General features: G+C 37.7%; 2 protein-coding genes across 3 annotated transcripts; one reads left to right on the top strand and one right to left on the bottom strand.

Moving 5' to 3' along the window:
- The first annotated feature begins 10,935 nt into the window (after positions 1 to 10,935).
- CHMP4C (charged multivesicular body protein 4C) lies at positions 10,936 to 37,707 on the top strand. Its single transcript, XM_032869113.1, has 5 exons — positions 10,936 to 11,300; positions 30,830 to 31,007; positions 34,094 to 34,208; positions 37,110 to 37,275; positions 37,485 to 37,707. The coding sequence occupies exons 1-5, from the start codon at positions 11,111 to 11,113 to the stop codon at positions 37,547 to 37,549; spliced, it is 714 nt and encodes a 237-aa protein (XP_032725004.1). The 5' UTR covers positions 10,936 to 11,110; the 3' UTR covers positions 37,550 to 37,707.
- Positions 37,708 to 54,770: 17,063 nt separating this feature from the next.
- Positions 54,771 to 94,605, bottom strand: SNX16 (sorting nexin 16). 2 transcript variants are annotated; one of them, XM_032869112.1, is made up of 9 exons: positions 94,406 to 94,605; positions 92,402 to 92,648; positions 92,175 to 92,314; positions 84,096 to 84,182; positions 80,534 to 80,682; positions 67,798 to 67,867; positions 57,510 to 57,646; positions 56,659 to 56,778; positions 54,771 to 55,725 (listed from the first exon to the last, which is right to left on the bottom strand). In XM_032869112.1, exons 2-9 carry the CDS (start codon positions 92,547 to 92,549, stop codon positions 55,629 to 55,631), a joined length of 948 nt encoding a protein of 315 aa, XP_032725003.1. In that variant the 5' UTR covers positions 92,550 to 92,648; positions 94,406 to 94,605; the 3' UTR covers positions 54,771 to 55,628. The 2 variants fall into 2 exon arrangements, with proteins under 2 accessions (XP_032725003.1, XP_032725002.1); XM_032869111.1 differs by having other exon boundaries at positions 92,175 to 92,648.
- Positions 94,606 to 127,492: the final 32,887 nt, after the last annotated feature.

The raw sequence follows: 127,492 nt of genomic DNA, 5'->3' as shown, positions 1-127,492 counted from the left end.
GACTTGCTTGGGTCCCTGGAAAAACTCTAGATTTTAGAGCTAGAAGCAACCTAAGATATCATTTAGTTATGCCAGCATCAGTTTTGTTTTTGTTTTAAGATGAGAGAACAGGGTCACAAAATTTAAATGATTTGCCCAAATTAATGGAAGAGCCAGAACTAAAATTCAAGTATCAAAGACTTCTGGTATTCTTGAATTTAAGAATCATTTTTAAGAATCATTTTTGTATGTTTTAGATTTTGTATGTTTCTTTTAGCTGGTTGAGTCAATCAATAACAGGTTTTCTTGAGTTTTACTAAATGTTTAGAATGTCCTAAATTGGTGACAGGTATTTTATCGTCCAATCATAAAATTAAAATACTCTTATTTTTTCAGTTCACTTACCCTGGGAGTATAGGGAACATCAGATAATTAAAGTAGCCAAGATTGCAGTTGCTAGCTCTTTCATCTCTAGTCTCCTTTGCCAGCTTCTCCTCTAGGTGCTACTTCAACATGTGTTTCCCTTTAATTTTGTGTTTGGCCCATTTATCAATGAACATCCTCCTAGAAGTGAAATTCCCCTGGTTCCAAATGACTCCCATAACCATATTATCTTGAGAACTTTCTCCCAGACTGAAGGTCTCTATTTCTGTTTGTAGGCATATTCACTTGGCGTCATTGGTCATATAAAACTTACGTCAAAATGGGATGCTTTCTTACTCCTCCCTAACAAAGACAGTCTACCAAATCAGAAACTCTAAATTTACTCTTCACCACTCCATTCTTATTTCTCTCATGGAAGTAGTCATTAAACTCTATCAATTATTCCTCAGAAAGTTCTCAAACCTACACTCTTCAACTTCTCAGGTTAGTTCCTCCCCCGAAAATTCACTTCCTTACCTAAGATCTTCTGATGGTTCTCCATTATTCACAACATTAGTTTAGTAAGGAAAAGCTTTATTGGTAAAGTTTTTCATGATCTCAGCCTCAGCAATAACTACTTCCCCTCAAACACCCTACTCTCCAATAATTTCCTAAATGTATCTTCTGCTTCTTTCGTATGTACATGTCTTACCTTTTCCCTTGAATGTGCTCTATACCAGGGTCTTCCAGGCTTTGAGAATAAGAATTAAGTGGGGTGCTTGTTAGTAAATACAGCTGCCCCTACCCCTCCGTGGGTCTAATTTAGAGGGTTGGGATGGGTCCTGGGAAGCTAGGTCTTTAACAAGTGCCCTTACATTCTTCATATCATATCAATTTGAAAAACAGGTTTCTCTTTTACTCCACCTTCAGAATATAATTCTGTTATTCTTTCAACTGGGAAAGCTTTGAGTCCTCAGCCAAAATTCAGTCCTCCAAGACATCAGGCCCCTGCTATGGTAGTAATCGCTTCATACTGTCCTTACTAGCATTAACCAATCAATACGGTGATTTACCGGACTAAAAACTTCAGTGGATTCTATTAGCTAGGAAATAAAATCTGCACTCAAGTTAATTCAGCAAACCTATTCTAGATTTGATACAAAATTGAACAAGACATGGTCTCTGAACTCAAGGAGCTCACAAAGTCTAGGGAAGAATATCTCTGCTTGGCATTTAAAGTCTTTCAACTCTTTGCCCAACCTACCTTTCTCACTGTCACTCAAAGGACTCTCCACAGTCTGTGCTCAGCATAGCCTCAGACCCTTAAAAGTGCTATTCCTCCTACTTGGAATGCTCTTTCGCTCTCCCATTTGAGCTGGTTTGTTTCTGTTTTTCCTTTAGTAGTCACCTCAAGTATCTTTTTCTTGGGAAATTCTTTGTTCTCCTGACTAGGGCGAATCCTGCTGTTATTACGTTTATTTGCATCTCCTTCAAAGCATTAGTCCCAGATTTGAACTTGTATTTGTATGGTTTGATTAATGTTTGTCTCCCCATCTCAGCTGTAAGCTCCATGAGGACAAGGGTGTGGTTTAGTGATTATATAGTTACTGTAGAACTCTTTGTTAATATGTCTCCCTATGTTTATGCAGTCTTCTGTAGATTTGTTATATCTCCAAATAACAGTTTATCTTGCGAACCATATTCTACATTAAATCTTCGAACAACCTAAGTTCAAACCTGAACAGTTATAACAGCCAAAATTCTTTGAGTACCTTATTATGTACTAGGCACTTACATGGATCATTTAATCTTAACACTTTTAGATACTCTTGTTCCCATTTCATAGAATGCCTTATAAAAATGGTTCAACTCCTGCCTCCTTGCCTCCATCAAGAAACTGCTCTCCCTCTTCGTCTCCTCACTGACTTAATTGATTATACTGACCAGCTATCTTCCTGGTGAATCTCATAAACTAATCTCTTAGTGTGGAATTCTTTCTCCATTCCCCAAATTTACTTGGCTATTTACTCACCTTTCAGCTCTCAAAAGAGGCTTTTAAGATCTGGCCCCCTCAGTTTCCCATTGTTGCTGCAACAAATAACTTTAAACACCGTAAGTTTTTTTTTTTTTAAGGACTTTTTTTTTTTTTTTAAGATTTATTTATTTGACAGAGATCACAAGTAGGCAGAGAGGCAGGCAGAGAGAGAGGAAGGGAGGCAGGCTCCCTGCTGAGCAGAGAGCCCTATGCTGATGCAGGGCTCCATGCGGGGCTCAATCCCAGAATGTGGGGCTCCATCCTAGGACACTGAGATCATGACCTGAGCCGAAGGCAGAGGCTTTAACCCACTGAGCCACCCAGGCGCCCCACCGTAAGTTTTTTAATAGTACCTTACTGGAGGTCAGAAGTCTTAAAACCCATGTGATGGCATGGCTGTATTCCTTCTGAAAGTTCAAAGGAGAATCCAATTTCTTGTCTTTTTCCGCTTTAAAAACTACCTGTGTTCCTTGGCTCAATGACAACCACTTCCTCCATCTTCAAGGAGGACAAAATGAAATCCTTGAATATCTGTGCTCCTGGCCTTCTCCATGCTTCCCCGCTTTCATCAACCTCCTTCTCTTACTCTGACCCTTCTGCCTTCCCCTCTTAAGAAGCCTTGTGGTTACATTGGACCCACCTGGATATTTCAGGCTACTTTCCCCATCTCAAGAGCCTTAACTCAATCACATCTGCAAAGTCCCTTTTGACATATAAAGAAACAGTTACAGGTTTCAGGCAATGAGTTAGCTAACTGAATTTAAATACAAATAAATAAATAAATAAATAAATTAAAAATGCTTTTGGAGGGGTTGTAGGTCAATGTTGATTTGTTCATTCACTAATTCAATAGACGTATTTTTTGAGGCCTTACCATGTTTCAATTCTGGGAAGTATGAGAATGTATATCGGAGTAGGTAAAATAATGGTCCCATAAAGTTGTCCGCATTCTAATCCCTGAAACCTTTTTCCCCCATTCACCTGTTCTCTCTCTCTCTCTCAAATAAATAGATAAATCTTAAAAAAAAAAAAAAGTAGGGAAGGCAACAGGATAGTGAAGAATGAGAAAAAGCATTCTGTAAAAGGGCATTTTAATGCTTAGGGCTTAATCAGCAGAATTGAGGAAAGATGTGAAGCAACAAAAACCCCATCATCAAGACTACCATGACCACTATTATTACAGCAGCCAGTGTGCATGGGTGTGTTTAGAAAGCATCATGTTTTTTTTTTTTTTAAAGATTTTATTTATCCATTCGACAGAGAGAGAGATCACAAGTAGGCAGAGAGACAGGCAGAGAGAGAGGGGGAAGCAGGCTCCGCGCTGAGCAGAGACGCCCCCAATGTGGGGCTCGATCCCAGGACCCTGGGACCATGACCTGAGCCGAAAGCAGAGGCTTTAACCCACTGAGCAACCCAGGCGCCCCTAGAAAGCACATGTTTTTTTTTGTTTTGTTTTGTTTTGTTTTTTAAAGATTTTTTTTATTTATTTGACAGAGAGATCACAAGCAGGCAGAGAAGCAGGCAGAGAGAGAGAGGAGGAAGCAGGCTCCCTGCTGAGCAGAGAGCCCGATGCGGGGCTCGATCCCAGGACTCTGAGATCATGACCTGAGCCGAAGGCAGCGGCTTAACCCACTGAGCCACCCAGGCGCCCGAAAGCACATGTTTTTTAACAGCAGTTTGTTTCAGAAGGAAACTTTGTAACATTTTTATAAGTAATTACTTTTTAGAGAGATAATTTAGTTGTCCTGATAAACATACATAAAACTATTTTGAAATGATGGCGTAGATTGTCTGGGCACAAACTGGATATTCACATGTAATTAATTAGCTGTAAAGTTTTCTTTCTTTTTTTTCTTTTCTTTTTTTTTTTTTTTACATTCATGGAGCTTTATTTTTCTTGCAAAACAAATCTGGACTTCCAAGCTTGGCACATCAGCATTTTTGCCCCTCAGACCCAGATGTGGAGTCATTTTTTTTCTTTTGCCCTTTATTTTTTATTTTAGTTTTTTCTCTGTGGGCTCCACACCTAGCATGGAGCCCAACTTGGGGGTTGAACTCACAATCCTGAGATCAAGACGTGAACTGAGACCAAGAGTCAGACCATTAACCAACTGAGCCACCCAGGCACCCCGGAAATCATTTCTTAATAAACACCTCTACCCCTCAGGCAGAGATAGTGGGGAAGAGAAAACCCCTCTACATTAGTCTGCAGGATGCTAACTATAAGATTTTTTTGATGTGTAGGGGCGCATGGGGGATTCAGTTGGTTAAGTGTCCGACTTCGGCTAGGGTCATGATCTCAGGGTCCTGGGATTGAGGCCCTGAATCCAGCTCCATATTCTCTGGGGAGTCTGCCTTTCCCTCTTCCTCTGCCCCTTCCCCTCACTCATGTTCTCCCTCTTTCTCTCTCAAATAGTCTTTTAAAACGATTTTTTTTTGATGTGTAATAACGGCTATTATTAAGTTTACTCCTTGAAATTCTCACCAATAAAAAGGAATCAAATATTTTAATATGTGAATTAGTTTCTAGAGAATACATTTTGAAAATATGAGAAAGTGATTACCTCCTTCTCAAGTGCGAGGTGCAACATCTGTCCAAAGTTTTTTTCCATTGCCCCAAGTAACATCGCCAGAAATTTTGTGAGAACATCTGCCTACTGGCCTCAGAGATTTAAAGCTTCAAAGTATAGGTTTCTCTTCTGCATCAGAATGATAACACAGAGTACTGGATCTAGAAAATGTGCTTCCCAATATTTTAATATTTTATACCATCATTTGAATATTTTATCACTTATGTTGTATTTCTTCATTCACTTATTCAACAAATATTGATATAAAGCCTTTGATGTGCCAGGATCTGTTCTAGAAACTGGTAAACAAAGCCAATAAAGATCCCTGCTCTCGGGGCTCCTGAGTGGCTCAGTGGGTTAAGCCTCTGCCTTCCGCTGGGGTCATGATCTCAGGGTCCTGAAATCGAGCCCTGCATTGGGCTCTCTGCTCAGCGGGGAGCCTGCTCCCCCCCCCCCCGCCTACCTATGATCTCTGTCTGCCAAATAAATAAATAAAATCTTAAAAAAAAAAATCCCTGTTCTCATGTGGAACATTCTTGTGGGGAGGGGCACGGAAACTAAGCAGAATAATAAAACCAAAACAGCATATGATAGATGGCGGTAAGTGCTATGAGAAAAATAAAGCTGGGAAAGTGAGTAGGAGTCCTATAGGAGTAGGAGGGTGGAAGGAGAGGCATGCAACCTTAAATATGGTGGAGCAAGAGGGCGAGACATAAGTCAAGGCCTACAGAATGTGAAGAACTGAACAACATGGGTATCTGGGATAGGTTTTGAGGCAGAAGAGCCGGGCAAAGGCTCTTGTTGGCAGCGAGAATGTACCTGGTGAATTCCAGTCAGTATGGGGAGGCCAGTGTAACTGGAGCAGAGTGGACGGGGTGGGGGTGTGAGGTGTGGGGTGGTTGGTAGAATGGCTGAATAAGTGGGCAGGGAGGTTGAGGAGATGTGACAGTAGGGGTCAGTAGCACTCCCTATATGGACTTGAAGACCTTATGAAAGTCTTGGCTTTTTACTGAAGTGAGGTGGGAAAGTCAGCTGGGGGTGGGGAGGTCTGACCCAGGCTCACTCTGGCTGCTTTATAGGGAAATAGTTGCAAGGTGAAGATGGCCACAGGGAGGTCAGTTGGAAGTCTGTGATATCTAGCTGAGAGATGAGAGTGGCTGAGAGCAGGATGGTAGCAGTGTTGGTGGTGGCAAACGGTCAGGTTTCTGTAGGAGTTTAGCACACGGGGCTTGCTGATGGATTAGATGGGGGTGAGAGAAAGAGAAGTGTGAAGGATGACTCCACGGCTTTTGGCCTGAGCAAAAGGAAGGCATCATTATTTGAGAAGGAAAGGAGCTGAATTAGAAACTTGTGTGTTCCTCAGTGAGGTACAATATCTCATGTCATTGCACTCAGGTAAAAGGAAATTCTGGAGGTAAAGGAAGGTGTAAGAATCAACTTTGGGTAGATTATGCAATAAAGGTGATTGTGAGGTAGAGAGTTACATCTCATGTTATATTCATTAAGTGGCTGGTATAGAAAACATTCTACAGCCAAATCTGATAACTCTTAGATTCTGTAACTTCTTTCTGATCAGGGATAGGCAGAGATATGCAAAAACATGCATAAAGACCTATGCAGGCAAAACTGAGTCACAGGCACCATATGTCTTCATTATGAATGAGGGCAATAAAAGTTATTTTTGCAAAATTATTATTTTTTCATCAGGGCTACTTTTGTACTCATTACTGTGATTATTATGTACAATGAATATTTGGTTCTAAGAAACAAATGGAACTGCTGATGAAAAGAATGTGTAAATGCTTGTTGAGCTGCTTAATAAATAACTATTTGATGATGATTCTGCAGTATGTTTAAAGGGTAATTCTTTTTCTGTTGCTTTAGAAAATTCATTTGGCATTCTAAAAATGGATATAATTTCAAGCAGTGGCCAAAATGTATCAATTAGCCTGACATCTAGGTCTTTTTAGCAGATCTATAAATTTCCAATTTCCTTTGCCATCTTAACCATGGTAAATCATCCTGAACAAGATCAGTCTTTTGAACAACAGCCTCCTTATTAACTGAGATCAATTGAGATTAGAAAATGAAAAATACACTAGATGCTGAGAACTCTTTATGAAACCACATTGGTAGGATGAGTATTGTATGAAGATAAATGTGTTATTTTCAGCTTCTACATCATTGATTTAAAAATTTATTCTCTATATCCCATTGCTGGATTAAACACTAATATATATTTGGATGGTTTACTTGCTTGTAAGTGTTATCTTTTCCCTATTGAGGTTATGTATTAATGGAAGGGAATTATTTTTAATTCAAATGTATCATGCTTTACACATCACATGCATTTCTACACATTAAATTGGTTAAAATTGATTTTTTATTGAATTATAAATTAATGACTAAATCCTTTGTTTTAATTTGATTGATTTTATTTGCTCTTTGGATAAAATACATGATGCTTTGCCCCCCATGTGGACTCTATGTGATCAGGACTCCACCTACCCTTAAAGGCAGTCTGACAGCACTGTCCTCTTCTGTCTCCAAACCCCATCTACCCTGGCCTTCTTTTAAATCTTAATATTTCACACTCAATATTTTTGCACATATTGTCTAAAAATTTAGTTCTTTAGCACTGCCTGCCTTATTACTTTCTTAATTAATGAATTGCCTTTTTTCCCTTAACAAGAAAGTAGCCTCCAAAAAATACATGGATTTTAGTCTTTTTTCTTCACTGCTGCATCTCTAGCATCTAGAATTGTGTTGGGTATATAGTATGCACTGAGAAAAGATGATGAATGAATGAATGATTCCTCACCCTGGAATACCAATTTCCCTTCTCTACATCTAGGTAACTTCTATTCGTCATCCGAGTTCCAGCTTAAATGTCACTTTTTCAGGCCACCTTTTTTTAAAAAAAATTATTTTATCATGTTTAGTTAGCCAAAATATAGTACATCATCACTTTTGATGTAGTGTTCAATGATTCATTAGTTGTGTATAACACCCATTGCTCAGCACAATTGTGCCCTCTTTATACCCATCACCTGGTTGCCATCCTCCTACCCGCCCCCCCCCTTCTGTAATCCTCAATTTATTTCCCAGAATCCAGAATCTCTCATGGTTTGTCTTTCTCTCTGATTTCTTCCCATTCAGTTTTCCCTCCCTTCCCCTGTGGTCCTCCATGCTATTCCTTATGTTCCACTCCATATGAGTGAAACCGTATGATAATTGTCTTTCTCTGCTTGACTTATTTCACTTAGCCTGATCTCTTCCAGTTCCATCCATGTTGCTGCAAATGGTAGGTATTCATCCTTTTGATGGCTGAGTAATATTCCATTGTATATGTGAACCACATCTTCTTTATTCATTCATCTGTTAAAGGACATCTTAACTTCTTCCACAGTTTGGCTCTTGTGGACCCCCAAGACATAATCAGCTTTCTTTTATTATTTGTTCTTACAGCTCTCAGTATTTCTAAGTTCTTCATAGAACTTATTAGAATTTTAGCTTATAAAGTCTACTTCTTGTGAGGTAGTTCGCTTAACTCCTATCTTCTCCCCCAAACTATAAAATAGCTATATCTTTTTCTTTAAAAGAAAGATTTTGTTTATTTATTTGAGAGAGAGAGAGAGAAAGCACAAGAGCAGGGCGAGGTATAGAGGGAGAAGCTAAGCAGGGAGTTGGACGCATAGTTTAATCCCAGGACTCTGGGATCATCACCTGAGCTGAAGGCAGATGCTTAACCAACCCAGCCAGCCAGGCGCCCCTCTATCTTGTCCTTAATAGTCTATCCAACATCTAGCATAACGCCTGGAACAAAGGAATGCCCAATGCTCAATAAATATCTGTTAAAAGAAAACGTGGATGGAAGGATAGGTAAGCAATCCTCATTATAACTTTCAGTCCTCTGTTCTGCTTGTTCAATATTCTCCCAACAAAAAAAAATAGTCGTTAGTGAACCACAAAAGAAGTTCTTATTTAAATATACCCCTCCATGAATTCAATAATGCTTGGAGGATCCCGTAATGTTAATGCCTCATACCGGGCTCTTCATCCCCCACTTTATTTAATTAAATAAATACTTGATGGACCAAGCCATATGGAGGGAAAGAAAGTCATGTAAATAACGAGAAGACCATATGTTTAAAATAGAAAGATCTCTTACCCTCTAAATGCCTGTGTGAGCTTGGCAAAGTACCAGTTGAACCTTTGGCTCCTTATCTCCTAAACAGAAATACCAATATCTATTTTGTGTGTTTTTTGGGGGGGTTATTAATGATGTAGGCAATGTGCCTGCCACATAGTAAGTGCTCAAAAGATGGCAGTTGTTACTGCTGTCACTAGAAGGTAAGCTCCTAGAAGGCAGATTATACTTGCATTTCTAGTATCTTATATATAGAATACTCTTCAAAAAGGTTGGTTAAACTAACCAGCAGTGGGAACCGTAGCAGAATATGTGCTCCTTCTGAACTCCCGTGGGACTTAAAAGATAAGCAAGAAAGTAAGTTCCAAGACAGATTCACGAAATATTTAGATAACAGTGAAATACAGTACTTGCTATAGTTTATGATACATATGAGATTATAGTAACATATGTGTTCTAGACCATAAGCGCTTTATAAGGCCAGGCAGGAAATGATCAGAGGTGGCTGGCTGGAGTTATTGGGAAATGGTAAGTTCACATGTTTGTGTGTGTAAGATCTATACCAGTGAGCCTCCTGTGAAAATGCTCTATTTCTTTGTCAAAATTGATGCTGGCTACAACCAGTGTTGGATAAAATGGATCAACCGGCTGCTTCTGTGTTATTATAATGGCAGACAAAATTGGGTTATTGATCTTGGGTAGCACGGTGTCTTTGTTATAGTAATGGCTGCTTTTTCCCCCTTTAACAATCAGAGGTTGGCTATCATCGCAAACAGGTTTTGATGATGTTGGGTAATGTTCCTCAATATTTGGTGTATTATGTGAGAGTATACACTAGCCCTTCAAAACTGGAACATAGGCTCAAATCCATTTTCCATGTTTTTGTAGCAGGTTCAGCACCGGTTTTCAGTCGTATCCATCATCCATAATCATTATCTGGGGCTGTCCTTTCATCTTACCAAACTCTGCTTTCAGCTCTAAGAAACAGGGCTGAGATAGTGGGCATGAACAGAATGTTTCTTTTTTCTAGGATGCGCTCTCCTTTTTCTTCTTAGGTGTCTTTCTAAAGATATTTACAAACACAGGGGGCACTCCATTAAAGGTTTTTGATACACCAACATCCACACTGAAAGCTTCAGATACCTACTTACAGAATTGAGCGCAGCAATCACGCTCAGTCCTGACATTAGGAAGAGAGAAGAATACCATCTTTCACCCACTTCAAACCATGGGAGGATGATCCAGAATCGATCCGTGCCAACTGGCAACCAGGCACACTTCAACCTGCCCAGAGTCTGCATCTGCAGAGACAAGCCCAGTCAAACCAGTTGCTCCCAGAGTAAACCGCTTGCCCCCAGACCTACTTCAGAGTGAAGGGCCTGGAAGCCCTTGCCTCCCATACCATATACACCCACAGGAACATACCTGAATATTCTTATTAACAAGGACAGAGACCTGAATACAGAAACAGTGTGCTCGCACACACTCAAAAGTAAAAACACGTGTGTGGAATGAAGTTTTATTTGTTTGTTTGTTTAACTTAATCGGGGTCGGTAAATCTCACTTTCAGGACTCACAGGAGACCCCGGAAAATTGGTTGGCTTTTCTCGGAGCCATTCGCAAACCAGTCAGTCCTTCAATCCTGGGTGTGTCATCCGTGAGGATCAAGCAGCAACTCTGTGGCAGTCTTGTTGATCTTTTCAACTCTTTCCCCTGCTCTCCTTTAACTCCCAGAGGGCCGGGTGGTGCCGGCCTGGACGAGCACATCCGACCCGACTCCAGTGCCCTCCCAGCCCCAGCCGCGCCGAGGGGCGGGGCCCAGCCGGCCGCCAGGAAATGCCCAGGAGTCTGTGTCACCTGCCCCCGACGACTTGTTTGGTTCCCTGGAGCGCTGCCTTCTAGCGCAGGGCGCCACCCGAGACCTGAGGACCGTCTCGCTTATCTGCTCCCCCGGCGCGGCCCGGGGTGCTGCTGAGACACTCCCGGGAACGCTCGCCCCTCTAATCCACAGCCATGAGTAAGCTGGGCAAGTTCTTTAAGGGGGGAGGCTCTTCTAAAAGCCGAGCCGCTCCCAGCCCCCAGGAGGCCCTGGCCCGACTTCGGGAGACCGAGGAGATGCTGAGCAAGAAACAAGAGTACCTGGAAAATCGAATCCAGAGGGAACTCACCCTGGCCAAGAAGCACGGCACGCAGAATAAGCGAGGTAGGCTTGGGGTCTGGCTGCAGGAGTGAGCTCTCACCCTTAGGCCTCCAGCTCTCTCCTTGGGGGCAATCAGGCCCACAGCACCTGTTCCCCAGGAGGCCAGGTTTACTCCCAAAGCCTTTCTAGGAACTGGTATTGACCCCCAGGGCCAAAATTCTCGAGTCAGCTGAGCGAGGCACAATCCTGGATGGCAAAATGTTAGGGAGTTCCAAAGAAGACCAACAACAAAAAAGCTCAGAATTAACGTAAAAAAACCCAAACCAAACAAAACCAAACCAAAACAAACAAAAAAGATGATGAACAAAATATCAAAATTTTAAATAAAGACAAAATTGGTATTATTGTTTTTTTTTCTTTTTACTTCTGGCTCTTACGACGTTCTACAAGGCACTTTTTAACTTTCTTTTTTAAAAAAAAGTGATATTTTGTCCATCGTGAATTTTGTTGCGTTAATTTTGAATTATAAAAGCATTGCATTAAAATATTATTTATCTTGATTACTGACTTTTTTTTGCCCCCCCCTTACATTTTACTCCTGTCTTACCTTACCCTAGTCCAGCCCTGCTGACCTCAAATATCAAGTTTTCTGTTACGTGTTTATGTATATTGAATCACACATTTTAACTTGACTGGAAATCTTCTGTGAAATGTATTCTAGTATGTTCTGGTTTGCCTTAATCCTAAGCCATTGAAGAGTTTAGTTGGCTGTTCTGCAGTTGAGATATTATTTAAAAACAAAACAAAACAAAACAAAAAACTAAACTAAACTTTATATTTCCTATCACTGGTTTTTACCACACAAAGGACTTTGAACCAGTAATGATTCTTGGTGCTCCTGTCACACCTTGAACCCTTTGTTATTTTCCAGAGTTAATTGGTTTCTTTTGTACTGCTCTCTTTATAGAGAATAGACGTAAACAATACAGTGACACATAAAAACCCAGGGAGAGGTTAAAGTGATTTGGTCTTGTAACACCAGAAATAAAAGTGGTTTTGTAATGGCAGACTCAGAAATAGAAGCGGCAGTCCAGGACTCTGCCCACCACCTAACCCTGAACTTGCATCCACAAGTCAGACTTCTTTAGTCAAAACAAAGCCCTGGGAAGATTTACTTAGCCCTAAATGATGCTGCCATTGTTTAATGCAGGAAAGGAATAATGCCTTCTTGAGTTGGCCTTGAAAACCCTGCCGCTTCCAATAAAAATGTGCCTGATACATTTGTGTCCACTTACTACCAACGATAAAAAGGCCAAGTTTCATTTTTCTCTGCTGCTGCTGTGCTACGATAGTCTAGCCTGTTTTAGAGTTAAATGCTGGTTTCTATTTTTACTTTTTGTCCGAAAATATTTTGGGAACCTAGTTAGTGGCAATTTCTAAAGAGATACCATGCTATTATGGCCTGCTAAAAGTCATGGCCAGTTCTGTTTCTCTGTTCTTTCTCTTCTGTTTGATATGCACTCTAAAATTTGCATAATGTCTGTCAAGGGTTGTCTGTCATTCTTTTGTGTCTGCATATCCCTTTATCTACAGTGGTGGCTCGGTAAATACTCGTTTAAAAAAAATCTTAAAAATTGAACATCTGCTTCTAGGAAGTGGTAAAAAATGTAGATTTGCTTTTAGAAGACAAAAATGTAAGGTAATAAGCCTTTTATTTGTTTTTTTCAGAAATGTTCTCCAATTGTTAATGCACTAAAGTATACTACAAATTGGCTTTATTAAGACCCTCTCCCAACATTAAAGACAACGTTAATTAAGAGCATCAATCTAACTTCCTTAAATCAGATAAGTAATAGATGCATGTATCATGTGCAAATAACCAATTGGGGTTAGAGAAGCCACTTATTCTTTATCGTTTATCCTTGGGTATTAGCCCAGGCCGGGTTCTACAGTGATTCTGGGAGAAGGAGGAGGCTAGTTAGCATGAATTCATCTGTACTCTAAACTATGGAAAGAATTCAATCACAGGCCCATGTATTAGAAACCTTGTCAATATCAGCATTTTCCAAATAAATCAGATAACTTCATGTACAGATAGTTTCCGTTTCCCATTAGCTACCAAGAAATATTTTCACAAACACAGTGTAATCAGGCCCAATATAGTTACTACACAATGGGCCTTGTGTTACACAAGACTGTATGTTATACAAGACTGTATATTGTGCTATAAGGGCTATAATTTTTAATCTGAATGACACAATGTATGTGCAGTTAAAATTTTGCTTCTAGACATGGTTGGTCAGCTAGCATATACTGCCAAGAATAATAGGTTGAATGGCCAGCTAGCCCTGTATCAGAAAGAGCCACACTCCTGGTCATTACAAAGTCTTCAGTGGTCTATTTCTTCACAACAACAAAAGCTTTGACAGCATTCTGAATGTAAAAAATGGGACATTGGCTAAAATAGTTTAGAGACACCTCCTTGCTTCCCATGCCCAACAGGCTTACGAATCCACGAGGTGTATGATGAACTTAACATTAGAAGGGTAGTGAGGCTTGATCTCAGGTGCGCACCAAGTCCAGTTCTTGGTTCAGGTGTATTTCTGACAGAGGGCACCTCCCACAGGACTCAGCACCCTACAGGGGACATTGTTGCCTTGAGTGAGCTTTTCATATGGGGTGTATCAGAGCCCCTGAAAGGACGAGTCAGGACTTCATTGAGCTAATGGAACAAGCTAACAAACTGTTTTTGCTTGCCAGTGTATGTTTGGTTATACAGAATTTAGTCTGAAACTTGCTCTCATTGTATCTCATACCAAGTTGTGCAGGCATAGCTAATTCTTCTCACCTCAAACTTCTTTGGTAGTTACCGTAATCTACCAAAAAGAAACTGACTGTGCACCACCAAATTGGTTTTGCAACACCTATGATATTCAAGGCCCTGTTGATCTAAAAGATTAACACTTGGAGCAAGATTTATAGTTTGGTTAAAAATTTTGGAGGTCAGTGAGGGTGGAGATGGGGTAACTGGGTGATGGGCATTAAAGGGGGTGCTTGATGGAATGAGCGCTGGGTATTATATGCAATTGATGAATCACTACATTCTACCTCTGAAACTAATAAAAAAATTTTTTTCTAGTAGTCATATTAGAAAAAGAAAAAAGAAAAAAAGTTGGAGGTTGGAGATTCTTTAATGCAGTTTATGTAGATTACCCTGCTTTATAACTGGTCATCTGCTTTGTGGAAAAGCAAACTTTCTACAGACCACTTAGTTTTTTTTTCTTGAGTGCTGTCATCAAGAGCAGTTTTCTTTTCTTTTCTTTCTTTCTTTTTTTTTAAGATTTTATTTATTTATTTGACAGAGAGAGATCACAAGTAGGCAGAGAGGCAGGCAGAGAGAGAGGAAGGGAAACAGTCTCCCTGCTGAGCAGAGAGCCCAATGCAGGGCTAGATCCCAGGACCCTGGGGCAAGACCTGAGCCGAAGGCAGAGGCTTCAACTCACTGAGCCACCCAGGTACCCCCAAGAGCAGTTTTCAATCCTGGCTGTATATTAAGTCACCCTGCTGCCGGGTCCCAGTCCCATAGATTCTGATATAAATGATGGGAGTGAGGCTCAGGCGCCAGTATATTTTAAAAGGTGCCCCCAGCGGGTACCTGGGTGGCTCAGTCTGCCTTCGGCCCAGGTCATGATCTCAGGGTCCTGGGATCTAGTCCTGCATTGCACTGGGCTCCCTGCTCAGCGGGGAGCCTCCTTCTCCCTCTACCCTCCCCAACCCCTCCCCTGCTCATGATCTCGATCTCTCACTCTCTCTCTCTCAAATAAATAAAACGTTGAAAAACTAAATAAAAATAATATCACTAGGAGATGGCCGTAGGTTATCTTTTGTTTAAATATAATGTTCGATCCAGGTTTTACACATTTGATAGGAAGTAATTTAGTGTTGTAGTCAGGAGCCTCGGCTTCAAAGCAGACAGACCTGGGATTGATTCCTAGCCTTGCCCTGTGGCTTAAACATTGTGTGGCTTCAGACTGCTTACTAGGCCCATCTAATTCTCAATTCCCTCATCTGCACAATTGTGAGGATAAGACTGATCCTCAGAGTTGTCTGGATTAATGACGTTATTGTATAAAACTCTTAATTCAGAGCTCCAAAAATATCGGCCATTGTAATAACAGTATTTTCTTTTTCAGCTAAAATTGGCTTCCTACTAAATTCCATTTATGGGTTCAAATTTTGTCTTCTGGAATAACAGGATAAATTTACTCCACCTGTCATGTGAATACCTTTCACATATTTGAGGACAACAGTCATTTCTTTGTGTCTCCTGATCTATGACCTCGACTCCATCAGTCACCTCTCAATTACCCCTTACTGTGCTGAGGTTGGCTTCCCAGAACCGGGTCTAGGGGGAGGTGAGAGACCCCTTGTGTGACCCTGAGAGTGATTGTCCCCTTAAATTTACATCCTAGGTGTCTCTGTTACTTACCTCGTCCTAGGCTGAGCAGAAACATCAAATATGTAATTACATGGAGAGGGATGGATCCAGAATGGGTTACCCACAGGCCTTGGGCTATGGGAAGTGGGCTGAGAGAGAGGAAAGGGTGAGACCAGGAAGGAGTGAATTTGGCCACAGCCCCTCCTCAGGATCATTACATGTGATTCTGGTGAATCCTGGCAGCTGAAGCCCTCCCACCTCTTCATCAGGTATCTGATGAATGAGACCCTAAGGCAGAATCTTTTATTGGAGTAAGCCAGCTCACTCTGAAGCCTGGGATTTTTTTTTTTTTTTTTTTTTTTTTTTTTTTTTTTTCCGGGGAGTTGGTAGGGGAAGGCTGACTTTGCTTTCAGAGTCAGACTTGGTCTTCCTTGGAGTTGAGGGTGTGACCATGATCCCATTGATTTAGCCTGGACTCTTAAGTTTGCTTTTTACTATAGTCGTCACAGAACTGAATTCTGCAGTCTCAGACCCTGGGGACCAGAAGGATTTCAGTATAAAAAGAATCACATCTGTGTCAGTTGTGTGTCAGCTTTGCACCAAAGTAGTGAGGGCACAGCATGCGTGGCTCAGGTAATATGAGACTGATGCAGAAGGCCCTGGTGGAGGGGAGCTCCCTTGGGAGATATCACTACCGGGTGACCTCGTTTCTTAAGAGAGTTTCTCAGGGCCCTCAGGTGTTTGTTGTACCTTGAGGGTGTTTGTTATAATGTACACTCACAGGGACCCCCTCAAAATTCTAACATAGTGGGTTGAATGTAGGGCCCAGAAATCTGAACTTGGAACAGATAACACAGTGATTCTGACGCCCACTACAGCTTGGGACACTGAAGAGGCCATTTAGTATTCCAAGAGCTGCTAAGCTGGCGACCTCTACCCCCTGCTGTTTTCTTCCCTCCCTGTGCCTGTTGTTGCTTCCTTCTTCCTCCATCTCTCAGGGACCCAGATGAGCACTATCTATCCACCTTCCCTTCCGTTTCCTGCTGAAGACACATTTCTGAAGCTCCTGACAGATCCTCTGTAGCTGGCCTGAATCAGTTTTCCTGATGGAAGTTCACAGGGTACTGCGACTCCATAGTTCTCCAGTATTCAGATTACAAGCAAGCGTCATCATAGAGGGTTTGCTTGCCTCTGATTATCTGATTTTTTTTTTAAGATTTTATTTTATTTATTTGACAGAGAGAGATCACAGTAGACAGAGGCAGGCAGAGAGAGAGAGAGAGAGAGAGAGAGAGAGGGAAGCAGGCTCCCCGCTGAGCAGAGAGCCGGATGCGGGACTCGATCCCAGGATCCTGAGATCATGACCTGAGCCGAAGGCAGCGGCTTAACCCACTGAGCCACCCAGGCGTCCCTGATTATCTGATTTTTAAAAAAGATTTTATTTATTTGAGACAGAAAGAGAGTGCATGTGTGTGTGAGAGAGAGAGCGTACAAGCAAGGGGAGGGGGACTGCCTATGAGCAGGGAGCCTGTGCGCGTCAGGATCCAGGGACTCTGGGATCACGACCGGAGCCAAAGGCAAACACTGAACCAGCTGAGCCACAGGTGCCTCTGATTATCTGTGTATTCTGGAGCCAGAGAAAAGAAAGAGTTGTGGTGTTTTTTTGTTTTTGATTGTTGTTGTTCTTAAAGGTTTTATTTATTTGTCAGAGAGAGAGAAAGAGCACAAGCAGAGGGAGGGACATGCAGAGAGAGAAGCAGGATCCCTACGAGGAGACCGATGTAGAACTCCATCCCAGGACCCTGGGATCATGACCTTAACTGGCAGACACTTAACTGACTGAGCCAACCAGGCATCCTGAAAACAAAGAGTTTTATTCCTGGGGCATTAAAAACCCACATGTGAGTCAGGTCTTATTCTCCAGTCAACTGTTCTTCTCTCTTCAGGAAAACATAGATCTATGGAAATGTGACACTTCCTCAGTTTTTACCCCCAGTTTCTCTCCTCCAACCTCAGGAGCTCCGCCGGGGCTTTCACCCCATCACTGGGGAAACCTAAAACATCTGAGTGGCCCCTGGGAGTCTATTCACTTAAGTTGTTGTATTAAAACTTCTCACATTCCTACTACCTCCCTTCGCCCTCTGAGCCCTGGCAGGGACCCTAGTAGACTTACACCCCCATTCACCCACTTAGGTATCAACCAGCAGAATGCCCTGGGCTTGTTATCTCTTTTGTTCTGTTAATATTGCCTCAGTTTGCTTGTGCTTTTTCTGATGAGGATCAGTTGCTTTTCCCCAATGGAGTTGGAAAGAGTGAAAAATCCCAGCCAGATTTACCCTCTCCCCATTTAAATTAGTATGTGAAGCTTGTGTTCAGTATTTTACATTTCTGTTAAATAGCATCTTCTTTTCAATTAAATCTTAAAATTCTAATTTTATTGCCTTATGTGTGCGCTATTTCTTTTTGTTGAACCAGTCACAAATTTGATCAACAGCTTTTTTTTTTCTTTCTGTCCAAGTCTTTTGTTAAAATAATATTGAATAAGACAGAACCCAAGGACAGAGCCTAATGCTATGCTTCAAGACTTTATTCCAGGATAACCTCTACATTATAGTAACAATATTTCATCTCCGATTCAAGTAAGGCATGATTACCAATTTGACAGATCAGCACTCCGTGAGTTCTGTTATCCGTCTCACTATCCATCTCAGGAAGACACCTGATCTGCATTTCTAGCCCATACCATCTTATTTCTCATTCCCTTTCCCCTAACAATGCTTCAGTATACCTTGTGGATTATATTCCTGAAACCAAACTATATTCACACACTTCTGCTTCACAAATGCGGATTTATGAACTGAGAGTGTATGAGCTTCACGTGGAGAGCTTTTTAAAATGACATACCCGGAGATTCTACTTCAAGAAATCTGGGAAAAGTCCAGGAATGTGATACTCAGGCCTTTCTGGTTGATTTTGATGTGCATAGAAGGCTAGTGGGTGGTCTATGGTTTTTTTTTCTTCCTTGAGTCGGCATCTCGTAACCCAAAGAAAACAGGCCAATGAGATTAGTTTGATATTTTTCATCTTTGTGAGCTCATATTGGCTTCTAGTTATCTTTGTCTTCTTTCCTAATTTCTCAGAAACCAGAGTGTAGGGAGTTTGTGCTCTAGAAGCATACTTCCAAGTATCTGTGGCACAGATTCTTACAGTTTGCTGATGTGTTGTAGCTACTTCTAGAAGGGTAGTTGGTACCATTTCTTGTGTTATATAACTACATTGAGTTTTTCTTTTCCTCCATGAATTTGGGGCAGCACTGTACATTCTGGAACTGTCATTATTATTGGTCTTCATTTAAGTTTCACAAAGCTAGAGAGTGGAGCTTTTCACAAAATACTTACATTGTACAAAGCATATCATTTCTTTGGTATATACTATTTTGCAGTGAATTGAATTAGACACAATAAGGTAGAAAATTTATTATTAACACCATGATTATGCCAAAGTCATATGATTTATATAGTTCAGAGAAACTATAGCAGGAGATTATTGTAAGCTTGCCCTCAGCTGTAGTTAGAATTACTTTTGTGTTTCTCAGTATTTAGAACTTCTAATTTCAGGTTAGATTTCATTTTCAAGAAAATGGAACTAATGCAGGATAGTGTAATCAATGAGAGGTAAGGCAAGTTCTAATACCGAGTTTTTTAAGTTTATAGTGCTTTGCTTTAGCAATCAGGTTTGGAAAGGGCAAGTGTGATTTATTTTGGGATTCATTTTTTTTGTAATATGCTTAAGTACATGTGACTATTTGTACTTTTTTAAAAAAGATTTATTTATTATTTTGAGAGAGAGAGAGAGCGCGCGCGAGCGAGTGCACACACAGCAAGGGGAGGGACAGAGGGAGAGACTCTCAAGCTGACTCCCCACTGAGCACAGAGCCTGACATAGGCTCTATCCTGTGACTCTGAGACCATGACCTGCGCTGAAATTAAGAGGCCGATGCTCAACCAACTGAGCAACCCAGGCACCTCTCCCCTCTCTTTGTACTTTTAAGGGACCAAATATTACAGGTACTTAAAATATATTTTTAAAAATTCAATTCTCAATCTTTTGCCTTAGTAAACTGTAACCAGAACTTTTAATACACACTGGTAATTTTAGTTTCTCCTACTTTTTTTTTGGGGGGGGGACCATCATTTGCTAGAATTCAACAAACACACAATTGGCTTAATAAAGTTTGCAGAAGGAGAAAGGGCAAAAAAACAAGAGTCTGGAACAAATGAAAAGCAACTAGTAATCTACTTCCTGACTAACTGACTTCCCTATAATAGAGATCTTGCTTTCTTACCTCAGACAGGTGGTTCTAATAGGGAATTGCTTATTGGAAATATTTGGGATTTATTCCAAAGTTTTTGCTTTAAAGCAGTGAGAGCTCCTAAATCCAGGCCCATCAGTCTTTAAGCCCACTGCTAAGCCCTTCTCCCAGATATCTCTGACTTGTGGGTATTTCCAGTGAGAGGAAGGGGGCTAGCCAAAGCCTACTGTGATCTGCTCTGGGCAACATCTATCAACTCTTCCTCAATCTAGTGACCTAGTGACTTAAATACCAATGCTGTGATTGCTACCCTCAAAACAAAATCACCCCCCGAAAGCAAGCAAACAAGGATGGTGATTTTAAAATAACAGGAAAGGAGAAGCTGATTATTTTCTGTTAAGAGTTGGGAATATTTGCAGTAGAATTTAAAGTATTTAAAAATAACATTTAATGGCAACCATCCAGCTAAAAAATAAAGTGCATACTTTTAAAATTGGCTCACATGTAAATTTAGAGGAATAAAATCCTGCAACCAAATATTCGACAGACTCATTTGACATTTTATTCTCTATTTAAATATCAATTTCTGGTGAATCTTTTTGGTTCTTTCACATAGTATTATATGCTGCATATCCATAATGGGTGTGTCTTATTTGCTTTAGCAATAATAACATGGTTCAATGGGCCTTTCTCAGCAAACAGTGCAAATTCCATGACCGATTCTTGCCATATATTTAGTACCTGTAACTGAAAGCCAAATAACCTTGGAGTTTGAACAAAGATACTATCCTAACTCAAAACTTAAACTTCATTAACTGCAGCAAGAAAAAAAATATTATAGTTATGTTAAACCAATTTATACATATTTTAAAGATCACGCATATACGAGCCTTTGGTTTATCTTTCTGTGAGCAATATGAAAAATTTTATTTATATAAACTACCTTCATTTGTGGAGTGTTGTTCAGCCACTTAAATTGCAAAGTTAAAGAATAGTGTATTTCATCACCAATAGCAACATAAACCTATTCTTAAAGAATTTCAAATAGATACAGTGATCTCAAGGGTAGGAGCTATATTTTCTAGATTTGTTGATCATAGAATCTCAAGGCAATTATCATAGATTCATAGACTGTGAGGCCTGAAGGGCACTATAGAGATAATAGTTTGTTGGTCCTCAGGAGCACCTGTAAGCCACAGACACAGTAGTAGGAAATACTGATGCATCGAATGAACAAGGAATACTTCATACAAATAGAAAATAGAAAATATGTTATATATGCAGATACACACATATATACACATTTATACATACACACATATTCATACATACATATTTGCACATGCATAAATACAGATACATATACATGTGTATATATGTACACATGCAATATAGAATTACATTTATAGGTACATATGTCTGCCCTCTAGAATTAAGCATAATTGCTATTTCTGACTTTCTATTTAATATTTGCTGGTCTGGTATTCATACTATTTTTCCTACATTTTAGGCAGTAGCAGGACCATAGAGGTTACCAATGTGTGTGAGGTTACTAATAATACCAGTAGCAAGTAAAAACCTCATCCAGGGCGCCTGGGTGGCTCAGTGGGTTAAGCCGCTGCCTTCGGCTCAGGTCATGATCTCAGGGTCCTGGGATCGAGTCCCGCATTGAGCTCTCTGCTCAGCAGGGAGCCTGCTTCTCTCTCTCTCTCTCTCTCTCTGCCTGCCTCTCCATCTACTTGTGATCTCTCTCTGTCAAATAAATAAATAAAAAATCTTAAAAAAAAACAACCTCATCCAATCCGTTCTATGTTCTGCCTGGTCAAACATTTAGTTGGGTTTTTACAAAGAATATCAAGTACATTTTAATGACTGCATTGGTATGTTGTTCCAATAGCAGGTTAATTCGACTTGCCTGGCAGTCGACCTCAGAAGCAATTTTTTTTTAATTTTATTATTTTTATTTTTATTTTATTTTTTTAAAATATTTTATTTATTTATTTGACAGAGAGAAAGGGTATTTGACATCTAGAAGGGTAGTTGGTCCATTTCCTTTCTTTGTCCATTTCCTTTCTTTCTGGAGATGGGAGAAAGTGCTAATTATCTTCTTTCTAATCTTTTCTACTTAATAATATTAATCAGTCACTCGTTCTCTTTCTTTTCCACAGATTTCGGTCCAACATTCTGCTTCCAAATGTCCCTTTCCTCAGAATATCTCTTATTTACTTTCTCCAATCTCCTTCCTTTCCATTGTTTTCTCAGGCATCTGCTGTGCCATTGTATAATCCACGTCATTGTCATGTTCTAATCTTTTAGCTTGCTCTTTACTCTTTTTATGACATTTAATATTGGTGAGACCTCTGAAAATATGCATTTAATATTGGTGAGACCTCTGAAAATATGGAGGTTACTTATAAGATCCAGCCGGTGTGGCAGGCTGGTGTGATTTGCTCTGTTTTGGGGTGGATGGTTTCTGGCTTCTCCTATATCTCAGTGAGAAAATTCGCATTGTCGTCCAGCAGGAGATTTGCGTCAGGGAGAGCATTGGGGGCTGGGAGGACTCCATCCTGTGACACCTGTTATCATTCATGCTCTCTCCTGAGCCATGTGTTTGCTGTTTGTGTCTACGTGTAGACTGTCACCCTGGCTTCATCCCCATCCCCTCCTCTGTGGCGCCCTTCCTTACCCTCCAGAGAGAGCTTGTCCGTTCCCTCTCTGCACACACCTACCTCCTACGTGGCACGTTATTCTCCCTCTATGTCTCCTCTGCTACTGAAATGTAACTTACACATGTTAGTATCTGCAGTCACAGTTTCTGGAAGATAGCATGTGCTTACTAAATGCTTGTTTCATGATGAATAAGTGGTTGAACATTCTCTTCGTATTTGACACTCTGAGATTATAGCCTTATTTCTTTGTCCCTGCGGTACCCAACATAGTGGTGGTCGCGTGGTAGGTCTTCAGCATATACTCCTGGAGTGGCTGAAATGAATGGATGAGAATATTTTTTTAAACTGAAGAAGGCCAGGGGAATTCATGATGCGGGGGTCCTGGTCAAATGAACCTTCAGTTTTCTAGTATTCTGCCAGCTGTTTTCAATCTAACCTGTGACTTTGAACAGAAGCATTTTGTTTTCATTCTGTTTGCAGAAAGCTTACCATGAATGATGCCTATTCAGATGGTGTTTTTCAAGAACTAAAACAAGGTGCCATAAATAGAAGGTATTCTTTAATTGATGAAGTAATTTCTATGTGAGTAAGAACAGGGCTCACCTTTAAGATTCTCAAATAAAACAACATGATTATGGCACTTCCCAGTTAAAAGCAAGAGATGACAGAGCCGATTATGTGTGACATATGTCTCTTAAGCACTCTCTGGTAGTTCTCTTCTAGGCCTCATCTTTCAGGTCTTCTCTAAAGAACATCCATTCCTGGTAGAAAGAAGAGCTATCATAATGCAGTTTCATATTTCACACACAGGTTTGTCTATTGTCACTGGATATGATGGTTTCTGAAAGGTTCTTCTTTTTTTGGCAACTAATGGATTAACAATACATACATGTATACACTCTTTTTTTTTTTTTTTAAGATTTTATTTATTTATTTGACCCCACAGAAAGAGAACACAAGTAGGCAGAGAGGCAGGCATGGGGGGGGGGGGCAGGAAGCAGGCCCCCTGCTGAGCAGAGAGCCCAACTCAGGACTCGATCCCAGGACCCCAAGATCATGACCTGAGCCGAAGGCAGAGGTTTAACCCCCTGAGCCACCCAGGCACCCACACATGTATATACTCTTAAATGAGTGAAGAACAGACTGACCTTTAAAACCAAGATGGCCTATATGTTATACGAGCAATGAAATTGTAACTTTTTTTCTGCCATTTTTAGTTATTTTTCATAGATGACTGAAAGCCTTCCTCCTCTGGCCATGTAGTAGTGGAGTAAAGTTGTGTAAGGCTGGTGGAATTTTGGTTCAAGTGAGTAATTCTTAAGTTTCAGCGTCTTTCCTCATGAGGTGGTATTAAGGGCTCTTCATGTATCCCTTCCCAGCAGTCCGTACAGGCCATCGTTCCGCGACTCCATTGCTGAAGGAACGTCACTGTGAAGCCAAGAGACAAAACCCCTGGCTGTTTCTCCACCACAAAAGAATACAGTAGATTCCTTTGTTTCAGAAAGAATGCTGTCCAGGTCGCACCTGCTGCTTAAAAGCACATACAGGAGTTTGAAGATTGAATTGCACCTCCTACACTGGTTAAATTACATGGCTCTGAAAACATCCTTCTTTGCCAAATCAGGAACACTGCTAAATTTGCAGTATTTGTTCCTTGTCTTTGAAAATAGGCAGCTATTTCTTTCCCAAATTGTTTATTAGAAAAAAATCAAAGCCTGTCTGACTCCTGGTGGGCCTGAGGCATCATCATTTCATGTGAGAACCAGGTCATGAGTCTCTTCACGTATATTTCTTGGCTCTTTGGAACATAAGGCTCTTGTCTCAGTGTTTGGAAGAAATATACCAGACCAGGCAGAAGGCACAGGAAGTATCTGGTGTCCTAGAGCCAGGCCCAGCTACACAGGAATCACTGGGTTTGTTCACACAAGGTGATCTGAAACATGGAAGTCAGATTTTAAATTTGGAGGACTTTGCATGCGAATCCAGATGCTTCTAGTAGATCAGGCTGAATGCTTGGCTGGTTGCCAGAGTTCCTGCTTCTTCCTGTTGACCCCCTTATCCTGGGGCCAGGGTCCACTGCCATTTATTATCACTCTTATGCTATTTTGTATTACAGTAGACTAATATTCCTCTCTCAGTAGACTAATATTCTCTCTCACAGGTGAGAAAACAAAGAAGGCCTTTCTCCCTAACCTCTCTCTGCTTCACTTACCTTTCATTACCTGCCTGGCTCCTTCTGAGATTAGGACTCTGGTGTAGGCCAATCCGTAATTTGTGGTATGGGAATTAACATGTAAGTTGAGATCCCAACTCTTGATGAATTTTCAAGTTTCTCCCACATAATTTGAGGGGCAGAAACCATGTTAACATAGGCATTTAAAACTGTGTTCAAACCAGAACTCATTATTATCAACAACAAACATTTGCAAGGTTGGGCGTTATACCATGTGGCTCCCACCATACCGTTTGGACAACCCTGCAAAGGAAATAATGATGGTGATTGTGACGTTCCCTAGTAGTTAGTAATCACTCATTATGTGTCAGGCATGGCACTAAATACTTTGCATATTTTATTTCAATTAATCCTTAACCACAGAGTGAGTTATATCCTCATTTTCCAATAAGCAACCTATGTAAGGTCACTCAGCTATGAATAGATGGAGCGTACGTTTGAAAGTAGGCAACTTGACTCCAGAGTACAGTGGTCTGTTGTTGTCTGTATTATTGTTGTTGCTATTATTATTATTATCCAAGTAGGGAAGGTCACTTAAAAGTTAAGGTTACACTCCAAGGTTATTATGGACAGTTATTAATTGGTAAGGGTAGGATTAAAATGTAACTCTGAAGTCTCATCCTTTATATCACATTGCATTTTTTTTTATTTTTAGAAAGTAAGCTAAAATGATTTCTTACCAGGAAACATGGTACATTTTTAAATAGAGAAATCTAAAGTTTTTCTGAAAGAAAGAAAAAAGAAAATGCTTTTGGGTCAATGGATACCAGTTAGGTTCCAAATAAGTATAGACACTGAACCAGCCTAACAGGATAGGGAGGAGACACACTTGGAACACTCCACTTCTGGGTATGTTGGGTGGAGATGTGTATTTGAAGTTTAGCTTCCTAATATTTTCTAATGGTTTCTAATATTATGTTCCTGTTATGGTGAGTTACAGCAAAAAAGCCAGTAACTTGTTGCTCATTGGCCTCAGAAATAAGATACACAATTACATTAATTAATAAATGTTAGGTAATTGCTATTTTTAATAATAATATCTAATTGCTAAGTGTCTACCTTGCATGGGGACTGTATAAGGTATTTGCCATAAGTTATCCCTAATTCTTAAAACAATCACGCAGCCTTGTGGGCATTATATCCCTGTTTCCAGAACATCACACTGAGGCTCAAAGAAGGGAAGTGACTTACCCAAGAGTACACATCTATTAAGTCATGGGAGAAGAATCACACTCTGGCCTTGAAGGCCATGCTTTTCCTATTATACCACACTGTCATTATACTATGTTAACAAAATTATCAGATTTATTTATTTAATTTTCCTTCATTTCATCTTCTGTAAAGTAGATCAGTAATAGTATCTACTCTTGGAGTTTTTGTGAGTGTTAATGACCATTCACATAAAGCATTTAGCACCAGTTTAGCATATAACAGATGCTCAATGTTAATTTTTGTTATGTATTTTATTGGCCCTGTGCCAGGACCTGAGCCAAGTACTGGGGAAATAGGAGACTAGAATACTACATCTTTCTTCCAAGGGCTTATAAGTAGTATAGGGAAGATGGGGTAGAATAGGTTTTACCAATAATTATAACCCAGTATGAGAAATGCAGCAGGATATATGGATCCATAGTCAGGGTGTTAGCATGGAGGGTCAATTCTATTCTTCCCATGCTGGGGAGAAAACCCCTGCACAACTCTGGTCATTAATGTGATGAGAGCTTCTCTACAGGGCGATATTGTATGATATCATTGAAGGGCCTTTATGAAGAAAAATTTTTTAAAAAATGGTTTTAGTTCTTTCCTAAAGGACAGGTTAAGCAAATAAAAACTCTTTTCTAAATAAAGTGTCTGTGCTATTCAGCAGGGACTTAAACTGTGATTTTGCACCTGGAGCGGGAGCCAAGCGGAACCTGAGAACCCTGGACTTCCACAGTGTGCAGGATGGGGAAGACAGTTACCACTCACAAGGGAGAAGGAGAACAATGAATGCTCCACACCTAAAATAAAGGCATTCTTTGTCAAGCCTTTCTACTTGCTCCCTCCCATGGAGTACCACACCCACTTCTTCAGAGCTTTGGGCAGCCTTGCCTTTCAAGAGACCTCCTGGGAAAACACTCTTAAGTAACTACAAGAAGCCCAGCTACTTATACTAACTATTCTAGTCTTTCATTGATAGATATGAACTTCTAACACAGACTCAAAAGATTTTAGATGAAAGGTAATTGCAAGAAAGGGTTAAGATAAACAATGCAAACAGCCAAACCCAAAAGAAGAGAGATAATGTAGGAAATAAAAAACATTAAAAACAAAACTTGTGTTAGTATCTTCAGGGAGATTCAAGAGGCTATTGAATCATAAGGCGAGAATGGACTGCCATAAAAATGAGCAGCTAGAGGAAAAAATTCTTAGAAATTAAAAAATATAATTAAAAATAAATAAATAAGTGGGCAAAAAGTAAAATAAATGTGGTTGAAGACTACTTAGTAATTCAGAATATAAAGTTAAGGAATTATCCTAGAAGATAGAATAAAAAGAGAAAGAAATTAATAGATTGGAGGGTAGCACCAAGGAACCCAACATCTATCATATAAGGGTTTCAAAGCAGAGAATGGTTTGGACAAAGGTACAATTCAGATTATAATACAAAAATAAATAGGGACTTCAGAAGAAAGTAGGCAGGGGCACCTGGTTGGCTCAGTCCTTAAGTGTTGCCTTTGGCTTAGGTCATGATCCCAGGGTGCTGAGATTGAGCCTCTTGTTGGTTTCCCTGTTCAGCAGAAGTCTGCTTCTCCCTCTCCCTGCTCATGTTCTCTCTCTCTCTCTCAAATAAATAAGATCTTAAAAAAGAAGAAGAAGAAGAAAGTGGGCAGAAATAATGGAGGGGAAAGAAGTAATAAAAAACATAAAAGATACAGTTTCTCCAAACTGAAGGAAGACTTAATTCTTCAGGAAAAATAAAACAAACAAAAAACCCCTCACCAATTATTTAGTTGGGAAAAGCAAAAAATAAAAGACACACACTTAGTCCTGTGCTGGTGAGACTTCATAACTCTAACATAAAAAAGAAAACTGTAAACATTCCCAAAGAGGAAATAAGCTAACAAATTTTCTACAAAGAGATAAAAATAATATTATTATCAAACTTTTAGAATATTAATTACCCAATGACAATGAAATAGTCACATCTTTGAAATATTTCAAACCTAGAATTCTGTAAAAAAAAGTTCAAACTATTATTCAAGTTTGAAACAAAATGATGTTTTTAGACCTCTAGGTATTTAGAAAATCTATATCTATGCACCTTTTATGAAAAAAAAATTAAGATTTACTCCAGTAAAGGAAAAATAATCCATGAAGTAATGATGTAGGATACAAGAATCAATAGTAAGAAAATAAGCCAGCCACTATAGTTTAGTGTAAATTGTTGAAATTGTGTCTGCCAAACTTAATGCAATGGTTAAAAATTGAAAGGATAGTAAAAACAACTAGTAATCATCTAGAACTAATAAAATTTTAGATTATTTTAATCAAATGTATAAAGTCTGAGAAAGGAATCTTTTTTGGGAACAATAAATTATAATTAATTTTTAATTAATTTTAATTTTAATTAACTTAATTTTCAACATGGATAGAAAACTCAATTGTATATGTCTTTTTTAAATATATGAGTATTCTTTGGAGAATAAATTTAGTATATATAACTGTCCAACAAATTATAGAGGGGAAAATAAAGAAAATTTGATCAATATACATAAAGATAAGACAGCAGAAGTAAACAAAAAATATAATAGAAAACACAAAAAGATGATAATAAAAAGACAATTTTAGATAACGTATCAGTCATTACAATAAATAAACATGAGTTAAAATCTTATATTAAAAATGGGACGCCTGGGTGGCTCAGTTGGTTAAGCGGCTGCCTTCGGCTCAGGTCATGATCCCAGTGTCCTGGGATCGAGTCCCGCATCGGGCTCCTTGCTCGGCGGGGAGCCTGCTTCTCCCTCTGCCTCTGCCTGCCTCTCTGTCTGCCTGTGCTTGCTCACTCTCTCTCCCTCTGTCTCTGACAAATAAATAAATAAAATCTTAAAAAAATCTTATATTAAAAGATAAAGACTATTTGAATCTGTTGAAAACAGTCACACAAACTACTTATTCAAGTATATGCTATTTGTAAAAGGTGCAATAGAGCAAATGGAAAATAATTTTGAAATAGAGGTCCCCATAAAATTATAACAGGCAAATTGTAACAAAAAGAAAACTGAAACATTAATATAGAACAAAATGCAATGTAAGGCAAAGAGGATTAAATGGGACAGAGAGTGATATTTCATATTGATAACCAGTGAAATCTGACAAGAAACTATAATGACTAGGAGTCTTTGTGCACCAAACAAAAAACATTAGAATAAGTAATCCAAAGCTCTTGGAATTATAAGAATAAATTGATCAAAACAGAGTTTGAAGAGAGCCTTCTTTCAGAAATCTCTGTTGCAGTAACTTTTACGTGCTTTACTCTGAAACCGTAAAGCTATTTGAGTTTTTTTGTCAGTTCCATTTAATTATCTTTATATTAACATTCTTCTGCTGCTCTTTTCCTGCACTGTCCTTAAATACGCTATCAAAACCCATATTTTAAGGTCTTTTTTTTTTGCAGGGGTGCCAGAGTCAAAAGGACTCCATTAATTTTGTGATTTTCAAATGAAGCAGGTAAAGTTTTTTTGCTGAAGAGCTAATGGGAGTGTATTTGGATATTTCGCTGAAAGCAACACTTTTCTCTTACCAGCATGCCATCCAATCCTTGAGTATGACTTTAACGGTATTGATTTTATGGATGCTCATGGTTAGATGTAACCTTGCTAACCATCTCATAATCATTTTAGACCAAGACATGAAACTCATCATCCTAGGTTTTGGTTCCAGCTGCCACTCACTGTCTATCTTCAAGAAAGTCACATAACTTCTCTGGATCTCAATTAACTTGTCTCTGAATTAAAGAAATTGGGATAGAATAGTTATTAAGATTTCTTTCTTCCTCTAAAGTTTTATTTTTCTACTGCATGATTTTTATTCATATTTTTATCTATTCTTTTTCTAAAATCCTATATTGTCTCGGCCGGTGCGACAAATCGACCAAGAACGTGAGGGTAAGAGGATGAAGAAAAGAATTCAAGAAGCAAAGAAATGGGGGCAGGAGGAGCACTGAGGAGGATGTCCAACAGTGCTAAGTTTATTCAAAGCACTAAGGCCATATATATAGTGATAATAGGAGAAGCAATACACCTGTGTCTAGTTGAACAACCATGAGTTCCCATAATAAGTTTCACATTTAACTATAAGCAGACCTCGTGACGCCAAACGGCTGATGCCAGTACAAGTGTTCTGTATTGCTACAGCAAACCTGAAAGTAATTTATGGGCTGTACTAGGGCAGCAAGGACCAGCAATGAACTTTTGACCCCAACCGAGTTGTTCTCATTTGTTTAGCAAGCGTGTGGGAAGTCACGTAGGCGAGCGCACAACACATAGCACAGACCCTTTCCCAGTGCTACTCAACTTTTCCCGTCCTAAACCTTTTGTTAGGTTATTCAGACTTTAAAGGAGGCACAAGTCAGGGCCTGGTTTGGTCCTCATCTCAAGCCTTATTGCAGCCTCCCACACTATATTGACAAAAATACTTCTGAGAAATATTTTATGAATATGAAAAATGACTTTTCAACCTCTTACCAGATCTTTGGAAGAAAAGAACAGCAAAACATTTGAGGGAGTGGTAGTTGGTGCCGGTGATTGAAGGGACAAATGTTAGTTTCTCAGCTTTGTTTGGCGCCCTCGTTGTCCATAGGGATCAACAATGCTGAGTCTATGGTTGGTGTGGAGCAAATGTCTCTTGAGTAAGAGGCTTGGGCTTTCTCCTTATAAATGTGGCTTCTCCCTTATTTAGCTGCATTGCAGGCACTAAAGAGAAAGAAGAGGTTTGAGAAGCAGCTCACTCAGATTGATGGCACACTTTCTACCATTGAGTTCCAGAGAGAAGCCCTGGAAAACTCACACACCAACACTGAGGTGTTAAGAAACATGGGCTTTGCGGCAAAAGCGATGAAAGCAGTTCATGAAAACATGTGAGTGACTTTGGTCTCCCTCCAAGTCATAAATTCCCTCAGTGTTGAGACGAGCCTTTGGAACTCCATGATGATTTTGGTAGGAAGGGAGTTAGTTATTCATTTGAGGATTTTTTTTTTTTTTAGTTTCTTTTTTTTTTTTTTTTTTTTAATTATTTGACAGATCATAAGTAGGCAGAGAGAGAGGAGGAGGAGGCAGGCTCTCCGCTGAGCAGAGAGCCCGATGCGGGACTCGATCCCAGGACCCTGAGATCATGACCTGGGCCGAAGGCAGAGGCTTTAACCACTGAGCCACCCAGGCACCCCTCATTTGAGGATTTTTGACATGTTGGAATGGAATACCCCCTCAAAGAAGGATTAGAAGTTAGAATAGGGAAGAAAGAAAGAAAAAAAGACCATGAGAAAATGAAGACATTCATTTTGCCCTTAGGTTTCCCAGTTGTCTCAATATTGTCAGATACTCCAACTATAAATGCTTTTACACTATAGGTTATTTTTTTTTTTTTTAGAGGATTTTCTTTCTTTTCTTTTTTTTTTTTTTTTTAAAGATTCTATCCATTTATTTGACAGAGATCACAAGTAGGCAGGGGCACACAGAGAGAGAGAGAGAGAGGAAGGGAAGCAGGCTCCCCGCCAAGCAGAGAGCCCGATTTGGGGCTCGATCCCAGGACCCTGGGATTATGACCTGAGCCAAGACAGAGGCTTTAACCCACTGAACCACCCAGGCGCCCCTATTTCTTTATTTCAAAGAGAGAGGGACAGAGAGCACGAGCAGGGGGAGAGGCAGAGGGAGAGGGACAAACAGACTCCCCACTGAGCAGGGAGCCTGACAAAACAGGGCTCAATCCCAAGACCCTGAGATCACTACCGAAGCTGAAGTCAGACTTTTAACCAACTGAGCCACCCAGGTGCTCCTCACACTGTAGTTTTAAAAAGGCCTAAATGTCGACACCTGTGAGTGTTAGAATGATCAAATAATGGTTGCCAAACTTTGGTTATCAAACCTTTTGGAAAACCACAAAAGAACACAGATGCCCAGGCTCCTTGAAGCAGGGTAGGGATTAGGCCTTTTGTTTTTGATCACCAAGTTCCCCAGGTGATTCTAATACTAGCAGGTGTTTGTGAAACATTGACCTGGAAGAATAACTATGAGCATGGATTTAAGGTCAGATTTTTCTAAATTACAATCCCAGTTTCATTACCAGCTATCCTTGAAGCAAATTACTTTGCCTTTCCCTGATTCAATTTCCTTAGCTATAAATTGGAGATAATAATAATTCTTACCTCATGTAGTCATTGTGAAAGTCAATGAGATACCAGATACATTATGCGCTTAGTTTCTGGCACAAAGTAAGCACTCAGTATCAATATTCATCATGGTAGTGGGGCTGGGGATAATTTGCTGTACATCTACACTAGGCAATCCATGCCTGGGACCTGATCCTTTCTTGAGATTGGATATGATGGTGAAGTCTGGGTCAAAAATGCATAAGAAGGACGCCTGGGTGGCTCAGTTGGTTAAGCCGCTGCCTTCAGCTCAGGTCATGATCCCAGGGTCCTGGGATCGAGTCCCGCATTGGGCTCCTTGCTCAGTGGGGAGCCTGCTTCTCTCTCTGCCTCTGCTTCAGCCTGCAGCTCTGCCTGCTTGTGTTCTCCCGCTCGAGCTCTCTCTCTCTCTCTCTCTGACAAATAAATAAATAAGTAAAATCTTTAAAAAAAAAAATGCATAAGAACAATGAGTGGCTGAGGGATCTAGAGAAGTGTCCATGGATGGGAAGAGTGGTGGTGGCCGGGGAGGCTGGGGCCAGGGAAGACTTCTTTGCTGACATTTTCTTGCCTTGATGATTCCTTGACAATCAGCTATCATTTTGACAGCTTCAGAAAGATCATTAGAATCGTTATCACAAAGTCCTCTCTCACTGCTGTCAGCAGTGTGCTAACTGTGTCACAGAATCACAGCCTTTCTCTCCAAGTAGTTGAGCAGCTGCATTCCCCTGAATTCCTTTTGAGAAAAATTCAACCTCAGGCCCACTTTACTCCTTTTCATAAATAAGTTCCTTGTATATTTGTTACAAATATAATTATAATAATTAGAGATAAGGGGTGATAGGAGGGTGCTAAAAGAAAACTTTTTATGTAAAAAAAACCCCTTGGCTTTTCCCATAAACAGAGTCTGGGAAACTTGCGAAATATTTATTCCACTGGAAGTCACAATTTCAGTGTTTATGTTGCTTAATAATAAGGAAAATTATCACTTCTCTGGTATCTTATCAGTTTACCCTAGTTTCAGAGTTGGAGGAATGATTCAGAGATGGGGTTGGTAGAGAAGCAGTCCAGATCCTGGCCTTAGGCAGGTGGTTAGGTCTGGAGGGGGTGGGGGTGGTGATCAGGTACTAGGAACTGTCATCAGAACAGCTGCCTGTCATGGGCCTGTGGCGACCTGGGTTTCTGTGCCCAAGTTGCTGACTCTTCTGAGGGCTTCCCAGGCCTCACCCTTTTCTCATTAGTGTTCTCCCCCCTGGCATCAGCAGCTATGGGAAAGCCCTCAGGAAGTCAGGATCTCAGAACCATGAGGCATTCTAGAAAAATCTCTCGTCAAAGAGTTCAGCTTCTCTAAAAGGCTGCTGTCAGGTAGTGGCTGCTGAGAGTCGCCATAGCTTATCGTAGTCATGGTGGTCCATGGCACCATTTCCGCTGACTTAATACAGAGCAGCATATATTATTAAATTCTACATATGGCCTACCTACCAGACAAAATTTCTAAACGCATCTACAAATATTGTTAGTTTTAGTCTCTAGTGACTCCCGAATGTAATGGCTATCTGTCAGATATTTAAAATATATGTGCATATGCAGGATTATTAATTTTCTAGCAATGCAAGTTATTTTGAAAGTTGATAAATCTTATCATCAGAAATTTTTGTTATTCTACTGAAATAACTAAGAGTTTACATTAAATTAACCCCTTTTCCATATGGGATTGTATCTAAATTCATAATTTTAAAGTAAATTTTAAAGTAAACTTCTGAAATATTTCTCCTTTTTTTATAACTTCTGAAATATTTCAACAACATATTATCTCCCAGGGATCTGAACAAAATAGATGATCTGATGCAAGAGATTACAGAGCAACAAGATATTGCCCAAGAAATCTCAGAAGCCTTTTCTCAGCGGGTCGGATTTGGCGATGACTTTGATGAGGTAGGTAACACAGTGTAAAGAACGGAGGATTGTGGTTGCTGGAAAGGATAGCTTCCTCCCATATATAGCAGGTGGGGGTTCTTAAATATTTTCTTAAATATCATTAAAGAATAAGTGGTATTTGTTAGCGATGTATTTCTCTTAAGGAGGAAATGAAGTGCTGGCAACCCTGATTTAAAAAAAAGATTAATATGGTTTAGCAAACTACCCCCTAATTAAGTTTTCAGCTATTAAGGAAAGGCAGCATGTGATTATGTAGAGTTAGTGACTTTTAATGGCTGAAGCCTAAACAGCCCCATTACAAGGAATCAAGTGCTGACACATCTGGGCAAAACAAAGCAGATTCTGTCACTCTGCAAGGAGCAGACATATCACGCTCTGCAGTTGTTAAATTAGAGGTTAGTCTGCCTCTGTTTATTACTCAGTCTATGAAACAAAATAAATGTAGAGTGGCATTATTAACACACACATTCCGTTTAGATTAATCAGTCCAGTGATAGAGACTCTAATTATAATGGTGGTGTCTGCACTGTGAATTTCAGTTGTTCTACTCAAAGCACATATAAGTAGGACTAGTGTATGTTTCGAAATGTTTCCAGTTCTCTGATTAGTATGGGAAAGAATCTGACTTTCTACATCTGCCTGGTATTAAAAATGATACATCTATGAAGTAAGATGCGGTTGCATAGAAACCTGGAAAGTGAGAATTGAGTGTCAACAACTTTTAAAAAAGGTGTAGATGGTCACATGTGGGACTTAAAAAACAAAACAAACAAACCAACAGGAAAAAAAAAAAAAAAGACAAAAACCCCAGGCTCTTAAATATAGAGAAGTAATGGGTGGTCGCCCGGGGGCATGTGGATGAGGGGAGGGTGAACAGGTAAAGGGGATTAAGAGTGCGTTTATCCTGAGGAATTCTGAGGGGCACATACAGTTGTTGAGTCACTGTTAATGTTAATTATACTGGAATTAAAATAAAAAACTCTATCTCCTCCTCCCCCCCAAATGGTGTAGACCAGGGGTTAGAAAATTTGGCGTTGAGGCCAAATCCTTCCCATGGTCTTTCTGTATGATGCCTGAGCTAAGGATGTTACATGTTTAAAGGACTGCAGAAAATAAGAGTAGTGATAATAGAAACAAAGAACGCTGTGCAACAGAGACTGTATGTGGCCCACAAGCCTAAAACATCGCTATCTGACCCTTTACAGAAAATGTGGCCTAGCCCTGGTTAGGCTAATAAGCATCTAATGAGTGCATTATGTATGATATGGTGAAAGGGGCTCTGGACTTGAGGACATCTGGGTTCTTCCATTTGTTACTTTGTGTCTCTTCACTTTTCTGACCCTTTTCTCATCTGTAAAAGAAAAATTACTGGTTTGTTTGATTATCTCTGAAGTTTCTTAAATTCTAAAATTATTTTTTCAGTGAACAAGTGTTCGATACTCAAAGTCTATAATCGATGGGGGAGATGATTATTCTGTCATATTTGCTAAAGCAAATATCAGTATCTTCTTGGTGCTGTTGAAACTAGCAGGTGCTATTGGCAGTTCTGGGCACACATTCAGTGTAGGCTGACGTGGGCAGCCATTACTGTATCGGCTATATTTGTTCCCATTTATTTTGTGAGCAGAAGTAGGCATCGCAATATTCATCCTGCAGGCATGTTATTCATATTGTCTGTGGAAACCTGAAAGCACACAAGTACACCGGCCATACTATTTCAATTGCCCTGATGACATACACATTCATGATTTATTTCCTTTTCATGAGGTAGACTTAACAGTGGTCAGACAGTCATTAAGCTTGCTGCACATCTGATATAAATTGACTTGATCCGATGTTGTGGTTGGCCTAAGTATCTCCTGTCATGGCCCAGAGTATTGTTACTCTTACTTTAATATAAGATAATGATTTGTTTATTACCTTTCTCCCACAATCGATAATGAGTTCCTGAAGTGTAGAGACTGTTGATTTAACTTTGCATCCCCAACACCGAGTTCAATACCTAACCATGAGTGAGATCTCAATAAATTTGTTCAATGATGAATGAATGAATAAACAAAGAATCTCCTTGGTCAAATATAAGAGTGCCTTAGGTCATTTCCAATAGCGACAGTCTTAGAATTCTAATAACAACAAATTTAGTGTTGACTCCCAACCTCTCTCAGAGTGGAGGGGGAAAGGGCTTGGACTCTGAGTAGTCATGGAGCCAGTTAGATCTGAACCACCATAGTTATATCTGACATAAGGCGACTTAGGCCTTTAAAGTCTCAAACTGATCTTGCCTCTCTAAGGTTCTCAGGGCAGAGAATAGTTTAGGATGAAACCAGACTCTCTGAGACTACAGCTGAAAGAAGGAAGTACAAGTGTACCTACCTTGAGTCGAAGTTTTCTAAACCCAGACACACAGAATGATTTATACTGGCTTTGGTAAGTTAACAGAGAAACCATAGTATTTTTGATTCTTTTTACTTTCTGTACATTATGGTTTTGCTATACCGGTTGTTTTATCTTCAAAAGCATTAGCTGAGATGAAAATATTTATTTGCTCCAATTAAAGTTTTACAGATTCTTAATTTGTTACAGTAGAAAAGAAAAGATACATTGGAAAATGACAGGTGTACATTTCCTAGAAACTGTGGAGGTTATATATTCAGCTAGCACAAATTACTTGAATAACTGTTTACTAAAGTATTATAAGATTACGACAAATTTGCACAACCCAAAATATTCATTTTTTAATCATCGCTCAGTGTTGCAAAAAAAGACTTAGTCTTAAAATAAATAATCTATTTCACTGGGTTCTCACATCAATTGGGTAGCAGATGTTCTTATTATTGTGTTTGAGGAAACCCACTTCCTGAAATGTTAACTCCATAATTTTCTTTCTCCTATGTTCAGGATGAGTTGATGGCGGAACTTGAAGAATTGGAGCAGGAAGAATTAAATAAGAAGATGATAAATATCCGACTTCCAAATGTGCCTTCTTCCTCCCTTCCAGCACAGCCAGAGAGGATACCAGGGAGAATGTCAGCCACATCCTCCACTGCACATAGATCCCGAGCAGGTCTGCTGCCCACCTCAGCTGCCTGTGGTCAGATAGTTCCCTGAAATAGTTAGCCAGGTTGATCCCTTTTAGCACTTATTTTTTGTTTCATAGATACATACCTTTTTTTTTTTGGATACATACCTTTTAATACCCATATGCAAACCCGTTTTTTGTGCTGCAGTTGTGAATATCATCAGTTGCTAATTTTTATCCATTTTATGTTCCAGCATCATCCAGGAGGGCAGAAGACGAGGATGATGATATCAAACAATTGGCAGCTTGGGCAACTTAAACTAAAATGGAATTCGTGGACACCTGAGTTAATGAGCTGTACATAAGACATAAAAAATGTTTTTGCCTTGTTCAGAAGTTAACAAAGGCCCTGTTTTATATTCACACTGGATCAGTAATTGTCTTTTAAGCCTTATAAATAAAAGTTACAAAGAATCATGTGTAGACATCCAATCAGGGATGGAAAACAACTTCCTGCTAGCATCTTGGAGGGTCTCCCCATGCTGATGGGAGGGGGCATTCTGTCTTGTTACACGCTACTGTATTTCCAGTCCCGACACATACTAGGTGCTCTGTGTACATTTGTTGAAAGAAAATGGATTCCTGTTAACGTATAAAACATGTAACCGTTTATATGCCATGTAAAAGTGATGTTGTAAAAGTGATAGCTAGAGAAAATTACTTTCTTTTCTAAGGGAATGCAAGTTTGCTGTGTGCATCTGTTAGGACATATCTATCCCATGGTAAATGTACATACACCATGTGTCTTGTAGGGGAGACTTCATGTAGGGAAGTCTTGTGTGAGTCTCTACATAAGTAGTTTCATTTGAGTTTTGCAGTTTAAAATCTTAAAGGAGCTTTAATTGACATTTATTATGGCAATTAAGCCTGGAATAGGGCAATGGATGCACTTCCCAAAATGTCTGAAAGTGCTAACAGCTTACACTGCTGAGCAAGGATCTCCTGGGTATAATTTAGCCACTTAGGAAGCCATGTTAACACTCCCAGGCCATTATGATGCTGTTATGGCTTCCGCATGCTCAGTGTGTGAAGGTTCATTCTTTTCTGTTCTGTGCTCTCTTGTACATTTATTTACCCTTTACATCATATTCTTTGTAAATACATAAAAATGGAGGCAATTAAAAGTATATGATGAATAAAATTTGGGTCATAATTATTTTCAAATGAAAATAAATGACAAAGTTGTGTATTGCTCATATGTCATGGACCACTAAATGACAAATGTCGTTATATAAGATGTTCTAGTATTCCCTACTTTTGCTGGGCTACATAGTGGAATGGAAAGAACACAAGAGCTGGAGGTAAGAGTCCTGGATTCCAGCCTCTGCTCTGCTGCTAATGCAGTATGATCAGCCATGTCATAAACTCTGAACCTCTGTTTCTTTGCTGGGAAATTCAAGTGTTGGACTTGATCTCTAATTGGTCCATCCTGCCACAGGCCTTTTGCATCTGCTGTTCTTAGCAGTCTTCCTGCTATCCACACACAGATACCAAATCTTACTTATTCCATAAATCTTAGTTAAAATGTTCTTTATTTTGGGAAACTCTTCTTGATTGCACAGATTAAATCAAGTCTCCCTGTTATATGCTTTCACAGCACTAATCACCTATCAGGGTTTATATTGCTTGATTGTTTACTTAATTATTTTTGTTCTTCCCTGCTGGGCTGGGTAACCAGGAGGGCATGAACTCTACCTGTTCCAGTTCAATAGTGCATCCCAGGACTCAGCACAGTCCCTCATATACAGTAGGTACTCAATAGATATTTACTAAATGAATAACTATGAACTTTTTACATCTTTTGGGCTATGAGAAATAACACAAACTGGATTTACTTCCCACTCTCAAACAACTAGACAACTGGACAAAATACATGAAGTAATAGTTTACAGATAGTACAACAGGCAGCACTAGACTGTGATTCCTGAGAGGGAGACAAATGACAAATGAAGTGAACACTTCTGGTGCCTCCTCCCCTGAGACCCCCATCCCCCGCTTACTGCCTTAGCAGGGAAAGCTTTGTAGTCTTACTGAGTAGAGGAAATCTGTGGGGAAGATTCCTGCATGCACACACACACAGAGTTTAATAAAGCATGGTCCTGTCATGATGTCTATCTCTTGCCATATGCTCTAGCCCAAGCTCCAGTCAAGTACAAGTTAGAGATTTCCTCTGGTTTTCCTGCCATCTCTTCAGTATTGACATCTTTGTGTTACAGCTCACTTTGTTTGATATTAATATAGCTACTCCAGATCTCTTTTGGTTATAGTTTGCATGAAATATCTTTTTTCATCTTTTAATTCTCAGTCTATATCTGTGCTTGAATCTAAAGTGAGTCTTTTGTAGACAGCATGTCTTTCAAAAATCTATTCAGCAATCTATCCCTTTGAACCGGTGAGTTTAATCATTTCCTTTAGTTCTTTAGAAATTGTTTGTTTTAGCTCTTTGAGCATATTTAAAATAGCAAATTTAAAGTCTTTGTCTAATAAGTTTAATATCTGGGCTTTTTAAAGCATAGTTTCTATTCTATACTCTTGTGGGTTTTTCTTTTCCTGTGTGTGGACCATACTTTTTTGTTTCTTTGTGTGTGTCATAATTTTTTGTTGAAAACAGGACATTTTGAATATTATATATTTGAATAGTATAATCCATTCAGTGTTTGTTGTGGGTTGATTCTTGTACTTTTTTAGTTACTTTTCTGAACTAATTTTATGAAGTCTGTATTCTTAGATGTGTGTGTCTATTGAAGCCTCTATCCCATGTAGTGGTCAGCTAATAATTAGCCACAGATTTCCTGAAACATTTGGAACTGAAATGCATTGTGCAAACTAACATATTTAGCATAAAGTGGTGTGTAACACTCTGTACATTTTATGAATCCATACTAACAATCTATATGATTTCTTAGTATTTCACTAAGACCTGTTTCTTTGAATGTGACATGTGTAAAGTCTGCACTACCTGGGAAAAAAAAGGCTTATATTTCATTTATATGTTGCCCAATTCATTCATCCATTTGTTCTTGTGTTCATTCACCAAAGACTACTCAACGACAGATGATGGGAATTTAAACAAGATACAGATCCTGCTCTTAGGTAGGTCATAGTCTAGCAGTGTGACCTTTGGAAAGTTTCTTAATCTTTCTGAGGCTGAAATTCTTTCATGAAATAATAGGAATACTACCTTAATCTCATCAGATTGTCATGAGAATAAAATGGGAATATGAGTGTAAAGCCAGTGCAGTACCTGGCACAAAGTTAATGCTTAACAAATGCTTTCTTCATGCTCTTGTCAATTCTCAGAGCAACAGAGGTATCTTAAGTAACAAATCTCACCATCTGTCATATGCTCTCCACATGCCAAATAAGTGCAAAGGGTCTTATTTAATATTTTATTTAGTTTGTAAAACATGGTTATGAAATAGGTTTTAATATAGTAGGTAATAAAATGAGTAGCCATTAATAGATTGAAAGGGGCTCAAAGACATTAAGCAACTTCCTGAAGCCACACAATTGCTAAATTAAAATTAAGAATTTGAATTTAGGTCTCCTTTAGTTTAATACCTATCTCCTCAACCTCTTCCCTACATCTCTGCTGATACTAGTCCTTCACTCACAAGATGACACACACAGGCATAAAATCCTTGAGGAAATAGTTCTGAGCCAGTAGTAGAACCTAAGGGACCATTCCTTGCCTTTCCTTGGCTGTAGAGGGCAGCAGAGAGCCAGAGTGTGACAGGGGTGAGCACTTAAGAGTAGAACATTAGACTCCTTACTGGTATTTCTCCTAGAAGTTTATTTTAATTTAGATAATGAAAAATCGCAGATGTCTACAACTTTGCAAGGAGCTCCTAGGAAACTGAGCCAGATAGCATTCTTGAAACTTGTTTATCTATTTATTCTTTTTATCTGATAGTTTCTTAAGAAGAACACTCCTTTTTTCAGAGAAAGAAAGCAAACTTCAGCCAAAAAGATGAAGCCAATAACAGTCCAAATATTTGTAAGAATGTTCCCCTAAGTTCCTATTTGAAAAGTTAGCCCTTCTGTAGCTTAGTTCTTAGTCAAGATGGAAGAGTTCAGGATCATATCTTAAAATTAAAGTTAAGAAGGATTTTGAGCTGTTTTACCTAATAATGTTTGTTGATCTAGAGCTCTGCTGTAGCCACAGGCTTCAGATGGCTGTGGTGCTTGAAGTTACCCAGGGCAGATTTTAAAGTGCAGGGAAGCTAAATATGTGATGTGGACACTGCCTGTAGACCCAGGATCATTTTCTTTAAGTTTGTTTATTTTTTTTCGTAATCTTTACACCCGACATGGGGCTCAAACTCATGACCCTGAGATCAAGAGTTACATGCTCAGGGCACGTGGGTGGCTCAGTTGTCTAAGTCTAAAGTCTAAGCGACTGTCTTCGGCTCAGGTCATGATCCGGGAGTCCCAGAATTGAGTCCTGCATTGGGCTCCCTACTCAACGGGAGTCTTGCTTCTCCCTCTGACCCAACTCCCTCTCATGCTCTCTCTCATCCTCTCTCAAATAAATAAGTAAAATCTTAAAAAAAAAAAAAAAGTCACTCTTTGGGACATTAGGTTTACTGAGAGGCCAGCATGAGCTGAGAGCATGGCAATGGGGTTTGGATATAGAGGAAGGTCAAAGGGGACCAAGGAGTCATAGATATTCCTTGATGTCTTGTTTGAATAATTTGGCATGTAGTTGTTCCATTTTCTATGGGATAAGGAATATCAGGAAAGGAGAAAACCTGGGGTGGGAATTGGGGAAGAAAAGGATCATTTTGGCTTTGGACATCAAAATTGAGGTGTTTGGAGCCACTTGATCATTAGAGGGCTGTAAAGCAAAGGATAATCTGTAGAAGAGTCAGAGTTTGGAGTAAAAAAAATTGCAGATGTAGAGAGAAGAGGAATGCTAACCTCCAGTGAGTGGAAATTCAACTGAGGAAGGAGTGGGATAAATATAGAAAATCCAGGAGGTTTTCTAGCTTCTGTGATATGTTTTCACAGTATGGGAAAATGTTCCATTTTTATCTAGTTAAATAGCAGCTTTCCATCTTTTAATTACTTGAACAAAACTACTGTTCTCAGATTATAAAACTCCTCAAAAGGAAGATATGGAGTAAGAGAAAAAAAATCTTTTTAAATAAGGTGACAACAAATCAGAATACCATTTTTAGAAAACTGAGGTTAAAAAAAAATGAGAAAATGTTTTGTGAAGGAATAAAGAGCACATGAGAAAATGAAAATGTAGGGATGAGTTCTGGTACAGAATTATTAAAAACCTAAAGAAACAGGCACCTATCAGTGTTGTGTAGTTGGCATCCCATGTTAAATAGGTAAAATAACAGAACTGAATAAATAAAAATGTCACTAAAATTTGATAATGGCTTTTTATTTTTACTAATTTTTAAGATTTTATTTATTTGTCAGAGAAAGTGCAAGCGGGTTTCTACTACTACTACTACTACTACTACTTTTCTACTTCTACTACTACTTCTACTACTAGAGAGTAGAAGCAGAGGGAGAAGCAGGTTCCCCACCGAGCAAAGAGCCTGATACCGAATTCCATTCCAGGACCTTGGGATCATGACCTGAACTGAAGGCGGACACTTAACTGAGTCCAGGTGTCCCGATAATGACTTTTTAGCTGATGATTACTTTTTAGCATTTCAGATTTTTAAAAAATGGGTAAGGCATGGATCAATTTTATGTTCCTTCCTTATGGAGTTAAATAGAAAAAAATACTAAAATATTCTATGGTAAATGAAATACAATCCTATTTATGTTAGTCGAGACCTGGTCAGATGAATAACCTCATACAGGTAACTCACTTTCTTAAATGAGGTAGTCAGTCGAGATAAATCTTGAAATATATCTCCGTTAGGCCTGACAAATCCGTAAAACAGCAGTCAAGTACTGAGACTGTTGGGATTTTCAATTTGTTGCGTTCCTGCCATCTCCTCTACGGAGTGTGTGATCAAGTGCTACTACACATCCTTCCCACTAGGCGGCACTCTAAGCTCATCGGAAAAGCGAAGACTAGGCACCTGCTGAAATTGGCCGCAGGCTGCTCTGTTTGTGGGAAATTGATAGCAGTTTGGATTTTATTAATTGAAACTTTAGAAATGGAAATGGTTCTTTATACACTTTATACACTAGGCAACAAGACAGGCCATATGGTTTCACTGAAAGTAAGTGGTCTTTGGAATCCTTGCTTTTGTTTCATCTCACCCTCCAAAGCATCTTGCAGACCGGTCAGGAGATGTTGCCCGGGGCGACAGATGGATCAGGGTGGCGGTGAGGCCTGAGCTGACCCTCAGGAGATGCCTTGGTTTACTCACGGAATTGATAGGACCCAGCAACCTTGCTCAACCATACACATACAAGAGAGATCACTTCTCTAACAAGCAGCCTCAGAGGGAAGTGTTTCACTGCTCATTGGCAGAGAAAAAGACTGCAGGATTGTAGCCATGACTGAGGGGGCTCACCTCTCCATTACTTCAGAGGAACAGTTCTCCTCATGAGGTTCCAGGCATCAGAAGGGGCAGCGGTCTTCAAAGACTTCGGAGAAGTGGGTATGATGCATGTAGCTAGGTTCATGTCAAAAGTCCTTCATCCTGGCTGTTGGTATTAAAGGGTGACTCGTGACCCTTCTTCATTAACAACCTTTGTCAACCTCAGCCCAGGAGGGAGAACTGGAACCTGGGCTCAGGGACAAAACTGAGAACTCTCACTTCACTGGCTGTGGAGAAGAAGAATTCACAGATAAGGCTATGAAACATCGTTCACGAAGTCTTTATGGATATAACCAAACCTAGGAGGGAGAAACACCATAGTGAGTGCCACAGAGACTTCTTTCCATGAAGCTCCACCACTTGCTTACTGTATTCCTGTAATTTTTCTGGGTTGAGCCTTCATCTGCCTGACGAGAGGTTTGGAGCAGAAGACTTGATGGGTTTTCAGGCATACAAGTTCTAGGATTTGGGTCCAAGGAAGCTGAGTCTCTCTGCAAACTGTCACACTACCACCACGCAGAGAGCCTTCCTGATCACTGTTGCTTCTGTGGGCATAGCAGACTTTCTACGAAGGGGCTTCGTGCTTGAGGCTGTTTGGACCAGCTGATTTCTAAAGTACTCCTACTTAGAATAATCACCCTGGGTCCATATGACATGTGAGTAGTCTACAAAGTATTAATTGACAGGGAGCTAAGAGTTCCAAATACCTCAAAATGTTATTTCCAAGGTTGGTCATAATCCATTCATGTGCAACAAATATACTGAGCCCCTAGCATGTATATCCTAGCACTATGGCATAAGCAGTCAAGGGCTGCTTCGAGTCCGTGTGGTGGAGGGACTGAAAACAAAGGAGGACAATACGAAGTAGTAAGTACTCTGTGGGAGGAAAGTACCAGCCACTATGGATCTAACCTCCCAGGCATCCCAGGAGGAAGGCCACACAAAGAGCTGGGTCACCAAGGGACTTGTTCATTGCAGCGCATGTCAAGCACGTGCCCTTCCACGCAGTAGGCAGCCGATGATGCCTGCTGATTAAATGCCTGCGTGTATACAGACAACAAAGCATTGCGTAACTGAGGGCAAGGCCTCAAATGTTTGAGCACTTGGCACTTGTTTTCACAGGTGCTTCTTCCAGCATACCAAACCGGTGAGCCCTGTTATTATCTTTGTTTTATATGAGCACCAAGGCTCAGAGAAGCGAAACAATCCACCCCACTTGGTAAGAAGCAGAACCAAAACTCAAACACAGGTCTGTTCAATTTTAAGTTATATTCTTAACTGGAACTGGAAGTAAGAAGCAAGTGAACTTGGAAAGTTCTGGGGCTCTAAGAACTGGAGAAAATTAGGAAAAGTTTCATAGATACAAAATGCTCAGAAAAGTAAAACCCAACATTTTTTTTTTAAGGAGTGTATTTATTTATTCACTTATTTAATTTTTTTTTCTTTTTCCAGTGTTCCAAGATTCATTGTTTATAGATTCTTAAAAAAATATTTTGAAGAAGGCATTGTAAATATATATATCTATGTAAGCTATGTCAGCTTTTATTGAGGAATTCATGTATTATTTGGCTTAAAAAATGAAAGATGTTCTCAAATGTATTTCTCTTTTGGTACATACAGTTGAAGTCTTATTTTGAACATAAAGTTGTTCACATATTGGGGCGCCTGGGTGGCTCAGTGGGTTAAAGCCTCTGCCTTCAGCTCAGGTCATGATCTCAGGGTCCTGGAATCGAGCCCCGCATCGGGCTCTCTGCTCAGCAGGAAGCCTGCTTCCTCCTCTCTCTCTCTGTCTGCCTCTCTGTCTACTTGTGATTTCTGTCTGTCAAATAAATAAATAAAATCTTTAAAAAAAAAAAAGTTGTTCACATATTATAAAACCAACTTCTCCAAGACCCAATTAAATTAATCATTGGCTGAGTATCTGAAGGGCAGAGGTCTGACACGTACTACATTATGAACATTACGGACGTCCCAAATGAAGTGCCTGGCTGCTTCTGTCTGCCCCGTGCATCCAGCACACTCCTCTGCTCAGCTTTCTGCCCACGGGGGTTTGAGCCCATGAGCTCTTGTTGCTTTGTCTTCTTTTACATGCATACTTTAATTAATCCAACTGTGGGCATCTTCTGTGTGCTGGGTTGTACACTAGATACAGTAAAGAGTTAGAAGGAAAAACAAGTATGGTCCTTGTCTCAGGGAACTTCTGTGTTTAGTAGTAGTAGATGTGTAGATGTGTAGAAATCATTTGTTTACACGTGTAAACCAATGCTCACTCCTTCCTATGTTTTCTAATTCCTATCTAGTTACCACAGTAAAAACATTATTCTGTTTTAGGCAAAAACAGATCTTATTTTGATTAACAAGATTAGAACTGGTGATTGATAGACTTAGGCTAAACAAAGAAATTCCGTGCCAGCCTCCTTCTTATGAGCCAGGGCCAAGCAGGCCACGACTTGGCCTGCTGCATGTAAGAAGACACTTAAAAAACAGAATTGTCAGGTGTTTCAGAATTGCAAGGAATTTCCTTATATGGCCTGAGTTAGACCTTCATGGCGTGACAGGGTCCCACTGCAGCCTGGTGGCATGGAAGGTACAGAAGGCCAGTGATTTCTAGGAACCGCCATGTAGGAGGCTGGCCTTCATGAGCTGCTGGGGAGAATGCGGGGAGCCATCTCCTTCCTCACTTATATCCTTACAGTGTCAAACTTTTGCACTGTTTGTTGGTCTGTTTTGTCGAGGTGGTCAGAGTTGTCATTTTTTAGCAGACTTCAAAACTGTGTTGTCTCTTTGTGTTGGCCTGGCTCACTTTGCAATCTCCCATTAGATACCTTACAGAAATCTCCACTTACCTTTCGCCACCAATTAAACTGCTTCCCTCAACTGTGTGTCTAGAGAAATGTTATTACATTATTGTTTAATTCCCAGTTCAAAACGATTTTGTCCTTCTGCAGACATTATATAAATTTCTTATGGATTGATCTAAAAGGCATTTTAAGTTTAGATTGATAAGCTGCCATTAAATCTTTAAATCTTCCGGGGCACCTGGGTGGCTCAGTGGGTTAAAGCCTCTGCCTTCGGCTCAGGTCATGGTCCCAGAGTCCTGGGATCAAGCCCCACATCGGGCTCTCTCCTCTGCGGGAAGCCTGCTTCCCCCTCCCTCTCTGTCTGCCTCTCTGCCTACTTGTGATCTCTGTCAAATAAATAAATTAAAAAAAAAATCTTTAAATCTTCCAGATTTAAAATCTAGGGTATGCGGTCCCCGGGTGGCTCAGTTGGTGGAGCATCTGACTCTTGGTTTTGGTTCGGGTCATGATCTCATGGGCTGTGGGATCGAGCTCTGCGTTGGGCTCTGCACTCAGGGTGGGGTGTGCTGGAGATTTTCTCTCTTCCTCTTCCTCTGTCCCTCCTCCCCTCACTCTCTCTCTCTAAAATAAATCTTTAAAAAATAAATAAAATATAGGGTAGATGATAGAATAACATGGTTAATGAATTCTGCCCACTAAAGTCATTTTTAATAAAAGATTTCCTCAGTATTTTAGGTTCCAGATGGATTCCTGAATGGCCAGTGGGTGATGGTATTTTGGGCAGGAGGCTGGATATCAGCTTCTGCTCATTTATGAGTGCCTACAATGCGACAGACTGTAGTTAGCACTTAACTACTCCATTTAGACCACAACAATGCTGTACTTGGGATCACATTATCTTTTTCTTTCAGGAGACAGGTTGAGGAATTTGCCACAAGTCAAACAGAGAGTAGATGGTAGGGCAAGATATGTTAGTTAATTTAAAAATAATTTAAAAAATTACAAAGTAATACATGCTTGTAGAAAATTCAGAGATTCAGGAAAACAAAGTTCCTTCATAATTCCATCAAGTAGTTAACCATGGCTGTCAATTTGCTGTATTTTTTCTGTATACAGATGCATAAATGCGTTACTTTTTACTTATAAAAAGTGAGATCATTCTGTTTTGTAACTGGCTTCTTTCAATTAATGTTATATCATGACCATCTTTAAATCTTCTTGGCAACATCACCATCTTGAATACAAGAGAGTCTCCTTTTTTTTTAATGTCATATATATTTAACAAATCCCCTTAGCACTAGAAACTTTGGCTAAAGTGTTTGTGATAAATGTGATGCACATCTTTTGAGCAGATCTTTACACATTGCATATATTTCTTTAGTTGAAGTTTCTAGAAGCATAAATGCTAGGTTGAAGGCTATAAACATATTTAATGGTTTTGTTGTATGTAGCCAAATTAGCTCCAGAAATACTCTTAAACCAATTTATACTTCCACCAACAATACAGATTTCATTTCTCCATACTCTAGTGAAACTACTATATGGCAACTATATTTCTTTGATTACTAGTGTAATAAAAGTTTTCCATTCTATTGTCTATCTGACTTTCTTCTTTTTCTTAAACTTTGCTTTAAATACTAAATATTAAATAAGAAAAGACAAACTTTGTGATATTATGCTATTTTTATATCTCCTCTATGGGAAGAAGAAAAACATAATCTTCTCTGATGACAAATTACTTATGGAATGAAAAACAAATTAACAGAATGAGACACCTGGGCCCATCAGACATATTTCCATGACACTTGTCACCATGGTACACTTGAAGTCCTGCATTATTGGTCTTCTTCATTTCGGTACTGCTAACGTGAGTCCTTAACAGGTTTTAGACCACTGCATTATGGACAAGGGATATGGAGAACAAGCAATTTTATTAATAAAATTAATAAAAATAAAAATAAAATAAAATTTTAAATATAGTTAGCATACACAAATTTGGAAGCAAACTGATGTTTAGAAATCACACAGTTTTCTTAGGAGGAAAGAAGGGTGTGCAGGTGTTCTAAGAGGAAACCAACTAGCCACAGGCATTCAGGTTGCCCTGGGTATCACTGAGCACATTTTATGCAGAAGATGCAGAACTTCAGCAGGTCAATTATATTTAATACCTGCCCTGATTTCTGGATAATTGTATCCAACTGCCTTGGATTGCCTATAGTATTTTCAAATCCAGCATGTCCCAAACTGAATCTACTGCCCGCCTCCTTAAATTTCACTGTTTTCTCTCTCTTTCTCAGGTACTAGCATATCAATCTAACCAGAGAGTATCAATCCCAAAGACTCAATTTTATTTCAAATACCTCTGTTTTCTCTAGTATTTCCCTAATTCAGGCTTCTATCTTAATCATTAAGTATTTTTGAACCCTTCTTATGTGCCAGATCTTCTCCTAGGCTTGGTGGTGATGGGGGAGAGAGCAAGGCTTACAGGGAAAAAAAGAAAGAAGACTTGCTTTTTGGGGGATGTGCTGGGGAAGTACACAGGTGAAGCAGACAGTAAAAAAGTAACTAAGAAATCTAAGGGGTGCCTGGGTTGTTCAGTTGGTTAAGTAACCAACTCCTGGTTTCCACTCAGGTCATGATCTCAGGGTTGTGAGATCGAGTCCCACCTGGGGCTCAGTGCTCAATACAGAGTTCTTTTGGGATTCTCTCCCTCCTCCTGTTTTGCTTTCTTTCTAAAATAAATAAATAAAATCTTAAAAAAAAAAACCACCACAACAAAACTCTAAGATGGAGGTGACTGTTTTGAATACTGTTTTAGGTTGCCTACAGAGGTAATATTTAACCTATGATTTAAGAGAAGAGCCTCCCAGGATTCTGGGAGGAGCATTCTAAACAGGCCAGGTCAGGAAGAAGTCCTTACTAGACTCAAGGAACAGAAAAGGGGCCATTAAGGACAGTAATTGGCAGAATGAAACCATATTGGAACGTCATGTAACGAAGTCTGAATGTTGTAATATTAAACATGATGGGAAACTTTTGAAAGTTTCTAAGGAGAGGAAAAACATGTTGTGATTTATGTTTTTCAAAAAGAAAACCATGGCTGCTGTGGGAGACTGGATTATAGAGGGGGGAAGTTAGATGCGGGGAAGGTAGATCCTGGTGATCAATTCATAATTGACCTGCTGAAGTTCTGCATCTTCTGCATAAAATGTGCTCAATGGTACCCAGGGCACCCTGAATGCTTGTGGCTAGTTGGTTTCTTCTTAGATCACCAGCACACCCCTCTTTCCTCCCAAGAGAACTGTGTGATTTCTAAGCATCAGTTAGCTTCCAAATTTGTGTATACTAGCTATATTTAAAATTTTATTTTTAAGATTTTATTTAGTTGAGACAGAGAGAAAGTGCACATACAGGAGGAGGGGCAGAGTGAGAGGGAGAGGGAGAAGCAAGCTCCCCACTGAGCAGGGAGCCTGACAAGGGGCTCAGTCCTAGGATCCTAAGATCATGACCTGAGTCAAAGGCAGACACTTAACTGAGCCACCCAGGTGCCCCTGAAATTAAATTTTAAATAAGATCATTAATATTATAAAAAACAATGCAATATGAGAACAAATTATCATTTCTAGGGAAAACTAGGTCAGTTTGGAAAGAGAGTACATGATTGAAAAAAAAAAAAACAACAACAGTAAAAACTATGCTTTCTGCCATAGATTCCTTCATATACATCTTATGCCTTCACTCTACAGAAACTAAAGCTAGAAATCAGAAAATGCATTTAGGAGTATGACTTAGCAGGAGAGAAAAGCAGAGCACTCATTAGTAAAAACGTGCCAAAGATAGACTTTGCACCACTGTTTGAACTTTGGCAAATGAATATATGTGCACTAAGTTAAAATAAAATGTTTAAGGTATGCAGTGTGGTTTGTGTGTCCTTCTTTGGCCTGTCACATCAGGTGAGTGGGCTTCTACTTTGGAGCTAGAAGTGATATACTGGGTAAGGGAAAAAGAATCAGGGATAATAATGATCCTTGCCACTTGCATGGGCTGAAGCCGATCTGCTTGGCATATACCCTTCTGCTTTTGAGAAGCTGCTAATGCTCTACACTTCTACTGCTGACCAACATTTGTCCTCTTTTCCAGCCTTCTCATTTCCATAATTCACCACGAATAACACACTTAACCACCACACTTGCCACAATGCTGTACAGAGCAGCCTGTATAAAAAGCTGTATTGGTCTAAACTTCTTGAAGGGATCATGTGCTTAACAATTTGTATCACCCAGTGCTGACATGTGGTAGATGGTCAATGTTTGTTCAATGGACAAATGAAAGAATAGGCTATCTACTTTAATTTTTTGAACTGCGAAATTTTTGTAAGCATTAAATGATAATTCATACTATACTGTTATGTACTGAATGTCTGTCCCTCCCTCAAATTCGTATGTTGAAGCACTAACCTCCTAGAGTGACTAAATTTGGATATGGGTCCTCTAAGAAAGTGATTAAGGTTAAATGAGATCAAAGCAGGGTGGGGGGTGTCCTGATCCAACAGGACTAATGCCCTTATGAGAAACACCAGAGAGCTTGTTCTCTGTAACCCAGAGTATCCTCACCAGACACCAACCCTGCTGGCACCTTTATCTTGGCACTGTCTCCAGAGCGGTGAGAAAATAAGTTTCTGTTGTTTAAGCCATCCAGTCTGTGGTTTTGTTACAGCAGCCTGAGTGGACATTACGTATGTGTAGAATAGATTGTTTTCTCCTTCATATATGGTTTGCCAGAAGGAGTCTCAGGAGTAAGCGAACTTTGATATGTCTAAGAGATGGTTCTCTTTTAGCTTTCAAGAAAAAAATGTTTCTCCTCTGATTATTTTTCTTTACTAACAAAATACATAGTACCATCGCAAGAAGAAGCCTTTTTGTTTGGAAAGCCTTTTACCCCCTAAAGTTAAACCTATAATTCAAATTAAAAATAGCTTTTATCTTGGTACAATGAACAAAAAAACAATTTTTAGTAGTTTCACAAGTGGCTAGTCTCTGTGATTCCCTTAACTCTTCCCTCAGACTTGTCACACCTCGTATCTGCAAGATGGTTTCCAGAGTTCCTCGCATATTACCTGAGATTAAAACAAGAGGAAGCGGGAGAGGCCATACGAGCAGCATACTTACCCTCTTACAGGAAAAACGAGCGATTTTCCAGCAGTTATCAGCATACTTCTATCCATCTCACTGGCCGTAATCCTGTCACAGGCTCAAACCTAGGTGCAAGGGGAGCTGAGAAAACACTATTTAGTTTATCCCATTCCCATTTTGAAGGGGGTAAAGAAACTTTTGAGCTAGTCAATGAATGGTGGTATTTGCCAAACAGGGTTACTGGAAAACGACTGGCAGGTGAGCTAATTTTAAGAAATAATCCTCCAGGTATGGGCTTAATCACCCCAAGGTGGGCTTTTCATTTCACACTTTACCAAAGAACTTTAACCAGCCTCTAACCAATACTTTTTTGGTTACAACTAGCTAGGCTGCAAACATTTCATTAGGCAATTCTATGCCAAGTCTTATCTGTACCTATTACAATATAATACTGACTTCAGCTATTGAATATGCATTAGCTGTATTGTTTATTGTTTCGTGTGGGGCTAATGACACTATTCTACTTTTCTGTCAATGATACACAAGGAACTGGCAAGTGGGGTCTTCTAATTTGAGGCTATGGTTAAACACATAATCTGAGTTTAACAATATTGTATTTTGACCAAGAACCTACCCATAGCTTACCACTAGTTAACATTTCTAAGTTTGCATCCCACATTCACTGGTCCTACTTAAGAACATCTCTGCAAGGGAAGATAACTTATCTTTGTGTAATTACTGCTATCCTTAATGGTGCAGTAATGGTGTTAGTACAGGCTATGGCAAGTTTTTACCTAATGTAGTCTAAAATACCATTCGAATGGAGACTTCATCAGAACAAAAACATACGTGTTCTAATTGAGACCTTAAATAGGGAGGAAAAGTGGGGTTGAGAAAATAAGAAAAATAAAGTCATGTTTGCTACACAAAAGTAGAACTCCTGAGGTTCTATATGGTAGCCATGGTGAACACAATTTGGCTGAAGTTTGCCTAAAAAAACAATTCAAAAAAGAGAAAGACAGTAATAGTCTTTAAGAAACAAACAAACAAACAAACAAACAAAACAGATAAATTCTTTAAGAAAAGCACTGGTTTTACTGCTGCTGAGACCTAAGAGAATTTTCTCTCATGAGTCCTCATAAAGGTACACTGTGGTGTAGCAGGCATCAGCCTTAAGATAAACACATGTGTTGAAAACGCAGTTTCTGATGATTGTTTTGCTAGTAGAAGCCAACAGCATAGAAGCAAATTGCAATGCAGTGAAGATAATTCTATTATCTTTTGGAAGAACTAAAATGTGGATCAAATATGTAGCTTTTTGAAAATCTCCCAGAGGATACAATTTAGATTCCTCTCTTTACTAGTTGAGAATACAGGCTTGTTTTTAACATAATCCCCAAACTCCTCTCTTCCCGTAAGTAATAAAACCTGTTTTAAAACTAGACAAATTATTTTTAGATGTAAGACCACTGTTCCCTTTTAATATCACAAACAGATGAAGTAGACTACGTAGATGATTTATCTGAGGAACATGGTTTTCTAAATAATGTGCTTTAAATGTCTACTCTCAGAATAGACAAAGCACATTTTAAAATGCTGGTTTATGGTTTTACTACCTACACATGAAGTTAATTTTTAAAAGATTAAAAGAGTATTCACAGAAGTGTTTCCTGTTTGAATTATGTTCAGCTTTTTTTATTAATATTGGTTACATTTGTAACGCAGTGCACCTATTCACAAAGACTTAAAATGATCATAATATAAAGTGTAAACCTAAAAAATGATCATAAATTCATTCCATATCTGTGAAATGGAGCAGTTAAGTATAATTAAATTTACAATAATTGTAAGGGATAGAGAGAACACTGAAATGGAAAGGGAAAAACACTATTCAAGATCTAAACAACACAGCTACTGCTGTACTGAGAAAATAATTTATTAAATGAATATAATAATAGGAATAAAATGCATCATAAAAGTAAAAAAAGTAAATTCTAAATATAAATAGTGGTTTATCTAATTAATAAGTTTTTCTTCACCCATCCCAAACTTTACATACAATCTTCTGAAAAGCCAGATTCAGAAGTGTATGGTTCACTTTAAAACAGACATGTATGTAGCATTATAACATCTGGGATTTAGCAAAGATCATCTTATCATTAGACTAAAAATGAAATTAATTTAAATGATTGTTCTTTTTAAACCTTTTAAGCCTAGAATATTTTGAAATGAACAGAGAATAGTTTATTATATCCTTCCTGTCTCTCTCCCAGGATAGTAAACAAACTTCTGGTGTACTTTGTGGAAAATATTGAGACAGAACGTAGTTGTGCATTTTGACAAAGGCTTTTAAAATTTTTGGTACTTGGTAAGAACCAGTGTTCTTTTTAGATCAAAAGTTAACAACAGCCACTTGATCTCATAATCTATGTAAGTAGGATTTTAAACAACTACATTTTAGTATGTACATCAAGATACTGATAAACTTTTAGATAGTGAAGAAAACAAAACTGGAGATGGTTATTCTATTTCCCCAGTAAGTTTCCCTCAGCTTTTAGAAAGCACATGCAATTCAATATACCGAGCAGTATTTCAGAATGCTAGCATAATCACAACACTTATTAACAGCAATACGCAAAGCACTGGAAATAGAAAATAAATGAGTAACTTCATATTGTAAGAATGAAACAAGGCACTTTCGACAACTATAAGCCAATCTGAAAGAAACACTTTTTCATAAAGCTGACTCACAGACCCTAGCAGACTGGTGTAAAAACTCAAATAGTGAAGGCACTACATAATTCTTTTTCCTAACTCCACTTACTAAAGAAATTCACCAGTTAAACTTGGCACAAAGGAGTTTAATTATCATAAAGTGCATCACTTGGCTAAATATATTAAAAGGAAAACCAGCCTTAATATATTATAGCAACATATTCACATATACAGAAATAAAAATGCAATCCCAGGAGTCAATGTAGTTAAGGAACTTTATAGTATATATGGCTTTTTATTTTGTATTATTTTTATAACTCCCTACTTGCTTAGAATCTTTATTTTCAAAAGAGTATACATTGATTAGCAAAAAGAGGTAGTATTCTGAAAGAGGAAAACTCACTGATTCTATAAGTAGTGATTTAAGATAAAGATTATGTGGAAAATAAACAAGTACAACATATTATAATAAACTAGGATACTTATTATAGTATTCTGATAATGTATCAGCTTTTAAAATCAAGGCTATTTTATCACTTTAGCTATGTTATTTTATGTAATTATAGCTCTTTCAAATAGTTTTCCTTTGGTATTAGAAAGTTTTCTTCTTTTTAAATAGCAGTAACATTGCAAACAGGCAATTTTTATTTACAGATGGTAAATGTATCGATATTTAAAACTTAATTCATCTTTACCACTGATTTAAACGACTAATGAAAATATATCATGTCATAGATACAAAGAAGTATATATCAACCAGAGAGTAACATGCATTTAATGTCCATTTAACTGATAAAATTGGCATTTTAAACACAAACTCAAACACACACACATACAAGAGTATGCACACACACATTACTTTGGAGCAATATACTGGCAAAATACCAAAATAATTTATGCACATTATTTAAGAATTGAGTCTTGATAACAGAACTCAAACTTAATTTTTTTTTTAGTGTATTAAATACAAAGGTTGGATAAAAGACAATTTAAAGCAGCAGTGAATACATTTCTTATCCCAATAACTTAAAAAACTTTTCTTTATGTAAACTTTATACATGTGCAATCTTTCTGTTTTCTGTAAATGCTTCACTCTTTTTTCTTTTTAAATATTTGCCACTCTATTCTAAATTTGCTGAAACATATACATGGAAGGAACTGCTTGTCATGTATTAGTCTTCTTCGGCATTGTATGCCACTTCTGCAACTTCTATGTCTGATACAGAATTTTCAGGTTCATTAAAAGTTAAGCATGGCTTATCATCAGTTCTGCAAGAAAAGAGAAACATGTCAATAAAGAGATTAGAAACATGCGATTTCACTTCACTATTACCTTTAAAATTTTTTTTATCTAATGGAAATATTTAAATACTAATGTGAAAATATTTAATGGAAAAGAATATTTAAATAATTGATCAGAAATTACCCCCCCCAACACACACATATATATTTAACGATTTTATTTATTTATTTGACAGAGAGAGAGAGAGACCACAAGCAGGGGTAGTTGGAGGGGGAGAAGCAGGCTCCCCACTAAGCAGGGAGCCCAACGTGGGGTGGGGCTTGATTCCAGGACTCTGGGATCATGACCTGAGCCAAGAGCAGCTGCTTAACGGACTGAGCCACCCAGTTGCCCCAAGAAATTTTATATTTTTAAGTTGTTATTACCAGACAACATCTATGGAGATATATTTTTGAGTCTTTCAGCTCTCCCAACTACCATTTATCACTAAAAATCCAATTTATAATGACCTTTACCAACATAAATTTGTTCTCATAATTACGCTTAGCTGCTACCACTAAAGTATTTATAATGACTTCGGATTTATAAGTAATAAATATTCTATGTGCTTTCAAATATACTATCTTCATCATTCCTGTTAGGTAGGCAGGCTTGTTGCTATTATAGTATCGCACTTTTTGAATGGGAAAAGACTGAGGGAGATTAATTTGTTAAACTTAATAAAATTAATGAATTAACTGAATAGGTAATTTAGACATATCTTCAAAGTAAGTAATAATTTACAGCCTAGATGCCAAAGATTCATTTTTAGGGACAGCCTAGAATATCGAATAGTCTTTCTTTATTTGCTCAGCAGATTCACGATACAATAACACTGAGTTCATAAAAAAACAAACAAACTTGATACAGTATTACTATTTCCCTCTAATTAATCAGATAATAAGCCAAATATTATTTACCTAGATTCCTCATGCAAAACATCTTGATCAACCTCAAGTGAGGAGGACTCCACCTTTGGGATGTGCCCACCTTCTGTTTCTGATGTGTGCAATGACTCTTCAGGTTCTAAAGACAATGTTCTGAAAGTAAATTAGGGCAACAAGTTATTTTCTACAAATAAAGTATGTATTAGTTTATTTTTGTAAATACACATAACTTAAGTAGTCTTTAGCTATTCTTTTTTTTTTTTTAAAGATTTTTTAAAATTTTATTTATTTGACAGACAGAGATCACAAGTAGGCAGAGAGGTAGGCAGAGAGAGGAGGAAGCAGGCTCCCCGCTGAGCAGAAAGCCCGACGTGGGGCTCGATCCCAGGACCCTGGGATCATGACCTGAGCTGAAGGCAGAGGCTTTAACCCACTGAGCTACTCAGGCGCCCTAGCTATTCTTAATATAGCTAATAAATTGCTGACTCTGGCAGTCAACAGAGAAACTAGTATTTATAATTAATGTAAAATGATTTTAATGTCAATTCAATATATGCTGACAAGAACACAAACTACAACTTTCATATGTAAAAAGTTGGTAGAAATGCCTAGAAACAAAGATACCATTTAAACAGGTTAAAATGAATAATGTTTATCTTGAACAGCTAGAGACTTGTATTTCTGATGTTTCTCATCCTTCAAATGTTCAACCTCCTAAATAATTTACCGAAAGGCAATTTTCCCAATCTATAAGAAATTACACCAAGAGTCTAAGACTTCTGGAATCAGAAATTTCCTAAATCATACTAAAATACAAAGGGCATTTAGCCCAGAGTATTAAGAGTTTAATGAGTAAGGCTAAAAATGTAAATATCACAATACACCTGATTCTGCTCTCTAGAGTTTCTATATGAAGTTGCTTTTCATGCAGCAGTTTCTTCAGTGATTCCACCTCTTTTTGTTTTTCGAGTAGTTCTTTTTGAAAACGGTAGTTTGTCTCTTCTAAAGTTTCACAGAAAGCCTTAAAAACAAACAAAAAAATTCAGAAAAAAAATTACTTATGCAGTATCTTCCTCAAGAGCATCTATTTGAGGAGCTAAAGAACATAATCAAAATAATATGTATGCAGCCCCAACAGTTTGTTCCCTTTATTCATCTTTTTCGGTCTCTACTGTCTTGCTATCTGCCACCTACCAGTGGGACTTCTAACTACAGGTCCCCTTTCTTGAGAATTGTTAATCAGTAAGCCACAGTGCTTGAAATGACTATGTGATAACCCTCTAGAGTAGAACAGGGGGAGAAAAATGACCAAGTTTTAAGTTTCTGTTCTCTTTCATCTATTTTTGCCTAGTCCTAGATGAATATACTTTTTTGAAAAACTGACTATTCATTCGTATTAGCTTAGCAGCAATACTATTGTAACAACCTCCTCCACAACACCAAAACAATGTTGGGTTCTTTTTTCAACACTGTTTTTCTCTTGCTTCTTCTTTTCCCAGATTCATTCAAAATTGATATGTTATCCTTCATACCCGGGATCCCTACTAAACACTGCTGAAATAAAGATAAAACAAACAAAATTGTTCTACCATAAAAAATGATGTCATGAAAAAATGTGGGTCACTTATTTTGATGAGGCTTTCAGCGTTACTGATCAATTCTTTTAACTATTCCTAGTTATCTATCACTCCCTGTCCTGTCTTCTCTATGACTGTTTCAGAACTTCACCCCTGGTAGGTCCCCTACAATGTGTTACTATTGCTGATTCCAAACCCAGCAGATGATCTTGATTACTGTATCAGGGGGGGAAAAAAAATCACTGACTCCCTGAATCCCAGCTATCTTCACATCCTGTTCTTTTCCTTAAGAACATGAGACTCTTTATCTTATCTACTTATCTTCCTCCTCTGGAAGCGTGTTCAACCACATACACTTTGTCTTAAATTTTCAACCTTTCCCCCTCCACTAGACCCTAAATTTCCTTAATAAACTTGACTGAAGTTGATTAAGCAAGTCCTAAAAAATTCTCTATAAAGAAAAATCATCACCTCCCTCTTAATCATGAGTCTATCTAGATATTAACTCACCTCCTTCCTTTCAAAATGAAAAAATTTATCACAAAAGGTTTTTATCACCCAAATTTAGCCCCCCATTTACTTCTAAAATCATTAAATTAGAGGATTTTCATTCTCTTTTTCTCTACCAACTATGCCCAGGGAAAGGCAAACAATGACCTTCTAATTGTCAAATCCAAAGTGTTGTTTAAATGACTTCACTGCATGCCACTATTGACTTAATTTTTTTTTTTAAAATTTAATGGAATCTCTTTCATTGGCCTCCATGAAACTTTATGGTTTGCTTCTTAACTTGGACAGCTACTTCTTAGCTTTTTATCTGTTCTTTGCATGTGGGCATTCATCAGAGTTTTGCCCTTGGTTATGTATTCTCTTGCTCTATATGTCATTCCTGGGCAATTGCACTTACTGTTAAGACTTCAGCTCTCATCTCCACTATATGCTATCAACTTCTAATGGGTTTGTTGTTGTTATTAATCTCCAGCCCTCAACATTTCCTGAGTGCATAAACATCATTCATATATCTGCTGGTCCTCTTCAACTAGATGTACCAATGGCAAGCCAAATAGCGTTCGCAAGGGAGTATCTATTCTACCATCTCATCATTAAACTCATCAAGCAGGTATCTTAGATCACTCCAGTCCCCTAATTTCTATGGCCCAAAGATAACCCAGTCTTTCCACCTTTCCCTTACCCTCATTCTCTACTGTCTCATCAACACTTCTTATGTTTTTGTCGCTTTTTTCTCATTTCTACAGTCTTCAGTTCTTAACCAAACTACACCACCAGTAAACTAATTGGCTCACCTATGTTTACTTTGGCAATATAAGTTGGCTTTCTTCCTTTTTTTTTTTTTAAATTGTTATGTTAGTCGCCATACAGTTGACTTTCTTAAAAATACATTTGATCATGTTACCTATGATTTAATACTGCCTAAATAATAAGGCCAAATATATGTAGGCAAATGAAGTACCTTATGATGTGACATATCCCTTTCACCCCAACTTCATAGCTTGCTGTATTTACCTTTCCTTTCCTCTGATCCTCTACATAACCCATGTTCCACCCAACTGAATTATTTTCAGTTTCTCAAATATTTATCTTTATATAGATGGAAGTATATAATATATATCAGTCTGTGGCTTATTTTTTTTTTTTTACCTAATGACATAAGATGAACGTTATAAACATACCCATATTTAAAAATCTGGGTATAGTCACATATGAGAAAAACTGAACAGTGTTCAACAATCATGCAAATAGAACATAGGAACACAGAGAAAAACAAAATAAATGAACCACACATAACTTCCATAGATAATAGTACGCGTGACCAGACAAACTAAGGCTTCTGGCTATAAAATACCTAGCTAAAAATTCATCTTTTTTAAACAGCTATGTGGGCAAGAAACAGAGGCAAGTCTCCGGGAACAAAAATGAAGAGAAATGAAAACAAGTACCACCAGCATCTGCACTAACATAGCTTTGGGTAATGGGTGAAAAAGGAGTGAGGAGAGGTTGCTTTTGGTAACTTTGAACTTCAAACACCAAGATGGGATAAGAGATGAATCAGGCACATTTTAAGGGCTAATGACAAAAAATCAGATACTCAGGAATAAAGTAAGGACTCTAAAGAGCAAAGCCATTAATAAAAGTCACTCATCAACATTGGAATACATCAAGGAAGACTGTGTGTCTCATCTTGGCCTCTATGTGGGAGAGGTAAAGTCTTCCCTGAAAAATCCGTAACTATGGGCCAATGCCTCATGTGGATTTTGGTTTGAATTTATACTATTCACAATCAGTCAGAAATACCCAAGCTTTGAAATTAGCAAAACAAATGGTCCAGGATCAATGATACTCAAGGTATGCCTGCAGAATAAAACAAACTTCTATGGAAGGATATACCCTCAAGTTTGGCTGTTCAGTGTTCCTGGAGACAAGGTTCTAATTAAGGCAAATTTATAACCTAAATTACAAAACACACTTGGATATCATCCACTGAAAAGAGGATTAGAATTTCATAAACTTCAGATAGCATATTATGAGATAAAGACCATAAGAGATGAACATGTAAAATGACTGGAAAATATTTTTTTAAAAGCCACTATTAAAAAAAATCAGGTATACCTGAGACAAAACAATAGAATGTCAAGACATGACAAGTATAGTCAATATTATTAAGATTTTTTTTTTAAGATTTTATTTGTTTATTTGACAGAGAGAGATCACAAGTAGGCAGAGAAACAGGCAGAGAGAGAGGAGGAAGCAGGCACCCTGCTGAGTAGAGACCCTGATGTGGGACTCAATCCCAGGACTCTGAGATCATGACCTGAGCCAAAGGCAGAGGCCCAACCCACTGTGCCACCCAGGCATCCCAATATTATTAAGATCTTAATGGAAGTATCAAACAGTAGAATAATCCTGTCTGAAGACAATAAACTGGAAGCTAGAACTAAGAAAATTACAGAATTTATTCATTGAAGAATGAAGCACAGGGAGATGGAGACATAACATGAAAAGTTAAGACAGATGGAAAAGGAAAATAACTAACACATATATTTATAAATTGGCCTAAAATAGAGAACAGAGAGAATGAGGAGAAGCAATACTCAGTGAGAAAACAGCAGAAAAATTTCAGAACTGATTAAATAGTAGCATTTTCAGACTTGGGAAGAATAATACATCCCAAGGAAGACAAAAATAACCACCACCCACACATAAGATGGTAAAACTGCAAATGTGAAAATCAAAGAGAAGGTCTCTAAAACACTAGGGAGAAAAAAGAGTTTACTAGAAAGGGACAACAATGAACTGAAAATAGATATTTCACAGCAGTGGTCTACAGCAAAGTCAGGGGAAAAGACCTCAAAGAACTGAGAAGGACTATCAAGATGGAATTCTAGACCCAGTTAAATCATACTTCAAGAATGAAAGCAAGATTTAAAAAATTTCAGACATTAAAGACCTAAATATTACCAACACACATTCACTGAAAGAGCTATTAAATGGTGTATTTTAAGAGCAATTAACTGAGCCCCAGTGGAAAAAGTGAGACAAAAGAACTTAGAATGGTGAGGAAAGGAAGTGCCAGTATGCAGGTAATTAAAGGAAGCACTGGCTCACTTTGGGGAGGCTGTAAACAACTTGGTTCTAAATTATTTGATGAAAACAATATATGGCCATTAAATAAAAGTGAATATAGAGCTTAGAAGCCAGGAGTAGAGGGAAAAAGGGAGGAAAGAAAACTCATTAACTATATAAAAGAAAGGAAAGGAGAAAAAGGTAAATAAAAGGCACAAAATAAAATGGCAGAAATAAATACATATATATTGTTAATTACTGGATACATCACAATAAACTTGCCATTTAAAAAACAGATTCTTGGGGCGCCTGGGTGGCTCAGTGGATTAAAGCCTCTGCCTTCAGCTCAGGTCATGATCTCAGGGTCCTGGGATCGAGCCCCGCATCGGGATCTCTGCTCAGCAGGGAGCCTGCTTCCTCCTCTCTCTCTCTGCCTGCCTCTCTGCCTCCTTGTGATCTCTCTCTCTGTGTCAAATAAATAAATAAAATCTTAAAAAAAAAAAGTTTAAATTAAAAAAAAACAGATTCTTTTGTTTGTATCAAACACCAAAAATACCTCTATGATGCTGACAAGAAACACACTTTCTTTTTTTTTTTTTTAAGATTATTTATTTATTTATTTGAGAAAGAGAGAGAGAGAGAGAGGGAGAGTACAGAGGGAGAAGCAGATTCCCCGCTGAGTAGAGAGTCTAACATGGGACTCAATCCCAGGACCCAGATATCATGACCTGAGCTGAAGGCAGACTCTTAACCAACTGAACTACCCAGGTGCCCCAAGAAACACATTTTAGATATAAAGATAGAAAAATACTTATCAGGCAACAGGCAAATCTGCTCTTTCTTCCCTACAAAAAGTGTAGCTTTATTAATCTCAGAGCAATACGTTTCAAGTGGCAAACATTAGGCACAGAAAGAGTCACCACCTAATAATAAAAGGAATGATTCATTAGGAATATTTCAACTATAGAATTCCAAAAAAATTTTTTTAACAACCAACCATTATGAGTGAATTCAATATACTACTTTTGGTAATTAAAGATAAGTTAAGAGATTTTTAAAAATCAGAGAAAATGCCTTACATCAATGTATTTTAAAATCTGTACGAATTGCCCAATTTTCTTAAAATACACCAAAATTGAGCCCTAAAAAAACCACACAATCTGAATAAACGGTATTCATTAAAGAAAAGTAATCAGTTGTTAAAAATGTACCCATACAACTACTAAACAAACTAAAGAAAATATCAGACTCAGGTTGTCCTACAGGTGAAACACAGAATCATTTCCTTTAAAGTTAGAAACAGAGGAAAAGGATGTTTGCCATAACTGCTTCTATTTACTCTAAAGCTCCCAGGTAGCACAAAAAATTATGAAAATAGAATGAAAAGTATTAAGGATTAAAACAGAAAAATTGTAACTGTAGTATTTCAGGGGATATGATTATCTATACAGAAAATTTAAAAGGATCTACAAACTAATGACAGATTTCACCAAAGTACAACATATAAAATATATAGAAAACAATAATACAACAGTAATAAATTAGAATATAGTAGGGCTCAGCTGTTGATGGTCTGCCTTTGGCTCAAGTCACGATCCTGCAGTCCTGGGATGGAGCCCCCCCTGGGCTCCCTGCTCAGTAGGGATGCTGTTTCTCTCTCTGCCTGCTGCTCCCCTTCTTGGGTGCTCTCTCTCTCTCTGTCAAATAAATAAAATCTTCAACAAATAATAAAAATACCAATTACGATAAAAAACCCCCCAAATAATAAATTCTACAGCTTTCCCTAAAAGTTTTAGGAAAAAATTTAACCTTTTTTAAAAAAAAAAGATTTTATTTATTTATTTGACAGACAGATCACAAGTAGGCAGAGAGGCAGGCAGAGAGAGAGAGGGGAGGAAGCAGGCTCACTGCTGAGCAGAAAGCCAGATGCGGCGCTTGATCCCAGGACCCTGAGATCACGACCCGAGCCGAAGGCAGAGGCTTTAACCCACTGAGCCACCCAGGTGCCCCAAGGAAAAAATTTAACCTTTATTGAAGACTTTTAAACAAGACTTAAAGCAATGATCTTATTGATAGGAAGACTGAATTCTATAATGACTCTGCTCTTCAAAATTAATCAACAAATGTACAATAATTCCAAACAAAATGCCCCAAGGATCTTTTATGAAACTCACAAGTTGGTTCTAAAATTCATACAGAAAAACAGTCAATTTTGAAGAAGAACAAGGAAGGGAAATCTTGTCTTGCCAGTTACAAAAATTATAAAGCCACAGTAATTAATTATCACAGTAAGGACTCAATAAAGAAACAAAATAATTATTATAATGTAAAAGCAAATAGAAATGCTGGAGTTGAAAAGCACAATAGCTGAAGTGAAAAATTAACAAGAGGAGCTCAATGGCAGATTTCAAATGACAGAAAAATGAGTCAGTGAGCTTGAACACAGATCAACAGAAATTATTCAGCCTGAAGAACAGAGGAAAAATGATTGGAAATAAAATGAACAACACTTCAGAAACATGTAGTACAATGAGAAGTATACAAACATATGGCTAACGGGAATCCCAGAAGGAGAATGGTAAGAGAAAAGGACTGAAAAATTATTTGAAGAAATAATGGCCAACCACTTCCTAAGTCTGATGTAGAGCACTAATCTACTAAATCCAAGAAGCTCAATGAAGCCAAATTTTGATAAACACCTTGATATATCATAATCAAACTGCTGAAAGTCAAAGAAAAAAATCTTGAAAGTAGCAAGGGCAGAATATAATTAAAGGCTGATTTTTCATCAGAAACAATGGAAGCCAGAAAACAAAGGAATGACACAAAGTAGTAAAAGAAAAAAAACCATCAATAAAATTATCCTTCATAATGAACTTTCCCAAATAAACGAAGGCTGAGAATTTGTTGCCATCAGACCTGCCTTACAAAAAGTACTAAGGGAAGGAAGGCCTTGAAGCTGAAAGAATGTGATACTAGATGATAATACCAATCCACAGCAAGGAATGAATTCTATTATGACTTTGCTCTTCAAAATTAATCAATAAATGTACAATAATTCCAAACAAAATACCAGAGGGCTGGAAATAGTAAACACATGGACAAATATAAAAGTTTGTAACATACTTTTCTCATTTCTTCTCTTAATTTCTTTGTAAGAGAAAAGACTATATAAAGAAATAATTATTATACTGGGTTTATGACACACAGATTTAAAATATGTAATAAAAAATAGGGGTGTCTGACTGGTTCAGTCAGTGGTGCATGTGACTCTTGATCTCAGGGTTGTGAGTTTAAGCCCCATGTTGGGCCTAGAGCTTACTTAAAAAAAAATATGTAATTATAGCAATATCAAGGAGAGCGGACAAAAAGATGTACCGGACAAAAATCATAAGTTTATGATTCCCTGGAATTAACTATTTCTCTGAAGTAGACTGTTAAGATGTATACTGTAATACCAAGAACAACCGTTAAAAAGTAAAAAAGTAAAAATTTCTATAGAGGAATCAAACTGGCATATAAAAGATGTGTATTTCACATAATAGTAGGCGGTAAAGGATGAAGAAGACCAAAACAGATGAGACAGATAAAAAAATAAATTGCAAATGGCAGATGTAAAAGGTAAAGATGTCAGATTAAATAAGAGACCAAAACCCAACTATATGTTATATTGTTATATACAAGAGACAGACCTTAGATTGAAAGACACAAACTGAAAGAAAAAAAAAAAAAATATATATATATATACACACACTATGTAAACAGTAACCATAAAAAGCTGTAATAAACAAGACTGTATGGTACTGGCATAGGACAGGTAACTGGGTTAATGGAATAGAATTAAGAGTCCAGAAACAAACCCATTCCTTTATGTTTATTTGATTTTTGATAAAGGTACCAACACAAAAAAGTGTACTGGCATAATTAGGTATCTGTAGGAACTTAAAACCCTTATCTCATACGTTATAAATATCTATCAAGTCAGAATGGATTAAAGACTAAATGTAAGAAACTATAAAACTTCTAGAAAAAAAATGGAGAAAACTTTTGTTAACCTGTATTAGGTGGAATTCTTTTTTTTTTTTTTTTTTAAAGTGGGTTCCACACCAACATGGAACTTGAACTCATGACCTGAGATCAAGACTTGGATGCTCTACTGATTCAGACAGCCAGGCAACTCTGGGTAAAGAGTTCTTAATGACACAACATCATAAGCCATAAAAAAAAAGTGATAAAATAAACTTCATTAAAATTAAAGACATTAGTACTTCAAAAGACACCATTAAGGAAGATGAAAAGACACATAGAGATCAGGAGAAAATATCTGCAAATCAGATATCTGATAAAGGGACTTATATCCAAAATAAAGAAGTCCTACAACTCAATATAACACCTAACACACAAAAAAGGGCAAAAGACATAAACAGCCAATTCATGAAACATATAAATGGCTAAAAAACACATGAAAAAGTAATCAACATATTAAAAAAAAAGTGACCAACATAAAAAATTAGGGAAATGCAAATTAAAACTATAGCACAATACCATTATATACCCACAAGAATGGCTATATTCCAAAAGACAGATAAATCACATTTATGAGGACATGGATAAAGTGAAATTCTCATACACTTGTGGTGGGAATGGAAAATGGTATAGCTACTTCAGAAAACAGCTTGTAAGCTTAAAAAGTTAAACATAATTTGTCATATAAGCAAATGTTCCATTTCTAGGGATCAATCCAAGAGAAATAAAGACAAATGTCCACACAAATCCTCTATGAGATTGTTCACAGCAGCATTATTCAAATAGCACATAACTGGAAACTATTCAAATGTCCAACTTGTGACTGAATAAAAGAAGTGTGGTATATGCGAACAATGAAAAACCATTCAGCAACAAAAAGTATTGCTTCTATATTTATAGAATATGAATGGTTGACCCTCAAAAACATGATGCTAAGTGAAAGAAAGTAGATGTAAAGATTATATAATGTATACTATGTTATGCATACTGTATTTATAAAACATTATGTATACTGAACACTGATCACACACACACACACACGCACAACATGTGACTCTATTTATAGAAAATAACCAGAAAAGGCAAATTTGTAGAAACTGAAAGCAGATCAGTAGTTGTCTGGTGTTGGGAATGTTGGACTGATTGCAAAATGGCTGGCAGGAATTTTTTTTCAAGGTGATGGGAACTTCTAAAACTGAATTATGGTGATGGTAGCACAGTTCTATAAATTTACTAAAAATTATTAAATTGTACTTTTACAATGGAACAGTAAATTGCTAATTTTATGGATGAAATTTTTACTTCAATAAGGCTGTTTACAAAAAGCTATGGCATTTACTCTAATACAAAGAACAGATTCAGTTTAACTGAAAACATTACACATCTACCAATTAAATCTGTTCCATTTAAATGCAATTGAACATTTGGGGGTGGGGGAAAACTTGCATAAAATCCTACCTATTATTACCAAATCTGTTTTGTGAATCTAGCCAACTGCTTCAAGAAATAGGCCACTCTAACACGTCAATTAGCGTAATTTGAGGAGCATCAAGCTTGAGTTGAATTGATAACAAGAAAATAACATCTACTTCTGAAGGTAAGTTTTAATTGATTTTAATTGTAGGCTCTTTACTTTGATACTTACATGGGAGAAAACTCAGCACAGAAATAGCGTTTTTAAATGTAGTAAAATAAATTTCCAGATGATTTTTTTTTTCCAAACAGTAAAAGGAGAAAAAAACCAAGATTTAACTTTAGAGCTTCACTGATGGCATGGCATCTATGAACTTTTATTTTTTCACTAAACTAGGTTCATGTATTTCAATGAAAGACATCTTTGACTCAAACATTAAAAGTTTTCTGTGTAAAATGATGATGGTCTGAAATCATAGTATTTTGCTGTTTGCTATTCCATTCAGGAAACAACGTAGTTATTGTACTGAATCATTTGTTCCCCTTTCCATGTGATACGTAATATGGCACTTACCCTGCTTTCTTCTAGGCTATCAAATGGACCTGGTGGATCATCCAGACAAAGAAATTCTCTCACTGCAAGGCTTTTCAGAGGAAAAAAAATAAGCTGGGGTACAAATAAGTTTACAAAAAACAGAAAGCAAAAGTTACTTTGAAGCTATACAGTGTTTTAAGCGAGTTGGTTTTGTGGATATACCAAAAGCAGCAAGTTGGTTATGTGTTTTCACACAAACAACCAAATACAAATATAAAATCTATAGAAGACGCAAAGATTTTAAGCCATTTTCTAAGATCTTATGAACACAGAGATTGTAAATCCATGCTACATAAAAACTGCAGGACAGGGGCGCCTGGGTGGCTCAGTGGGTCCTCTGCCTTCGACTCAGGTCATGATCCCAGGGTCCTGGGATAGAGTCCCCCGCAATGCCCCCCGTAATTGGGTGCTCTGCTCAGCGGGGAGCCTGCTTCCTCCTCTCTCTCTGCCTGCCTCTCTACCTACTTGTGATCTCCGTCTGTCAAATAAATAAAATCTTTAAAAAATAAACCAAAAAAACCCCCCAAAAACCTGCAGGATATAAAATATAAGTCAGAATAATGGTATAGGAGACCAACCTAAAGGATGAGTAGAAATAGGATTACTTCCCAAATTATTAATTTAAACTATTCTAAAAATGTCATTATCCTGTTATGCAGAAATACAATTTCTAATTTATACTTCATTTGTTTTATTGTCAGGAGATGCTTTTAAAGTAACAGAAAAGTATTTTCTCTGAAACAAGTTAAAGATTTTTTGCAATCATGTTTATTACATAATTTACTTATTTTCCCTAAAAAGTTTAAGAGAAAAAATACTGAACAACTCATTTCTGAACTACTATAAATTTTGAAATAATGAAATACAGTTGACCCTTCAACCACACAGGGGTTAGGGGTGCTGACACCCTGTGCAGCTGAAAATCTGCATATAACTTTTAACTCTCCAAAAAGTTAGCTTCTAATAGCCCACTGTTGACTGGAAGCCTTCTCCATAACAAAAATGGTCAATTAATACATATATTGTATGTTCTATTATATACTTTATTTTTACAATAAAGTAAGCTAATGTTTTTAGCAAATCATAAGGAAAATACATTCATAATACTATGCTGTATAAAGTATGCGTATAAGAGGATCTTAGGCAGTTCAAACCTGTGCTGTTCAAGTGGCAACTATAATAAGGCATTGTCATCTTTCTCAATTATCAGAAATAGGTTAAAATAGGAGAAAATTTAACTTCCTTATTACAAAAATACTTTTCTAAAAGCAATTTTGGACTGAGAGGCAACTCTGTTTGCATGTTAAAATGTATATGGAGACTTAAAACTTTTAGGTATAAAAGGATAAAAATATGATTATCTTGAGGTTCTGTATAGATGTCAACCTATGCTGAAAAGGGAATGGTACATTGGGGTTTTTATATTGGGTCAGATGGGTTGATGATGACAGTGGATGGTCATGAAGAGACAAATGGAATATACAGGGAAACCTTTCCAAAAGTAACAATAATGTGAATTAATATAGAGAAATGGTGTTAAGAAATTAATCCAGAAGATTGCAAAGACAGAACAAAGAGAATTGAATCTGTGGACAATAAAATCTTGCCAATACAGGTAATAAAGAACACAGATTCAAGGAAACAGAAAAAACCTGAGTATTCATAGTCATGTAATAATAGAGATGGAAAGGATCTTAAATGTGATCTAGTTGATTTTTAAAAAATATGATCCATAGTGTGCTTTTTATCCTTTTCATGCGTTCAGCAAGAGTATACCTAAACACCTCCAGGAATAGGGAGTGTTCCACCTCTTAGAATAAACCATCATATGTTTGAAAAGTACTGAAAATTATACAGAATTATTTCTTCTACTGAGCTGAAATTTTTCGTCATGCAGCTTCTACTCAAGAATCTTAGTTCTGCTTTTGAGCCATTCAGGGCAAATCTAAGTCCTCTTCCACATGATAACCCTAAAAGCACATTTTAAGTGTTATATTTCCTTTAAACTTATATTCCACCCAAAGCAATACTAATACACTAATATTCTCTTTTCTTCCATCCTGTAACAAAATTTATTGCATACTTAAAGCCTACATGGGTCTGCACTCATGGAGTCAACATTTTCCCCCCAGTTTTACTGAGGTAAAACTTACAGTTAAAAATTGTACACGTATATTTAAGGTGTACAACTTGATTCAAGTATACATTGTGAAATGTGAACTACAATCGAGCTAATTAACGTATCTATCACCCCACATAGTTATAATTTCTAATATTTTCAAAGTACATTTCAAAACAGGGCTTTCATATATCCTATTTCATTTAATTTTCACAATAATCATGTGAGGTGAAGACAGGCATTACATTTCCCATTTTACAAATGATACCAAAGTTCAGAGAGTTAAAATGACCCATACAACGTTACAAGTGCAAGTGGTACAACAAGACCTTGAATATGTCTTCTGAGTCAGAATATGTACCTTTTTCTACCTTTAAATTCTTTTCTGTTATATTTTGGTTCATTTGGATCCTTTCCTCTTGTTGGTCACTTCCCTCAGAAAACATTCAACTTGTCTATCTCCTTTAACCAAGGCCTCTAGAATATTGCAGTTGGTCTAAGAGCACAGAGAAGAACAGGACGACCACAGATTTTTTTGGTTTAGCTATTATATTTCTATCCACCCATTATTAGAGAACCAACTATTAGGCAAAAAATGAGCCAGAGGAAATAAACGGATTTTGGGACTGAGAGGTCAGAAGTATGGATGAAACCCTGAGAACAGCCTTTAAGATTGATATGGAAAGTGCACAGAAGTTTATAGAAGGGTCTTTTTTTCTTCTTAATACTTCAAGTGTATTATAACCCAATGTGAGACACTGTTTTCTTATAGGTTTATACCCAAACTTCCTCATTCTTTAGTAACATTTTTATGTTTGCAAATTACTCTAATTATTGAAATGCTGTTGCTAGGAAAGAAAAAGTAGTTAAGGGAATATATGTATCTCTTTTTATATCTTTGACTTATAGTAGAAATTTAACCCAAGATCAACAGTGATATTGACAATGTACCCAGCTGTAGGAATCTTTTTTGGAGGGGCTTTTCTATTTCATTCGCCTTCCCTAAACATCTTTATGATCTATATTACTGCCTCATGACCTATTTATTTTATATCATACTTCGGTAAAAAAAGAAAAATCTTTATGATCTATATAAATCACTAGTGTGCTACTCAAATGAAATCCAATGGATTTTTTTCCAATATAGTTCACGGTCATATTCCATGCCCTGCCTTCTTTAATCTGTAACATAAGAATGAAATGTGAAACTGGCTATACAACTCTGATTTATAAAATACTTTCTCAGGGGTTCACTACATTTCCTGTTTCAACAGGACTCAGGTGGCAGAGGAAGAGAGTCCGTATGCTCATCCTATTCCCATAGGAGAGGGACACAAAAGAATCTCTGGGAGATGGTAGCATTTGAGAAAGCAATTTCTTTCACAGACATTCTGATACCTTTTTTTCCCCTTCTAGAAAAGGAAAGCTTTACCCATGCTTGAGAACCACTGACTAGAGAACTTTATTTAGATTTGATAAATATTTGACTGCCTGTGTGTGCCATGGTTCTGCTCAGTGATTTCCTACATATTACCAATGTATAATTTATAAACAAATCAAGTGAATTCAAATAAAATATAAATACCAAAGACTCTATTATTATTAAACTGGTCTATAAATTAAATAGAAATCATTTTTTTCCCCAGAGAATTGAAATTTTTACTTTAAAAATTTTTTTTTATTAATTATTTTCAGTTAGCCACTGTATAGTACATCATTCGTTTTGATGCGGTGTTCAATGATTCATTAGTTACATATAACACCCAGTGCACATCACAACAGGGGCCCTCCTTAATACCCACCACCCTGCTACCCCCAGAAGTCATTTTTTTTTAAAGATTTTATTTATTTATTTGACAGAGAGAGAGAGAGAGACAGACAGACAGACAGTGAGGGAGGGAACACAAGCAAGGGGAGTGTGAGAGGGAGAAGCAGGCTTCCCGGAGTAGGGAGCCCAATGCGGGGCTTGATCCCAGGACCCCGGGATCATGCCCTCAGCTAAAGGCAGCTGCTTAACTGGCTGAGACATCCAGGCGCCTCCTTAGAAGTCAGTTTTTAAGAAAAAGTCTTACTCTTTTTTCCTCCTTATTCACCAATAGGTTCAATATAGCCCCCAATCTCTCCTCCATATTCAATCTTTAATACTTTTGGTTCCATTTGGCTATGATAATAAAGGTAAGAGAAACAGGATAAAAAGAGTAACCTATCTAAGAGAAAAATCCAACAATCTGGAATTAAAAGGTAAAGAAAGACTTTGTATCTTTCTATGCCCTTTATAACCTAGAATAGTTTTTAAGTGTGTTTGGGAAAATTCTATTTTAAAATTGAGATCAGTTGTTGACTTAGCTTGCCGGAAGATAAGGAGACCACAGATGGTATCCCTCAGCATTTTTTATTATCAGAGCAAATTTGCCCTGTAACTTTCTCTTCCTGATTCTCTAAAAAAGTTTTCTGTCAGAGTTCTACTGTATTTTCAAACTTAGAAAATGATTTCATCTGGTGAACTTTCATCTTCTATTTACTATTATAGTTTACTTTTTTTCTTTCATAAATATGTATCTGTTTACAATGATTTTTTAAACCAGTAATTTAATAGCTAAAAGTGCTCTTAATGTTGAAATGTATATTTTAAAAGAAAAAAACAAAACCCTTAAAACTAATGCCTACAATTCATTAAAAGGTCAGTGAAGAACTAAAAATACGAAAGAACTAAAAATACTAGATACCAGTTCTGTCAAAATCAAATTAAGCACAAAAAGGCTACTGTATGAAAATATTCCTCAAGGATTTCAGATAGAAATGTTTTATCAGTTAGTATTTCTCTTAAAGGACACTCTACCAGCTAAAAGAAAATAATAGAAAATTGACATTAAACACAACCTGGAAGATAAGGACTCAGGGATCAAGGCTGGTGACAGTGAGGGTCACAATGGAGGTAGGCTGACTGGGTATGAGGCTGAAGGGCTCACATTTAGAATCCTGTGGTGGAATACTGGGGTAGTGGGGAACCAGTTTAGATCCTGATTATCTCTTGCCTAATTACTAGTCCACTTTTGCCCCTATGCTCAGTTTTATTCCTTCTAATCCAGAGTACTTAAAAAACAAACATTTTATGTCAAACCCAGGTTAAAACTCATCTATGCTTCCTCTAGCAAGAGGGAACAAAGCCAAGATCTTTGTGTTGGCATAAAACACCTGCCTACATTACAGTTTTAACTGTTTTTCCTAACTGACACTTAAAAAAGTACATCTTCATAACTATTTCATGCCTCCATACCTTTACTCATGGTTGCTGCTATTAACCTGGCCCATCCTTCCCACCTCTATCTGGCTAATTTGTACTTATTATTTGTGGCTCAGCTCATCTATTATCTCCTCATGCAGTCTCTTCTGATTAGATCCCCTTTCCTACCCACGTTAGGTTCAGTTTTCTTTTTCCCCCAGAGAGAGAGAAAGCACATGAGCGGGTGCGCGAGGGAACAGGTGCGTCAGTGGGCAGGTGCATGAACCAGTGTGTGAACTGGTGGTGAGGAGCAGAAGGAAAGGGGGAGAGAGAGAGAGAGAATCTCAAGCAGGGTCCATACCCAGCTCAATCCCTCATGTGGGGCTCGATCTAACGACTCTGAGATCATGACCTGAGCCAAAACCAGTCTCATAACCAACTGAGCCACTCAGGTGTCCCTAAGTTCAATATTCTTCTATGTATTACTATGGCACCTTGAAGAGATTCCTTTCACAGCACTTATTACACTGTATTATTAGTATTGTCTGTTTATCAATATCAAGTATTGTTTGCTTCACCAAAAGGTAGATGATGTTTCTAGACTGTATAGACCTTATTCAAACCAATTAGTATACCATAGAATAAGTATTCCACAAATAAGGACTTATTTATACAAATAAGTAAGAGTTATACAATTAGAAAAAAATTTAATGCAACTGTTAAGAGCATCAGAACAAATTTATAACCACTTGTTGCAGATAAACACTCTACTACAATTCTCAAATTTGAGATGAATTTTAGGTTTTAACAGATACTCCTACTTTCACAAGAAGGTAAACTTTGGATAGCAATAAGACCAAAAGTCTTAAGAGTTAAAAAGTCAAAATCTGGTTGTTTCTGATGGTGTGATCTTAAGATTCATGAGGAAGCACAATGAAAAGAATACAATATGAGAAATTTAGAGTTGAAAGGGAACTTTTAGAAGCTACTTATATCAAATACCTCATTTTCCAATTGAAGACATTGATTAAAATCAGGTAAGTAACTGACTAAAATTATTTTACTATTGAGCTCCAAAAACTAAATTTTGCATAAGGTCTCTGACACTCAATTTAATTAGATGAGAGTTTAGATGTATCTGAATACAAAATATTTGGCTTTATTGCATTTAAAAAAACTGTCCATAATTGAATGTTTACCAAACATTAGTGGTGAAAATCACTTGACCAACCTTAGCAAAGTGTTGGTTCTCATGAGTTGGGACTATATGAGCTTTGCATATATAATTATAAAAAATAGTAAGAGTAACTTCTCTTAATAATATCTTTATATATAAAAACAACTTAAATACATTAAAAAAGCTTCCTGTGAGAACATAGTTCAGGTTGAAAATGAATAAAAAAATAGTTTAAGCATTCTTGTTCCAGAATAACAGAATTACTGAATTTTACAACTAGAAGGGATCTAAGAAGTCATCTAATCCAATATATCCCATTTAATAATCCCCTCTTCAGTACCACCGATGCTTATCTAGCCTTTTTAAATACTTAAGGTAAAGAGAAACTCACTTTCTCAAAAAAAAGCAGAGTATTTTTATATTTGATAGCCTGAAATGATATGTAATTCTTTCTTATCTGAACTGATAGAGTCTTCCTCTAATTTCTCACTACTATTTCTAGTTTTACATGTTAGTCTTGCTATTAAAAATGAGGTCCTTGGTTCAGCATTATCAGCATCGTCTAGAAACCTGTTAGAAATGCAGAATTTTCACTCCAGACCTGCTGATTCAGGGCTTCACTTTAACAAGATATACTATGGTTGGAGAAACACTATTTTAAATCTAAGTATCATCTGATTAATCTTTCTTCCCATCACAATTTTTCAAATATGTGAAGATGGCTATTTTATCACCCAAGTGCTTTTGCTTTTTAAAGAGTAAATATTATCATTTTTTTCAATTGCTCCTTCCTGTAAATTCTTCTATATATTTTTTTTTAACTATGAACTGCTGTTGTTGCAAATCCATCCTGATTTTTTTTAACACATATAGAATTTAAAACATGAATTTTTGTCACTGAAGTTCTTATAGATGGATGGTAATTTGAAAAAAAAATTATGTAATTTATCCTATTTTAAAAGAATTAAAAAGAAAAAAACTTGGTAAATCAGGATATTTGTGTAGTGTTTCTGAAAATAGAGAATAGTAAAATTTGCTGTGCTGATTAAATGATGCAACAATTTTGAAGTAGCAGAAGATAGTATACACCAGTAAATAACTATATTTATAATTTATAAATAATTTATAAATAACTATATATGGTAAATAGCTACAACCAAATTGTGCAGAGTAAGACTTTTCCCCTCCATCTATCTTTAGATATCCTTCACCTTAACATGCTGCTGGCATAGGACCTGTGCCTTCTTGCTTCTGCGTTTTGATACAATACTCCCTTCTCATTTATAAGAGAGGGAGTATAGAGAGGGAGTATTTACCTTCTCTTTGTTGGTCCAAATATCATTAATTCTTTAAAATCCAGCTCAAATCACCCTCTACGAAGCCTTCTCCAATTCTCCCAGTCAAAAGTTCTCTCTCTCTTCTTCCTCTGAAAGAGACCTAACTCTACTCACAATAGTTTTTTGGGGTGAATATTCCTCCTATTCAATTTTCTTGAATAAAGGATCAGTATCTAACACACCTTTGTGTACTATGGTACCTTATATATAGTTAAGACCTAAATAAATATTAATGGAACAGATAAAATTAATAATAAATCCTTTGACTTATTGAAATCTTGAAAATATTAAGTTTTTATTCTGTTTTCTTTGTATTTTCTAAATGCATCTGAAAATAATATTATTTTAAAACTTTCAGAACAACAATCCTTAGTATCCTTTCAGTTCTTACTTTTACTTCTGCTTTGTTACAATCAAAGAGGTTATAATATTAAGAGCTGTTGGTTGTGTAATGGCAAGCTCTTAGCCAACATGAATGTTAAGAACTGTGTTGTGAAGTGTTAAGGATATAAAAAAGGAAAGTGAAAGGACTGCAATTATAAATCTATAAAGAATTAATATCAAATAATTACTTGACCATGTAAAGAAAGTAATTTTTCCATGCTGCCATTACAATTCTAAAAGAATGTTAATAGGTATATCAGCAGGTAACTTTAATTGATGTTTTAAGTAGTGATTCTTTTTCTTAAGATTTATTTATTTGAGAGAGAGAGTGAGTGTGCACATGGAGGTGAGAGTGAGAGGGTGAGAGAGAGAGTCTCAAGTAGACTCTGTGCTGAGCATGGAGCCCAGAGGGGTGTGAGGCTTGATCTCACGACCCTGAGATCATGACCTGAGCTAAAAACAACTGAACCACCCAGGAGCTCCTAAGTACTGATTCTTAAATGTTTTATATTTTCATACAGATGTGTTGAGATTTTCTCTTTTCTCCTTTTCTCCCTTAGAAGAAATTCATAAATGGCTGCTTGGCAATCCTAGACCTCCTAGATATCTCCTAATTATTTGTTATTGGCTCATATTCATCTTCCTAGATCTTCCATAATTTTAATTTAGCCTTCAATGTTCTCAAATTCTACTTCCTACAGTATTGCTTCATCATTGAAAAAGGACCAATCTTCCCCTTCTCTGAGTTCCTTCTACTTTAATAACCTGTGTCATACCAAGTGGCCATTCATACACTCCCTTATTTTGTTCATATGGAAGCCTAATTTCTTCAAATGAATTTTAAGACCAATGAGTACACCCTCAGGTTCTTTTATATCCTTCTTGGGTTGACAAAGAGCAAGTGCTTAAGATATAGATTAATAACTCGTCTTCCCCTCCCTGCACTCAAGCTTTAAACAAAAGCTTATTAAGAAGCTTTCTAAACTGTGAAATAAATAATGGTACACAAAACCCAAAAAAAGATAGTGGTTATCTCAGAATAAACAAGGCATAAATACTTCATTTTGAGTTCAATTTATCTAACAGTAATCCCTAAATGTTTGATAACGCAACATGACAAAAACAAGTAGGCAAATAGCGTGAGGAGCACTACATTCTTTAATGCAATACTTCTTAGAACTTTCAATGCTCTAGGAATGTCAAATGAAATCTTTTCCAATTTGTTTGGCCAAGAAATCTTTGTTTCTCTGAAACACCTATTTACAAGTTGAACAAGGCCATTACCACACTGTTCTAAAGTATGCAGTCTTGGGCGTGCCTGGGTGACTCAGCCAGTTGAGCATCCTGTTCCTGGTTTTGGCTCAGGTCAGGTGATCTCATGGGTGGTAAGGTCAAGCCTCATGTCCTGCTCCACACTTAGCAGGGAGTCTGCTTGGAGATTCTCTCCCTCAGCCCCTCCCAGCCTCAAATAAATATGTCAATCTTAAAAAAAAAAAAAGTGTACAGTCTTAGTAACAACAGATCTCAAATGTCACTTGTATGTCTACCTTAGAGACAGAGATCTACTACCCATAATTTTTAAAAAAATAAGACAAAACTAAGATACACTTTCACTATTTAAAAAATCAAGATATCACAAAATCAGTTTATTAATGTGGTTTATATCATTTGATATTTCACTACATAAAAATAGAGTATAGTCATTTATAGAATAAAAATAATAATATTTTTAATACTAAGACATAAAGGTTTATAGAATAAAAGAGAAGAGAAGGGGATAAGATATGTATGTTGACTTTTTAGCTGTAAAAGTCTTCTTTTTGTATAGTTTAATATATATTTTCTTCAAACGGTTCTATGATTTTAGAATTTGCTGGCTTTTATTCCTGCTTTATATGTCTGAATTAACACTAACCTTTTATTTCTTTTGAGATGTAACAATTTTGGAAAGTAGGGAGTACCCATGTCCCTGACACCTAGAACACACAATCACTAAATTATGTCTATTTGCTTCAAACTTGTTTCTTATAGATAATACAATAGCAAATATCCAGCCATTTGTTTAAGAGGTACTCTTATTGGGCACACACTTTGTGTTAGCACTGTGTTAAGTGCTACACACTGAATGGAGAGCAAAACTGCCACATGACCTACAACTACATATGTACCTTACAACCTGGTAGGAGAAACACAATCAAATAATCAGAGAAATAGTTACAAACTGAAATGCTGAGATTAAAGTACCAACCAGCCTTTCTCAGCTGGGATTCCATGAGAGAATTAGATGCTAAAGACAATGATTTGAGGGACTATTTTCTGAATTCCCTTAAGACTGGCACATAGCTAGTACCACTCTAGAGTACAGGTGAGAAATTAATTCATACATACAATAGGTATCTCACTTAAGCCACTAAGATTTGTCTCTCAGAACCAGGTGAGAAGGACTGGTACAGATTCTAGAAAGAACTGATCTTTGGTGATGGTGGTGGTGGTGGTGGTGGTGGTGATGGTAAGTGAGGGAGTGGTCAGAAAAGCCTAAGGAAGTGAAGTCTTTAACTGAAATCTGAAGGATATATAGGCATTAACTAGGCCAGGGCTGGGTAGGGTAGTAGTATGAAACACTGTCTTCCCAGGGAACAACATATTTGAAGGTCCTAAGGGGCAAAGGAGCAAGGTGATTCTGGAGAATTAAAAGACCAATACAGGAGAAGTACAGAGAACAGGGAGGTCAGGGAGGAATAATAAAATATGAAGTTGGAGAGACAGGCAGGTAGGCAGGGACCAGAAAAAATGATTTCAACTGCATTAAAAAAGATCACTGTGGCTCCAATGGACTACAGAAATAAGAGTATATGAGGAGGACTAGAGGGAAACCTTCTACAGTAATTCAGGTAAGAGATAACTGCTTAGACTAGGGTGGTAAGGGCAGGAATGGAGAAAAGTAGACAGATTTGAGTGATATTTAAAATGTAAAGGAAGGGATAAGGATAGACAGGGTTGTGTCTAGGATGACTCCCAGGTTATGGGTAAATGATGCTGCTGAACACTGGGGAAAGTCTGGAGAGTAAGTTTTTACCTGGGTTTGATGTCACTTTAAGATATCTGAAGGAGATGTCAAGGAGGCAAATGCATGTATGAATCTGGAATTAAGAGAAGGGGTTTAGCTTGTAGTTCCTTTCATAGAGGAAAATGAGGGGGACTGGCAGAGATCTCAAGCAGCAGCCACCAAGCTTGGGAAGCACACATTAGAAAACAAGATGTATATGCATGGCACATGTGTTATGTATAACACAAGGTGATATACATAAAAGAAAGACAGAAAAAAAGGGAGTAAAAGTGAGAAAGGATGGTTGCCTTGTTTTTCATCCTTGTGTGAAAAACTGTTTATGTGAAAAAGATAGTTATAGATATAGGCAGTTAAACAATATGCTATTGCTGCTTTGTAAATGTTCTCTACTTATATCAAAATACTTCTAATTTATCTGATAATGTAAATTCCAAAATCAGACACCCAATTGATAATAAATCATAAAGCAATTTTCTTATAAATATTTTCAGAAGCAAAAAACCATACAGATCCTTTATCTCCATCTTAAATCGTTTTTATTTTCACAATTTACCCTCTATATACATTAACCCAACTTCACAATCTTCATCTTTTTGCATTATTTTGGAGAAATGTGAGAACACTACCTTCAAAATTATATAATGTTATATTAATGAAAAATCTAATATGTGGGCCACTTTGTTTAAATAATTGTTAAAATACTAAATACTGGGGGGCCTGGGGGGCTCAGTGGGTTAAGCCTCTGCCTTCGGCTCAGGTCATGATCCCAGGATCCTGGGATCGAGCCCCACCTCGGGCTCTCTGCCCAGCAGGAAGCCTGCTTCCTCCTCTCTCTCTGCCTGCCTCTCTGCCTACTTGTGATCTGTCTATTAAATAAATAAAATCTTAAAAAAATACTAAATACTAAAATCAAGTTTATAGTTGCATGGCTGAGCATATGGTACACTGAATTTTTAACTTAAAAAATTTTTCAAAGAGTATATACATTTATTTATTTGAGAGAGCGAGCGAGAGAGCATAAGCATGCATGGGGAGAGGGGTACAGGGAAGAGCAGAGGGAGAGGGACAAGCAGACTCCTCACCACGCAGGGAGCCAACATGGGTCTTGATCCCAGGACTGGGAGATCATGACCTGAGCCGAAGGCAGACATTTAACCAACTGAGCCACCCAGAAGCCCCTAATTTTTTTTTACATTGAAAAATTTTTAACTTTGCTGATTTTTTTAAAAGGTTAATACAAGTCAAATGCCAACTAAAATTCTTATGGGTAAAAAGCAAGAAAATTCCAAGTAGTACCTTATTAGAGAGGACAAATAATTATATTCCTACCCCATATTTTTATGCTTGAATAACTATGGTTCTATATTTATTCTTTAATTTAAACAAGTTGTTTCAGTTTGTTACATACCAGTTAGCAATGTCTTTGTGAGCCACTAAATTCTGAAGAAATGCTTGTAATCCTAGTTGTCTATCTTCTAAAAAGTCAGCATTATAATTATCTTTGAACCAGCGTTTCGGTGGAAGTGCTAATCGAAAGCCGGGAAACATCTCTTTTAACTGAAAAAGAAGAAAAAAGAAAATACAATGTTCAACTCAATCATATCAATTCTATAAAATCTATCCTGTTAACCACATGAACTTGTTCATGAAATAAGCTTAAAATAAATAATTAAATTCAGCTAAGCTTTTTATAACCTCAATTGTTTTACTTGTTGATTTCTATCAGTTGTATATACATAGGCATTATAGTTGCTCCATACCCTTGCCAACACCTGACATTGTCCATCCTTTCAATGTTAGCCAATCTAATGGGTGTGTAGTAGTATTTCACTGTGGCTTTAATATGCATTTCTCTGTTGACGCGTGATGTTAACTATTTTCTTATGGGCTTTTTTTGGATCTGCATATCTTTGGTGAATTATCCATTCAACTCTTCTAACCCCTCCACTTAAAAAAAATTGGTTTATCTATTTATTATTAAGCTGCAAGAGTTCTTTATATATTCTGGATACAAGTCCTCTGTCAGATATGAATACAACAAAGATTTTCTCCCAGACTGTGGTCTGACTTTTATACACATTTTTTGATTCTTGTAACTAAAACCAGGTGATAGGTAGAGCTCTTTCTGGTACCTAGAACACTGACATAGATATTTATTAATTTTAAAGTGCCCAACTTGGAATATGTAGGAGATATTTGCTAACTTAAATTACTACTAACTTTCTTTAAAAGCTTAAGAGTTATTTAAATCCCAACTTGCTGAAGATAAGAAATATTATAGTAATATTAAGACAAGTCTACAGAGGTAAAGAGAAGTAAACATTAATTAATAACTAAGCCCTGAAAAGAAAAATAGCAAGTCATAAAGGATTAAAATAGTTCTACGGGCGCCTGTGTGGCTCAGTGTGTTAAAGCCTCTGCCTTTGGCTCAGGTCGTGACCCCAGGGTCCTGGGATCCAGTCCTGCACCGGGCTCTCTGCTCAGCAGGGAGCCTGCTTCCCTTCCTCTCTCTGCCTGCCTCTCTGCCTACTTGTGATCTCTGTCAGATAAATAAATAAAATCTTAAAAAAAAAAAAGCTCTAAATTGAAACTGTTAGAAATTAGTCTTCATGAATAAAAACTATAATAATTTCATAAGCAAGAATTCCACTTAAGTATCTGGTAACTTCATAAATTACTTTGATCTTATTTAATTATTAAAAAAAGTCAATGGAAGTACAGAATTACAGGTTTTTAATTCATCAGTGTAATAACTCAGGAACAGTAAATAAATTCATATTTAATGATGGAAATACATTACAAATAATACTTTAAGTATTTTGGCATGCTACAAAAAGTCATCTTGGTAATACCTAAATAAATGATAAAATAATTTAGCATTTTATATTTTACCTTTCATTCAAACTGAGGTTTTTCAAAATGGCATAAATTTTTTGGCAGCCAGGCAACTGCAAAATCGCATAGATGGGGTTTCTTACCACCAAAAATGTTAAGAATATACTAACTTTAGAAGTTTTGAGGGTGAAGGTGGCAGACGGGAGAAAACAGGATCAGTCAAATTCCCTCTACTAAACACCTCTCAAAATTAGGGAGTGATTTCTGATTCAAGGACAGAATCCAAGGTTACTTAGCCTCTGAGAAACATCATAAACTACTTGTTTCTTTTGGAGAAATGCTCCTGGTTTCTAAAATACTGCCCCATTCACCTGCCTCAGTTGACTTCCCTCTAGCTCTGTGACCACCTCAGCTCTTCATTATATTCTTACTGCAATTTACTCAATCAATTCCCCATCAATTCCCCAGTTTAGGTTGGTTCTAATTTTTAACTATTAAAAACAAATTAAAATAGAAAATAACAATGAATAAAACACAGTGAAAAGTGTCCTTAGAGCTAAATATTGTCTATATCCATGATTTCTTATTTTGGATAAATCCCAGAAATGTGATTATTATGTCACAATTATACACAACTTTAGGAAGCTGTGTACCCTAGGAAGATTCTAACAGTGGAAAATACCACTTCAATGTCTGTTAACTTGATGGGTGAAAAATAGTTTCTTAATTTTCCTTTGAGTCCTTGTGATACCAAATGTTTTGCAAATTTACTGGTCATTTATATTTCTTCTGTGGTTTGCCTTGTTCACATCATTTGTAGTATTTTCTACTTTTGGGTTTACTCTGTAATTTATTTTAAGAGCTTTTAATATATTGACTTTTTTAAAAAGTTTTTTTTTTTTTAAGATTTTTATTTATTCATTTGACAGAGAGAGATCACAAGTAGGCAGAGAGGTTGGCAGAGAGAGAGAAGGCAGGAAGCAGGCTCCCTGTTGAGCAGAGAGCCTGATGCGGGACTCGATCCCAGGACCCTGAGATCATGACCTGAGCCAAAGGCAGAGGCTTAACCCACTGAGCCACCCAGGCATCCCAATATATTGATTTTTTAAAAATTGAAATAAAATTTCTGTAAAATAAATTTTATTTATTTTAATATATTGAGGATTTTTATTATTATTCTTTGTTTCATATGTGCTGTAAGCAGAATTCTAGATGGCCCCATGATCTTTGTCCCTGGTATTCTTCTGTGATTTTGTTTGATCGCATAAAAGAGATTATTTAGATTTAATTAGGATTACTTTTCATTTGGCTTTAAGATAGGGGGATTATCTTGGTGAGTCTAATCTTATCATGAGCCCTTTAAAAGTCTAGCTTTCTCCCTAGCAGATGAGAAAGTCAGAGATTCAAAGCACAAAAAAGGACTTGACCTGCAATTGCTGACTTTGAAGATGGAGGGGCCATGTGCAAAGACTGGACAGTACTCTATGAACTAAGAACAACCTCTGGCTGATAACCAGCAAGGAAATGGGACCTTGGTCTTACAAGAAACTGAACTCTGCCAACAACTTAAATGAGCCCAAACCTGATACCTTCTCAGAGCTTTCGGAGAAGAGCCCGATCTAGCCAACAGTTTGACTTTGACCTTACCTAACCCTCAGTGGTAAACCCAGCTGAGACCACCTAAATCACTAAATAAACAGGTATGTTTTAGGTCACAAAGTTTGTGGTAATTTGTTAAACAGAAATAGAAACAATAATATAATACGTTAGAAATATTTTTTGTTATTCATTTTCTTATAGTCATATGATTTAGGGGCTCTTATATACATCTTCTTAAAACTCACAAGACTATATAATCATTTATATTTCTGTTAGCAGTTTTAAGATTTTCACATTTTTATACTAAAATTTTTTTTTCTAAAAAAGGGAAGTTATGTATAGAGATGGATATATAGGCTATTAAAATGAAATAAAATAGTTAATTTTCTTAGGAGTGGCAAAATTTGACTTCACTCAAACAACAGGGAGGAAAATCCACAAATATTTAAAAGTGGAACTGTCAGGAACAGATAATAAATTGAACAGATAATAATTTGAAACTGGAAAGTCCATTTTAGATTTATTAAAGTACTTACTTTATCATTAAGTCTAGAAAAGTCAGTATACCTTCTGAAAACTACCCAACTTTCTTCTGGGGTCTTCTTAACTAGTATTTTATATACCTATGCAGAAAGATGGGGAGAGAGAGAGGTGAAAAAAAAAATGTCTATAAAGATATTTAAAAATTTTCAAAATTTTTTCAAATTTCAAATTTTTTCAAATATATTCAAAAACTTTTACTTGACAACACAGGTCATAACAATTAATATGTAAAAAATATCAGAAACCATTTGGAACATCAAATGTACAAATAATCAATGTAGATACCAAAAGCAAGATTTGTTTCTTAAGAAACATTACTATGACAAATTTGCGACAAAATATTTTGGCACATACTAATAATAAATGAACTCATCGGTTCCAAATATATTTTATGTTAAATATTTAAAATTGATGAAAGAATCACACTTGAAAAAGCTGTGAAAAGTAGCCACTCTTGTCCTATACAATCAATTTAATTTCGAAACTCAATACTATCACACAAAGTTTTTGAATAAATTTAATGTTGTTTTATTCTTCAAGGCTACAATGCAGCTAAAAACTATTCATATTCGATAAAAGTTTACACTTCTATACTTATGCACAATTATCTAGGCTTTAAATAAAAAAACTTGGTTGAAGCAAGTCAATATTTTAAAAAGCATACAATAAGAAAACTATATTCTATTTTTCTTAAATATAATTTTAGAGTTTATTATGAGGAACTATTTCTGACAGACTCTCAGTGAACCATCTCCTGGTAGTTTAATACAGCGTTTTGGGCTAAACTAAATACAAGACACATAGGAAGTACTCAATAACCATTTGCTGAACAAGTGAAACTTAAAAATAAGTTTTTTTTTTTTTTAAAGTCAGCTGTGCAATAACTTTCAATTGCAGCTCTGGCGCTGCCCTCTAGCCACAAGTGGCTACTGTACACTTGAAATGTGAAAAGTCCTAACTGACTGGTGCTGTGAGTGTTAAGTACACACTGGATTTCAAAGACTGAGAACAAAAAAAAAGATGTAAAAATACTTCACTAAAATGATTTTGGATTAAGTAAAATATATTATTAAGTATAATTTCATCTGCTTCTTTTCACTTTTTAAAACATGGCTACTAGGAAATTTTAAATTACAAATCTGACTCACATTTGTGGCTCACCTAGTCTTACTGGATGCTCTAGAGAAAACTCATTGTTTAGGGACTAGATATCCTTATTTTATTCTCCCTTACAGACCTCTCTTTCAGTTTTTAAAGGGGCGAATCAGCAAGAGTTAAGGATGACTCCTTTAGTTTCGAAGTAAAAATAAATAATTCATCTTTTTAACATATAAAGAATGAGGAAGATTATTTGGATACCCACTAAAGTCTTGATCACAAGTAGGCAGAGAGGCAGACAGAGAGAGGGGGAAGCAGGCTCTAAGCAGAGAGCCTGATGTGGGGCTTGATCCCAGGACCCTGAGACCATGACCTGAAATGAAGGCAGAGGCTTTAACCCACTGAGCTACCCAGGCACTCCTGACCACTCCCTCTTTTATGTTCTAGCAGCAGTTACTCTTTACCAGAAACTTAGTATATACTACTTTGTGCTTTTCATATAGTCCTTATTTTAGGATTTTAAATAAATTATGCAGGAGCATACACCTAATTACAGAATACATACAGAGAAGCACAAAAATCCTAAGTGTACAACTTGATGAACTGTCACAAAACAAACACACTCATGTAACTAGTACCAAGCACAAGAAACAAAGCATTACCAATTGAAGCAGCCTACCTCATGGCTCCTTCCCAATCTGACTTATCACCCTGCCTAGTCACTTTTGTTCTTAAACACTTTTCAAAGGCTTGACACACTACTGACAAGAACTTACCAGTCATTCCTAACATTTTCTTCAGTTAAGAGCTCAATTCAAAGAAATATACCTAGGAAAAGTTCTCTTACAAACCTAAGACTGCCAAGCTCGTATATCCAGCTCAGACCTCTCCCCTAAACTCAACTTTATTTACATACGTATACATAATACATATGCCTGTGGACATACATCCACATATACACACACACCTAACAGCTCCATTTTCATGTCTACTAGATATCTCAAGTTTAGAATGCCCAAAAACAAATCTTGATCTTGCCCTCAAAACCTGCCATCTAATTAAACAGCAACCCTAGTGTTTACCCAAAAACTTCAGGATAATCTTTGATTTCTCTTTATTCCACATCTCAAGTTTTTACCTTCAAAACATACCCAGAATCTGATCACTGCTTAGGACTTCTTCCACCTCCCTGTCCATACCACCATCATGTCTTCCGTGGATTACTATAAGAACTTGATACATCCTGTTTCCATTCTTTCCTCCACAAAATCTAGTCTTAACTCAGCAACCAGTCAGTAATTACCAATCAGTAATGAGCCTTTAAACATTAAGTCAGATCATGTTATACTTCCTTTAAAACCTTTTCAAAGATTCCCATCTTGGGCAGAGTAAAATCTAATGGCCTTACACTGGCCGACATGCTCTACTTGATCTGTGTCTCCTTTGTCTTTACCTGTTATTTCAGTTCCTGCATCTCTCCCCATGGCTTCTTTTGCTGTCAGCCACAAGGGCCTCTGCAGCTGTCTCATCTGTCAGGAAAATTCTTTCCCCAGATATTCTCATGGCTCACTGCCTCTTAGTGAGGCCATAAGTGACAATGTGATTTAAATTTCAACTCCGGTTGTGGGGAAACTATCTCCCTTCACTCTTTTATTTTTCTTTATATCACTTAGCACCATATGACATACCACATTTTAAAATGCTTACTTATCCATCATTCATTCATTTGAATTGCTGTACTACTATCACTGAAAGAGTGCATTACACACAGTAGGTACCCCAACATGAATTAAATGAATGAAAATAACTTTGTACCCATTATTTACTTCTTCCTCCAAAGTGTTTTTAAAGACTTTATGTATTGCTGCCTTAAATTTGCCCATGAACTTCTATTTTCACACACATCATTTCAATGAATACTCGTAGCATAAGGTAGGTCAATGTAAGAAAATGGGCCACTGGCTTATCATAATTTCCAAAAATGTCAGGTCCATGCAAATTTCCTATCACATCATCAGTCTTATGATAATTTAACTCTAAAGATTGTCTCTCTTCATAAATTATCTCAATACTGATGTACACAGACACAAAAATCATCAACAAACTATTAACAAATTGCATTCAACAACACATTATAAGGGTCACTCACCATAACCAAGTGAGATTTATTTTGGGGATTCAAGAATGGTTCAGTAATTGCAAATCAATGATAAAACCACATAGACAACATGAAGGATAAAAATCATATGATCACTTCAATAGAGGCAAAAAAGCATCCCACAAAATTCAACATCTATTCATGATAAAAATTCTCAACAAAACAGATTTAGAATAAACATATCTCAACATAATAAAGGTCATATCTGAAAAACCCACAGATAATATCATACTCAATAGTGAAAAACTTTATCAGGAACAAGACAAGAATGCCTACTCCTGTCACCTTCATTCACAAAGTACTGGAAGTACTAGCCACAGCAATCATACAAGAAAAAGAAACAATGGGGGGTGCCTGGGTGGCTCAGTGGGTTAAGCCTCTGCCTTTGGCTCGGGTCATGATCTCAGGGTCCTGGGATTGATAGCCAAATAGGGCTCTCTGCTCAGCAGGGAGCCTGTTTCCCCCTCTCTCTCTGCCTGCCTCTCTTCCTACTTGTGACGTCTGTCAAATAAATAAATAAAATCTTTAAAAAACAACAAAAAAAGAAACAATGGTAAGGAAGAAGTTAAATTGTCACTATTTGCAGATGTCATGATATGGTATGCAGAAAACCTTGAAGATTCTACCATAGTAATAAACTTCCACCAGAAATAATAAACAAATCCTATAAAGTTGCAGGATACAAAACTGATACATAAGAAATTGAATTTTTTTGGTTGTGTTTCTATAAACTAACAAAGTAGCAGAAAGAGAAGTTAAGAAAATATTTCTATTTATAATTGTGCCAAACAGAATAAAATACCTTGGAATAAACTTAAGAAGGAAGTGAGAGACTTGTACTCTGAAAACTATAAAACATTGACGAAAGAAACTGAAAAAAATGCAAATAAATGGACAGATAGTCCATGTTCATGGATTGGAAGAATTAATGGTGTTAAAATGTCCATACAACCTAAAGCAATCTACAGATTCAGTGCAATCCCTATCAAAATACCAACAGCATTTTCCACAGAAGTAGACCAAATAATTGTAAAATTTGTTTGGAATCATAAAATATCCTGCATGGCCACAGCATCTTGAGAAAGAAAAAAGCTGGAGGTATCACAATCCCAGATTTCAAGGTATACCACAAAGCTGTACCAATCAAAACAAACGGTACTGGCACAAAAATAGACACATGAATCAATGGAACAGAATAGAAAGCTCAGAAATAAACCCACCCTTATACAGTCAATTAGTCTGTAACAAAGGAGGCAAGAATATACAATGGGAAAAAGTCTCTTCAACAAACGGCGCAGGGAAAACTGGACTGCAACATGTAAAAGAATGGAACTGTATCACTTTCTAACACCTTACACAAAAATAAACTCAAAAGGGATTAAAGACCTAAATGTGAGACCTGAAACCATAAAAAAAGAGAGCACATGCAGTAATTTTTTTTCACATCAGCCTTAGCGACATTTTTCTAGATAAGTCTCCCGAGGCAAGGGAAATAAAAACTAAAATAAGCTATTGGGACTACATAAAAATAAGAAGCTTTCGCAAAGCAAAGGAAAACCATTAAAACACACACACACACACACACACACACACACACACTAAAAGCAACCTACTGAATGGGAGAAGATATTTGCAAATGATATATTTGATAAGGAGTTAATATCCAAAATATATAAAAAGCTTATAAAACTCCACACAAAGAAAACCCACAAATAAATGCAATTAAAAATGAGCAGAGGACCTGAATAAAGATTTTTCCGAAGAAGACATACAGATGGCCAACAGACACAAGAAAAGATGTTCAACATCACTATCAGGGAGATACAGAGCATAACCAAAATGAGATATCACATTATATCTATCAGGGTTGCTAAAATAAAAAAGAAGAAATAATAAGTATTATCAAAGATGTGGAGAAAAAGGAACCCCTATACACTGTTGGTGGGAATGTAAATTGATGCATCCACTGAGGAAAACAGTATGACGTTTCCTCAAAAAATTAAAAATAGAATTACCATTATGATCCAGTCATTTCACTACTGGGTATTTACCCAAGGGAAATGAAAACACTAATTCAAAAAGATATTTGCATCCCTAGGTTTCCTGCAGCATTATTTATAATAGCTAAGATAGGCTGGAAGCAACCTAAGTGTCCACTGATAGATGAATGGATAAAGATGTGGTATGTACACACCTACACAATATGGAGTATCATGCAATGACAAAAAAGGATGAGATCATGCCATTTGCAACGACAATGAACACTGAGGGTACTTGCCAAGAGAAATAACTCAGACTGAAAAAGACAAATAGCATCTGATTTTACTCATATGTGGAATCTAAAAAACAAAATGAATAAACAAACAAAAAGCAGAATCAGATCTGTAAATACAGGGAACAAACTGGTGGCTGTCAGAGGAAGGAGGGTGGTAAAGTACAAAATGGGTGAAGGGAAGTGGGGAGATACAGGTCTTCAGTTATGGATGAGTAAGTCAAAGGGAAAAAGGTACAGCATAGGGAAAATAGTCAATGATACTGCAATAGCGTTATGTGGTGACAAAGGGTAGCTACACTTATGGTGAGCATAGCATAATGTATAGAGAAGTAGAATCACTATGTTGAATGCCTAAAACAAATGTAACATTGTTGTCAAATATACTCAGATAAAAAACTTTGTATAAAATTAAACATTTCCCCTAACAACAAAAATTATCTCAACAATTTTTTTCTCAGAGGTCGTTCTATACTGTTGTAGGTTTACAGCATGAAATGTTGAAGTCAACATAAAATCTTTACATCAAGAAAATCCAAGAGTAAGAACTATTCCAATTATAAGTGTATTGAGCAGGTCTCCAGATACATAAACTCACACTGATACACAAGACCAAAATATATGAACTAGCAATGAATAAACAGAAATCAGAACAAGATATCAAGAACATCAAACCACATACATGGAAATAAATCTAACTAGGGGGTGCCTGACTGGCTCAGTTAGTAGCGCATGCTTCTCTTGATCTCGGGGTCATGAGTTCAAGCCCCACACTGGGTATAGAGATTACTTAAAACGAACAAACTAACAAAAACCTCTAACTAAAACTCCTAAGATTTCTGCTCTGAAAACTATAAAAGGAAGTTAAAGATTTCAGTAAGTGGATTAGGTTTAGATTCAGAGACTCAGTACTGTAAAGATGTCAGATCTCTTTAGTCTATAGATTCAGTACAATCCCAGAACAGGGTAAAGGATAGCCAAGACAATTCTGAAGAAGAACAACAAAGCTAGACTACTTAAGCTAGCAAGTATCAAGGCCTCTCATAACGCATGTATAATTAAAGACAATGTGGAATTGGTAAATGAGGGAAAAATGGAACATAGAAACAAACCCATATATTTAAATGGTTGCCTGATCTATGACATTGGCAACGGTGCAAATGCAGAGTGGTTTTTTCAATAAAAACCTGATTACTTGATCCCATAGGGAGGGAAAAAAAGTATCTTGACCATTGTTTCACACCACGGACAAAAATAAATTCCAGATAGTTTACAGATCTAAATGTGAAAGGTCCAACAATAAAGCTTTTAGAAGAAAACATAGGACATCTTTGCAAGCTGGGAGTAGGCAGATTTTAAAAAGTGCTAACCATAAAAGAAAAAATAAATTGGACTATAGTAAAACTACGAATTTTTGTTTATCTAATGCATCACTAAGAAAGTGAAAAGGCAAGCCACAGAGATGATCATACACAGTGACAAAGCTGGAAGCAGAGCTCCCTATGGGCATAGAAACTGGACACAAGGAGTTGCCATCTTCTTTTAGCCTTTGCAAAAACCTGCACACTTGCCTCTATTATCATAGACAGAACAGTCACAATGTATGCTCTAACACAGAACTTGTTCAAAATGCACAGAAAACTATAAATCAAAGTGGAAAAAACTTTTCCAAAGAAAAATGAATAAAGGTCTTGAACAGACACTTCACAAAAGAGAGTATCTATTGGCCAAAAAAGTCTTCAATTTAATTAGTCATTAAGAATGCAAATGAAGACCACAATGTGTATTACTCTCCCCACTGGGATAGCATGAAATAATAGTGAAAAAGATGAAAAAATACCACATGTTGGCAAGGTGTGGAGTAACTGGAACTCTCCTACACTGCTTAAAGGAGTATAAACTAGTACAACTACTCTGGTACACTGTTCATCAGTATCTTTTAAAGCTAGCCATATGATCTAGCAATTTTACTCCTATGCAGATGTAAAACAAACATTTTAATGTGTTTAGTGAGCAGTAAGTACCAAAAGGTTCACAGTAGTACCATTTGTAACAGCCCCAAACTAAAAATTATCCATATGCTCTTCAACAGTACAATGGATAAAAATAAACTGTAGTATATTCACATAAAGGAATACTATCAGTAATAAAAATGAGCTTTTACATGCAGGATTAAGGATGGATCTTACAAACACAATGCTGAAGAGAACACACCCAAAAGAGTACATATTCTGTATTTCCATTGGCATAAAGTAGAAAAATAGGCAAAATTAATGTAGGCTATCATGAGGGTGAGTATTGACTGACAGAGAGCCTGGTTGGGGGTTGCTTTTTGGATCCTGGTAATGTTTTGTTTCTTGATTTGTGTGCTGGTTTCAAGTAAAATGAAGTTTACTACAGCATGACAGAATTTAGAGGTGTAAAACTTACTTGAATTTTATGTTCAAGAAATTATAAGTACAGGTAATAATTTAACCCAGGTATAGAACATAGGTTAGTCAATTTTTCACTTTCTACTGATATACAGCAGAAGTCAATACTCACAGTAAATTTAGCTCTTTCTTCCATCACTTCATAACCCAGTATAGTAGGTGTAGAAGGTCTATCTTCCAAATATACTGTTTCAGGATTTTGTTCTTCACTTTCTCTTGGTCTAGCAGAATACTCAATGGAAGAATCTGCACCTGTAAATTTAGTCCTAATGAGGGGACTGCTACAGACAGATGAAGTACTATCCATTTGATCGGGTACACTTGTCTGTTTAAAATTACCCATATTTGAGTCCTCTAACTGGCCTTTGGAAGAGTTTGAGCTTGTTGAGATACTCCCAAAAGAAGAACTTCTTTGGTTTCTGTTGGCTGTAAAACTGGAAGCAGAGTTCCCTATGGGCATAGGAACTGGGACATAAGGAGTTGCCATCTTCTTTTAGACTTTGCAATAAACCTCACAATGCTGAGTCCAAACACTTAGAGAACAACTAATATGAAATCCATTATTTTCTTCTTAGGAGTTCACTATCTAAAAATGAGAAGAACATATTGAAAGATTAGTCTTTAATTTGGAGCATTATCCAAAAAAAACCCTGAATGTTCACAACCATTTCTTTTGATTTTGTTACACTCCATTACTTCATTTGGAATGAAAACACACCTCAAATCACTTCATTTAATCCCAAGATATCATCTCTAAGGATTCCCATTTGCAAGATAAAGAGAGCAGAACTATTCCACACTCTTTCTTGACCTTCATATTACATGTCATCCTTTTTAATCTCCACTTTCTTTCCTTGTGATAGATTTCTGTAATGTTCATTTGAAACCGATTTCACCTACACAGAAGAATTGGGAACAGGAAGAGTAGTAAAGACCTTTCTGAAGCTTTATTGTCTACTCTGGTCCTGACAGTTCCACATACAGTACAAGGGGAGGGAAAAAGGAAGAAAAGAAAGGGAGAATTATTCACATTTCCTTTTGATTTAATTAGTGAAACTCTAAAGAATTACTCAGAGTAATAACTGAACAATAAGCTTAGATGCTACAAGGTAAATATCAACTGTTCTTAAGGTAACCATTTATTAAACCCAGGACCAAATGTACTTGAAAACAAAACAAAACAAAACAAAACAAAACAGTGACCAAATTAAATTAGTCAAATAAGACCCAAACTTACATTCAACAAGATGAAATGACTGAAAGTTAAAATGTTCTTCACAGTTTCCAGGTCACCAGTAATCCTGCTATGCCAGAAACTGAGGGAACTTAACAAATCCTTATAACTCATCCCTGTTGTAATCCCTGTTGTCAAAAGGACTGGTTTATCTTGTCTCAGAATCTCATAGTTACACAATGAAAGGGTTTCCCACTAAGGGTTAAATGATAAATAATAAATTAAGAAACTGTAATAACTACAGACCCGTGAAATGACACATAACAAGGGGTTTGACTATCTTAACCACATCTAGGCAACTCCGCTGGTGAGAAAGGTAGGAAGAGAGCCGCAGGACTTGGAAAGACGCTGAAGTAAGATTTTTAATCCAGCACGTGGCTCTGGGCAACCTTCCTCATCATCAAAGATTCAAGAAACTTGAACTGCTGATTCACTACTCCTCGGTTCTGCTTGATGGCCTCCCCCAAAAGTAGTAAATAAAAGTCTGAAATCTTATCCTTTCCAAGGCCTGTGGGATAGCTCTGCCCCTTGCCACTCAACTACCTGAGGCCCTGAGGCTGGGGAGAGAGGACGACCATCAATACAATCACTGACGCGCAAAGAAGTGAGCACTACCCAAACTTCATGAAAATAAATGTATTGGGATCATTAATAGCGTCTTCACTTTTGCCTTAGCACAGAGATGCTCCAAGGGTTAACACAGTGTTACACTGGAAAACCTCGGTCAGGTGTGGTGGCCCGAGCCTGAGCAACACGGTAGGAGAAGAGAAGTGGGTAGCGAGAGAAAAGTGGAGAAACCCAGGCGCAGCTCGACCCTAGGAGTGCCTGGTCCGTACTAGAGCAGGCCACGGGTCTTCGGCTCACAGGACGGAGAAACCCACTGCTCCCGGGGCTCCCCGAGGCCCCAAGACCTTGCCACCTCCGCCGCCCGGTGAGAGGCCAGTGCCTCCCACACGCACGGCGGGGTCTGCGGTGGCCTAAGGATGGCCCGGAGGCTCCCGCGGGGCCCCTCCACCCTCCGGTGGAGTCCGCCCGCCGCCCGCCAGCCACGGGGTCGCAGGTGTCACTCGCATGAGCGCCCAGGACAGCGCCCGCTGCGTTCTCCCTACCTCAGCCCACTCCGCGATTCCGTTTGAGCGCACTTCCCTGTGACGGTTACATCCGACCCTCCTTAACCGCAGCTTTTCGTCTCCACCCACAGGACCAAGAAGCCTCACGTGACTTTCCGCCCCCAAAGCAGCTGCTCCCAGCCTGTGCCGGGCTCTACCCTGGCTGCCCGGCCCAGGATCCTAGCGAGGTGGAGGGTGGGGCCAAACCCGGCCGCCTCTCCCGGAAGTGACGTTACGCAAAGGCGCTATTCCCGCCTCCTTCGTCACCCCCCACCCCAGAGGTCGGGACAGGAGTTCCACGGACGGGGCTTCTTGGCAGCTGGGTTGGTCATAGTTTTGTGGTAAGCATCCCACCTTCTCTGCCCTAGGCTTATTTTTGTAAACTAACTTTGAGAAATGGAGGTTAGGACTCTCAGTTTGTCGCACAGGTGATCTGAACATTACAGTTCCGAGGAGGAACTACAGCCAGCATTGGTCCAGGCTCTTGCTTTGCATCATGGGACTTGTAGTCGTCACTCACTAGCTTGGGCTGGTTCTAATAGGTTATAGATTGTTTTCTAGAATTAGTAGCGCTTTAAGGGATGACAATCGATTCTAAGAGTGGGAAGATAGAACACTGCACTTAAGCTTATTCGCCCTATCATTGAAAGATAATTGAAATTATTGAGGGGTTTTGTGTTTTTACAGTCCAGGGAGCAGTTTTATCTCAAATGATACATGAGGCTTGTTAGACTTGGACATCTGAAGACCTGTAAACTTATGGGGAAAGCTGTTTTTTGATAGTCAAGTACCAAAATTTAGACCAGTTCACAGGGTTGTTTATCATTAGAATTGTGCATTTTGATTTAAAGATTATCCCATGATTTCTAGGCTTTAGAACATTACGAAGACTGGGAAACATTGATAGCTGTGATTTCAAAATGAGCATAGGAAAAGAATCTGCTTTGTGGCATAATAATGCTTTTGATTGATGGTATTGCCCTTCTTGTGTGATTGAGACATAAAAAGGGAATTCTGTGGAAACAGTAGACTAAAACGTGAGTTTTCTGTTCAGAGTTGGTAGTCTTGACCTTGAAGTGGCAGTTATATCCATGAGTTCTGTAAGTGAATAAGGGTATAGAGAGAAAAGAAAGGAAAAAGATTTGCCTTGGAGTATTTCCTTCACCTGTGGGCAGGGCTGCAGATGGTAGCAAAAGATACTTATAATGAGAAAATTTAAAATCCAAAATCAATCCAAAGCCAAGGTAAATTAAACTTTCAAGAGACAAAAGTGACAAATACCACAGTTAGGAGGAGGAAGGATCTAGGAAAGTTGAAATTGTCCAAGAAGAACTTCCTACACAAATTATTGAAAGGAACACACAGGATAGAGAGACTATATGTATTCTTTATCTTGCAGACTATTGAAAGGTTTTTTAAAGTTGAGGTATAATTTACATATTACATTAGCTTTAAGTGTGCAACATAGTTATTTGACATTTGTATATATTGAGAAAATGGTCGCTACAATAAATCTAGTTAACATCTGTCACCATACATAGTTCCAGAAGTTTTTTCATGTCATGAGGACATTGATATTTACTTTCTTGCAATTTTCAGATATTCAATCAAAACAGTATTATTAACTATAATTGCCATCCTTTACATTATATCCTTGTGATTTACTTATTTTCTAACTAGAAGTTTGTACCTTTCAACCTGTTTATGCATTTTGTTCACCTCCACCTCTGGTAACCACGAATCTGTTCTCTGTATCTATGAACTTGTTGTTTGGTTTTTGTTTTTTTAAATTCCATATATAAGTGAAATCATATGATATTTGTCTTTCTTTGACTTATTTCACTTAGCATAATGCTTTCTAGGTCAATCCATGCTGTCAGAAATGACAAGATTTCATTCTTTTTTTATGGCTGTGTAATATTCTGTTATATCTATCTACCTATTATCTCTCTCTCTCTCTCATCTTCTTTATCCATTCATCTATTTTTTTTAAAGATTTCATTTATTTATTTATTTGACAGACAAAGATCGCAAGTAGGCAGAGAGGCGGGCAGAGAGAGAGAGGGGGAAGCAGGCTCCCCACTGAGCAGAGAGCTGGATGCGGGACCTGATCCCAGGACCCTGGGATCATGACCTGAGCCGAAGTCAGAGGCTTTAACCCACTGACCCACCTAGGCATCCCTATCCATTCATCTATTGATAGACATTTAAGTGTGTTTCCAAATTTGGCTATTGTAAATAATGGTGCAGTGAGTATGGGAGTGTGTATATGATATTTTTTTGTTTTTGTTTTTTGTTGTTGTTTGTTTCAAAATTTTATTTACATTCTAGTTAGTTAACATATAGTGCAATATTGGTTTCTGGAATAGAATTCAGTGATACATCACTACATACACACCCACTGCTCATCACAAGTGCCCTCCTTAATACCCATGCCCCATCTCGCCCATCCCTCCCACTTCCCTCCAGCAACAGTCAGTTTGTTCTCTATCTTCAAAAGTCCCTTATGATTTGCTTCCCTCTCTTTTTTTTCCTTCTCATATGTTCATCTCTCTTGTTAAATTCCACATATGAGTAAAATCATAGGGTATTTTTCTTTCTCTGACTTAGCTTAGAATACTACAGCCTAGTTCCATCCATTTGTTTGCGAATGGCAAGATTTCATTCTTGTTGATAGTTGAGTAGTATTCCAGTGTGTGTGTGTGTGTGTGTGTGTGTGTGTGTGTGTGTGTACACCACATCTTCTTTATCCATTCATCCGTTGATGAACATTTGGACTCTTTCCATAATTTAGCTATTGTTGTTAATGCTGCCATAAACATTAGGGTTCACATACCCCTTTGAATCTGTATTTTTATATTATTTGGGTAAATACCTAGTGGTGCAATTGCTGAGTAGTAGGGTAGTTCTGTTTTCCATTCTTGAGGAACCTCCATACTGTTTTCCAGAGTGAAAGTACTGTTTTTAAAGAAAAAGAAAAAAAAAGTTCCAGTAGCAGAAAGAGCTCTGGTCTGAGAATTATGAATCTGCTACCAATTTGAGTTAGTGTTTTTGTTTTCTTTGGATAAATACCCAGAAGTGGAATTTTTGGATTATATGGTAATTCTATTTTTAATTTTTTTAGGAACCTACACACTGTTTTCCATAGTGGCTGCACCAGTTTACATTCTCACCAACAGTACATGAAAGTTCCCTTTCTCCACATCCTCACCAACACTTGTTATTTCTTATCTTTTTTTAAAAAATGATACATGAGTATAGTTTAATTTAATTTAATTTTTTTAAGTAATCTTTATGCCCAGTGTGGGGTTCGAACTCACAACTCCAAAATCAAGAGTTGTATTCCCTATTGACTGAGCAGCCAGGCACCCCTATTTCTTGTCTTTTGGATAATAACCAGTCTGACAAGTGTGAGGTGATAATCTCATTGTGTTTTTTCTTAATTTAAGTTTTTATTTAAACTTCAGTTAGTTAACATGTACTGTAATATTAGTTTCAGTTATATAATACAGTGATTGAACACTTCCATGTAACACCTGGAGCTCATCACAAGTATACTCCTTAATCCCCATCACCTATTTAACCCATCCCCCCCAACCCCTGCAGTCATTTTGGTTTTGATTTGCATTTCTCTGAAGATTAGTACAGTTGAGTGTTTTTCCATATGCCTGTTGGCCATCCATATGTCTTCTTTGGAAAAATGTCCGTTTAGATCCTCTGCCCAATTGTTGTTACTGAATTGTGTGAGGTCTTTATATATTTTGGATGTTAACACCTTATTAGATCCCACATGATTTGCAAATATTTTCTCCCATTCAGTAGGTTGCCTTTTCATTTTATAGATAATTTACTTTGCTCTGCAGAAGGTTTTTAGTTTGATATAATCCCACTTGTTTGTTCTTGCTTCTGTTGCCTTTGCTTTTGAGGCTGGATCCAAAAAAATCATTGCCAAGACTCATGTCAAGGAGTTTCCCACCTATGTTTTCTTTGAGGAGTTTTATGGTTTCAGGTTTTACATTCAAGTCTTTAATCCCTCTTGAGTTAATTTTTGTGTATGGTGTAAAGATACACCGTAGTTTTATTTTTGTACATATGGTTGTCCAGTTTTTCCAACACCATTTATTGAAGAGACTATCCTTTCCCCATTTTATATTCTTGGTTTCTTTGTCATAAATTAATTGACCATGTATGTATGGGTTTATTTTTGGGCTCCTGAATGTCTTTAATAATCAAGAAAGTATATCCTGTGGTTGTCAGAGTGAAAGTTACATTTTGACAGAACATATGTAATGGCTAGTCTCTATGCCATATTTTAGTTAATTTTGGATGACTTTATATAGTACACACAATCAAATAAAATTGTGTACATTTTAATTTGTAGAGTAACAGACCATTTTTCAGTCCTTTCCTTATTTTAATTTTATATAAAATATATACATCGAGTAGGATATTTTGAGCCCACTCTAGAAACAATTTTATACAATGATATATAGATATTGGTAATGGTGGGTGAAAGGTTTAGAAAGAGAGGGAAGAATGGTATAAAAAAACAAAACCAAAAACCCAGCAGAAAAAAATATGTACATAGGCAGACATCTCTTGAGGTGGCTTCCTGGAGTCCGACATTTGCCCCTTCTCTGGAACTGGTCTGTCTTTTGTAAGGCTGGGCCCCTAATATGTTAGTCTGATAACAAATGTTTTTTGTCATAGTTAATTGTTCTTAAGGAGGACATTTGACTTAAATCATATCCAAAGGATGCTCTCTCCTAGGAATTAAAAGAGGTGGGAGGAAGATACAGACTGGAAGTCACTTGAGGTAAAGTCAGATAAAGGAAATTTTGTGGTAAGTGGGTCAAAAAAGTGAAGTCAGATAGAGGAAATTTTGTGGTAAATGGGTCAAAAAAGTGGGTCACCGGAGTTGATCTGGTCATTCCCCATTCTTGACTTTTACTTGGAGTTCATGAGATACCCTAGTGTACTTTCAATAGATTTGTTTTTTGCTTAAACCTAGCCAGAGTTAGTTCTTCTTATAAACAAAAGTATAACTACTACAGCAAGTTAGAAGGAGGCCTGGTTTTTTAAGCTTCATATTCAGTTTATGAAGTTTAAAAGCAGATAAAATACAAACAATTCCTTCTCAGTGATTTATAATGCCTAAATTAATATAAAAAACAACTCCTGTTCAGTTATTATTTTGGGATACTTTCATGGATTCCCTAATTTGTGTGTGTTGTTTTCCATAGGTGGTGTTTTCTGTGATTTCGTGTTCAGGATCTGTAATCTACTTACTCCTATTTTCTCACTGCCATGAAATTGTAAGGGTCCAGAGAAGAACCACAAGTGACCTATTCTTAAAATAACAGGTGGTGATCAAAGTAACAGGGGAACACTGACAGCCAACTTTATTGCAATTAACCTGTGACCTTTGCAATTTCCTAAATCTGTGGTAGGAATTATATGGTATATATAATGGTACAGAGAATACACTGTTTAGTATCCCTACCATTGATTCATTTGTGAATTCCACTCATCAAATTACGTAAGGAAAATTTCAAAAGCATATGTGAAAATCTTAAGGGAAATATAACAGATCAAATTCCCTCACAAAATCACTAGATCTTAATTACAGCTTTAGAACTGAAAGAAACTAAAGAGATCATGGAGATAAGCCTCTATTTTAGAGCTAAGACTACTGAGGAAAACAGAAGCTTAAAGATCTGCCTATAATCACAAAGCTAGTGAATCCTTGAGTATTCAACAAGTAAGCTGCTCATCACACATAATAAGACACCCTTTCCTGAGCACTTCTTTTTTTTTTTTTTTTTTTAAAGATTTTATTTATTTATTTGAGAGAGAGAGTGAGAGTGAGCATGAGAGGGGGAGAAAGAGAGAGGGAGAAGCAGACTCCCCGTGGAGCTGGGAGCCTGATGTTGGACTTGGTCCCAGGACTCGGTGATCATGACCTGAGCCGGAGGCAGTTGCCCAACCAACTGACGGAGCCACCGGGGCACCCCCCACTGAGCACTTAATGTATATTCTTTTGACCTAATGTCTTTAAGCCTCTCAACTGAGTCTTATCTCTGGTACATTCTCAAGTAACGTTTGATACCTGGGAAGTCTTCTTGGATTTTATGATGAGAAGGCCTACATTGGGCCTTTAAGTGTTGGTGGGAATTGAGTAAATAAAGGTCACACCAGGGAGGGTCAAAGACTTGAGAGAGGACATAGTAGAGTGTAGGGTGTTGTTTCCTCATTGAGGAGACTAGCCTCATTGGGTTGAAAGGTATGTAGCTGGAAGTAGAAAGATGAGCTCCTATTCATTCCTCAAATTGTCTCAGATGCAGTCTCACCAGTAATGTCTATTTGATAGAATTAAGGAAATCCCCTCCTCAATGATCCTTTTGTATTTGGTATGTGAATGGAGGCAGTCATCACATTATACAGCACACTTATTTATGTGTGCAGCATAAAGGTCGGGATCATATAGACATTGATGTGCTGACCATACCTTACATTGTACCTGAGTAAAGCAAGTACTTCAAGTATAGTCAAGTATAGTCCCCATAATTACTATTTTTTTATGCCTGACCCACTTATTCACATTTCCTATAAATCCCTTTAGACATTTGTTTTTTTAACTCCTAGTTTAGAAAACAAAATTGAATTCTTTGAGTCAGCCTGTGAGACCCTTCATGAACTGACTTTTATCTAGTTTTATAGTCTGTTTCCTCCAGTTTAATTAATTAATCAACTAACCAGCTATTCATTGAGTACCTATCACATGCAATGAATCTCACTGAACAACCATATCAATTATTTCCCATTCTGAACTCTTCATTTTCTCTCCTGCTAGCATTTGTTGTTGCTTTTGTGTGGGAGTTATCCTACTTCTCTCATCCCATTTCTGAGTCCCAGCTCTAGGTGACCTCCATTTTTGTCTTAATCCCTCTCAACCATATCCTCACCGTTCCTTCTACAAGCTTCTGCTGTAGCCATCCTCATATTAGATGTGGTTGTCCTTGTGTGTCTGCCTTCCTGACTAGAACACATGTTTCTTGAGGCAGAGATTATGTTCTTTTCTTCTTCTTCACTGGTTGACAGAAACTCTGGCATATGTGAGGTCAAACTGAATGAATAAATGAATGAAAAGTTGTGAATAAAGTTTTGTTTTGTGTGTGTGTGTGTGTGTTTTGCATCAGCTCAGTGGCTTAATGTAAACAAACAAAAATTACATACATATTCTCAGGGGAATTTGGTTTCAAAGAAATAACACTTGCTCTATGAAACAAAATGAAGCTGCTCTGGTTAAGAGAAAAGATTCTTTCATTTATTCACAATAATTTCTAAACTATTGGACTAGATAGATGATTTCAAAGGTCCATTTAAGATCTAGTGTCTTATAAATTTATGTGTGTAATTTGAAATCTGAAGTAGATAACGGAATGAATATCACAGACTGGTTAGCAATGATAAGATCTATAAAAGGCATTAGGCTGAGCAAAAATAAAAATGTAAAAAAAAAACAAACCTAAACTACTGAAATTAAACAGACCAATGGATGGATATTATTGTACATTTAAGTCTTTGTCTTAATTAAATTTGAGATATGCTCCAACTCCTTGTATAAACATGGAGAAAAAAATTCTGTTTTCTGAAGTTCCGGTGCCAGGTCTCAGCATCTCAGTGTGTAAGAGATCGTCCTAAGAAAGCTATAGTTTTCGGAGGAAAAGTAAAGCTCTGGAAGAATTAGCAAGTCTAATACATCAGCACCAGGATTCGTGCTCATCTTGTAGGTGAACTCCACACCTCTTCATGGAGGGCTGAAATTACCTGGGCTACCTCTGGTCTTTTGTTTGGAATACTTCCAACTTTTCTTCATCTGTCATGTGTAACAATAATAGTTTTTCCTAAGAGGGTTCTTGTGAAAAATAGAAAGTCATCATGCTTCTTAAGTGTTTAGTACGGTGCCTGGTAAAATGAATAATAGCTATTATTATCTCTTGAGCCAACTAGATAGCTTAAAACGATAGACAATATTAATAACATCACATATAGATATTTGTTGAATGAATGAACAGCAGTTAACTGTGGGTAGAGAACTGCACTACTGATTTTATGTGCATTAATTTATTTAATCCTCACAGTAATCCCATGAAACAGGTACTGTGATTATAATTGATACTTACAGATTGCATCTCTGAGAGGCTGATTAGCTTGTCCTTTTTATATGGAAAGTTATTCTCTGAGATGTTAGCTTGTTTGGCAAGGTTGGGACTCATGCTCAGTTCTATCTGTCCCCAAAGCCCATGTTCACATTTCTACTCTGCCATACATCCTCTGTCATTGTGGTGCGTGGAGCCTTGACCCTCTAAGAACCACGCTTGCCAAGACATCAGTTGAAAACAAGGTCTTTGGGTTTAGTTTCAGAAGCTTCTGCTCCTGGGTTCTTTATCCCATTTAACACTATTGTCACTAGCTTAGTTTCATTTCTTTTTTTCTTTCTCTTTGTTCATTACCTAGTTCTAGTAAAATTTATGCATTCTAGCATCGACTCCTAAAATCATGTTCTGTGCCTGTTCAGTCCTCACCTTCTCTCTTGTCTTTCTGGATTGCTCTCTCGTATTGATTCCGGTGTTTCACTTCTTTCATCATCCTTGTTGAAAGACTGGGTAAACCAGAGGGATTGGGAAGGTGTTAACCAGATGAAGTATATGTCTGGGAGGGGAGGGTTGGGAGGGTGGTGGTGAGAAGTGTAGTTGGGAAAAGGAGTGCCCCAGATAGAAAAGGTGGGGAGGATTTTATGTAGAGACTACTTAATAATGAGAGACTGAGTTGTTTGAATTGAAATAAAGATTTATAGACATAAAGTTTTAATTTTTATGTGGTATCAAATGGCCTCAACTCTGTGGGGAGTCAGATACTCCTACTCATTCAACAAGTATTTGTTGAATGCCTACCATATGTGCCCATTGTTGTTGTCCTAAGGCTACAGGAATTCATCAGTAACAATCTCTGCAAAGCCACTTTCTCCTGGAGTTCACATTCTGGTGAATGTTTATGTGGGGACAGACAATAAACAGAATAAGAAATAAGTTTTAAGAATTTAGCTAGATTTATATTCTTTGAAGAAAATAAAAGAGAATAATATCATCAGATCGGTTGGGCTGGGGGAAGTGCAGCAATTATACACTGAGGTATCAAATCAGACTTCTCTGAGAATGTGTCTTAATTGCTGAGATTTGAATGTCTAGAAGAAAACAACCTTGAAAAAATTGGGTGGCAGAGGATTCCAGGAAACCTGCCTCACGTGTTCAGTAGGAGGAAAAAGGAAACTAGTTAGCAAAAGTGCTCCCTTTTCCTCCTTCTCAGAGCTCCAGTTCCAGGAAATAAGATGTCAGATGTTTCTTTAATCACATGTGTGATCCACATGTCTCTGAGACACTAGAGTTTAACATGAACCCCCAAGTCTTGCTCATTTCAAATTCCCTCTTCATTTTAAGGAATTCTGGTCTCTTGTAAATTTTCCTTTCCTGCATAACCTTAGAGTCCCCAAGGGATATCTTCTATGCTCCAGGGAATCTGTTCTGGTTATTGTTCCCCGTCACCATTGCTGGATGAGCTGCTGTCACTGCTTTTGCTTCTGGGTGAGTCATGCTTGCCTTGACAGCTCTACACCATCCTTTCCACTCACAGTGATTAATTCAGTGTCTCTTGAGTCCAGGTCTTCGTACCACAAATACAAACTGGAGGTCTTCCAGTAATGCTGTCTGCCTCTGCTGGGCTGGGGACCCATAGTGCAGCAGTCTGCCGCCAAGTGAAATGGGGAACTTTTCTTTCACTTTTGCTTGAATCCCGAGTATTACAGAATTTGGTGAGCAAGCCTTTTCAGTTTTGTTCCTGAAGTCTCTTTTCCCTGGGGAAAGCCACCATGTGGGTGGCTGAGCTGGCAGAAGCTCCTATAATAGCTCTGTCTGCAGTGGACCTTAGTGGTTGCCAACTGTGAGCATCTCTTTCTGTGTCTAGGGATTTTCTGCTTTATGTATGTAGGTGAGAGTTCAGAACACACTTCCCACTGTGAAATTCCAAATTGCCAGATAATCTGCTTTCTCAGCCTCCCTTGCAGCTAAGGTATAGATGTATGTTCCTGGCATTACTAAGCATGTGAATCCTTTCTCCGGCCTTCCATGTTGGTGGTTCAGGGTACAGGGTCTAGTGCTCGGTGGTCACAGCTTCCTTGTAAGACTAGTTTTATGCTTTGGTCTTGGGCTGTTTTCTTAGCTGTCCTAAGCTTGCCAGATATTCTGGGAGCTGTTAGTCTCTCTTTAAAATTTCTTTATTCTTAAATTGGATGGAGCCACTTCTGGCAGCTTGCCACATAGGCAAGTGAAGAGAAGGGCCAAAAGAAGGGCCAAGAAAAAGGGAAGACTTAATTCCTGGGCTTGGGGAGAAATACTCTCTTCTTCTCTTCAAATGCTTATGAACAAGGACGTACAGAGTCCCGACTGCTATCCACAATTGTCTTGCAACTGCAAGGGAATCAGTTTGGGATGAACCCAATATGAGGATGGCGGAGTGAAGAGGCGGAAAGCATCTTGACGATATCCCTTAACCTTTAATTGTACTCTACCTAGAGTTTCTTTTACTTCTGGTCTTGAAATTATCTCTTGAGATAGTACATTTCCTTACCGATAAGCAAGCTTGAGTTGGGATTCTCACTTGTTACTAGCTTTATTAACAATAAATACAAATAATAATGCCTAGCCTTTGTTGAGGACTTAAAATGTCACAGGCACCTTTCATTCACTCAGTTACTATTCACTGAGCACCTACATATGTTAAGTCATTTACTTGCTATAACAACCCGAATGTTACGACAGCACAGTATGTGTGCAGGTAGATGTACAGACTTAAACACAGACATATGCATAGGTATAGGTCTGCATGTAGTAAATAGGTATAGTCATAAGCATGGATGTGGTGTAGATATAGGTATAAGTATAGGCATGGCTATGCTTATGGTTGTGGGTGTAGATAGATATATACATAGTGGTAAAGATATGCAACTGGAGGATAAATGAAATCTGTCACTTATGGCAGCTAAATCTCAAAGCTGAGGATGCAAATTGCGAAGTACTCCATGTCCTAAGGGTACAGTGCACAAGCAGTTGGTGCCAACAGTCTTTAAAATTTTTGTTGAGAGGTGCCGGTTCAAAGAACTGGTCCAATCATCAAACTCACTCAGGTGATATTATAGGGGGTCTAATGAGAGAAGATGGTGTGCCCTTTTGGAAAAGGCAATGTTTGCAAAGAAGAGAGGCCGTTCCTTTCCCATCACAAGAGCTAACAGATTGGCCAACAGTTTTTCAACCTTATTATCAGGATGGTCAGCTCCTCAGCCTGAGATGTGCCCTGCACCATGCTTCTCTCCTTCGGCTCATTTCACATTTTAATACCAGGTTCTGAAATAGTTCGTATGACTCGGGGGAATAAATAATAGAAAATCTGGCTCACACACTTGCTGAAACATTAATAAGAAAATGTATTGACACAATTATCAGAAAAATCCGGAAGCAGGACAGATTTTAGGTTTGGGTTATCTGATGACTTAATGATTCTGTTTTGTTTTCTGTGATGTTAGGCTCATTAACCTCACGATGTAGGGAGCTGCCAGTAGTAATCAAGTATATATGTTTCCTTGTTTATTCTTATGGGAAAAAGAACTTCCATCTGGGTATTTTGAGCTAGAGTCCTGAGAATTATTCTAATTAAACCTTTTAAGTCACATCCTCAACAATACACCAGTGACTGTGGCCAGGGAAATAGAACCTGTTTGCTAGCTTAAGTCAACCAAGGTCTACCTCAGGTAGACCTTGAATCAGTTTTACCCTAAGTACATGGGTTGCATAGGCGATGGGGTATCCGAAAAGTCTGGTTGTGGTTAGGAAGGGAGAATGGAATGGGGATGCTGAAAAACAGTATTATTTTCTACAAGGAGAGTTAATGACATAATGAGGGGAGATCAATGATGGGAATATATGCAAATCCTAGATAAGAGGCAGAAGAACTTGGATTGTGTCCCAGTTAATAGGTAAAGCTGTATATAGCTTTTAGAGAAAGATTGGGATGGTTTTGAAGAATTCTTTATCAGTGAAGATCAGCTTATATTTCCACTGGCATCTGTATTCATTTGTGGAAAGCCGGGTTGGGTGGTGCCTAGTATAGACTGAGGGAGTTTGTCTCCTTCTCCAGCCATCCAGAGGGAGAGGCACTGATTTTATTGTGGCTGCTTACTTGTGATGACAGAAGTCCAGCTGGAGATGTGGTAAAGTTGATCTCCTCCCCAGGTTTACCCTTCTTTAGGAATGAAGAAATATCCTCTGTGGAACAGAGAAAGAAGGAGCACACCACTTAGGTCTATTTCTTAAAGCTGGTTGAATATTTCTACTTGAATGTCCCATCAGCACTTCAAAGCTATCATTTCTTTAGTGTCTCCCTCCTCTCTACCTTGATGTTTCTTCCCCTCTCTACTTTGGTTGTGATGATATTCTTACCTACCAGATCAACCAAAGCAGGGAATTTGAGAATTGTCCCAGATTTCCACTGTTCTGTTCTTTACACCCTGTCAGAAGTGGTAATTTGCTTTCAAAAATTGCCTTTCAAAACTGTTTTCTCTTTCCTTATCACTACAAAAACCTTCCTTCAGGCGTGTGCGTATATTGCCTTGGACCAATGCAATTAGCCCCAGATTGGTATCCTTGATGCCAGACATTCTTTCTCTACTTTTGTTCCTGAGTGAGTGTTCTATAACACAAATCTACATGGATTATAATTCACCTGCTTAGAATCCATTATTATTGCCGAGTCACTTACGAGATAAAACAAAACTCTTAAGCCTTGTGGCAGAGAACGTCAATTATCATATGGTGTCACTTACTTGTGGAACATAGGAATAACGTGGAGGGCGTTAGGAGAAGGAAAGGAAACGTGAAGGGGGGAATTGGGCATTAAGTGTCACGTTCTGTGTTAGCCATTTTATATACGTCATTTCAGGTATTTATTGAGAGCTTAGGGTTTCCATCCTCTGAACCAAGAGATACAGTGTTCACATCAGAACAGAATTGTTACTGGGATGCCTGGGTAGCTTGGTCCGTTGAGTGTCTGACTCTTGATTTTGGCTCAGGTCATTATTTCAGGGTTGTGAGATCGAGCCCAGAGTCAGGAGGAAGTAACCTCTAAGTTCAGGACTGAAGGATGATTGAAAGTTAGGCAGGTGAAGGGAATGGGGATAAGAAGGGGGAAGAGGAGGGTGTTTCAGGCAGGACAGTGTTTCCTAAGGTCTGAAGTTGAAAAACAGAATGATAGAGTCAAGTGTATTAGGAGCAAAATATTAAGAATGTATGAATATGGACAATTTCTCTTACACTTTTGACTTTAAGGTAGAAGGAGTCAATCTTGCTTATTAGGGTTTTTGCATAATCTAGTAATATGTTGATTTTTTTAAAAGTTGTTATTTATTCATGAGAGACAGAGAGAGGGAGAAGCAGGCTCCCCACTGAGCCGGGAGCCTGATGTGGGACTTGATCCCGGACCCCGGGATTATGACCTGAACCGAAGGCAGACACTCAAACATCTGAGCCACCCAGATGCCCTGCTGGTTTATTTATTTATTTATTTTTTTGAAGTACAGTTAGCACACATTGGTATATTAGTTTTAGGTATATAGTATAATGACTCAGCAGTTTTGTATATCACTCAGTGCTCATCAAGATACTTAAATTCTTAATTCCCTTTATTTTACCCCTCCCTCACTCAACTGTCCTCTGGCAACAAATTGTTTTCCATATTTAAGAGTCTGGGTTGTTTTTTGTTGTTGTTGTTTGTTTCTTTTTGTCTTTGTTCCTTTGTTTCTTAAATTCCACATGTGAGCGAAATCATATGGTATTTGTGTTTCTCTGTCTGACTTACTTCACTTAGCATTATACCCTGTAGGTCCATTCATGTTGTTTCAAATGGCAAGATCTTGCTCTTTTTAATGGCTGAGTCATAGCCTATTGTATGTATACTGCATCTTCTTTATTGATTCATCTATGGATGGACTTTTGGGTTGTTTCCATATTTTGGCTATTGTAAATAATGCTGCAATGAACATAGGAGTACATATATCTATTGGAATTTGTGTTTTTGCTTTCTTTGGATAAATATCCAGTGGTGGAATGACTGGATCATATGGTAATTCTATTTTTGATTTTTTTGAGGAGCGTCCACACTACTTACTACAGTTTGGCTCCAGTTTGTGTTCCCACCAACAGTGTGTTTCTTTTTGTTTACATCCTCACCAATACTTCCTATTTCTTGTGCTTTTGATTTTAGCCATCTTGACAAGTGTAAGGGGATACTCATTGTAGTTGTGTGGAGTTTTTGTTTTTGTTTTTGTTTTAAAAGAAAAGCAGCTGAGAGGGAGCCAAGGCTGCTTTTCCCAGGAAGTTTGGTGTATGTTTCCCTTCTGAGGAAATGAGAGAAGTCTAGGAACCTGAACCTTGGCTCAGGTCTTGGCTGGCTATTGGGTTTCCATGGAAGACTAGAGATCAGGAGTAGTACATTTGGGGAATGGGACAGAATGGACGGTGGAGTTACCGGACTGTAAGACTGCTGTATGGAGAAAGAGAGAATGATTTTGCTTGCTGCTCAGAATGGAAAACCTTCAGGGGAAGGATTGTTGTATAAAGGGAATGCTTAGATAGCTTTCTGTGAAATTCTGTGTGAAACCCCTGTGTCACCTCTTTAAGAACTTCACAGTTAAGATCTACCCTATCCTTTATACCTTTTCTGAAAATGTCAGAAGAGAAATAGAAAAAGTTCACAGAGTAAATACCACAAAGTATAGTGTTGTGGAAGGCTCAGGATGGAGCAGAGATGTTGAAGGAAGACCAGGTCACAAAGGGCCTTGAAAGTAAGCTTGAGGAGCTTAGAAATTTAACGTTGAGAGTGGGAGATGGGAAGACGGGGAAAAGAAGCCAGCATCAAATTTGCATTTCAAACAGATTACTGGGTCTTCGGTGCCCAGAATAAATAGGAGAGAGATGATATTGGAGGCAGAGAGATGGTTTACTGGGGTAAATAGCAATCCTTAGAGGGTCAGTATTATTGCTATGCTTTTCCAGATGTAGAAGCAGAGATTGGGGGGTGGTTGGCAATAAGCAGAGAGGATTGGGACTGTGGACAACCTGATTCCAAAGTCCATGCTTTTCCTAGTTGGTCATACTGCCCCTGTTCACTGGTCTGTACTACTCTTTGAAGGAAGAAACTGGGTCTTCTGGTTACAGTGGCTGTTCTGCTTTTCCATTAATGAGTAACTAACTATGACAAAATTTAGTGACTTAAAACAAAATTTGTTTTGTTATGCAAGTGTGATGGAGCAGGACTGAGTGGAGACAGTGTGGTCCTGTTCTACTCAGCAACACTTAGCATCACCTTTCGAACTTGAAAGCTAGGACCTGGAATCACCTGTGGGCTTGCTCGTATGCATGTCTGCCAGTTGATGCTCACTGTTGCCTGAAACGTTAGTTGGATTCTTGGCCAGAACATCTTGACATGGCCTTTACTTGCTTCCACTTTCTTGTTTCCTTACAATCTGGTGACTAGTGTCAAAGGGTAAGCATCCTAAGAAAAAGAGAACCACAATGAAGTTGTATCACCTTTCTTTAACTAGCCCTGGAAGTCACTGCATTCTGTTTGTTGGAAATGACTCAGTAAGGAAAGAACTCTTCTTACTTTTGCTTTTTTTTTTTTTAAAAACATATAATGTATTATTCGCCCCAGGGGTACAGGTCTGTGAGTCGTCAGGCTGACACACTTCACAGCACTCACCATAGCATATACCCTCCCCAATGTCCATAACCTAACCACCCTCTCCATACCCCCCTCCCCCCGGCAACCCTCAGTTTGTTTTGTGAGATTAAGAGTCTTTTATAGTGGGTTTCTCTCCTAATCCCATCTTGTTTCATTTTTTCCTTCCTTACCCCCCAAACCCCCCACTTTGCCTCTCAAATTCCTCATATCAGGGAGATTGTATGATAATTGTCTTTCTCTGATTGACTTATTTCACTCAACATAATGTCCTCTAATTCCATCCATGTCATTGCAAATGGCAAGATTTCATTTCTTTTGATGGCTGCATAGTATTCCATTGTGTATATAAACCCCATCTTTATCCATTCATCTGTTGATGGACATCTAGGTTCTTTCCCTAGTTTGGCTATTGTGGACATTGCTGCTATAAACATTCGGGTGCACGTGCCCCTTTGGATCTCTACGTTTGTATCTTTAGGGTAAATACCCAGTAGTGCAATTGCTGGGTCGTAGGATAGCTCCATTTTCAACTTTTTTGAGGAACCTCATGCTATTTTCCAGAATGGCTGCACCAGCTTGCATTCCCACCAATGGTGTAGGAGGGTTTCCCTTTCTCCGTATCCTCGCCAGCATCTGTTTTTTCCTGACTTGTTAGTTTTAGCCGTCCTGACTGGTGTGAGGTGTTATCTCATTGTGGTTTTGATTTGTATTTCCCTGATGCCGAGTGATGCGGAGCACTTTTTCATGTGTCTCTTGGCCATCTGGATGTCTTCTTTGCAGAAATGTCTGTTCATGTCCTCTGCCTGTTTCTTGATTGGATTCTTTGTTCTTTAGGTGTTGAGTTTAATAAGTTCTTTTTTTTTTAAGATTTTATTTATTTATTTGACAGACAGAGATCATAAGTAGGCAGAGAGGCAGGCGGAGAGAGGAGGAAGCAGGCTCCCTGCTGAGCAGAGAGCTCAATGTAGGGCTTGATCCCAGGACCCTGGGATCATTTCCTGAGCCAAAGGCAGAGGCTTTGGCCTCTGTCTTTTGGTTTTGTTCACGGTTTCCTTTGCTGTGCAAAAGCTTTTGATCTTGATGAAGTCCCAATAGTTCATTTTTATCCTTGTTTCCCTTGCCTTTGGCGATGTTTCTAGGAAGAAGTTGCTGCTGCTGAGGTCGAAGAGGTTGCTGCCTGTGTTCTCCTCAAGGGTTTGATGGATTCCTTTCTCACATTGAGGTCTTTCATCCATTTTGAGTCTATTTTTGTGTGTGGTGTAAGGTTTCATTTTTTTGCATGTGATTGTCCAATTTTCCCAACACCATTTGTTGAAGAGACTTTTTTCCATTGGATATTCTTTCCTGCTTTGTCAAAGATTAGATGACCATAGATTTGAGGGTCTATTTCTGGGTTCTCTATTCTGTTCCATTGATCTATGTGTCTGTTTTTGTGCCAGTACCATACTGTCTTGATGATGACAGCTTTGTAATAGAGCTTGAAATCTGGAATTGTGATGCTGCCAACTTTGGCTTTCTTTTTCAACATTCCTCTGGCTATTCGGGGACTTTTCTGGTTCCATATAAATTTTAGGATTATTTGTTCCATTTCTTTGAAAAAAATTGATGGTATTTTGATAGGGATTGCATTAGGTGTGTAGATTGCTTTAGGTAGCATAGGCATTTTCACAATATTTATTCTTCCAATCCATGAGCATGGAACGTTTTTCCATTTCTTTGTGTCTCCCTCAATTTCTTTCATGAGTGATTTCATGTGTATTTGAGACCTTTCTTGTTTCTCGAGAAAGGCTTGTATCACTATATACTTTCCTCTCAGGACTGCCTTTGCTGTATCCCACATATTTTGAACAGTTGTGTTTTCATTTTCATTTGTTTCCATGAATTTTTTCAATTCTTCTTTAATTTCCTGTTTGACCCATTCATTCTTTAGTAGGATGCTCTTTAGCCTCCATGTATTTGAGTTCTTTCCAACTTTCCTCTCGTGATTGAGTTCTAGCTTCAGAGCACTGTGTTCTGAAAATATGCGGGGAATGATCCCAATCTTTTGGTACCAGTTGAGACCTGATTTGTGACCCAGGATGTGATCTATTCTGGAGAATGTTCCATGTGCACTAGAGAAGAATGTGTATTCTGTTGCTTTGGGATGGAATGTTCTGAATATATCTGGGATGTCCATCTGGTCGAGTGTCCAGTGTGTCATTTAATTTCCTTGTTGATCTTTTGCTTGGATGGTCTGTCCAGTTCAGTGAGGTGAATGTTAAAGTCCTCTACCATTATTGCATTATTATTGATATGTTTCTTTGATTTTATTATTAGTTGGTTTATATAGTTGGCTGCTCCCCTGTTGGAGCATAGATATTTAAAATTGTTAGAACTTCTTGTTGGACAGACCCTTTGAGTGTGATATAGTGTCCTTCCTCATCTCTTATTATAGTCTTTGGCTTAAAATCTAATTTATCTGATATAACGATTACCACCCTAGCTTTCTTTTGGTGTCCATTAGCGTGGTAAATTGTTTTCCACCCCCTCACTTTAAATCTGGAGGTGTCTTTGGGTCTAAAATGAGTTTTTTGTAGACAGCATATTGATGGGTTTTATTTTTTTATCCATTCTGATACCCTCTGTCTTTTGACTGGGGCATTTAGCCCATTTACATTCAGGGTAACTATTGAGAGATATTAATTTAGAGCCATTGTATTGCCTGTGAGGTGACTATAATTGTATATTGTCTCTGTTCCTTTCTGATCTACTACTTTTAGGCTCTCTCTTTGCTTAGAGGACCCCTTTCAATATTTCCTGTAGGGCTGGTTTGGTGTTTACAAATTCTTTTAGTTTTTGTTTGTCCTGGAAGCTTTTTTTTTTTTTAAGATTATATTTATTTATTTGACAGAGAGAGTTCACAAGTAGGTGGAGAGGCAGGCAGAGAGAGAAAGAGGAGGAAGCAGGCTCCCCGCTGAGAAGAGAGCCCGATGCGGGGCTTGATCCCAGGACCCCATGATCATGACCTGAGCCGAAGGCAGAGGCTTAACCCACTAAGCCACCTAGGTGCCCCTGTCCTGGAAGCTTTTTATCTCTCCTTCTATTTTCAGTAATAACCTAGCTGGATATAGTGTTCTTGGCTGCATGTTTTTCTCGTTTAGTGCTCTGAATATATCATGCCAGTTCTTTCTGGCCTGCCAGGTCTCTGTGGATAAGTCTGCTGCCAATCTAATATTTTTACCATTGTATGTTACAGACTTCTTGTCCCAAGCTGCTTTCAGGATTTTCTCTTTGTCACTAAGACTTGTAAGTTTTAGTATTAGATGATGGAGTGTGGACCTATTTTTATTGATTTTGAGGGGGGTTCTTTGTGCCTCCTGGATTTTAATGCTTGTTCCCTTTGCCATGTTTGGAAATGCTTTACTATAATTTGCCCCAGTATACCCTCTGCTCCCTCTTTCTTCTTCTTCTGGAATCCCAATTATTTTAATTTTGTTTTGTCTTATGGTATCACTTACCTCTCGAATTCTCCCTTAATGGTCCAATAGTTGTTTGTCTCTGTTTTGCTCAGCTTCTTTATTCTCTCATTTGGTCTTCTGTATCACTAATTCTCTCTTTTGCCTCATTATTCTTAGCAGTAAGAGCCTCCATTTTTGATTGTACCTCATTAATAACTTTTTTTATTTCAGCTTGGTTAGATTTTAGTTCTTTTATTTCTCCAGAAAGGGCTTTAATTCTCCAGACAGGGTTTTTCTAATTTTTTTCCATGCCTTTTTCGAGCCCAGCTAGCCCCTTGAGAATTGTCATTCTGAACTATAGATCTGACATATTACCAATGTTGCTATTGATTAGGCCCCTGGTCTTTGGTATTGCCTCCTGTTCTCTTTTTTTTGGTGAGTTTTTCCACCTTGTCCAGATAAGAATATATGAATGAGAGAATAAAATACTAAAAGGTGGCAAAGACCCCAGAAAAATGTACACTACCCAAATAAGAAGAGACCCCAAATCAGGGTATGAAAAGGCATAAAAAGAAATTTAAAAAAATATATATATATGTGTGTATATATATATATATATATATATATATATATATATATTAGACTGGTGAGTAGAACAGAGCTACCCACTTGATTTGGGGTATATTTTGGTCTCTTAGAAGAGACTACCTTCCAAAATTTTAAAGAAAGAAAAACTTATATATATATATACAAAAATTAGGGTAAACATGATGAAGGAATGGAATATCACTGTAAAGATGAAAAGTAAAAAAAAAAAGCGCTAAAAAAAGAATTGATAAGATATGTTGGTTGGAAAAAGAAAGAAAAAGAAATTGGAGAGAATTGGCTCAGGTTGGAGAGTAGAACAAAGCTCTGTGTTAGATTTAGGGTATTTTTTGATCTATTAGAAGAAACTGTATCCCAAAAGTTTTTAGAAAAAAAAACAAAAAACAAAAAACAAAAACCCTGTATGTATACAAAAATAAAGTTAGATAAAATGAAGGATAAAATATGACTATAGTGAAGAAAATTTAAAAAGATTTTTTTTAGTAAGGTATTATTTAAGTAAATAGTTAAAAATGTTAAAAGAGGAAAGAGGAAAAGTTAAATTAGAATAAGAAAAAAATAAAATTAAAAAAATTTCATTAACTTTGCAAGACTATAGAATCATGGCGAGAAAGCTGTGAATTCCATGCTTTGTTTCCTGTAGCTCTGGAGTTCTGCTGTTTTCCTTGATCACTAAGCTTGGTCTTGGCTGGATGTTCTTGCTGATCATCTGGGGGAGGGGCCCGTTGTAGTGATTCTCCAATGTCTTTGCCCTAGGTGGAATTGTGCCACCCTTGCCAGGGTCCCGGCTAAGTAATCTGCTGGTTCGCTCTCAGGAGCTTTTGTTCCCTGAATCTTTCCATAGAGTTCTGGAAGCTGGGAATGAAGATGGTGGCCTCCCAATGTCTGGCCTAGAGGAGCCAAGAGCTCGGGGCCTCACTCCTTAGTGCGCCCTTCCAGAAAAGCGGTCAATCACTCCTGTCTTCCAGGTCTCCCACTGCACTCCATGCTCACTGGCCTGTGACCAAGTGTTGCTGTCTCTGGCTCGCAGCCCCGTTTGGATTCTCCAAACCCAGCAGATTCCTGCCGCTCTGCTCTTCCAGCAGAGGAAGTTGGGTCTCCCAGGATCTGCTACTTGCGAGGCCCCCGGTCAAAGAGTAGTGTCTTGACTGTGCCAGGTCACAGTTTAAGGTAACCCTGAGCTGAGAGCTTACTCCTTGGCTGCATCCCTGTAGCTGGCTTCCCTGCTCTGATACCTGCAAGCTCTGCCACACTCACACCCCTGGTCCTTCTGTGACCCCGTGGGACCTGAGACCACACTGACCCTGTGAGGGCTCTGGTGCAATGTCCCTCAGTGGAGCAGACTTTTAAAAGTTCAGATTTTGTGCTCTGCTGCTCCACCGCTTGTTGGGAGCTGGCCCCTCCCCCTGCGGCCTATCTTCCTGTCGCTTTTGATTCACTTCTCTGCAGGTCCTACCTTTCAGAAAGTGGTCAATTTTCTGTTTCTAGAATTGCTACTCTTCTACTCTTTGATCTCCTGTTGGATTTGTAGGTGTTTGGAATGGTTTGACAACTACTTAGCTGATCTCCTGCTCCCTGATGTCATCTCAGCCTGCTACTTCTCCGCCATCTTGACTCTTCTCCCTCACTTTTGCTTTTATTGAGTTATTTGATCCTCATGAGAACCTTGTATTATTATACCCATTACATATATGAAAAAATCTAGGCACACTAAGTTAAGAATTTTACCCAATATAACACAGATAGTAAGGAATGAAACCACCATTGCAGCCTACATAATTTGGCTACACGGTCTGTGTTCTTAACCTCTTTGCTGCATTGTCCATTTCAGTGTCTAGAATGTAGTCTGGACCAATATATGTTTGTTAAATGATAAAATATTTTATATTTTAGGTTTCCTTCAAATGCTAGTAAGGATATTTTATTTTTTAAATGTTTATTAATTTTTTTTAAGTACTCTTTAAACCCCACATGGGGCTTGAACTCATAACTCTGAGATCAAGAGTCACATTGCTCTTCTAACTGAGCCAGGGTAAAGATATTTTTTAAGTAAATAATTGCATATTCCACCCTGCATCTGGCATTTGAAGGGAAAAGTACTCCTGTACAAGTGAAAAAAGAGCTATCCTGAATATCCAAGAGAGTGATGGAAGAACCTATTCAGGGTGCCTGGCTGGCTCAGTTGGTAGAGCATCTAACTTGATCTTGGGGTTATGAGTTCAAGTCCTTCATTGGGGGTAGCAATTACTTGAATAATTAATTAAAAAATTAAAAAAATTTAAAAAAATGAAAACTTAAAAAGCATATCCAATTTATTTTTTTCTTGATGTGTGATTATAATACAGCTTAAATTTTATTGTATATTTAAATATATTTATATAACATTGGTTGTTACCTTGTATCAATAATAAAAAATATTCAGTTTTCTTTTTGGTTTAATTGATACATTGACATCTTTTCAATTGTTCCTATATTTTCTGTATCTTGGCAATTCACTAAATTCTTCTTTCAGTTATTTCCCACATTTTCATGTCTTTCAGGAAACATCCCCCATTTAGTTGAATGTGGTAGTAAATTTGTAACTGTAAGTACTCAGTGTATACTCAAGTATGAAGAAGCACACCAATGTAGATCTCTCCTCTCTCTTTTCCCTGCTTCATTGGCACTTTGAAAACTTGCTGAAAGTTAAGAGGTTAATTTTGTATCTTCTCATCTGCCCTTTCATTTTCCTGCCACTTCTTTTCTTCATTCCTGGCCTCTAAATTTCATCTGACATCGGGATCTTGTCAGGTAGTGGTAGAGTCAAGGTAGGTGGCGATAGTGTAGATATTGGCATGCAAATGGAGGAGGGAGATTCAGAACCTAAATACCAGATTCTAGAGGAAGAGGAATAGGTGAGCTGGGATGAAGAGAAGAGAAAGGGAAAACATACTTATTACCAAAAGCATCTCTCTCTGGCTTCTTCTTCCTTGTCTTCTTTTTCTCATTTCCAAGTCTATTTTCTCCCTCTCAGATTTACAAGGGTATATAGCTTTTGTTTGAGTTCTTTTTGCGTGTGTGTAATGGCCTTTCTGGGTTGCCAGTTCTTCAACTCCAAAGTTGGAATATTTGAGGCAGAAAGCAAGCCCAGGAAACTCACCACCCTGTCATTCCTTGGGTCTCTAGGTCTCTACTGATTTGTTTTCTCTCCGCCTTTTAGAGTCTTCTAATGTTTGTGTCCAGAGTTTTTTAATTGTACATAATGGGAAAAATAAGGAAAAGTAGATCATTTTTTTTCTTCTCAGAAACAGAATTCTCAAATTACTTTGTCTTCTTCAAGTTTACTTTTCATAAATCACTTTTGTTACTATGTAGGGAGCAGATTCATAAGGAAAGGAACTAGTGAAGCAGGAGAAGCTGGGAGACCAGTTAAAAGTTGTTTTAGCCAGTTAAGAAATGGTGCTCACCTGTGTGAAGTTAGTGGCACTGGAAATGGAGCACAGTATATGTTTCTGTTTATGTAATGATATGATTCTTGGTTAACTATTTAGGAGGTTTTCTTTTTCACCCAACATCTATTTATTATGCACATATCAGGTGCTAAATTTAGGAATTGGGTGTGAAGTGGTAAGCAGCACGAGTATCGTCTATGACTTTTATGGACCATATTATCTAATTTGGAAAGATATAAGTAATAAACAAGTAAACAAAAGAGCACTAAGCTAATAAACCAGAAAAATTAAATTATAATTACAAATTGTGACCTTGCTGTGAATGAAGTAAATAGTGCTATAATAGAGCATAACATAAGACCTACTAGGTGTGGTCAGAGAAGACCTTTGAGAAGATGGTATTTGATGTGAGACCTGAACAATGACAGGAACCAGTTATGTGAAAATCTAGCAGAAGGACAAGGGAGGGGAATTGGGTCATATTAAAGGATGTGAAAAGCAGTTTGGTTGTGAGATAAAGGGTGACATGGCTACTTGGATTTTTGGTGAAGACTTGAGTAATTAGGAATATATGACAAAATGGCATTAGTCCTGCAAGGCTATGAGGAAAGATGTCCAGTTCACTCCTGGGCTGTGAATACTGAAGACTTTAGTAAGCAGTAATGAGTTTTCAGTGCAGCTGCCTTTTTGAGGCACTGTGAGTTATGGTAGTTGATAGGGGGTTTGCTCATTCAGGGCTACACAGGGAGATTTGGTCCTGATGAGCAACATGACTCCCCTGGGAAGCAGTGAAAAGCTTGCCTGATTTTTAAAATTTTCCCTGCTCATAGTGTTCATCAGCATTATACTTTAATTCTTGTTTAGCAAGTATTTATTAAGATCTTGTGCACAGCAGTCTGTGCTCTGTAACATTCATACCCATATAGTAATACTATGATCACTTAACTTTGTTCACTGATGATAAGGCAGAGCAAGTATACTTGAAATATTGTGTTGGTTGATGTGTGTGCCAGTGATAAAGATAGCGATGAGTGACGATAAGGTGAAAACTAGAGGAGGATATCAATAGAAATTGAAAATGCATTAATACATAACTTATTTGTTTTAAATCTTTACTCCTTTCACTCAAACACATTTTTATGTGAGCAAAATGTTAACGCTTTTTTGGGAGAAGAAAGAACTCAAAAAACAAAGGACTTTCATGTGTTTCTCTGTCTTTGAGGGTAGAGACATGTAGACTACATCATGAATTCCTAGGACCTACACAGCCTTTGGCATATACAAGGTGCTAAGTAGAGGTCTGTCCAACGAGTGAATGAATGAATAGATAGAAACATGAAATGTTTAAATTGATTCTCTGGATACTTTCTTGATTTCGATTCACAGAAGTGCTCATTTCAAATGGTGAATTTGCATGTGTGTGTATGTATATGCATGTGATATTATACAAGAACATATTGCCCAAAGTGACGACAGAAAAAAAAATGAGAAAGCAGCTTTATCACAAAGGAGTTTTTGTTTACTTTGCTCCACTCTTGGCTATTCTAACCATTGCTTTCATTCTGTTGATTCCTGCCGTCGGAGTGGAAGTTTACTGGAAGGAATCAGGGCTACAAACCACTAGCTGAAAACCACATTGCTCCTCATAAACTACAGGCTGGTGTAGTTCTTGAACATTTCTAGGGGTCACTTTCAAAATGGGAACTTTTTCTACCAGAGACCTGAAAAGAAGAGGCAAGATAATGTGTAATGTAGTAGAGGGGACAGCCTTTGAGAGAGACTCACATAGTAATAGTAATTTCCCTTTGTTTAGTATCTCCATGTGTCTGGCTCTGAACTTAACACTTTATCTTGTCTCGTTTAATACTCAAAATAACTCTCCAGATACTGTTCTTATTTTGTTTTTTCCAGATGAAGAAATGGAGTGTTCTATACCTTTGCTACAAATTACACAAAAATAAACATCTTTATGCCCATGGATCTGTGGATCAGGAATTCAGATGGGGATGACTTGTCTCTACTTCGCAACGTCTGAGGCCTCAGATGGAGCCCTTGAAGGCTGGATCAAGTCCAGGGGTCGATGCTGGTGGATGAGAAGTACTTCTCTGTTATTTTCACATGGACAGTTTGCAGTTCCTAAGAGCATGGTGGATGGATTTTAAAGGTAAGTGTTGAGAGGGGAGAGAGAAGGTAAATGAATGTGTTGAGAGGGGAGAGAGAGATGACTTTTATGACTAGTGGGGAAGTTATGGCTGTGTTAATTTCTGCCACATTCTTTTTGTTAAGTGACTCTGTGACTATGAGGAATGCCCAATTTCAAGAGGAGGAGAAATTGACTTCTCTTGATAGAGGAGAGACAAGGTTCTGAAGAGAAGAATCAGTGTGGCCACTTTTACAAAATACAGTTGACTACACAAAGCCTCAGAGAGGTTAAATAACGCTTCCAAACAGCTGGTAAATGGAGCAGCCCTGCTAGGAGATTGGATTGACTTGTTTCTAACTGTGTGTGCTTGTCACTTGATCACGTTGTATAGTAGAGTGTTATGGGATAATTAAGATCTTAAATGAACTGTTGTGAATAAATAAGCAAAGAAAGTTATATGAACAACTTAAATTAGGAACTTAGAACCTTACAGAAGATCCCCAGGCATCGAGATTTGTAGAGTACTGAGGTAATGGTTTGTACCTTTTATTTCGGTACCTTTCTTTTTCTTTTCTTTTCTTTTTTTTTTTAAAGATTTTATTTATTTATTTGACAGAGAGAGAGAGAGATCACAAGTAGGCAGAGAGGCAGGCGGACAGAGAGGGGGAAGCAGGCTCCCTGCTGAGCAGAGAGCCTAATGTGGGGCTCGATCCCAGGACCCTGAGACCATGACCTGAGCTGAAGACAGAGGCTTAACCCACTGAGCCACCCAGGTGCCCCTCTTTTCTTTTCTTTCTTTCTTTCTTTTTTTTTGTTTTTAAAGATTTTATTTATTTATTTGAGAGAGAGAGGGAGCACAGTGAGGGGCTAGAGGCAGAGGGAGAGGGAGAAGCAGACTCTCTGTCAGGCAGGGAGCCTGACATGGCTTGATCCCAGGACTCTGAGATCATGACCTGAGCCAGAGGCAGAGGCTTAACTCACTAAGCCACCCAGATGTCCCTTTTTGGTACCTTTCTAAGGTCACCTATTCTATTTTCCCTAAAATTATGTTATTTGTGCATGTGTCTTATAACTTACCATCTCCCCCAACGTATATAATCTGGTTGCTTATTTCATTCAGGGTTGGATCTTGGTCTAATTAGATTTATCTTTCTACCCTGATAACACCTATTATGAGAAGCTGGCTCACAGTAAACCCTCTATAAATGCTTGTCAAATGAATTAAAAATATGAGTTTATACTAGCATGAAATAGCAGAATAGTATAACTTTGTTATTGTTGAACTACTCTGGGGTTCTTAGATTATGGGTATTGTGAAGACCAGATTAGGTAATTGAGTGAAAGTGTTTTAAATATTTTGTGATTAATATGGTAATGGTGACTTTGGTCCTGGAACTCTGATAGACCTGTGAGGAAGACAGAGACATTTAATTTTTGGTTTTTGACCTGTGCCAGGGCTGCTTTTCTCGAAATAAAGATAAATCATGGTGATAAGTTCAGAATAAATATAGCATTGCAGAGTAGAAGTTCTCTTCAATATGTCGTCATTCTATCATCTATTTGTAATTTTAACATAATTCATAACTATGATCATGCTTTGTAATATTCTGTTTTGCTTTTACTCTCAGAAATATCTTAGAGATCTTTCCATGTAAGTATGTAAAGATTTAGTACAGTTTTATATTACTATCTATAGTTCTGGGTGTGGGCACAGTGTATTCTACTGAATAGACATAGACATTGGGTTGATCCTACTTTTTTTTTTTTGTTTTGTTTTATTGCAATAATAGATAATGTTGCAATGACATACTACTGTATGTCATAGTAAGAACTATACTGTATGTATAGTAAGAATTTCTATAGAACAGATTCCTGAGTGAATTACTGGATAAAAGGATATGCCTTTTAATGTTTACAATTTTTTTAAAAATTTTTTACAGATTTTTATTTATTTATATGACAGACTGAGATCAAAGTAGGCAGAGAAGCAGGCAGAGAAAGAGGAGGAAGCAGGCTCCCTGCTGAGCAGAGAGCCCAATGCGGGGCTCGATCCCAGAACCCTGGGATCACGACCTGAGCTGAAGGCAGAGGCTTTAACCCACTGAGCCACCCAGTCGCCCCTAATGTTTAAAATTTTAAAATATATGGCAAATTATTCTCTGAAATGGCTATATGGATATACTCCTGCTAATATTTCTCTGTATCTTTTCAGTACTGATTTTAATGTGATTAATCTAGGAAAATTACAGCATAGTAGGTCAAAGAATCCTCATGTCAGTGAAGGATTGTGAGTTGACGTCTAGTTTGAAATTCTTACTCTGCCACTCACTCATTGTGTAACCTTGAGTAAATTATTTGGTCTTTTGGAGCCTCAGTTTCTTTATCCATAAAATATAGGCTATGGTAACAACCTTCCTGGATTATGAAAAGAGTAAATGAGGTAACTACATTGGTAAAGTCTTGGTAAAATTCTTAGAGCTAAGAATGATAGTTAAATTATTTTTCCATTCCTTCATCAGTTTTTTATCTAAATATATAACCTCAAAATATAAGTCCCATTTGGGCCCTTACATACATATCTCAGTACAAAGTCCAGCTTGATTACTAAATTTTCAGAAGAATAGCATTCTTCTGAAATTATAGCTTAAATTTCAAAATATATATATTTGGAAAAATGTATTTTGATTTTGCTGATGTTAAGAAGTCATACATCTGGCTTTGTAGCTTTTTAAAACTTTTTAAGATTCATTTTTTTATTTGAGGGAACAGGGGCAGAGGGAGAAGAAGAGGAAGAGAATCTCAAGCTGACTCCTCACTGAGTGCGGGGCCCAGTGCAGGGCTTGATCTCATGACTCTGAGATCATGACCTGAGCTGAAACCAAGAGTTGAATGCTCAACCAACTGAGCCACCCAGGGGCCTCTAAAACTTGCCTTTAATTGCTGTCTTTAGCCATATAATAATAGTCATCACTTCTTGACACATTTGTATCTTAAAAACTGTACTTTAATAGTTTATCATACTAATCCTGGAGAAAAGATAGAGTTTTCCTATTTTTATTTTTATAGCTGATGTTATACCGTAAGGAAATAGTTTTAAAAGTTGGATTTTCTATCTGTTAATATGAAATGTTCCCAAGAAAAAGATAAAGGACAACATTAAAACTTCACAATTATACTGTAACCTTTGATTGTATTTCTAGAAGTTACTTGGGCTGAATAAAATTATTTGGTTTGTAATGAGTTTTAGAAGAAATGAAGAAAACGGAGGTATTGGAAAATGAAGTATATCTCTTAATTGAAAAAAAAAACTATGTTACTTTCCAATCTAAATCAAATTATTATGACAGTGGTTTCAAGCAGTTGGAAAGGGAATTATTTTCTAGAAATAATGACTTCATTATATAACCTAAAAATATAAGTAAAAAAAACAAAACAAAACAAAACAAAAAACCTTTGGTTGTCTTAAAAATGAAAATATTTTTATTGTTCATCTGTAGAATTCACTGTTTTACAAAATAATATATAAGCATTAGAAAACAGGTGTCTGATTCCTTGCTAGAATTTTCATTTGGGCTACCATGAGGTATAAACTATCTAAAAAGAAATGAAACTATGCATATGCTATTTATGTGTATATGTATGTCTGGACATACATACACACATATATACATGTATATATATTCAGTTTTTTTCTTTTAACATTTTTTTTATTTTGTTTTTTTATTTATTTATCTGACAGAGAGAGAGAGAGAGACATAGTGAGAGTGGGAACACAAGCAGGGAGAGTAAGAGAGGGAGAAGCAAGCTTCCCGCTGAGCAGGGAGCCCGATGTGGGGCTCGATCCCAGGACCCTGAAATCATGACCTGAGCCAAAGGCAGACACCTAACGATTGAGCCACCCAGGCGCCCCCAGTCTTTTTCTTTTAAAGCAATCTCTACCCCCAGCCATAGGGCTTGAACTCATGACCCCAAGGTCAAGAGTTGTATACTATAGACTGAGCCAGCCAGGCACCCCTGTGTGTGTGTGTGTGTGTGTGTGTGTGTGTGTGTGTGTGTGTGTATAAATTATGGTAAATGTAATGTTTATGATTTTTTAAAGATTTATTTATTTTAGAGAGAGAGAGTGATTGGGATGGGGGGGCAGAGGGAGAGCGAGATAGAATCTCAAGCAAATACCCCGCTGATCGTAGAGTCTGATGCAGGGGTCCTTGCGGGGCTCCATGTGGACTCAGTCTCCTGACCCAGAGATCATGACCTGAGCCAAAACCAAGAGTTAGATGCTTGACCCACTGAGCCACCCAGGCACCTCTAATGTTTATGATTTTAATTGTTTGTTTTCATGGATGTTTCAAGCAATTATTTTTTAAATTTATTATTTGGGGTGAATATAATTAAAATTTTCAGGAATACAGTTTGCATTTTTTTAAAGATTTTATTTATTTATTTGACAGACAGAGATCACAAGTAGGCAGAGAGGCAGGCAAAGAGAGAGGAAGGAAAGCAGTCTCCCTGCTGAGCAGAGAGCCTGATGCGGGGCTTGATCCCAGGACCCTGGGATCATGACCTGAGCCGAAGGCAGAGGCTTCAACCCACTGAGCCACCCAGACGCCCCATACAGTTTGCATTTTTATATTGTACACACAAACACTTACAATCTAACATCTGGGAAAGCGCTACATTGTACATAGAATGCCCCAAATATTTATAAGGAAGCATGATGAATTCATTTTCCTTATAGGCAGAGAGAAGGAATACTTTCAAGTATTTATTTTTTATCTTTGAGGGAAAATGATTTCCCCAAACTCCAATCGTCACTAGATTTTTAATAACGTGAAATATTATCCAATTTTAACCTCAAGAACAAGTACTAATTGTCCAGATCCAGATGTTTGAAATAATTACTAAAACCTTCATTCATTTTCCTTTTCCCATTTGCTGCTATGTGGACCATGCGAATCATTATTCAGGCATAGACCTTAAACTCTTGGAGTCTTGTCTTGCTTGGGTTTCTACACTTTGGAAACTGGGAAATTGGTGAAACACTGTGATAATACCTATCAATCCAGTCGTTTGGTCAGTATCTATTTTATCTGTCTGTCCTTCTCTTACCTATTTACTCACAGTATGTTACTCCTTCATCTACTAAACACGTACTGTCTTCTTTTGTACAGATACTGTTAGTTATACATCGTTCCAATTTTTGTATAACGTTCAGTAGATCGAACTTCTAGAATAGAGCCATTTGTGATCAAATACTCATGGAATCACATCAAACCTGTTCACTCTTGAGTTGTACCTGTGTGAAAATTCTTTCTTGTTTTGAGCTGAAATTTATGATCTCATTTTATAACCCTACTGTTCCTTTCTCCTTTTCCTCTCCAACTCAGTCCTCTACTCCACTCAGCATCCTTCACACTCAGCTCTGGGGCTTTGTTTTAGATCCATATCTCTAAACAAGAAATGTTTGTATGTTCAAATAGATGTATGTATCCCTCCCTGGTTACTTTCTTTTTCTGTGTTCTGATTATTATTAATCTTATTCTCCTCAAATTTTAGTTGCAAACTATTCTTAAAGATGTCACCGATGTTCATACCTATCTACATGCAGAGTGAGGGGTAACACATAAAATACATTTGAGATTATAAACCGGTGTGATTTCTCGTAAGTCTAATTCTTGTTCCTTCTGCATGCTATTCTCAGCGATAAACCTTCTGAAAATGAGAGTTCCTCAAATCATTTTCTCTGAACCCTTCACTAACGCTATGCTTTGTAAAGAATGAAGTATAAATGCTGTATCAGGAACTGCAGACCTTTTAATCCATTTTGCCAACTTTATCTACAGCTATTCTTTCATCAGAAAGTTTAGCAAAAGAAATGTGCGTATTACTCTCTGATAGGCGGTGTATTGTAGAAAGGCCGGGCTGTCTGTTTAATACTTGTTCTGCCACCATCTCACTGTATAGTTTGTAATTAAGTTAAAAACTCCCTGTCCCTGGGGGCGCCTGAGTGGCTCAGTGGGTTAAGCCTCTGCCTTCGGCTCAGGTCATGATCTCAGGGTCCTGGGATCGAGCCGCGCATCGGGCTCTCTGCTTGGCAGGGAGCCTGCTTCCTCCTCTCTCTCTCTCTCTGTCTGCCTCTCTGCCTACTTGTGATCTCTTTCTGTCAAATAAATAAATTAAAAAAAAAAAAGAAAAACAAAAACAAAACTCCTTGTTCCTGTAAGAAAATTAAACTCCCTGTCCCTCACTAGAGAAGGACTGGTCAGAATAGCTACTTTATAGGATTATTAGGAGGAGTAAAAGTGTTCACACACATAAAATCCCAGAAAATCGTGCGTGACACATGGAAAGAATTCAAATATATCTCAGCAAAAAATGGTAGCTATGCCTCGTTGCATTTATTTTCATATACTATTCTTTTTCCTATAAAATCATGACTTTTTTGTTAAGTCTTGCCTTCCTTCAGAGCACATTTCGTATCTAATCTCCTTCCTTCAGTGATGTCTCCTCTCCTGAAATTGTGTTTCTTTTCTTTTTCTTTTTTTTTTTTAATTTTATTTTATTTTCGGAGGGGGAGATGAAGCATGAAAGACTGTGGACGCTGAGAAACAAACTGAGGGTTTTGGAGGGGAGGGAGGTGGGGGGATTGGGTGAGCCTGGGGGTGGGTATTATGGAGGGCATAGATTGCATGGAGCACTGGGTGTGGTGCATAAACAATGAATCTTGGAACACTGAAGTTGTGTTTTTTTTTTCTGTGTCATTGATGCAGGGCTTAGTTAGGGTGACCACATTATTTATGATTCAGACTGGGACTCTGTTGATAGGAAAATGAGTACTGTTGGTAATTATACTGGGACAAGTGGCATAAATTGGGACTGACCTGGGCAAAGGGACAAATGGTGAATAGTGGAGCCTTAAGTTATCAAATCTGTTATTATCAAATCAAAACAAACTTTATCTTTATATGCAAATTGTTATGGCAGATCTCCCATTATCTTAATTGTCAGGAAATGAGGTTCATCAGAATGAACCTCAGCTGTTTCTGGCCATTCCCAGAGGACCGCTTCTCATCTGTTCAGATACAAACCCCTCAGTCTCTTCTCTCCAGTCTTCTTCCTTTGATCCTCCTGCTGCTTCTGCTTCCTGACCACTGATCCATATGAGACAGCCCCTCTACCTGGTACTTCTTGCATTGCCCAGCTCCCCTGGCTCCCCACCCTTCCCTCCTTACTCCACACCCACATCCTTCTCTAGGCTCTGGACAGGAGGAACTGCTCTCACTTGTATCATTTCTTCCCAAATGCATGCACCAGGCCTTTCTTAATGATCCACAGCACAACTGACACCCATGATGATTCTTGCTTGTAGGTCTCACTGATGCATCTTGGTTGAAAGAAGAGGGATTTAAGTCAGAGAATTCTTAACAATCACTGCCTAAACCTGTGTGCACACCTATGGGCACTTGGAGGCCCGTTCTTTGCCTTGCTTGCAGCCTATCTCCTCTGACCAGGGAAAGGGCAAACCCCACCATTTGAAACATTCCAGGATTCTCAGTCCTTTTCATATATAAAATGCTCCTGCCCATAAAGAGACAAATTTCCTGTAGTTTCTCACCACTCA

Source organism: Lontra canadensis, unplaced genomic scaffold (assembly GCF_010015895.1).
Source record: "Lontra canadensis isolate GAN:19392208 unplaced genomic scaffold, GSC_riverotter_1.0 scaffold37, whole genome shotgun sequence".
In the NCBI taxonomy this organism is placed as follows: domain Eukaryota; kingdom Metazoa; phylum Chordata; class Mammalia; order Carnivora; family Mustelidae; genus Lontra; species Lontra canadensis.
The sequence above is the reverse complement of the archived record's forward strand: the minus strand, read 5'-3'. Positions and strand labels throughout refer to the sequence as shown.

Coding starts and splice junctions, on each gene's coding strand:
- CHMP4C (XM_032869113.1), top strand. CDS start 11,111: ATGAGTAAGCTGGGCAAGTTCTTTAAGGGGGGAGGCTCTTCTAAAAGC. Junction 11,301..30,829: donor CGGCACGCAGAATAAGCGAG/GTAGGCTTGGGG, acceptor TCCCTTATTTAG/CTGCATTGCAGGCACTAAAG. Junction 37,276..37,484: donor TGCACATAGATCCCGAGCAG/GTCTGCTGCCCA, acceptor TTTATGTTCCAG/CATCATCCAGGAGGGCAGAA.
- SNX16 (XM_032869111.1), bottom strand. CDS start 92,549: ATGGCAACTCCTTATGTCCCAGTTCCTATGCCCATAGGGAACTCTGCT. Junction 80,683..84,095: donor TTTCTAGACTTAATGATAAA/GTAAGTACTTTA, acceptor CTTCTTTTTCAG/TTAAAAGAGATGTTTCCCGG. Junction 56,779..57,509: donor ACTCTAGAGAGCAGAATCAG/GTGTATTGTGAT, acceptor ATTTACTTTCAG/AACATTGTCTTTAGAACCTG.